Source organism: Dermacentor andersoni, chromosome 1 (genome assembly GCF_023375885.2).
Source record: "Dermacentor andersoni chromosome 1, qqDerAnde1_hic_scaffold, whole genome shotgun sequence".
In the NCBI taxonomy this organism is placed as follows: Eukaryota; Metazoa; Arthropoda; class Arachnida; order Ixodida; family Ixodidae; genus Dermacentor; species Dermacentor andersoni.
In genome coordinates this window covers 67,351,471-67,495,649 of record NC_092814.1, presented here as the reverse complement: position 1 = coordinate 67,495,649, position 144,179 = coordinate 67,351,471, and the positions used below count along the sequence as shown (strand labels likewise).

General features: G+C 45.9%; 2 protein-coding genes across 4 annotated transcripts in view; both read left to right on the top strand.

Moving 5' to 3' along the window:
- The window catches only part of LOC126543218 (uncharacterized), a 69,331-nt gene extending 56,476 nt beyond the window's left edge, over positions 1-12,855 (top strand). Inside the window, exons 16-19 of the mRNA XM_072287457.1 lie at positions 3,162-3,730; positions 3,903-4,041; positions 4,863-5,187; positions 12,538-12,855. Coding sequence (XP_072143558.1) covers positions 3,162-3,730; positions 3,903-4,041; positions 4,863-5,187; positions 12,538-12,838 — 1,334 coding nt within the window. The 3' untranslated portion in view covers positions 12,839-12,855. The remainder of the gene's footprint in view (positions 1-3,161; positions 3,731-3,902; positions 4,042-4,862; positions 5,188-12,537) is intronic.
- Positions 12,856-33,261: 20,406 nt separating this feature from the next.
- On the top strand, positions 33,262-141,262 carry vari (MAGUK p55 subfamily member vari). Of its 3 annotated transcripts, none has more exons than XM_050193283.3 (14): positions 33,262-33,358; positions 103,960-104,081; positions 105,282-105,434; positions 106,903-107,055; positions 107,141-107,216; positions 108,044-108,192; positions 109,359-109,490; positions 111,689-111,797; positions 113,956-114,021; positions 120,502-120,663; positions 122,580-122,782; positions 123,448-123,579; positions 129,518-129,589; positions 136,728-141,262. In XM_050193283.3, exons 1-14 carry the CDS (start codon positions 33,325-33,327, stop codon positions 136,902-136,904), a joined length of 1,740 nt encoding a protein of 579 aa, XP_050049240.1. In that variant the 5' UTR covers positions 33,262-33,324; the 3' UTR covers positions 136,905-141,262. The 3 variants fall into 3 exon arrangements, with proteins under 3 accessions (XP_050049240.1, XP_050049238.1, XP_050049241.1); XM_050193281.3 differs by lacking the exon at positions 33,262-33,358 and adding an exon at positions 70,904-71,264; XM_050193284.3 differs by lacking the exon at positions 33,262-33,358 and adding an exon at positions 97,392-97,559.
- Positions 141,263-144,179: the final 2,917 nt, after the last annotated feature.

Below are 144,179 nucleotides of genomic sequence, written 5' to 3'. Positions count from 1 at the left end.
GGAGTCCTGTGATGATGAATGAATGAATGAATGAATGAATGAATTAATGAATGAATGAATGAATGAATGAATTTATTAATTTCTCAGAGAGATAACGGCTCTTATTAAGTTGTCAGTGGTCGTTTATCTCACCATTCTTTAACGCTCTTTGTCAGACGTCTCTTGAAGTAAGCAAATTCAACGCGAAAACACGGCGGCACACTCACGTCATAAGCAATATGGTTACCATTATACAAACATGTATTAAAACAACGGAAACGCTGCTGTTGTATAGAGCGGCCCCTCGCCAGATTCAGACATCGGAAACAGACAAGCGCGGTGCATAGTGTGTGCAAACTATTACCCTAATGTACGCCGCGAGAATAGCTGAAAATTAAAACTAACGCTCCCTTTCTTCTCGGAGTCGCTCGGCCCGCAAACAGCGACGACGTCACAGGAAGTCACCTCGGCGTCAAACGCACCGTCTGCAGCCCACGAATAGCCGGCAGCAACGCGAAAAACTCGGGGATGCCCGTGAAAATCAGAACACCTTAAACTACCACTGCCGCGCAAAAGACATGCAGGAAAAACAAAAATAGAGGCTGGGAAACCTGTCCTAAACTTAATACGGGCCTTCGTCTCCAATATGGCACAAGCACAAAGCCAGCGGAATAATTTTCGCTCGTGCGAACTGGTCGCGGCAGTGGCAGATAACCTCTGATACAGGCAGGGTAGCTCACCTCCTCGCACCATCGGCTCGCAACATTTTATTTGCTTTCATATCCGCTATTATCAAACTCCTTCTAAATTTTTTTGCGCTACGAACGCTCCCTGATGTCCTTTTACAATTTCCAGCGTATTACCAAAATTTCTTACCAATCCTGCTCAAGGTCTACTAGAGCTGTTCTCTCTTATCGCATATTCGTATGAAAGGATGGCCGACAAGTGCTTCTAACGTTCTACAAAAGCGTAGCTTGGTACCGAGATCGCTGCCTCGTGGGGTACTTATTGTTTAATGTTTGCTTCAAGGGCGCCTCTCTTAAGCACATCGCAGCACGGCATAACGAGACGTACTTTCTTCCTCTCTAAGCTACATTTTTAACGAAATATCGGCGCGAAGAGTTGGTGATCGAGAGGGAACACATTTGTGCATGTCGTATGCATTTCGGAAGATAGAAAACGAAGATAGAAAACGTACATCTAGCTATACGAGTAAGTGGAGGCAGCTATATATTGTGCTAGTCTACAGGCCTATAGAAAGTTAAAAAAAAATGCACGGAGCATATAGCGCGATTTCTCCTGTTCAAGTGGATTAACTGAAGAGGCGTACATTACTTGCAATACAAATCGCAATGCCCATGTGGCTAATTAACAAAACTGGCTGATTGACTATTTAATTATTTACATTAGGATACATGTTGCAATTGCGAAATTAAAGCCGTATTGCAGTGAAGTCATGGCTGCTAAGCAGATATCCTAGGACTATATAGCTGGCACCACTTTCGAGATGTCCGTCCTTAAACTGTTCTGTGGAATACATAGGCGCTAATTAAGTTTTTAGAAAACCTCTTTCTAGCAGTTCTTAACGATGTAAACTGCAGCGCCAAATTAGTTTAAAGCGAAGCCCTCTTTGCCTAACCTCCTGCAGTGTGGTGCAACGTTGTATGTACGTAAGTAATGTTTCTCGCCGACTAGACATCGGGGCACTATATATATATTTAACTAAATAACATATAGCTCCGAATGGCTGACCGCCAAACTAGTACCAGTAAGCGCACCTGCGTTCTGCTATTTCGCAAAACACAGGTGCGCGCGCTGCTACTAACTGAAGTTACTAGGTTTACAGGACACAGCGCTTTGTCCTGTAAACCTGTGTGTCTGCTTCTGTTATAATTTTCGTGTGGTGCTTTTAAGTTAGCGCGTTCTCATAATAAACGATAAATCACGTCGTAAAACATTTACTTCCAATGTCGGCTCATAGGAACTCTTAAGCACACAGTTAGATCTATAATGGAATAATGCATAATATTGAACCGCCTCTCTGATTTTCTTATATTTGGGCTACCCGTTTCTTGGTTAACTGGGTATATATACCGCCGGATGCTCCAGCTTATATGGCACGGAATTTTTACCGACCAAGTAGTGCCAATGAGCGCGTCTCTGTTCCGCGTTATCAGACATTATATATCCCAGCTTAGCAGAACCTCTACACATAGTGTCAGAACACGGGTATATCTAAAGCGCACAGACCTCTTAATGAAATAGCGCACAAAACGACTTAAATAATTTTATTATATTTCTTATACTAAAGCTACCCCATTATTGTGCCACTGCATGGGTATGTGCCACTGAGTATGTGAGCCTTCTCCCAGAACGGGTATGCATGGGCCACGGGGACACAAGGGTTATGAAGCCATGAATATATTTAGATAGATGTCGCACTTCTGGCTCTGTGCATACACCTCGCATCAACATTCCTCCCTCGACAAGCATCATATATCGCCTCAGCACGCGTCATCAGCTACACCGATGCTCCCTCGCTAACTCAAACAACATTCGCGTCATTTAGATTGCAACATTGCATTGAACCTGCGTGTTTTTTTAAACAGATTTCGAGGACGGATATCTCAAAGGTCGTGCTAGTCTTCCCGCTTATGATGTCACTAGTGCACGGTCTCAATATCGCATATTTCTACATGGGTGTGTAATAAAGTGAGTTAAATGGTGATTATTTTTATTTAGGTACATGACCATTGCGATTTACGATGCGCAAGCGATTTCCGCCTCTTCCATAAATCCGCCTGAAAAAGGCGGAACAGCGCTCTCTGTCACAGACGATATTTTTAAAAATATATTCTAACTAAACAAAAGCAGGTAGCACGCCTCAATATTATTTGGTAGCCGCAAGACAAACGTTGCACGTTTATTCATGCCCGGTAAGCGACGTGCCTTGAGACTGACAGCGAAGGACCGCGCAGTCGCGGGCGTTGACCAGCACGCTGTACCTTTTCGCTCTCATGTGCAGTCTCTATCGAAGTTTTATTGCAACGTGATTTGATAAAATGCCTTGGGTCGACCAGGCATGTTAGTACGCCACTGCCACCGACATTTTCTCGCTCGTGACAAATGTACGAAATAAGAGGTTAGCGAATTTTTTATATTTTTGTTTTTGCCCTTTCTAGACAACCCTCTGATGTGTGACTGCAGACTGGCTTGGCTTCTGGGACGAAACAGCGAAGTGCGGACGCGAAGTTACCCGAAATGCGAGAACCCGCCGTGGCTGAAGGGAACGCTGTTGCACGACCTTACGAGGCAACAGGTGATCCGGTGGCAAGACAACTGCGAGCTGGGTTGCCGGTGCGACTGCCGCGAAGACTCCCTCGGCGAACGAACGATCGCCGTCGACTGCTCGTCGGCGGCACTCAACCGCACGCCGCAAGCCTTCCCAGAGGAGACGACGCGGCTGGAACTCCACGACAACCGCATAGAAGGCCTTGGCGACGCTCTCGTCAAAGGCGCGCCACGCCTCGAAGTTCTCTCGCTCAGAAATAATCTTCTGACCGGTCTCAATGTAAGCCAGATCCCCGAAAAAGTTCGCTCACTCGACCTGAGTGGCAACCGCATGAAGCGGCTCCCCTATGCCCTCGTGACGGGACGAAACTTGACGACTTTGAGGCTGTCCGCCAACCCTTTCGCGTGCGAATGCATCGACTACCCTTTCAGACAGTGGATGGAAGCTCACGGCGACACGGTAAGTTTTTCAGACGATGATGTATTAGAGCCGACCTATTTTCCGAGGCGATCTGTTCACTTTTCAGAAACTATATGTCATTTCTCGATGCTTTTGTCATCTGTCTTTCGACGTTCTCCACGCATTTATTTGTGAACCCTGTTGAAATGTTGCTGCTCTCTCTTTCCACCAGATTTTGGATGCTGTAGACATTGTGTGCGCAGAGAACCCCAATTCACTGGTATCTTCGAAAGCATTCGCGACTCTAGGACAGAAAGAACTTTGTCCGGCAGCTGTACCAGGCGTCATAGCGTACGTGCTACCTGTCTTGGGTGAGTAGCGTGCGGAATGCGTGTTAGCGGAGTACTTACGTGCGCTGAAGAGCGACAAGAGCATGCAGCTGGAGATAAGCCTGAAGACAAACAGTGTTGGGGAGCGATATTGGTCGATAACGGCTTCAGGTGAGCGCACCGCAGAAAAGAAAGGGCGCCTCGATTTGTCCTCGTCACATGTACGTGTCTTGCAGTACTGTGGTCCGGTCTCAGGGGCACGTGCAGAGACTCATTTAATTACTCACACTGCGCGCACAGGTTGACAATCGTCACGCGACAATGCGTGACGGCATTTCGCTCGTAGCCGCGAAGTCTAATGCGTGCAATTTCTTTTTTTTTTTCTTCAAATTAATGTCCTTTGACAAATTCGCCCTGCATTTCCTTTTCTACAATCATTTTTCCTTTCTTAAATTCATTTGAAAGAACACCTTCGTCCTATCTGTTTGCTTAGAACTTTGTCCATGTGTGTTACGTTGTGTTGTGTTGGCCGCACACCTCTGAAAAATATGAGAGAAGGCAGACTTTATTTTCAGACAACGAATACTAGCATCGTGTGAATTCCTTCCTGCCATGTGAACATGTACCAAGTAGCTCTCCCGCTGAACGTTTCGCCTCGTAGACGCTATGGCCTCTAGAATGTTAATTTGTTCCTATATCATATTGCTCACGGAGGTACACAGAGTATACGGGTTTTGGCGATTCTGATGCTTGCTCGTTCCCTTTTCTTTCTCCCGTCGACAAAACACAAGAGTAAGAATCAGGTCGACGCGCGTGTCCACGCCGATGACACGTCTTCCCCTTTTCCCCGGCCCCCCGCGCAGTGTCGCTGGTGATCGGGCTGGCGCTGTCGGCGGCCTACCTGCGCTACAAGCGCGAGCTGAAGGTGTGGCTGTACGCGCGCGGCGTGTGCCGCTCGCTGCAGTGCATCAAGGAGGACGAGCTGGACGAAGAGAAGCTGTTCGACGTGTTCCTCTCGTTCAGCAGCCGGGACGCCGGCTGGGTCCGCGCGCAGCTGCTGCCCGGGGTCGAGGCGCTCGGCTTCTCGGTCTGCACCTACGAGCGAAACTTCAAGGGCGGCTTCCTGCTGCAGGACATCATCCGCGACGCCGTGGCGTGCTCCAGGCGCACCTTGCTGCTGCTTACGGAGTACGTACACACTGCAACGATGGCCGATGCACTACGCGAGTGCGGTGTGCTACATAGCGTGCTTGGTGCTGACGTTACGAGGGGCGTTGATAAAATTCGTACTGTAGTGTCATAAATGAACAGAGAAGCGATGAGGCTCGGCTGGGAGATTATTCTGAGCCCATATTCACGCTAACCTGCTAGCCTATTTGTTCAACGGTTATCCGCCAGTCAGCAAAGCACAAGAGCCTCCACTATAGATTGCGCGTCAAATTGTGGTTGACCGTCGAGCGACGGTGGCCACTCCGTTATTCGTGGTCGTGGCTTGTTCGACCGCATTGAAACAACCTGCGCCATTTCGCAACAGTGTCATAATCCGGGGCATTATCACCGTACACCGCCACCAGCTCGGCAGTGATCTCCTCGGCATTGAGCCCCTTGAAATGGAGAGAGCGGAGCACTGCTCGTGCTTCGAACCAACTTTCACGCGGTGGAAGCTGCCATTTTTTGTTTTGATGTCTATAGGGGTGTTCCGTGCTACTATGTAGAACAAAACTTTTGTATCCCGCTAGAACTAAGGAGTCGTGCGCTCATTTTTACGCCTATCGTGTGCGCCCGTTTCAAATTTATGATACCTATAGTTATAACTTCACGAACGGCCTTCGTACTGTTGTCTGTAGCATAGCTCGCAGCCGAGAACACTGCCGCTGTCACGTTCTGCGTGCATTGAGAAGATAGACGCCTCCGGTGCCTCGTTTTCCGCCCCACCGAGTCATCAAAGCAGCGGATGGGAGTTATTCTTAAAATTCGAAGAATCCGTCGAGGCACGCAGTTGAGGCACGCACGGTGCTGACTGTACGGTGCGTGTAGGCACGGCGGAAAAACTGATATGTCGCTGCCGGCTAACCCTCTGAGGCTCAGCATTGCGGAAGGAAATATGTGATGTTTATTTAATTCTGCACCAAATTACTATTTTTTTTCGCTGTTTGCTTAGTTTTCTTTAGTTTCATGTGTTGAAGGCCAGAATGAGGCAAAAGTAGAGTTTTAATGCGAAGCATTCTTTGCCCCATGCCAGGCACATTGCGCACGTAAATAGGTTCCTGTCAAGCCTTCTTTCGGGACTCTTTAATAACAATAATAATAAAAAAATGTTAAGGCTATTCAATGTCTAATGGAGGTCTATGAAAGACAACGTTATCCTGGGTGAATTGGGGTTGAGAATTGGCTGTATGAACGGCATAACTTATTGCGAGAGACGCGCTAAAGCGACAGCGTTTGACCGACGTCAACTATAGAGAGCTTGAATCGCCTTCCAACACTTTGTCATGGCTTATAATAATAATAATAATAATAACAACAACAACAACGACGACGACGACAACAACAACAACAACAACAATAACAACAATAATAACAATAATAATAATAATAATAATAATAATAATAATAAGCAGCCATCATCATCGGCTTTGCGATATTTTTAGACCGCACTACCTTCGGGATCGGCCCACGAAAGAATCTAGAAACAGACACCCGATACGGAAAAGTGGCGGCAACTGCATTGTCTTCAAAATTTTCCTCCCCTCCTTCCTATCTTCCATTTCTGTGTTGCTGTCACCTCCCTTCAGAAGAGTAGGCAGGCGTTGCGCCCCTTCCGGTGGCAGTTGCCAGCCTGCCCCTCACTTTCCCTTTCCTGTTAACTGTGTATATGTGTATATGTGTTCAAAACAAATAATAATTCAAATAAGATTACGTGTCTGATGATGGGAGTGAACCAGGGTATCCCAGCGCAAAAGCCCGAAGCTCTACCCATCAGGCCACAGACGCACATATTGTATTTTTGTCGTGCCAACACCAACTAGACGATGCGTTCACCACCTCGTATAGCAACAACTTGCTTTAAAAAGAGAGGGGCAGGGGAAGCACATGCGCGTGTGCCAGTTTACATTCGTCATAACTGTCAACCTTCTGCATGTTATTCGCGTGCGTCACGTCGCGTAACAACAAGCTGGTGTCAGTGTTAGCTGTAACGCGTCACAAATAACGGCGTTAATCACCGGTAACGCGTTGCCTTTTTGGTACCTTCGTGACTTACTAGTTGCCTTTTCTAAACTGTAGCGGGTGACGTACTTACTTTAACCATTTTTCAGTACCGTCAAGGGCCATGTCACTACATAGTTACTCCTCATTCCAGAACCCCCCCTCCCACCTCCCCAAAGGAAAAAAGAACGCAGATCCCCTGAACTAAAGCGCGGCGTTGCAAATAAGCAAAACACGTACGGGCGCTCTCGCCCACCATTCTCTCGGCTCGCGGGCGTGCGACAAAACACGTGCCCTTGATAATGGAAGCAGCGGACCTCACTAAAACGTACAAATTACCCATCAAGCTTTAACCCGTGCGCGCACCTGCGCACGTACCCTGACCGTGCAAGTAGTTTGTGAACGCGATTTTATTTATGGAGGTCGTTAAGGCTACCGCATTTGCACTTTCATTTCGTGAGTACAAGCATTTGCGGTATATTGAAAACCGCGTGCTTTGCACTTGTAATTATTGTAAAGTTGTTGAGTATTTTTCGAAGTGTTCGTTGCAGAGTTAGGGTTAAGGATGCAGCCCTGCTTTGTGTTTAATTTCACGTTGGACTCACAGGTGAACTCACAGGTTGGACTCACAGGTTGGACTCACAGGTGAACTCACAGGTTGGACTCACACGTTGGACTCACAGGTGAACTCACAGGTTGGACTCACAGGTTCACAGGTGACTTCAACGCGCATCACCAGCTATGGAGAAGCACTAAAATTGACTCCAAAGGCAGGAGCCTTGCCTCCTTTGCTGCCGACCATGATTTGTGCTGTGTGAATGACGGCAGCCCTACATTTCTGCGAGGCACGACCTACAGTAGCTGCTTGGACTTGACTTTGGTGTCACGGCGCTTTGCCTCGAGCGTCCGATGGTTTACAGACATAGAAACACATGGAAGCGACCATATTCCAACATACATAAAGATTAGAGGAGTTGAGCAACGCTCCTCCACTGTGTTGCGTACAGTTGATTGGACAAAATTTAAGAGGGATATGGATGACACATGTCGGGAAGGCCTCTCACACACTATCGAAGAAGCAATCTCAGAGGCATTGAAAACATCCATCTGCTCGCTTACAAGGTCAACAAGGCGAACAGACTTGGACATGGAACTGGAGAGGCTGCGTGCGGCACGCCGACAGGCGGAGAGGAGGTATCGGCGCACGAAGTCCGTCTTGGATCTGAGGGCTTCACGACGCATACAAAAGAAAGTCCAGCGTCGCATGGATAAATTGGAAGATAAGCGATGGAAGACATTCTGTCAGTCGCTTGATCCCCGAAAATCGCTCTCGCACATATAGAGAACGGTTAGGGGTCTTCGCTCATCTCCGCATCAAAGGAAGCCCTTCGCTGCTCTGGCCCTCTACCAACTCCGCTCGGAACTTCAAGTGGCTGAAGAGTTCTGTGCACGGGTTGCTGGGTCCGTGGCCATCATTACTGACGCAGCATTGAATGACATCCCTGAGGCACGTGTACCAGAAATGAACGTGCTATTTTCACTCGAAGAGCTCGATGCTGCTTTGGCGACCTGCAGGCGTTCTTCGTCACCAGGACCTGATGACATCACGTATGCTGCCCTATGCCACCTTGGACATGACGCACGTGATGAGCTTCTCAACTACTACAATGAGTCTTGACAGAACGGCGCCGTTCCTAAACAATGGAAATCGAGCCGCTTGATCCCCATTCTGAAACCTGGAAAGTCATCGCTTGAGATCTCATCATATCGTCCGATTGCACTTTCGAGCTGCGTCGGCAAAGTGATGGAAAGAATGATTCTTGCCCGATTGGAATGGTACCTAGAACGATTCAACATCTATCCGAACGCCATGACAGGCTTTCGTCGAGGTCGCACGTCCATCGACAACGTCATTGACATCGTAACATGGGTCCAAAATCAAAAAAGCCTCAAGCGCCTGTCTGCGGCACTTTTTCTGGATATAAAAGGAGCATACGACAACGTCACCCATGAGGCCATACTAAACTCACTTGAGGCTGTTGGAGTTGATGGCCGGATGTATCAATGGATTCGGGACTATTTGACTGAAAGGCGTTTTTTCTTACAGACCGAAGACGGCCCAACTTCAGACCATTACATCTGCCGTGGTGTGCCGCAGGGTGGAGTGTTGAGCCCTATTTTGTTCAACCTCGTCCTGGTAGGACTAGCGGATTACCTACCGCAGACAGTACATGTCTCAATATACGCCGACGAAATTTGCATCTGGGCCTCTGCGGTGACTCGCCCTCTGCTAAGAGCCAGGCTTCAGCGGGCGGCAACCATGACGGCGTTTTATCTCGGAGAACAAGGCCTCAGTGTGTCTACTGAAAAGTGCGCATTACTTGGTTTTACGTGGAAACAAATGTCATCATATCCTGTTACCATCAATGGTCAAGCTGTTCTCTATGTTAAGACGCATCGCTTTCTGGGCGTCATCATTGACCGCAACCTCTCGTGGAGCCCTCACTGCGTCTACCTGAAGAAGAAGCTAGTCGCCATTGCTCAGGTCTTCAAATTTCTATGCGGGAAAAACTGGGGTACACCAGTCCATTCTATGACGCAGCTGTACAGGGTATTGTTTTTTCGTACTCCTACGTTACAGCCTACCAGTGTTGTCAAATGCATGCAAGACGAACTTTCGCGCCTTGGAGAGCATACAAGGTCAAGCCCTACGCACGTGTTTGGGCCTGCCTCGGCGCACGTCAACAGCAGCAACAATTGCCATCGCAGGAGACCATACAATCCAGACACATGTAGCTGTCGACTCTCTCAGAGCGCACATTCGCCATCTGTCAAGGATCCCCGACCACCATTTGGCCTCCCTACCAGCCGAGAGACCTCGAGCGACCTTTTCACGAGTGATTAACTCTCATCAAGAGGACATACCAGCATCTTTCACACCGGCGGCGAAGCCTTCCTCCCCCCTGTGGTGCCTGCGACAGCCTCAAGTGAATTTTGCTATTCCTGGAATTACAAAAAAGTCCAATCATCCATCACCGGCTCTGAAGCAACTTACACTCCTATTACTGCACCAGACGTATCATGACCGCATACATATATATACCGATGGTTCGACCTCACCTACCAGCTCAACTGCCGCATTCGTCGTTCCAGCCAAGAACGTTACAGTTAAATTCAAATTGTCGCACACGACTACATCTACATCGGCAGAACTTGCAGCTCTCCATGCCGCTATGATGTACATCACCGAAGAGCCAACAGAAAAATGGGTCGTATTTTGTGACTCTAAGGCAGCCCTTCATAGCATCAAGTCCGCATTACGTCACAGAAGTTACGAGCAAATGACATCTGAAATCAGAGAACTGCACCACCTTGCTCTGGAAAGAGGACACCACATTATATTTCAGTGGATTCCTGCTCACTGTGGCATCGTCGGCAACAACCTAGCTGACAAGGCTGCCCGGTGTGCCCACGAAGATACCCAGACGCGTTCAATACCTTTGGCGAGGTCGGACGCTGCCAGGAAACTTCGCCTACTTGCGCGCAAGAAGTCCCAAGGTCTCTGGATTTCAAGTGGCTTCAACTGCAGATTAGGTAAACTGGACCCCACGCTACGGCTACAACTGCCATCTAGCCTTTCCCGCGGCGAAGCAACCTTGTTGTGTCGCTTGTGGTTGGGAGTGGCGTTCACGAACGCATACTCCTACCGTATGGAAATGGCCGAGAGCCCGATGTGCGACTCCTGTGGGTGCGAGGAGACCATCGAGCACCTATTGTGTACCTGCCCTCGCTACGATGTCCAACGCATCTCTCTGCGGGCAACTTTACGCAGACTAGACTTGAGACCGTTCACCGAGTCACAGATACTCGGACCGTGGCCACAACCGTCACTGGCTCGAAAAGCGATTCGTGCACTAGTGCGGTACTTGAAGTGCACGGGCTTAAGAGACCGCTTATAGTGTCATTGTGTACGCTGTCCCTCCCACACGTACTCAGTACTTACTCTCTCCCTTTCTTCCTCTTTCTATTCCCCTTTCCCCCACCCCCAGTGTAGGGTAGCAAACCGGATGCTGTTCTGGTTGACCTCCCTGCCTTTCCTACTCTTGCTTTCTCTCTCTCTCTCTCTCTCACGTTGGAGAAATGGGTGCGCCACTTGCCACAGAGGTGGATCGAAGCCATCAGATGTGGCTCTATATAGACAGCAAACTTTAACCACTAATTGTATTCAAGTACTAGAGATTTGTACAACGTTCTCTCGCTATATCAGTACTAAGGGTAGAAGCTTGCTGTGTGTAAAATATAACATTTATAATATGGTTCTTCTGGGTTCGAGCTGCGAAGACACGCTGTTTTTTTTTTTAACATTCTGAGCCTCGAATAAGACAAAATACCTTTTTTTTCTTTTGGCGATAACGGTACTCAGTAGCTGAGCGTAGCGGAAGCGCGAATGCGCATGCGCTCTCCGCTTAGCCGCAAGCGGGCTATAGTGGAGCAAGAAACACGGTAACTCGGAGCGGACCGGACCGTAATGATCTCAACTAAAACACGCTAACGTGTAGCTAACGTAGAGCGGTAACGTGTTCCGTTTATTTGAATGTAATGAGTAACGTGTTTCGTTACTTTCTTCTTTTTTTTTTTTTTTTTGCTAACGCCTACACCACTGCGAGCAGCCAGCGTTTGTCGACGCTGTAGATAACACTGCACCGCGTTCGGGATAGGCCCACTTCGCCCAGTCCTTTCTTCGTGACAGCTAACACTTTGAGGCACTGGAGATACAGTGTGACATCGCACTGCCTTCGACATCGGCTCAGGTCGTAACGGAACAGGTTGCAATGCTTCTTTTTTGTCGGAGTACAATAAATCAGTCACCATGCGATCGCCGTTATACTATAGTCGTCACCGTCGTAGTCGCCTTGTTGCTGTCGCCAGACGCGCACTCGCATCACACGCAGGATTGCTCACCTCGCACTGTAGAGTCACTGGCTGGAGTCACAGACTCTACCTTAAATAAACATGTTGGAACATCTGGTAACGCTTATGCAGAACCCCAAAGATGCCGCATAGTCAGCTACCCGCAGTATGCTTCGCATAACATCGATTCCCACAGTGCGTGACATCCGCATAATTTCTTTCGAAAAGGGTAGTGTGAGTGAATTCAAGCATTCGATTTTGTTGTAAACGTTCAAGCCTTCCGAGTATAAAAGAGACTAGTAAGAGGAGAGCAAATAGTAACGTGTCTTTGGAAGAGTACTTGCAACGTGTGTGTTGCTACTGCGAACCTGAGTGTTGCATATGTGCGTGCTTCGCGCATGGCCTCTACATCGGCTGCAGGAACTTTGTGGAGAGCGAATGGTGTCGCTGGGAGTTCCGTCTGGCGTACCAGCGCGCTCTGGAGGACCACGTCAACCGGTTGGTGATCGTGCTTGTCGACGAGGTCGCCCCTGGGTCACTGAACGAGGACCTCCGTGCGTACATGCAGGCCACGAATTACGCACGCTGGGGAGAGCCGAACTTCTGGGACAAGTTACTGTACTCGCTTCCCAAGAGACACGCCAAGCGGAAGCTCATCCTCGACAGGCCGCAAGAGTACCCCATGACACCTATCACCAGCGCTGTACAGGAACAGGAATAAAATGTGCTTCGCTAATCCGCAGGGGTACCACTTGTCACCAAAGCGAAGATACATTTAATAAGACGTTGCAGATGACTCTGAGAGGATTCCAAGCAGCGGGGGATACGTTGCGGTTACCAATAAAGAGTGTTACATAATAAAGTGCAACAGAATAGTTGGTGCCGTATCCACGCGCTAATATATTATCATGTAGGTCAAAAAAAGAAAGGGGGGGGGGAGGGAGGGGGGGAGGTTCACCACATGGTTACTTTCTTTGTTTTCACTTGGTACGCTACTTAGGCATCTTTAACTGGTGGTGTCTGATGGAAAGGTCGGAAGCAACGCGCTTCCGGCATCTCCCATTTCACATTTTTTAAAGATATACCTCGCCCATGCGATCGGTGAATGAAAAAAAAAATATTTCGAAGAGCGTCAGTTTCTGCAGCTGTAGTGTCGACGTTGAACATTTGAATGTACACATAACCATCGACAGGACCTAACGTCACAGAAGAAGGCCGTGCATCTACAGGCCTTTGTGAACGTCTCTAACTGGAACGCCCTTCGTGTGTGCGTCTCTGTGTGTGCATTTAAAAAATTTTTTACCCTTTCCTCTCTGTCCTCTTTCAAAGCCCTATCTCCCAACCCCAGCGTAGGGTAGCAAACCAGAGACTAATATCTGGTTAACCTCCCTGCCTTTCCTCTTCACCTCTCTCTCTCTCTCTCTCTCTTGAATATACACATAAAGCAAGTCGTTAGAATTTAGCCGTGCAGGAATAGCCTTGCTTTGCAGCCGATCCAGAAATTTATAGATTCCATGTGATTGGATTGGATTGGATTGGAGAAACTTTATTTATGCCTGCAGTTGGGCGCTCGCGCGCCCCGACGAGGGCCTACGTCATCCTCGAAGTTGCCGTTACTCGGCGCGGGTCTCCGCTCGCCGTTGCCGGCTCGCTGGGTCCGTGCCTTTCGAGCGCCTCGAGGACCTGCTGGACGGCCCAGAGCTGATCGTCTCGGTCGTAGCTCCTTGCGGCTGCCTCGAGCCGCGGTGGGAGTGTTCTTGATTTAGCGTCTTCTGGATATGTAATGCAGTCCCACAAGATGTGCGTGTAGTCTGCGGTCTCCCTCCGGCAGACTCTGCACATATCTGTCGGATATGTCTCGGGGTACATGCGATTCATCAGTTTCGGGCTCGGTAGCGATCCGGTCTGGAGCTGTCTCAGTACAACCGCCTCCGCTCGACTCAGTCTCGGGTGCGGGGGTGGAAGAGTCCTGCGAGCCAAGCGATTTCATTGTAATCCGTCATGCGGTCCTTAGTTCCGAACCACGTCGGACGGTCTGTCGCCGGGGCGCGGTTGGTTAGCGCTCGCGCCGCGGCGTGTGCCGTCTAATTATGGTTCTCATTGCGTTCCGACGCGTCGCCCGCGTGCGCCGGGAACCACTTGAGTCGTACTTTTCGTTCGTCTAGTTTTACCGCTCGCAGTACGCGCTCAGCCTCCCTGCAGATTTGCCCTTTGGCGAAGTTTCGCACCGCCTGTCTTGAGTCACTCAGCACCGTGTGGCAGTCTGCGTCGGCGATGGCCAGGGCGATGGCTACCTCCTCCGCTTGTTCCGCTTCGGTGCTTCTCACGCTCGCTGCCGTCCTCGTGGCGCCGGTTGACGCCTCTATGACGACCGCTGCGAAAGCGTTCCGTTGGTATTCGGCCGCGTCCACGTACCGCGCGTGTTCGTCGTTGGCATGCTGGTCGATGAGAGCCTTGGCCCTCGCCGCTCTTCTTCCCTTGTTGAACTCGGGATTCATGTTCTTCGGTATGGGGTCGATTCTGGTCTGGCGTCGGACCTCTTCGGGGACGGGGAGCTTCATCTCCACCTCGTTCGAGCGTCTTATTCCCAGATCGTCCAGTATCTTCCTCCCGGCTTTGGTCATGGACAGCCGCTCCAGTTGAGAGGTCCGTTGCGCTTCGGCTATTTCTTCGAGCGTATTGTGTAGCCCGAGTTGTAACAAGCGGGTCGTGCTTGTGGACTCGAACAGGCCCAGCGCCGTCTTGTACGCTCTTCTGATGAGCACGTTGATCTTGTTTCGTTCGTGTTGCAGCCATCTGTGGTAGGCTGCAACGTACGCGACGTGGCTGATGACGAAAGATTGGACGAGCCTAATTAGGCTCTCCTCTCTCATGCCAGCCTTTCGGGAAGTGACTCGTTTGAGGAGTCGAATCGCGTTGGCTGCTTTTGCCTTGAGACGGGTGATGGTTTCGCCGTTCCTTCCGTGCTTTTCGATGACCATGCCTAGGATCCTAATTTTGCCGACCTCGGGGATCACGTTGCCGGATTTGGTCACGATTCTGATTTTTTCGTTTTCGCGTTGTCTGGTGTTGCCTCTGCTGTATCTGGTAGGTGGGAGTATGAGAAGCTCCGATTTGCTCGGCGAACATCTCAGTCCGGTGCCTTCCAGCTGGTCTTCTATTGCGTCGACGGCGGCTTGCAGCGCGCCCTCGATGTGGGCGTCGCTGCCACCGGTCACCCATATCGTGATATCGTCCGCGTAGATGGTGTGCCTGACGTCTTCGATGCGCCCGAGCTTTTCGGCCACTCCGATCATTACCAGGTTGAACAGCATCGGCGAAATGACCGATCCCTGCGGTGTTCCGGTGCTCCCGAGCTTCTTCTCTTGCGTCTGTAGGTCGCCTGCTCGTAGCTCGACGGTCCTGTCCGTGAGTTTCGAACATATTACGTGTGCCGATGGCATTATTGGTATCATCGTGCTGCCATTTAGTGCTATATACTGAATATGCGAGATAATATTTGCGCAGCTGTGAGCCTCTTTGCAATGCAGGTCGGACTGAAGTTAAATGGGGCCTTTTTGTATATGAAGTGCTAACGAGCCAGCGAATAGCTATCGTAGAGTCCAATCTGCAGGCTATGAATACAAACACGAATTTTCGCTAAGGCATGGAATGAAGAATTTGATGACGGATACTTTCAGGACTGTTTGTGGGCCTCTTATGGACGTGTAAAGCGAGAAGGCAGAATGAAGGTTGTGGGGTTCTCCTCCCGTGCTCTTGGGACAAAGGAACGACAACACAGTAGTGCAAACAATCACCAGGGCATTTATTGCACCTTTCATAGATCAATGCCAGCTAGCTGGGCTGCTATCCACAAAACATGCCGATGGGCGTGCGACAAATCTAGAAGTCCGACTCACCGCGACCGGATAGCGAGCGAATATGTTCGCCCCATGCTGGATCCCAATGCCTGGTCGTTCGCGCGTATGGTCACGCGAACGGTGGCGCGTTCGAAGGCAGGCCACGCGAGGCGGTCTCGCAGAAGCATGGATCGGCGCACGCGCGGCACGGCACGTCCGTACTGCTTGCTGTCCCGAACCCAAGAGGAAGCGCCTTCTCTTTCAGCGCCCAAGTAACCCCGCCTGTCGGCGGCGTTAGCAGCGCAACACTCGCGCCACCTCTCGTACTGCGCCTCAACCACTCCGACCGCCGCGGGCACCAGACCACGCGAGCCGTGCGGGAAAACAACATATCAGGGGATGCGTTATGCGGGAAAAACATATCGGGGGACGCGCGAGAGTCGCGCATCCCCACAAGGTTCAACTTATAAGGGGTTTCTCCTCTCCGCGTGGTAAGCCGAGCCTGAAGCTCGCGATTTCTGTTTATGATGATGTGCCCAAGCTGCAGAACAGAACAAGAAGGTTAACCATAAGTTGGCCTTTTAGGTGTGCGAAAACCAGAGCTCTGATATGCTTGTCTTCAGCATGAAGAATGAGACGACAAATTCGTAGAAAGTACGACATGTGCTAAAGTCGCTGGCGGCCATCGCGGTGTGAAGTCGGGCGTTTCTTGAAAGGAAACGCCTCTTCACACCGCTTCTTCACACTGAAGAGGTTTTGAAGTGACGAGTACATGTCTGATGCGAAACGAGGAGCAAGGTATTTATTTTACACATTTACAGGAGTTGAGTAGCACACTTTCGAGGTTTCGAGACTGTAGAGGTTTCTTTATTTTAATGCAGTGACCTTCTCTAGGTTCCTAGACGGGGGATACCTGGTGACGTAATGCAAGGCCAATGAGAGGGGCCGTATATTTTTCGTATAGGAGTGCATGCGCCTACTGAGGCACATGCACTCTTCCCGACCTAGCCTTCGAAGTGGAACAGGCAGTGTGGCATCACGCACGCCGTCCCAGTGTGCGAGGTGAAGAGGAGCAGAAGCAAGGCGCTGGCTATCACTATCGGGGCTAATCCTGTAGACCTACACCCAAGAAAGTGAAAGAGAGCTACCGCCACGGTAGCTCAATTGATAAACGCGTAATGCGGAAGGTGTGGGTTGGGCTCCCACCGGCGGCAAGTTGTCTTCTCGTCCACTGTCATTTAATTTTTTCCTTATTACTTCCACATTTCAGTTAAACTTAATTGTTAGTTTCCAAATGCTTTCTCTTGCTTCATTGTTGTTTTTCATGTGGTTGTTGATAACAAAAAATCGAGGCCTTCGGATCCCCTTCTCGCTCGCCGTACTAGTGTGTGAGGTGGAGAGGGTAACATTTGACGACAGGTAAAGACAACGATGGTACATTTTTCTGCTCAGACTTCACTTTATGAAAGAAGCAACCACGTGTATGAGAGAGAGAGAGAGAGATAGCAAGGACAGGAAAGGCAGGGAGGTCAACCATACGAGCACCCGGTTTGCTACCCTACACTGGGTGTGGGGGGAAGGGGAATATAAAGAGGAAAAGAGGGAGAGAGAAGCACTGAGTGGGTGTTTGTGCTTGACTAATAGGAGCTCCTAATGGGTGCTGTGATGGTCAATAAATGTGATGTGTGTCTGGGACCTTCTAGTACGTTGCTGTTCAGGGCAGCGAGAATAGCGCTATTCTGCTAAATAACCAATGGAAGGAAGATAGGAAAATTTTATGGGGTTTTACGTGCCGAAACTACTTTTTGATTATGAGGCACGCAGTAGTGGAGGACTCCCAAAATTTCGACCACCTGGGGTTCTTTAACGTGCACCTAAATCTAGGTACACGGGTGTTTTCGCATTTCGCCCCCATCGAAATGCGGCCGCCGTGGCCGGGATTCGATCCCGCGACCTCGTGCTCAGCAGCCCAACACCATAACCACTGAGCAACCACGGCGGGTGACAGGACAATCTACGAATTCACCGTATTTTTGTGACTGGCCGTACACTACTAATAATCTGGTCATCATACACGAAGTGGACAGCATCATAGTATATGGGCAGATAACAGGTCGTTTCCACGCGACATGCTGCGTTGACTGTCAGATATATTGGTCTACGATGCGATATAGGTAAAGAAGCTACGACAATTAATTAATTAATCCTCATGACATTGCAACAAAGGCGAATTTAGCTTTCGCGAAAGTCTACACTGAGTTCAAAAGTTTATTTACAACCCGCAAGTCAAATACAGACAAGAAAACGATGCGGCAAACTGACGCATGTGCACAGACAGCTTGGAAAGAGGAGTGGTAGTATTGGTTGCTGCAGGCCACTGAGTTTCCTACAATAATTCCTAGAGAGAACTGTGGCGCTGCAATCGTTCAGCCACGATGGGAATGATGGGAAGTACACGGATTTGTCTGACCTTCGTGCTTGTGGATTCAACCGTTCTTGTGGCTTTATTTATTACGTTTTATATGAATTCATTGTCGTAAATTTCAGAGCAACCTATACTTTTAAAAGTGCAGAAGACTCTGCGAACAAACACACTCGCTACTAATTGCAACAGTTCAGCTTGTCGAGGTGGCCAAATCGAAACGTGCAAGCGACTCAAAGCACTGGCTTGGCCTCGATAGATTCATAAGGGCGTCCCTTATGAATCCCTTGTCCCTTGTCAATGCATTTGTCTGTGGCTTAATGATTTCGATATTGGACTTCTGTGCGCTAGAGATTCTGTGCTCGAATCCTGACGTTGGACAATTTCAATAATGTTTCTTTAATTATTTATTACGCATAACTTTTTTGAAAATGACGAGTTTACAAAGTCACGAAGCCGTTTGAAGCCAAAGGGCAACGTTTAGGCAAATCCATGTACTTCCCAAATTTCCATGCTGGCTTAACCTTATACTTTTCTACATTGCAGCTCCCGTAGACACTAGCGCCATAGGTCCCTCTAGTAATTAATATATGAAACTCTATGCTGCAGGCGGACGTAGCCTGCAAAAGCTGCCGGCGATTGCTCCGCCTGTGTGCCACTTATCGAAATCGGTAGGGTCTGAATCCCACCACAATGCACTTGATCTGACAACATAACAACATCTGGTAAAACAAGGAAACACTAATGCCAAGGCCGAATTCTAACCGTGGCCCAACATGCCCACCGTCCACTCGCCCTGCTATTCCACACACACGGCTCACGCTCCAGCAGCGCACCGAAAGCGGCTACAAACGTACAAAGATAACTGACTACAGACTACATGCAAAACGGCACTGCGTCACGTTCGCCAACTCAAGAGTTTCAGCGTTCCATTACGACTGCGACGTGATGCACGCCAGCAGCCAATGCCAGTGTTGCACGAGTACAAAAAAAAAATGCAGCAAATGAGTGAACTTGCTGTGCGAGTGCTCTCGCGGCCCGACCGCTCAACCCACGCCTCGAAGCACGACGGCTCGAATTCGGTGTTTGTCTGGTTCGTGTAATTATTTGCCGTACGTTTCAAGGTGTATCGCGGTACCCCCTTCGAGGACTCTCCGGCGCGGGCGGGATAGCCGGTTCCGCTCGTGTTCCCCGAGGCGGATGTGCTCCGCGAGATTCTCTTTTGTTGCGTTCCGGGCGGTTCGCGCGCGTTCGGATTGCTGAGCGCCGCGGGCGATGGCTCTCACGCGCTGCTGCGCAAGTAGCGGAACGCCGCACGAGTGCTGCTGCTCGGTCCGAGTGCGGCGACCATGCGTCCGGGCCGGGACTGCCGCGTTCGGGCGTGCAGCCAGTCCGCGCCGTCCGCTGGAGGGGCCCGTCCGCGCCGCAACACGGTGAGCATGGTCGCTCGCGTGGGAGCACCGGGCGCGACTTCTCGGAGGGGGTCGCGCCACGTGCGTCCACGTGGGTGCCTTCCTTTTAGCGCCGCACTCTTTTTTTGCCTGCTAGACCTACTCCAGGGTGTGTTCCCGTAAGCTACGCGTTGTGTGTACGCAAACGTGGACGCCAGACCTACAAGGAGCATACGTTCAAACGTGAGCTATATAGCCGCAAACGACTCTAACACGTAGTCGTGTGTCCAAATACGCTCGCATTTGTAACAACTGTGGCTTAATTGAGGCTTCAAAACGTACACATGGTACTACTGCATGCTCAGAAAGCGGTTACTCAGCGTTTGCACACCCAACTTACATGCAGCCAATTACTCAGGAGTCCTGATCTGTTATTTGCTGTTTGCGTATCAGTTGATGCTGATGGACACATGTTTATGCCACTCTTAGTGAGTACCTCTGTCACAAGGTGATAATCGTCATCATTCTTGTGGCCATTTGCTTTCTTTAGCGTACTGCGGTCAGTGTACGTTCCTGTCAGGAGCGCTTTCCTGGCAGGAACGCATCTGCCACGTAGCGCAAAAAAAAAAAAAAAAAGAAAGGTGATGACCGTTTTTGTTCTTGTGTGACCAAATTACACATCGAAGGCTGTAATATTTAGAGGAATGTGAAACGTCCGTTAGCGACTGCTAGTGTACTCGCGAAAGAGTTAAGTGTGTGCAATACGGTAACGATCCTCTGCCGTACAAGTTCATAGAATGGCTCAGCGAAGGTGCACTGCAAGATAGACGGAACGCAAAAGTGGGTCGAGATTTCGGTAACTGGTGCCTAGTTTTGGAAGATGCACGCCTTAACGGTTTTTAGTGAAACTTATGGCCAACCATACGCATGCAGCCAACGTCTGTGCTCCGATCAATGAGATGGCACCAAGTGCTTTATAAATGCATGGTTTGCTACCATACAAACATAGTGCGTAACCGTGCAGTGATGAGCAGACGCGCAGACTAACTTATTTTATCCTTCACAGTGGCCCAAGTTGTGATTTGTCGTTCTTCACGTTTGTAGATGCAGGGTTGAAATATAGTTTACCTATCGTGCGCATACATAAAAGGCAGTTCTTATTTTTTGCTCGCTGTGGTAATTGCCATCACGCAAACACTGCAGCCCACCACATATCTTTTGGGGCTGACTTTCTATTCGCAATTATCTATCTGCCGCACTGTGAGACGATACGGTGCCCTTTTGCACCCAGTGCTGCAAGTTATCATGCTGCAAAAAAAGAAAAGAACATTCTGTAAGCACTCTATTTTGCTGATATGTTGCATCGCCTGACCTCGTTCACAGAGCGGCAACGAAAGGTGGTCGCGTTCGTGACCTTGTCGGATGCTACGCTGTTTGCTCCAGTGACGGGGGCGGTAGCGGTGCAGGCTCCTATCGGCGCAGACTATATAGGAGCCAAGGTGCATCATGTCGGTATCAGAATCGCAATTCTAACGAGATATGTCAGATGCATGCCCTATTCGTTCGCAGCAGAAATACGCGGATTCATGGTCAACGTCGACTATGTGGTCGAGAAAAGCACCAGGTAACGGAGGTGCAAACGCACAGCGTTCGATAAAAACTGACACGGAGCTGTCAGTTTTCGCCTACTCACTGACCACATTACACGGCAGTTTCTCGACCACGAACTTATACCCACAAATTTCTACCGAGTATTACTTCAGCTTCTATTGATATTTCTCCAGCGACTGTATTGTGTTTAAGTTTTTACAAAATCTTCTTACGTAGTTTCGTAAACAGACTGGCCGACCATGTTTCAATTAAAAATCCTTTTTTTTTGTGTATCAATTGAACGCCCATTGAGTCAAACGAATCTTGTAGGTAAGCCTCACTCTAAAAAAAGAGTGACACTTGCTCCATTCGGGGAGAAACGGCGATATGTCGTATGTTCGATGTAAATAGGAGTAATTTGCCTAATGTCACTAAAACTCGAGAAAGAAATTCGGCAGCACTTATCTTCAGAGTTGCATTACGGCCTGCCCTGGGTCATAATATCGCTTTTAAATACAAGCACATCCTATACAGAACATACAGGATACACATTCATATTCAAACACTGCTCGCGCTACCTACACCCAAGACCTTTCAACCGACATATATAGCCCTGGTGGTTCGACCTGCAATGTAGTAGTAGCGTCTTTCTTCTACGCAATCGAACAATAAATCTCGACAGTATGTTTCTTGTAATCTAGTAGGCAATTCACGCGCAGCACACGAGCCTCTTAATATAAAACCTCATTTAGTGAATGTCTTTCGATCAGCGACTATAATTCGAATGCCTTTCGATTGCCCCATTCTGAGAGTGTTCAATGACTGGTCAATTAAATATGCATCGACTGTAGCTCAATTTACACTGTCTCAATTTTAGTCGATCATAAATGTGTATTGACTGTTAATCAATTGACGCTGTGAGTCAATTGACGCTTTCGTTAACCATAGTCAATTAAAGGTGTTTTAAGTGCGACTCAGTTGACACTTTCTTAACTTTAGTCACTTAAATTTCTACCAAGTGTACTAATTTTAAATTGATGGTGAATTGATCTTCCGCAGACTCAAAAATAACTCTACAGGCAGTCAATTGAAACTCAAAGTACATTTTAAGGGTTAGTTCTACTCGCTCGATTCTCTCAAAAATGACTATAGTTCTGATCATTCATTCATTCATTCATTCATTCATTCTGTAAGGCCAGGCAGCGCTTTCGAAACTTTACTGCACATAAAAGTTGGGGAAGAACATGGAGATGAAGACACAAAGATGAAAGAAATCCAGCACTGCTTTCATACACTTCGTGTAAGGTGCACCGAGAATAGCAGGGTTTTAGCTGAGCGTTTACGGGCCTTTCTGTATCCTTACAATTTGCTGCTCAGCGGGGACGCCAGTGTAGCATGCGCACAACGCTCCTGCCGGCCGTGGGAGGTAAAATGGTACGCCCCCTCTCCACAGCCCAGGACGGTTGAGCGGAGCGTGACTTTGACTTCTTTGACGTTTGACTTTTGCTTCCTTGATGTGTTGCAGCCAAGCTTACCAGAATTCATAATCAACTGAATTTTCTGAGCGCCTGAGCGCCTGAAATGGGAGCGGAGCGAACCGTAAAGCAATGCTCTGCTAAAACTGTCTAACATATGTTTTTATCGCAATTCACAGCGTATGATTGTGGAAGTGAAGCGGCGAATCAACTTTCTTTCCCTTCAGAATCAGGCGTATGAATTCTACTACAATCTGTTTGAAAGTGAGCTGTCATTATTTACGAGTGTTCTCACCGCGTAAGAACCATATCATTAAGAGAGAGGAAGAGAAGTGACAAGAAAAATGTAGGAAGGTTAAACAGGCTGAGCCCGGTTGGCTACCCTGCATAAGGGAAGGGAAACAGTACGACATGACGTAGCGCAAATGAATTATTATTATTATTATTATTATTATTATTATTATTATTATTATTATTATTATTATTATTATTATTATTATATTCAGTGGCGGTGCTACACCTATTCTCAATACCTATTCTCAAACGTCAGTGTTGTACTCTGACGTTTCCCTTGTTCGTCCTGCCAAGTGTCATCATCATCATCATCATCATCACCGTCATCAGCCTGGTTACGCCCACTGCAGGGCACAGGCCTCTCCCATACTTCTCCAAATACCCCGATCATGTACTAATTGTGGCCATGTTGTCCCTGCAAGCTTCTTAATCTCATCCTCCCACCTAACTTTCTGCCGTCTCCTGCTACGCTTCCCTTCCCTTGGAATCCAGTCCATCAGCCTTAATGACCATCGGTTATCTTCCCTCCGCATTACATGTCCTGCCCATGCCAATTTCTTTTTCTTGATTTCACCCAAGATGTCATTAACTGGCGCTTGTTCCCTCACCCAATCTGCTCTTTTCTTATCCCTTAATGTTACACCCATCATCCTTCTTTCCATAGCTCGTTGCATCGTCCTCAATTTAAGTAGAACCCTTTTCGTAAGCCTCCAGGTTTCTGCCCCATAGGTGAGTACTGGTAAGACATAGCTGTTATACACTTTTCTCTTGAGGGGTAATGGCAACCTGCTGTTCATGATCGGAGAATGCCTGCCAAACGCACCCCAGCCCATTCTTATTCTTCTGATTATTTCAGTCTCATGATCCGGATCTGCGGTCACTACCTGTCCTAAGTAGATATATTCCCTTACCATTTTCAGTGCCTCGCTACCTATCGTAAACTGCTGTTCTCTTCCGAGACTGTTAAACATTACTTTAGTTTTCTGCAGATTAATTTTTAGACCCACCCTTCTGCTTTGCCTCTGCAAGTCAGTGAGCATGCATTGCAATTGGTCCCCTGAGTTACTAAGCAAGGCAATATCATCAGCGAATCGCAAGTTACTAAGGTATCCCCCATTAACTTTTATCCCCAATTCTTCCCAATCCAGGTCTCTGAATACCTCCTGTAAACACGCTGTGAATAGCATTGGACAGATCGTATCTCCCTGCCTGACGCCTTTCTTTATTGGGATTTTGTTGCTTTCTTTATGGAGGACTACGGTGGCTGTGGAGATGCTATAGATATCTTTCAGTATTTTTACATACGGCTCGTCTACACCCTGATTCCGTAATGCCTGCATGACTGCTGAGGTTTCGACTGAATCAAACGCTTTCTCGTAATCAATGAAAGCTATATATAAGGGTTGGTTGTATTCCGCACATTTCTCTATCACCTGATTGATAGTGTGAATATGGTCTATTGCTAAGTAGCCTTTACGGATTCCTGCCTGGTCCTTTGGTTGACATAAGTCTAAAGTGTTCCTGATTCTATTTGCGATTACCTTAGTAAATACTTTGTAGGCAACGGACAGTAAGCTGATCGGTCTATAATTTTTCAAGTCTTTGGCGTCCCGTTTCTTATGGATTAGGATTATGTTAGCGTTCTTCCAAGATTGCGGTACGCTCGAAGTCATGAGGCATTGCGTATAAAGTGTCGCTAGTTTTTCTAGAACAATCTGCCCACCATCCTTCAAATCTGTGGTCACCGGATTCTCCCCAGCTGTCTTCCCCCTTTGCATAGCTCCCAAGGCTTTCTTTAGTTTTTCCGGCGTTACTTGTGGTATTTCAAATTCCTCTAGACTATTCTCTCTTCCATTATCGTCGTGGGTGCCACTGGTACTGTATAAATCTCTATAGAACTCCTCAGCCATTTGAACTATCTCATCCATATTAGTAATGATATTGCCTGCTTTGTCTCTTAACGCATACATCTGATTCTTGCCTATTCCTAGTTTCTTCTTCACTGATTTTAGGCTTCCTCCGTTCCTGAGAGCATGTTCAATTCTATCCATATTATACTTCCTTATGTCAGCTGTCTTACGCTTGTTAATTAACTTGGAAAGTTCTGCCAGTTCTATTCTAGCTGTAGGGTTAGAGGCTTTCATAGATTGGCGCTTCTTGATCAGATCGTTCGTCTCCTGCGATAGCTTACTGGCATCCTGTCTAATGGAGTTACCACCGACTTCTATTGCACACTCCTTAATGATGCCCATAATATTGTCGTTCATATCTTCAACACTAAGGTCCTCTTTCTGAGTTAAAGCCGAATACGTGTTCTGTAGCTTGATCCGGAATTCCTCTATTTTTCCTCTTACCGCTAAGTCATTGATCGGCTTCTTATGTACCAGTTTCTTCCGTTCCCTCCTAAAGTCTAGGCTAATTCGAGTTCTTACCATGCTATGGTCACTGCAGCGCACCTTGCCGAGCACGTCCACATCTTGTATGATGCCAGGGTTAGCGCAGAGTATAAAGTCTATTTCATTTCTAGTCTCGCCATTCGGGCTCCTCCACGTCCACTTTCGGCTATCCCGCTTGCGGAAGAAGGTATTCATTATCAGCATATTATTCTGTTCTGCAAACTCTACTAATAACTCTCCCCTGCTATTCCTAGAGCCTATGCCATATTCCCCCACTGACTTGTCTCCAGCCTGCTTCTTGCCTACCCTGGCATTGAAGTCGCCCATCAGTATAGTGTATTTTGTTTTGACTTTACCCATCACCGATTCCACGTCTTCACAGAAGCTTTCGACTTTCTGGTCATCATGACTGGATGTAGGGATGTAGACCTGTACGACCTTCAATTTGTACCTCTTATTAAGTTTTACAACAAGACCTGTCACTCTCTCGTTAATGCTATAGAATTCCTGTATGTTACCAGCTATATCCTTATTAATCAGGAATCCGACTCCGAGTTCTCGTCTCTCCGCTAAGCCCCGGTAGCACAGGACGTGCCCGCTTTTTAGCACTGTATATGCTTCTTTTGTCCTCCTAGCTTCACTGAGCCTTATTATATCCCATTTACTGCCCTCCAATTCCTCCAATAGCACTGTTAGACTTACTTCACTAGATATCGTTCTAGCGTTAAACGTTGCCAGGTTCAGATTCCAATGGCGGCCTGTCCGGAACAAGGGATTCTTAGCACCCTCTGCTGCGTCGCAGGGTGACCGCCGCCGTGGTCAGTTGCTTCGCAGCTGCTTCGCAGGTGCAGCGGGGACGTAGAGGTAGAGCATCCGCCTCGCGTGCAAGAGGACCGTGGTTCGAATCCCGGTGCCGTGCAATTTTCCGCCGGATTAAAAAAAAAATCCGCGTGTTGATAAAATTGCATAAACAGGCCTGGAGTGCGGCCTGATCCCGGTGACCAGAACCGGTAACGCACTCCCTCACCAGAGCAGGATTGGCCACCCTGGTGCAGTACTTGGCCACAACCTCCTATATGAATACAACAATCAAATCCCGGCCCTCAGTCCAAGTATCACCCCCCGCTTAATATCCGCGCGCTTGTGGGACCTACGCCATAACGGTTGAAGTAGTGTCAGTAACTTCCCCCGCTTTGCTTTCAAATCTGGTGACTATGTTGGTCTATTTTCTCTACAGATGAATGGTCTCTCGTGACTAGTATATGCGACGTCAATGAACATGTCCATCGGTTCACCGGGATCGTTCTTATTGGTATGCATGACTCCCCCAGTACAAGCCCAAGCGATGTAAATGCCCCTATTGGTTCTCCGCGGAACTTAGAACTGCTCTAAAGCGTAAAGAGCGTGCCCACAGAAAAGCCAAAAGTCCTGAGTCTAACAAATGGATAGGTGAATTCCGCCTATTGCGGCCCTTCTGTAATCACCTGTACAAACAATATCACAAGTCTCACGTTGAGTCATTGGTGAAGAGACACTTTCGTATGTGCTCCACCAAACGAGGAGATCCTATTCGTCTGCTTCACTCTTGTGGTGCAGAAGTGCAAGCAGTCGCTGATGTTTTCGCTGTCCATTTCTCATTTATACTAGGTGTCCCAACTGTTGTGAACCTAGATTTAAAAATATTCAAGTACCACGTCGCTGGACAGAACAAAGGTAATGTTGTTTGCCGTCGCTTGGAGATACTCAGATTATATTTTCCCCGCGAATTAGTGCCCCGAGCGGCTGCAGTCGCGCGGCAATTTTGCGTGTATTCGCGGGCTTCTTTCAGGCTTGGAAAAACACTTTTATCAGAGCTTTTATTTAGCAAGTTGTGAGGGGAAGGGAAACAGTTATCATTTTTGCCTATGCCTCCGCCCTGTTTTCAGACAAAACGTTGCACGCAACAGCCGCGTCACATGAGGGAGGAGCTTTGCGCCGATGCTCACTCTCTTGCATGCGTAATCACGCGAACTACAATTAAAATTTGGAGTCGGATGTCTCAGAGCAGACACGCTAGAAGAATTCTTTCAACTGATAGTGCGTAGAAACACCACTGCCTCGAACTTTTCAGTTCAAACATACCTACTTACTGCACTCAACAAAAAGTTAATTATTCAATTTTAGTTAGTTGGCCTGCTGACGGCGATAATTACAATCTCACTTTGTGTCCCCCTGGCCACATGACTTATTTGAACAGGTGGTCTTCGCGTGCCTCCCAGTGCCTAATTTTAAGAAAACCATAAAGCTTAATTTTGAACACCCGGTATTGCGAACACCCGGTATTGTCCGATTTCGTATACCGCGACGCCCCTCGGATGAAAACTGTCGATATATGCAGATGTCATGAAATGAAATGGCTTTGGAAAGAACACGACCTACGCGCTCGTCTCGTGCTGTATACCACAGAACTTTACTCCCCCAAGAAGTTTATCCGAATTCTCGTAAAGCACAAACCCCACATGTATCTGTAGCGCTCGTATATTAAAAAAAAAAAAAAAGCGTGCACGTTATGATCTTCGCAGAATGTGAAATTTTGTGGTGAGATGATGCAGAAAGTTAGCATTGTTCAATGTCTCATCGTTCCATGTTCTGGGACGATGACGGCACGTGGCCACTGAAAACCTTCACGGCCCTGCTCAGCATAACAGGTATACGAGCTGTGAAGCAAGGTAAAAGTCGCATTGCGTGAAACGATCGTCAGCGGCTTATCGCGCAGTTTTTCAGACAGTGTGATCTGAGGCGAACTGATACATGCGCACATTGTAGAATGGCGGGATTGTTGCAGAGTAAATATAGATCATTGCAACCTTTGTACGTTTTGAGCTTCATAGGCGAGCCTCAACCCTCTCGCGTTGTTGTCGCTGTCCAGCGCCAACAGAGGGAACACAACAAGGGAAGCATGTGTGTGTGTCTGCTTGGCAGACGGCGCAAACTATTGAAGACAGGGTGACATTTGAATATTGAGCGTACAGATATGTGGGGGGAGCGGTGGAAAAAATTATGCAGATCCAACGCACGTGTTCGAATATATGTGAGGCAAAACTTTAGTGAAGCGGTTAACTTTCGAATTAACTCTGCCTCCAAATGCTAGAAACAAGAGCATGGCGCAGTATACTGTCTCAAAGTTTGAATAAAGACAAGCTATCTCACTCTCGCTCTCTCTAACGATATTTAGCAGACGCTGGTAACTACACATGATTGATATTTCTTTTTTGCGCATTTCAAATTATCTTTTTTATTTGCTCCTGTACGCCCATTGTAAAGCTCCTTTAGAGTGATTCCATAAGAAATCTCGAAGGCTCAGACCTTCTTTTTTCCCCATCTCTGTATTCAAACAATATATACTGGCAGTGCACCCCTTTCTTTCTGCGAATAGTTTACGTGCATTGTAGTTTATTAGCCGGCTACACTGTGATACAGCGTAAAGTCGCGGCCTCGGAAATTTAGTTATTCGTGACACTCCGCTGTCCTAAACAAGCATATTGCCTTTATTTTCAGCGCCTGAGCAATAAGAGTGGATTTAGACTAGCTGTGTCCTCGAAACCTCAATAGTAAAAAAAGAAAAAAAAAACCTCAAGCAGTTAACAGGAACACGCCATTTTGTTGACGCTTTTGTAGGTATAGTACGTATAGCAGTGTCTGCTTCTTCATGGCTTGCCTTCAAATTTAAATGAAAACGAAAGCGTAATCATTCCATCAATCTATGGGAGGATCCGTGTGAAGTCGGAGCAAAATCAGTAACCCTTATGTTGAATATTCGTGACGAATGTTGTGAAGGCGAACGTGACGGTGTGCGAGAGCTTGTATTTTATCTTGAAGTTGAGGGTAAAAGCGAGAGAAAGCTAATGAACTTTGAGGAGTGAGGGTGAGGACAAGGCTCCAACTTTGGCGGTAAGGCAGGAAAACCGAAAAATGAGGGCGCTCTGGTCGACATGCCCCTTTCCGCGTAAGAAACTATCCGCTCTGTGCTCCAGCCTCGTTTCGCTTCGACGACCGCAGGTGTACGTGTATTGTTCTGTGCTCCATTAAAACTGCTGTATATCATTGCACTAGTGGATTCTGCCGTGCGAAGTTAAACCGGGCTAGATGCTACGGAGCCACATCACCGCGCTTTCTTTTCTCAATGAGCCGTCATTGTTCTTCGGCTGGGGACAACAAGGAAAAAATGGTACGTCGGCGGTATGGCTGTGGCTAAAGCCGAAAACACATAGGAGTCATTGAAAACCACGTGATCTGACGGAGAACGCGTCGGAAAGATGGCTGCTCTGCTTGCTGTGAACTGTAAAACCTGTTGGGAGTCTGTCAGAATCTTGCTAGATGCTCTTGTTGGTGCAACTATTGTTCTATACACATCGGTGGCGACCAAGCAATTCGCGACGCGGCGCAGTGGCTCAGTTGATACATGGTGTTCTCTTGCTCGGCAAACGGTAGCAGATTCGATTCCCGGCCATGGCGGTTGAATTATACCATGGAGACGGAATGCGATTGCGTTTGTGTAGTCAGATATCGGTGCATATTGAAAGAAAGATATTTTCCTTTTTTTTTTTAAAGCAGGAGAGACATAGCACGGCGCGGTGTCCGATACGACTTGAAACGCGTCTGACAAATGGTCATGGAAACTTTACGGATTCGGTTTCCGGCAACACATATCGCACTACGAATCACATGCGGAATCCTATCGTGTGTCTCCTTCTTCGAGCTGCCAGTGAAATAAAACATTTATTCAATTAATCGAGCTGCGGAAACGAATAAAATAATAATAATAGTAATAAATAAGCCTGCAGCTGCGCGACACAAATGCTGCCTATATTCAAAAGGAACTAACAAAAGGTAACAAAGATCTCAAGGCATGATACACCTGAATAATATGATTCGTTTAAAAATCCAAACAACACAAAGGGCTGACAAGAACATGGTGACGTGATGTGATGAGCGAACAAGAAATCTCTCAGGTTCGAGCCAAATTATTGCACAAAGGAACTTGGAGTAGTTGCTCTAGAGCGCAACTACTCAAGCTAAGGGTTGGCTGTGTGAACGTGTGCGAACGTTTATACAGACAAGGACGTGTGGCCAGTCCACCGTGTACGTCTTGCGGTTGCTGCGAGATACTTCAGCACCTTATATTGGAGTGTCCCGCTTTCACTGCGCAGCGCGCGTCGCTAGTGAGTGACTATCACCTCCTTGGCCTGCGGTGTACGACACTCGACGGATGTTTGTATCCCATGGTGGTTGCGCGTCCCGACGCGATCAGGCTCATTGCTCTCTCCTTACTTTTCTAGAATTAACTAACTTAGGTTAACGTTATTAACTCAGACACTATTTCTTCTATTTAACAGTCTTTAGTAGCGTGACCTGGACTGTGTGTTCTATTTTTTTTTTTTTTTTTTAGATTTGTCACTCGGCTTTTTTTTTCCCTCTTTCCTTCCCACCTTCCTGTCTTCCATTTCTTTGTTTCTGTCTCCGCCTCCTTTTTGAAGTGTAGGCAGGCGTTGTGCCCCTTCCGATGGCAGTTGCCAGCCTGCTCCTCGATTTCCCTTTCCTGCCATGTGTATACATGTTTTCGAATCAAACAATTAATAATAATAATAATAATAATAATAATAATAGGTCGCCTTGATGAATACAAATCCCCTTGTCGCCACTTTGCCTCCAGGTTGAAGCTTCCCTTGTTCGACTACTATTGATTACCGCTCACTTTAGCGACACACACCACAGAGATATGCAAACTTTTTATCTACGACCTTGTAGTCGAATCACTGCCACAGATGACATCTCAATTTGCGCCGGCACCTGTGCTGGGCATCTGTATTACACGTCTCCAATCGCATCAAAACCTTAAGAAGTGCGGGATCGCTGACGTGTACGTGGCTTTGGAGACAACTTGCTGAAGTCCCAGCGCGAAAATGCGCTTTAGTCACATTCACGCGAAAATCTGTGGCGTCCAACATCATGTCTATCAACGGTCGAAAGACTTCTTATAAGGCAAACCAACTTTTTGCGCGTCATCGTCGATCGCGACCTATCCTGCAGCACTCAATTTGCTCAAATGAGGAAAAAGAAAATTCAGTTTCGCCCATAATACCGAAGCAGTAGCGCAATAGCTTGGCTGCCATTATATGTGCACGGTAAGTCTAGCACTGTTTCGTCGGGTATCGGTCGGAATAAAAAATTCGCAACTGCGCGCGAGCAATCTGGTTTCGAAAAGGAGATCACTTTCTTCAATATCGACTCTACATAGTCCACGTCGTCATTGCAGAGAAGACGCCACCCGGTGCCAGAAAAGTGGGCAGACACGGCCTTCTTTTTTCCTTCTCTTTCCATCGTGCCTATCGGTTCTTACTGCTGGCTTTGTTTAAATTGCTTCAATGCGATGCCTGTTTATAGGTGGATCAGTTGCAGAGTGTGGGGCCCACCATTCATAGTTCTCCAGCCTACATTATTATTATTATTATTATTATTATTATTATTATTATTATTATTATTATTATTATTATTATTTGTTGTTGTTGTTGTTGTTGTTGTTGTTGTTGTTGTAGCATCGGCAGGAGCGCAATATTATGCCCAGTAAGTCTTGCGATAAGCCTCGCGCGGTGTCGGTTGGAGTACACATTAACAGATGCGCGGCGGAACAATCGCTCGTGGATAAGAAGAAAACTTCATTCATTGTGGCGGTGGCGCTCCCTGCAGCGAAGTGGAGAGACACGGCTATTTCTTCTTTCTTTTTCCTATCCTGCCTTTCGCACTTTGCCGCTGGTTTCATTCAAGTTATTTTACTTCGGTGCTCACTTATACAGTAAAGCTACAGAGTGAGACGTCAGCCAATCACAGCAGCTATAGCGGCGTGACCGCACTCTCCAGACGCAGTATTCTTCTCTGCTGCAGCATCGGCGCAGTGGCTAAGAGGTAAAACATCCCACTGCCACTTTGTGGGACCGCACTTCGAATCCAGTCCGAGCATTTAGCAGTTAGGAGCACACGGACACTCGTGGCACGTTCGCGCCATCGCCACCGGTATACTGTCGCTCTGTCACGCGGTATACAGCCACAGAGCGACATACCACGGCATACCACGACATACCACGGCATGCGGGATTAAAGTCTCCAGAGACGCGCCGGGCGTTTGGCTGAAAAAGCGACGAAGCCAAGTGGACTCCGCTCAGTCAGCTCTGCCCGAGTTAGGGCAGCGTTCTCACTTCCGCTGCTGGCATGAGCACGCACATTAGCGTATAGCCTCTGCGCCAGCGCGAAGGCCGCGCACTGCATTTTCCAGTGTTGCCGTATACTCACAGTGCCTCGCTTACATAAGGTTTCACGCCCGCTACTCAACCATCGCTACTCAACCACGCTTTGCAGTGATTCAGGCACCACATACATCTTGACATGCCTGTCATTCGAAAGTCGACTTGCCGCAAGCCGCTATACTAGTGTCCCTCATACATTGATCGTGTGCACATATACAAAGAAGCTCCTTGCTACTGCAAACAGCTTGGCGGGCACGATGGTCAACCCATCTAGATTAGTTTCTGTCAAGTTAAAATTACCTAGCGCCGCGACGTCGATGGGATAGAATTTGCGGCTCTCAGATGAGCTGTTGGATACATTGCTCAAGAATCACCTATGTGGTGGGCCATTGTGATTCTAGGTATTCGTTCCAGGCTTACAGGTCTTCGTTTCTATTAACAGCACGCAGGGTTGCCATTGCACAGGAAGTACGCTGAGGTGCTGTGTGTCTGGCCCTAGCCGAGCGACCGACACATCGAAATGCCAGTCGCCGAAGGCGCCGCAACTGCATTCGGTGAGTTCTCTCTCCCCCTATTTACTGATCGAAGGTCGACCGCACGCCACACATACTTCCGTACTAGTCATTTTGATGTAACACGTGGGCATGTGTACATGCGCCCATGAACAATCAGAATTCTTCGGCAACCTACGCGTATACCTACTACAAGTGAAAGTGATGAATGTAGTGCAGTCTTGTTTTCACCAAGTTCAGGCTGCATTTCTCATTTCCAAGCATCATGCCTGGAAGGTCGCGAATTTGATTTCTCTCTCTCGCTCGAAAACCGTGGTCCGTATACGCTGTCGCTCACGGGTGTACGTACAAGTGTGTGTGCGTGCATCCTTGCGTGCGAATGCTGAGAGGGACAGTTGTAGAGAGCCGCAAATGTGCTCAGGAAATCTGAAATCTGTCAGTGTACGCAAACGTGGGTGAGGTCATTACACGTCGTGTAAACAACAACAACAGCAACAACAACAACAACAACAACAACAACAACAACAACAACAATAATAATAATAATAATAATAATAATAATAATAATAATAATAATAATGAAGAAATTAGAAAAAGGTGTAGAGATCATTATATGAAGGCCCTGCGTACCGCTCTTTGTGTCTATCTCTTTTCCAGCGTCCATCTTCTACGGCGAAAGCCCCTGCCCATGAACGTACATGGCTGGATGTCTGACTTTCCGGGAGGCGCCCCGTCTCTTTAGCACGCGCGCACGCCTCAGGTGTGTCGCGAGTCTTTTCATTTAGATGCCGCCAGCCCTGCGAGCACCGCGACGGTCCTTGAACCGTTTCATTGTGTCTTCTGTTGTGCGGTGCAGTCATTCGCGACTCTTTCGTCGTTCCCTCGGTGCGCAAAGAGATCGCCGCCGGACAGAGCAGATGTGACCACTGGGCAGAATTCCTTTGACGCGGCGACATTCAACGCACAAGCAACCGGCTCGGCGACTGCCCTCCGCGTGACGCCGCTTCAAGTGCCGTCGGGTTCATGCGCGTTTCATCCCGCGCTTTTCGCGCACCGCCTCACACCACGCTGGCCATCTCACCCCCTCTTTCTCCTTCTCTCTCTGTGTGGTTGTCTTTTCTTTAGCAGAAAACGAAATGGCACGGAAAGCCTAGCCAGCGCATTTCTTTCTTTCTTTGCCTCATCCGATGGCAGCTTGTTTTCTGTTGGGTTCGTCGAAGCAGTTGTTCGCTCTTACGGTTCGCACTGGCCTGCATCTATCGTTAATACCCTCTTAATTTTTTTTCCTCCTCTTGTTCGGCTGAAACGCGGCGTTGAAGCGACGCTGCTTTCACGCTCCCCGTAATTCCGGTTTAGCGCGCATACTTGCTGCGTGCATTTCTCCGCGGCCGACATTCCTGACTCAGCCAACTCGACCGGCCCCCCTTCGCGGAATTGAGCGCTCCTTTAGGAAGCTCGTGCCACCCAAGGAGTTCACCCGGCACAAATTGGGCGCGTTAATTTACGGTAAGATATTTAGCTACAGCGACATGGGCCATTGCGGCATGTACTGTATTTGGTTGCTTGTGTATTGAAGGGGTGGAGCAAATCGTTTGCGAGTGTGCGTGAACTTTTTTTTTTTTTTTGCACACTACAGTTCTTTAAGGCTATTAGCACAGTGGGTCAAACAAAATGGGGTCTTATGGTTGAAAAGCGGAGAGGTCGGTTCGAAACGAAATTCTGGCCAGCTACTCTGTATCGGGGAGAGGGAGTGACAGTAAAATCAGAAAGAGGGAACCGTGTTGTTGATGAATGATGAGGGCGATAATGGTGGCTTGAATGAACATGAACTGTGAAGTCCATTCAAAGCCTAAAATCGAGAGAACTCTCTCGCAGGAATTTGTTGATAGCTTTTGAAATATCCCGCCGAAGACGAGGGTGCGGTTAAGGCCCCAAGAAAACATTTTCGGACAAAGGTGAATTTTTGAAATTCGACAAGTGATCTTCCACTGACAGTATTTCCACTGCACACCGCGGCGAATCCGCAACACGTGTTCTATAGCCTCAGCCTGAGACTTAAAACACGTCTCTCAAGTATACACTACACTCCTCGCAGTACGGGCTGTCTGCATGCGTGGTCGATTAGATGCGGGTTAGCGCCAAGTACACGCTAGTTCTTGTCGCAACTTGTGCAGCAAACTTGCCTGGCTTCTCTTGATGGTGGGCGGCAACCTGAGTCTCGCATGTCTGAGTCAAGTCCGTGGAAACAGCAATGGCGGTGACTCGGCTGCGCCCATTATGTCCCGGTATTTTCGCACGTTAATGTATAGATTATAGAGCATTTGTGTCTTGCTGAGAAAATGGCACTGACAATGCAATTGCATTGTTTCGGGTCATCTTTGCCTCCCCGTCGACGAGCTCATTTCCAAAAGGATAGACAGTTGGGCGAGTTGGTACGGTAACATGATTTTGGCTTCTAGCGCGAAGTGAAACACGGACACAGAAAGGAGCAGACAGGACAAGCACTACGGGTAAAGCACAGGTGTGAGCAAATTAAATAAAGCTTGAATGCAGAAGTATTTACAAAAAAATTTAAGCGTAAACAAGAGTGTATACAATGAAAAATGAGAAAAACAACTACAAGGTAATCACGAGAGGACAGGTAGGCAGCATGCGCTGTATAGTTATTCCAGGCAACATATAATGTCAGATAATATAAAGGTCAGTTGTACCGCGGAACAAAAATACTTTTCCTGAATCTGAAAAACGTGAATCCTTTTTCGTCGGGTCAAAGCCTGCCAAGCAAAAGTATCCATTACTTGACAAAGTAATACCCTTCGCACAGCTCGTCCACGCTGCGAAGTGAGACAAAGGTATTGATTTCTTTTTCCTGCTAACCCCCTCACCCCCCCTCCGTGTAGGGTAGCAAACCAATTTGTTTTTGTTTTTCTAGTTCACTTCCCTGCCTTTTCTAGGTTTCTCCCTCCCCCTTCTCTCTCTCTTTGATGCAATTAGTACTGAAGTTTAAAAGCGCCGGCGGTCGTACGATAAGTATAATACAAAATGGAGAGTAGCAATTAAGCATCCCACAAATTAAAGCTCTGTGTAGTGGACATGGACTGATACATAAACATTTCTCAAGAGCCATCAAGCACAAAAGTAAGGAAGCACAGCGGGACGTACTTTTTCCACACTTTTGTATTTGTGAAGTTCTCTCCTCTGGTGAAAAATACGAGATGCAGAACATCTGAAGAAGCAAATTATTGTTATCTAGGATTGAGGCAAAGTGAATGAGTACCGTGCTATGTGGCATTTTCGTAATCTAGAAGATGTCCGGGCTCGGAGGCAAACAATTTTCGCTGGTCTCGGCCCGTATCCACAAATCAGATCGTGAGTTGGAGAGGTTCTTAAGGACAAGCTCCAGGCAGCTGTGATGGTCAGCGAAGGAAGCTGTCCAGTCAAAAACTGCTTTTACAAACAAAAATGTTTGCAAATTCGGCCCCTGACTCACACATGAATTACTGACGGTGACGTTGAGTTTATGGTGGAAGCACGTAAACTGCACGTTCATATGTCATCAAAGTGCACATGCCGTATAAAGGGCATCATAGTCTAAGTGACAGAAATTCAGCAAGCCGAGTTCGTAACCAACTTTCTTTTTGTCGTTTCGAGAAAGGTTACTAAGAGATATAGGACAGGGAAAATAAGCTTCGGGTAATAAAATTAAGGTTACAACAACACCAGAATTTTTCCAGACAGCTGGAAGGTGCATAGTGGCACTAAAGGCTGCTTTTGAATAGCAAAATACGGCGAACAATTTACCTTTGGAAAATGTCGTCGTATCATTTGAGAGCCGTTTCTGCTCTTTGTTATGTGCCATGGATTTCTACTTAGGTTAGACGATTTTAACAGGACGAAATGGTTCATCGGAAGTTTTGCACACTGCTGTATTTTAGTGCAGCAACTTTCGCTTCATTATTGCTTCAGATACTTCGAGTTACACCTACGCCGCAGGTGTATCAATTTATATTTAAGAAAGGGAACACACATCCTCGAACTCTCACATATACGCACGTTTATATTACCAGAGGTATTCTCTTGAGGCACTCTGCTCACAACATTGAGCTGGCATGACCTAAAACACACTGTGCTGAAATGTTCGGCCATGCATCATGGCGTTGAATCTGGTTCCCGGATCGTTCCTCCGCAAGCCCCGATAACTCGGCCAGCCTCAGATATTGAGGCAGACTATACAAAACGACAGATTGCGATCGGCCTTTGTTCAAACACATCGCGCGCTCCTATACCACAGCAGGCACGAGATTCGCACGATGGTCTTCGAGCGGAGCGCACGAGGGATCGTGACGGTGGAGCACCTGCCCGCCGTCTGATCACGCGTTCCGACGCCAGGTGCACCAGTCTGGAGCATGGCGGCGCAATATATACAGTGCGCGCGCAGGGGGTCCACCATAGGCTCTATTCGGCACGCCCCCCCCCCCCCTTTTTTTTTTCTTATTATTGCCCTGCCCTTGCTCGCCTACGTCCACGACGCAACTGCAGCAGCTTGGCACCACGGCTGCGCATTCGGAGGCAGGCAGGACGAGATAGCGTGCGCTAAGTTGCACAGTGTGGCTTATTATAGCGACAGTGGCCATAGAAATGCACCAGAGTGCCAAAGCGTGTGCCCAGAGTTACAGGCCAGCGACCGGTTCAGACCGATCGCGTCCATGCAGGCAAGGGGCGTACCGACTTACTAGAGCACGAAAACACGAGGACAAAAAAAGAGCGCCAGCTCTGAGTCAGTGCCTTGTCGTCCTTTTCTCAGTCAGCCATGAAATCTAACGAGCTAGACCAAAGAAATCTTGTGCTATTGAACATAATTCGAGCCCGTAATCTGAAGTGACCCGCCAGTTGCTTTGTAATTTAATGCCTGAGGACCCTCGATTCACCCTCTCGTCTCTCACGTCATAGTAAAGTGACTCCGTATAGCATGCAGTTTCATGTAGTGAGCAATATGACAGAGTGAACCTACAATTAGTGAGAAAAAACAACATCAGTAATAGTTGTAAATTTTATTTTTGAAATGACCTATGCGGCCACTGGCAATTTAGGCTGACAGTGAAATATGAGGCTCTAATTATTGTGTACAGTGATGTTAACGTATTAGTTCCCTTTACAAACTACACTGCAGCCGACTGTGCGCTAGGCCAAAGCACAGTCGAGGCCATTAAGGAACGCACTGCCGCGAAATTGGCTTGGCGCACCTCGCATGAGTGACTTCGGATCAGATGAAAACAAAAAGAAGAAAAAAAAAGCACAGAAGTTTTGAGTAATGATAAAAAGCAATCATATTCAGAATTCGCATATTTATCCGCGAACTGACGCCCTGATAACTCTGCTATGCACGAACGGTTCCTGATCGATGTGCTCGATCGACCGTCCTTAATATGCAAGTCTCCCGAGGGCGTTACTCGTTCGCCTAAACCAAGTAATTTAACGCGCGAGAGGCGCCAGTAATGTCAAGTGTGCTCGTGTAATTCGCAAACAAGTGAACGACGGCACTATTAATTTAAGAGTAAAAAAGATAACACTCCTAAACAGCAGCTAAGACAAAAAGCAAAAGTAATCGCCATCGTCCTATTTCTCTTCACTGCAGGACGAAGGAGCCTTTTTGAGAGATCTCCAGTGGTTCATGTCTTGTGCCAGATGACACCCATCTATATGCCCGCAAAACTCCCTAATCTCATCACACTCCCTATAACCCTCTGCCGCCCTCATATGCGTTTCCCCTCACTCGACGCCCCATTTTGTAACTCTATTTATCCACCCGATGCATTACGTGGCCTTTCCTACTCCCGCTTCTTTCTCTTAATGTAAACTAAAATGTCGGCTACCCTCATTTGCTCTCCAATCCGCATCGCTTTTTTCCTGTTTCTTAACGTTACGCTCATCATTTACGCTCGCTATTAAGCGTTATTTTCCATTATATTGCTCGCTGCGCAGTGCTTTGCTTTGGTTTCTTTCTTTGTTATCCGCCAAGATTCGACTCCACAGAATGCAATATTGCAGAATGCAGTGTTCTCTTCAGCGTCATTGGTAACCTGACATTTATGATTTGAGAGTCGCTACTATGTACCAGAGAAGTGGAAGAATGCCAACATTATACTAATGCACAAGAAGGTAGGCGTTAAATACTTGAAAAATTATAGACCCATTAGCATGCTTTCAGTATGGTATAAAATATTCACCAAAACAATTTCCAAAAAAAAACAAGGACAACACTTTACTTCAGTCAACCAAAAGAACAGGCTGACTTCAGGAAGGGATATTCTACAACCGATCACATCCATGCCATCAATCAGGTAATCTACAAATCTCCAGAGTACAGTCAACCCCTCTATATGGCTTTCATAGATTATGAAAAGGCATTTCATTCAGTAGAGATACCAGCAGTCATAGAGGCCTTCCGTAATCAAGGAGTACAGGAGTCATACGTTAGTATCTTCGGAAATATATACCTACAAAGATTCCACAGCTACCTTCGTTCTCCGCAAGAAAAGTAGGAAGTTATCTATCATGAAAGGGGTCAGGCAAGGAGACACAATCTCTCCAATGCTGTTCACGGTACGCTTGGAAGAAGTATTTAAGCTATTAAACTGGGAAGGCTTAGCAGTGAGGATCAACGGCGAATATCTCAACAACCTTTGGTTTGCCGATGACATTGTTCTATTCAGCAACACTGCACACGAGTTACAACAAATGATTGAGGACCTTAACAGAGAGAGTGTAAGAGTGGTGTTGAAGATTAATATGCAGAAGACAAAGATAATGATAAATAGCCGGGTAAAGAAACAAGAGTTCAGGATCGCCAGTCGGCCTCTAGAGTCTGTGAAGGAGTACGTTTACCTAAGTCAATCACAGGAAACCCTGATCATGAGAAGGAAATTCACAGAAGAATAAAAATGGGTTGGATCGCATACGGCAGACATTGCCAGCTCCTGACTGGAAGCTTACCATTATCATCGAAAAGGAAGGTGTACAACCGGTGCATTTTACCAGTGCTGACATATGGGGCAGAGCGTTGGAGACTGACAAAGAAGCTTGAGAACAAGTTAAGGACCGCGCAAAGAGCGATGGAACAAAGGCTGCTAGGCATAACGTTAAGAGACAGAAAGAGAGCGGTTTGGGTCAGAGAGCAAACGGGGATAGCCGATATTCTAGTTGACATTAAGATAAAAAAATGCAGCTGGGCAGGTCATGTAATGCGCAGGTTAGATGACCGTTGGACCATTAGGGTTACGGAATGGGTACCAAGAGAAGGGAAGCGCAGTGAGGACACAGAAGACTAGGTGGGGCGATGAAATTAGGAAATTCACGGGCGCTAGTTGGAATCGGTTGGCGCAGGACAGGGAGTAATTGAAAATTGCAGGGAGAAGCCTTCATCCTGCAGTGCACGTATAATAATAATAATAATAATAACAATAATAATAATAATAATAATAATAATAATAATAATAATAATAATAATAATAATAATAAGATGATGATGATGGTGGTGGTGGTGGTGGTGGTGACGGTGGTGAAAAAACAGGTACCATATAAATTGGTTGTTGTTTCCTTTAATATCGCATGTTGCAGAGTGCCTTGGTCTGGTGCCATCAAATGCCCTTGACTGGTTTAGTTGCCCACAACACATCCCTCTAGTGGGTTTGTATGCACCTGTAACCGAGGCACCTGAAATGGGCATTTATTCATTGATTTAGGCTTGAATGAGAAGTTCTAATGCCATATTGGCAATTCATTTTCACACAGTAGTGCCTGCCTGTTACATGTCATGCGTAGGACGGATAACCGGTGGACCTTTAGAGTTCCAGAATGTGTGCCAAGAGAAGGGAAGCACAGTCGAAGACGGCAGAAAACTAGGTGGGGTGATGAAATGAGGAAATTTGCAGGCACAAGTTGGAATCGGTCGGCGCATGACAGGTGTAATTAGAGATCGCCGGGAGAGGCCTTCGTCTTGCAGTGGGCATAAATATGATGATGATGATGATGTGCATTCCAACCCATTTTTATTCGTCAGCATATTTTTTTTTCTCGTGATCCGTATCCCCTAAAGCTTTTTGACCTCCAAAAAGCATCAGGGCTTCAAGCGGCTGACACTAGATTCCACATTGTCATCTGCCCCATAATTAAGCTCAGCTAAGCCTCGCGACTATGCCGGCATAAAAAATAAAATAAAAAGAAAACACCTTGATCTATAGAGTCGCAGCTTTAATAACTTTTTAACGAATGGCTGCATTCTGTATGTTGAGATCAACCTTGTTCTCGTTCTTTGTTGAATATTCTAGTATCCACTTCATTTCATTTCCCTTCCTGGCTGTGCATTGTTGCCTCCATATTAACAGGCGTCTACACGCTTCCACTATACAGGAAAGATTATTTTAAGCGTGACAGCGTTAGAATGCTCGTCATTGTTTGGTTTATTTCTTGTATTTCACTGTATTTCATGTTATTGTATTTCATGTAATTGCAGTGTGCTCATCTGGCATATAATTATTGTGGAAAAGCCGACAACACTATAGCTGCCAACATTTCCAATACAGCCAAATAAATCGATCGTTCAAGTCCCGACATCCTCTTCTTTGCAAATTTTTAGTGAGATTCACCGGTTTAGGCTGCTATAAATATACAGTGTACATGTTTTCTCGTAAAAAACACGCAATCACGCACACACACGCACCCACGCGCGTACAGCTAAACCGAAACGAGGTATAATGTTGCTTGCCGTCACTTGGAGATAGATTATTTTGTGCATTCCGCCTAACTAAATAATTTGGCTTAATTGATTAATCTTCTTCTCAATTATTATAATTAGACGAAAAGTGTCAATGAGAAAATTGTAGAGCGACATGAGAAACACGCGATATGGCTTTCCGTTGCTCAAAACGTCCTAGATAAAAGTATTTTTCCGAGCGCGAAAGAAGCCCGCGAATACACGCAAAATTACCGCGCGACTCGCCGCTCGAGGGACTTTGGGAGTATTCCTGGGCCACTTTCACGCTCGGAAAAACACTTTTATGCAGCCCGTATATGGAGCAACAGAAAGTTGTATCTTCTCACGAGTTTTTCATGTCGCTCTACAATTTTCTCATTGACACTTTTCGTCAAATTATAATAATTGAGAAGAAGATTAATCAATTAAGGCAAATTATCTAATTACGCGGAATGCAAAAGATAATGTATCTCCAAGCGACGGCAAGCAAGGATAGGATAGGATAGGATAGGAATAACTTTAATAAAGTGCCGGCAAACGACGATTTAACGAGTCGTGACGCTGGCCAAGCGTCGACCCGGGGTTATACCCTACTCTGCACTAGCCCAGTTGGGCCCGTTTGTAGTGGGTCATGAGGCTTGTGCTTTTCGAGCGCACCCCGGGCCTGCTGGACGGCCCATAGTTGTGAGTCCTTGTCTGCAGACTGCAGTGCACTTTGAAGTTCTGGCGGGTAAGTCCTTGAGGTAGCTGCCGTCGGGAACCTGGCACAGTCCCACATGATGTGCCATTGGTCCGCCGGACCCGCTGCACAAACACCGCACAGCCCACTCGGATAGAGCTCTGGGTGAAGCACGTGCAGCATTGCGGGGGCGAGGAGTGACGCGGTCTGTATTTGTCTTAGGATTACGCCCTCCTCCCGACTGAGTGCCGGGTTGGGAGGCGGCATTGTCCGTCGAGCTAAGCGGTAACACTTGGTTACTTCGGCATAACTAGTCAATCTGTCCTTGGTTTCGAACCACCACACGGAACGGTCACTCTCGGGGGCGCGGAAGGTAAGTGCTCGCGCCGCCGAATGGGCCGTCTCGTTGTGGTTCGGTGAGGATGCACAATCGCCGGCGTGCGCCGAGAACCACTTGATACGGACGGTGCTGCCGCGGTCTTGAAGTTGGAGCTTGCCGATGATGGCGGCCGCCGGCGCGCATATTCGCCCCTTGGCAAAGTTGCGCACGGCATTCCTCGAGTCGCTGAGCACGGTGCGACACTCGGCCTCGGTGATCGCCAGAGCGATGGCAACCTCCTCGGCGTCTGTGGCGTTCGTGCACCGCACGCTCGCTGCCGTTGTCTTGGTGCCGGTAGCCGCCGCAACGACCACTGCCGCGAAGCCTTCCCGCTTGTATTCCGCGGCGTCCACGTACCGGGCGTGCGGGTCTTGGGCGTGTTGCTCGGTGAGGGCCTTGGCCCGCGCCTGCCGCCGTTCTTGGTTGTATTCTGGGTGCATGTTCTTCGGGATGGGGTCCACGTAAATGTGGGCCCGCGCCTCATCTGTGATCTCGCACGGTTGCCGGCTGGGAGCTTGGGGGTTGTAACCCAGGGACGTCAGTATACTGCGGCCCGTCTTGGTGGTAGAGAGGCGCTCGAATTGCGCGGTGAGCTGCGCCTCGGCTATTTCTTCTAGGGTGTTATGGACGCCGAGCTGCAAGAGCCGAGCCGTACTCGTGGTCTCCATTAAACCCAGCGCTGTCTTGTAAGCCCGTCTGATCAGCGTGTTGATCTTGGTCCTGTCAGTGACGTGCCAGTTAAGGTAGGGCGCAACGTAGGCGATGTGACTGATCACGAACGACTGGACAAGGCGCACGAGACTGTCTTCACGCATGCCCGCCCGTCGTGTAGAGACTCGATGTATGAGCCGGATGGCGTCCATTGCCTTGGTGGTAAGCTTGTTGATGGTCTCGTCGTTGCGGCAGCTCTTGTTGAGCAGCAGGCCCAGGACCCTGATCTTGGGAACTTCGGGGATGCGTTGCCCCGATGCAGTCACAATTTTGAAAGCACATTACCTTGGTTTTGTCCTGGTATACGTGGCATTTGCCTATTTTTAAAGTTCGGCTCAAATTAGGTGAAACACTCTCTCTCTCTCTCTCTCTCGCTATATATATATATATATATATATATATATATATATATATGAGGTATATAATATCGCAGAATGCAGTGTTTACTTCAGCGTCATTGGTAACCTGCCGTTTATGATTTGATAATCGCTACTATGTACCAGAGAAGTGGAAGAATGCCAACATTATACTAAAGCACAAGAAGGTAGGCGTTAAATAATTGAAAAATTATAGGCCCATTAGCATGATTTCAGTATTGTATGAAATATACACCAAAACAATTTCGAATAAAACAAGGGCAACACTTTACTTCAGTCAATCAAGAGAACAGGCTGACTTCAGGAAGGGATATTCTACAACGGATCACATCCTCCATGCCATCAATCAGGTAATTGACAAATTTCCAGAGTACAGTCAACCCCGCTATATGGCGTTTATAGATTATGAAAAGGCATTTAATTATATATATATATATATATATATATATATATATATATATATAGAAGGGCCCCATATATAAGGTATAAGGTAAGGGCCCTATAAGGTAAAACTATTCCAACCTGTTTTTATTCCAATCTCCTGACGTGAAATGTACGTGCGTAACCGCCGACGCAAGCATCGGGCGGTGACCCGCCGCGTTGTCTGAATAGCCGATTCAAACGCTCTCCTCGCTTATAGGAGCTTTTTGTTTGCTTTAAGAACGAATAACATTGCCTGCATTGAGCGGTTTTTTTTTTTTTTATCTAATTGGCTGACGAGAGGCGAGGAGCGCGCTCAAGTGGAGAAGGTTTCGATGGGGACGAGCCAGCGCAGTGAAAGTAGATAACCGGGTGAGGAGGGTGGTGCCGACGTCTGCGATTGGTCCGGTATACCGCTTACTTAGCTTACGGTGGCTTGTCGAAAATCGTGGCGGCGTGCGACGGACAGCGAAAAAAAATCCACTAAAACGGATCTTCAGCAAAGGGCTCGGTAACGTTATACTTCCACACAAAAAAAATTAATTATATGCAAATAAATCAATGCTCTGCGGCATGTGCGAGTAGCCAGTGCTTGAGCGATCTGGGGGCAGCCATCTTCTATTCCTCCGGCTATTCAGAAAGAAATCCAGTTTTGTTCAGCTTATTAATGCAACTTTAAAGCGTGCACGTCACTTTTACGCGGTAAGTTCTGGCGGTTTTGTGACGTCGCGTGACAGACAGGCGAAGTGGGCTCAGCCCTAAAGCTTTTGACCAATACCAGATGGCTAATCACAAAGAAAACGTCGAATCAGAAATAATGTCTTGTTTCTTTCGTTCGCCCTAATCATGCATAATCGGCGTGTACACGCCATAGCAGATGGTGAGCTATCGCCGTTTTCGTGACGTCGCGTGAGAGACAGGCGAAGTGGGGGGTGGCCCGAAAATGTTTTGACCAATATAGTGAAGGGCTGATTGCAGAATTAGAATAGAAAAGTTTGGAATAGTTGCACGTTATAGCGCCCATGATCTGAAAATGCTCGTCAAACGCATAGCTTCTCCGTTCGCCTAATTTCGTTTCAAATTCAAATAGCCTAGCAATTTTAACAACGATGACATAAGTGTTGCCCTGAGCGTTGCTTTTTTGCTCCCCTTAAAAGTATGGGAAGATAAATGAAAAAAAAAAAAGAAGGAAGAAAATTTGAAGGTAAAAAATAGCAGTATTTGTGGTAGTAATGGCAGCCGCGTCTGCTATGGCATCGAGAAAAAAAAGAGAGAACGAGAAGTGTATATGAAAGGCAGGGAAGTTAGGCAGGACTGAAGTCGGTTGGCTACCCTGTACTGGGGGAAACGGGAGGAAACTATTAAGGACAGAAAGTCCAGGTATGATAGCACGGTGCTGTAGTTACAGGCGGTTAGCGCGCTTTGGAGCGTCTTTCACTGGCAGAAGTCGCATCTTAAGGTCATTCCCTTGTCCCGGGAGTATCCTCTAAATAACGTGGCAGCTGCCGTTAATCGTCGAGAACTACGCGCCAATCACAGGCCACCTTAATGTGAAATAAGCTTGCTCGCTTAGCAAGAACCGTAAGCGTATATCGTGCATACTCTTATACGGCTTCCCCACTCTCGCCCTCAGCGCACTTTGAAAGTAAACAGATTCCATTGAGCCGAACTTGCATACCGAGGAACATACTTCTGCAACATAGAAGACGAAAAAAAAAAGAAAGTGGTCACTTTTGTTAGCGGTGCAAAGCATGCAGCGGGAAATGCAGCACCCGAGCGCTCTTGTAGATGCGAGCTCGCTGTCTTTTTTGTTGCGTCGTAGGTGCGTTACGTACACGTCGTTCGGTTCGCCGAGGTGGGCGGGTCGCGGCAGGCCGGACGCGCAGCGCATTTTCTCCGCGCGCGCGGCGCAACCTTGGAGGAGTGCGCGTTTAGTTTCCGCCACTTGGGCTCGCGCCATCGCGAAGACATCCACATCGGAAAAGGCGCGCATCGCCTTTCCGCGTCGCGAACGGCGCTCGCGAAGGCTGGCTAGTAGCGGCCAACTTTACTATAGTTGGGGCTTCCTGTTGCTTGAACGCACACGCCGTCGCCTATGCCGTCGCGACCGGCAAGGCACGCGCCGAGCTCGCGGAGCGGACGCAGATGCGCCAAAAGGGGCGCGTCGATCGCGTCGCTGCTATGTAGGAGCACGCGGCGGGATGCAGGCTCCGACAATGGGGAAAAACAAACAAAAAATCCGCTACGGCGGCGCCGGTAGACGACCGATAGGGTCGGCGGGGAAGTGGAAACTGGAAGCAGCGTGCATGCAGGCCACTCGCTACCTGTGGGCCTGGATTTTACGTTTTTTTTCTCTTATTAATGTTTCTTTTTGTTAGTCCTTCGCGATGCACGACAAACTTGCGTATATTTAAGCGGAGCGGGGTTGCAGGCAAGTTTCTGTACTATAGTGATTTGATCAGTGCGTTGGTGTTCAGGTTAGGTTTGACGTCGGTCTTCTACCGCGCCCGAACTTTGCGGAGAAATGCATTGGCGTTCCAGTTGCTTGTGTGCTTCAGGGCATGAAACGACGTTTTGTTAACAAATTAACTGGAACGCCATTGCATTTCTCCGCGAAGTCCGGGAACTTATATCTCGCAACTGCTGTCATCTTGAAAATTCGTTCCAAGTGGATCTGCCTTGCGAAATCCACGGCTAGAATTTGTAAATTGCAATATGGACCAACATGTAATTAGTTAAAACTTAATTATTGAATATTTATTAATTAGTCGATTTTTCATCTCAATTTCTTGTGCAAGTATTGTCCGCCGCTTCGAGTAGAACAGCTCATCAACTATAATTGTGATGTCTGCCACAGGCAACTTTTAAAGATTTTTGAAAGTGTTCATTGAAACACCTTGTATATTCCTTTGATGAAATATTCTAGTTGTTTTGGCTATAATATTATTGGAGAAACTGTGCCACTTACAGGGGACCCTGATCATGAGAAGGAACATTACAGAAGACTAAGAATGGGTTGGAGCGCATACGGCAGGCAATATTAAATCGTGATCGGGAACTACCACTGTCGTAGAAAAAGAAAGTGGGCAATCGTTGCTTTATACCGGTACTAACATATGGGGCAGCAACTTGGACGTTAAAATAGAAGCTTGAGAAAAAGTTAAGGAGCGCACGGCGAGCGATGTAACGAAACATGTTAGCCGTAACGTTAAGAGACATGAAGAGAACGGCGTTGATCAGAGAGCAACACAGGGGTTGTCGATATTCTAGTTGACATTAAGAGAAAGAGATGCAGCTGGGCAGGCCATGTAATGCGTAGGGCAGATAATCGGTGGACAATTAGAGTTACAGAATGGGTGCCAAGGGAAGGGAAGCGCTGCCGAGGACGGCAGAAAATTAGGTGGGGTGATGAAATTAGGAAATTTGCAGGCGCAAGACATGCATAATTGCAGATCGCTGGGAGAGGCCTTCGTGCTGCAGTGGACAGAAAAAGAAGAAGAAGAAGAAGAAGAAGATGATGATGATGGTGATGATGATGATGATGATGATGATGATGGTGGTGGTGGTGGTGGTGGTGGTGGTGGTGGTGGTGGTGGTGGTGGTGGGCCTATTTGCTTGTTGGTCCAATTTCATCACGTCCTTCCGCCTCGCGAACAGGGCGGACGGGATGACGGGACCTTTGCCGTAACGCGAAAGCCGTTTAAAGTATAGGTCTCGCTGGTTCCACGGCGTGAGCTTCTCCTTTCATTCGTGACGAACACTTGCGGTTCAGTCCTGGCAACACTTCAACGGCGACGTGGTGAGAGAGAAAGAGAGAGAGAGAGAGAGAGAGTGGGGCGGTGTTTTGTCTATCGGAATGCCTCCGGATGAGTCGGCTGTCGCATGCGTAGCGCTTTTCGCACAACGGCCACCGCGCACCACAAGAGCGGAGGACTGTTTGCGAGCGAAGAGCGCTGCTGTCCCGCAGTAAATACCGCAGGAGCCCTGTATATATGCGCCGCGTCTTGCCCAGGGCAGGAGGGCGGCCCGCTCGGGCGCCCAACTGCGAGCAGCGTCCCGGAACCGAGAGAGCGCGGTCCTTTTGTCTCTCCACCAGGGGCCCATTACGCCTCGGTTTCCGGTGTTCGCGCGGACCCCGGCGAAAACGGGCTATGTGCGGCTGAATTCCAGCGCGGAACAACGGGTGCGTCGGGTTGCCCCATCCGGCCAGACAATGCCTGGGAGGATCCCCTGGCGACTGCTTTCCCACGCGGTTCGCGTGCGCCCTGCAGTGACGAGGGAGACGGACGCGCCAGCAGACAGACGGCATAAATCTCGTCGCATGTACTCACGTCAGAGCCGGACGGCGCTTTCGCCGATAAGGTGTGCGAAGTACCGCGCTCGCAGGTGTAGCGCTGAATCGACGTGTCAAGTGCCACCTGATAGGTTGCATGGCTGCGGATAGTCGGTATCTCGAGACCTAATTACCTTCTATGCTGATCATGGCTGCAAACAATGGCATGCCTTAGTGGGGGTGCCTTCATCGAGGATGAACTGTTGACCGCCGCTGGCAAAGGCGCGAAATTTATCTTTTGATATCTGCGTCCACGTGGCGATGAGTTATCGATAACGCAAATGACGTTTGCTGTTTTTCATGTTTGCCTCTACATAGATATGGCACGTGTGTCCAGTGAAGTGCGTTGCTGATTGCTCATGCCGAATGCAAAATCACAATACTTTCCTTTGTGTTTTCAAAATGAAGGCGACAAGTAGAAACAGAGGATGCCGCTCATTTTTTTCGAAAATGTTTCTTGTTCTGGCTAAGTCCCCTACCACGACTTCCGCAAGCCCAACACTAAATTGGGCTTACAGAATATTCGACAGAACGTAGGCAGTTAATGCGCATGACGTGATGCGTTAGCAGGGTGTTAACAAACCACGCGGCTTATATTAAACTTCGGCAGCGGATATTCAGTCGTGCTTGCTCCCTGTCTTCGCTTTTTCGAACCACAGTTCCATTTGCGACAACATGTGCTACGACGAACTTTCCGAACTTCTCTTTTGATATCCATATGTGAGACCATTAAATGGTGTACCTGAGAACAATTTGTTGCGAGCTTGAGGAAAAACGCACCTCAGCTAGGTTCGGGGGCGAGCAAAAGTACAGCAGACGACAACACAAAATAACCCAGAGAGAGAGAGAGAAAACAAGGGTAGGAAAGGCAGGGAGGTCAACCAGAACAGCATCCGGTTTGCTACCCTACACTGGGGGTGGGGGAAAGGGCAATAGAAAGAGGAAGAAAGGGAGAGAGGAAGCACTGAGTACGTGTGGGAGCGACACCATACGCAAGGACACTATAAACGGTCTGTTAAGCCCGTGCACTTCAAGTACCGCACTAGTGCACGAATCGCTTTTCGAGCCAGTGACGGGTGTGGCCACGGTCCGAGTATCTTTGACTCGGTGAAACATCTCGAGTCCAGTCTGCGTAAAGTTGCCCGCAGAGAGAGGCGTTGGACATCGTAGCGAGGGCAGGTACACAATAGGTGCTCGATGGTCTCCTCGCACCCACAGGAGTCGCACATCGGGCTCTCGGCCATTCCCATACGGTAGGAGTATGCGTTCGTGAACGCCACTCCCAGCCACAAGCGACACAACAAGGTTGCTTCGCCGCGGGGAAGGCTAGATGGCAGTTGTAGCCGTAGCGTGGGGTCCAGTTTACGTAATCTGCAATTTAGGCCACTTGAAATCCAGAGATCTTGGGATTTCTTACGCGCAAGTTGGCGAAGTTCTCTGGCAGCGTCCGACATCGCCAAAGGTGTTGGACGCGTCTTGGTATCTTCGTGGGCACACCGGGCAGCCTTGTCAGCTAGGTTGTTGCCGACGATGCCACAGTGAGCAGGAATCCACTGAAATATAATGTGGTGTCCACTTTCCAGAGCATGGTGGTGCAGTTCCCTGATTTCAGATGTCATTTGCTCGTAGGTTCTGTGACGTAATGCGGACTTGATGCTGTGAAGGGCTGCCTTTGAGTCACAAAATACGACCCATTTCTCTGTAGGCTCTTCGGTGATGTACATCATAGCGGCATGGAGAGCTGCAAGTTCTGCCGATGTAGATGTAGTCGTGTGCGACAATTTGAATTTAACTGTAACGTTCTTGGCTGGAACGACGAATGCGGCAGTTGAGCTGGTAGGTGAGGTGGAACCATCGGTATATATATGTATGCGGTCATGATACGTCTGGTGCAGTAATGTGAGCGTAAGTTGCTTCAGAGCCGGCGATGGATGATTGGATTTTTTTGTGATTCCAGGAATAGCAAAATTCACTTGAGGCTGTCGCAGGCACCACAGGGGAGAGGAAGGCTTCGCCGCCGGTGTAAATGATGCCGGTATGTACTCATGATGAGCGCTAATAACTCGTGAAAAGGTCGCTTGAGGTCTCTCGGCTGGTAGGGAGGCCAAATGATGGTCGGGGATCCTTGACAGATGGCGAATGTGCGCTCTGAGAGAGTCGACAGCTACATGTGTCTGGATTGTATGGTCTCCTGCGATGGCGATTGTCGCTGCTGTTGAGGTGCACCTAGGCAGCCCTAAACACGTGCGTAGGGCTTGACCTTGTATGCTCTCCAAGGCGCGAAAGTTCGTCTTGCATGCATTTGACAATACTGGTAGGCTGTAACGAAGGAGTCCGAGAAACAAAGCCCTGTACAGCTGCAACATAGAATGGACTGGTGTACCCCAGTTTTTCCCGCATAGAAATCGGAAGACCTGAGCAATGGCGACTAGCTTCTTCTTCAGATAGACGCAGTGAGGGCTCCACGAGAGGTTGCGGTCAATGATGACGCCCAGAAAGCGATGCGTCTTAACATAGAGTACAGCTTGACCATTGATCGTAACAGGATACGATGACATTTGTTTCCGCGTAAAACCAAGTAATGCGCACTTTTCAGTAGACACACTGAGGCCTTGCTCTCGGAGATAAGAAGCCGTCATGGTTGCCGCCCGCTGAAGCCTGGCTCTTAGCTGAGGGCGAGTCACCGCAGAGGCCCAGATGCAAATGTCGTCGGCGTATATTGAGACATGTACTGTCTGCGGTAGGTAATCCGCTAGTCCTACCAGGACGAGGTTGAACAAAATAGGGCTCAACACTCCACCCTGCGGCACACCACGGCAGATGGAATGGTCTGAAGTTGGGCCGTCTTCGGTCTGTAAGAAAAAACGCCTCTCAGTCAAATAGTCCCGAATCCATTGATACATCCGGCCACCAACTCCAACAGCCTCAAGTGAGTTTAGTATGGCCTCGTGGGCGACGTTGTCGTATGCTCCTTTTATATCCAGAAAAAGTGCCGCAGATAGGCGCTTGAGGCTTTTTTGATTTTGGACCCATGTTACGATGTCGATGACGTTGTCGATGGACGTGCGACCTCGACGAAAACCTGTCATGGCGTCCGGATAGATGTTGAATCGTTCTAGGTACCATTCCAATCGAGCAAGAATCATTCTTTCCATCACTTTGCCGACGCAGCTCGAAAGCGCTATCGGACGATATGATGAGATCTCAAGCGGAGACTTTCCAGGTTTCAGAATGGGGATCAAGCGGCTCGATTTCCATTGTTTAGGAACGGCGCCGTTCTGCCAAGATTCATTGTAGTAGTTGAGCAGCTCATCACGTGCGTCATGTCCAAGGTGGCATAGGGCAGCATACGTGATGCCATCAGGTCCTGGTGACGAAGAACGCCGGCAGGTCGCCAACGCAGCATCGAGCTCTTCGAGTGAAAATAGCACGTTCATTTCTGGTACACGTGCCTCAGGGATGTCATTCAATGCTACGTCAGTAATGATGGCCACGGACCCAGCAACCCGTGCACAGAACTCTTCAGCCACTTGAAGTTCCGAGCGGAGTTGGTAGAGGGCCAGAGCAGCGAAGGGCTTCCTTTGATGCGGAGATGAGCGAAGACCCCTAACCGTTCTCCATATGTGCGAGAGCGATTTGCGGGGATCAAGCGACTGACAGAATGCTTTCCATCTCTTATCTTCCAATTTATCCATGCGACGCTGGACTTTCTTTTGTATGCGTCGTGAAGCCCTCAGATCCAAGACGGACTTCGTGCGCCGATACCTCCTCTCCGCTTGTCGGCGTGCTGCACGCAGCCTCTCCAGTTCCATGTCCAAGTCTGTTCGCCTTGTTGACCTTGGAAGCGAGCAGATGGATGTTTTCAATGCTTCTGCGATTGCTTCTTCGATAGTGTGTGAGAGGCCTTCCCGACATGTGTCATCCATATCCTTCTGAAATTTTGACCAATCAACTGTAGGCAAGGCAGTAGAGGAGCGTTGCTCAACTCCTCTAATCTTTATGTATGTTGGAATATGGTCGCTTCCATGTGTTTCTATGTCTGTAAACCATTGGACGCTCGAGGCAAAGCGCCGTGACACCAAAGTTAAATCCAAGCAGCTACTGTAGGTCGTGCCTCGCAGAAATGTAGGGCTGCCGTCATTCACGCAGCACAAATCATGGTCGGCAGCAAAGGAGGCAAGGCTCTTGCCTTTGGAGTCAATTTTAGTGCTTCCCCATAGCTGGTGATGCGCGTTGAAATCACCTGTGATAACCCAGGGGCCATTGTTCATTAGTAATATTTTCTTTAGTCGTTCACCGTCAAAGTGACCCGCTGGGGATATGTAGGCTCCAATTAGTGTAAATGACACATTCTTCTTTTGGACATTTACGCAGACATATTGGTTGTCGTCATGAGGCTCTATCGCATTAGCGACATATGTTAAGTCCGTGCGGATGTAGATGATCACTTTCGTGCTCGCACCGCATGTGGACGAGACGAAAGATTCATAACCGGACAGTCTGAGTGGAGTTGATGTATTTGGTTCGCAAATGACCAGTATGGGGAAGCGATGTGTGAAAATGAATTGGCGAAAGTCTGATATACGGGTCCTTAGACCCCTGGCATTCCATTGAAAAATCGACGCACTTTTAAGTTCAGTGCGGAAGGGGACTGTTGATCGAGCCATGATGCTTAAACGATGCTAGCAAGCACTGGATTTAGTGCATCCAGTATTTGCAGAGCGCTTCGAGCTGCTGGTGTTTGCAGCTTGTTCAGTATAATGCGCATTGTATTAATTAGCGATTGCAGCATATCAGCCACCTGCCTGTCGTGGTCGCACAAATCGCCGACAGTAGACGTCGGGGGTTGTCCAGCGAAAGCTTGCTGTGTGTCTGTTGGTGAATGTTGTCGTTTCGGTAGAGCCGGCCAAGATTCGGAAGATGCGGTCTTCTCAGTGGACTTGCTGTTCGCGGTCCTGTCCACATTGTCTGGCCTGGGCGGTGGAGGAGGAGGTGGTGTCGTAGGAAGTGGCATGCGTCTTCCTTCAGGAGCCTTCCTTGAGGAGCGCCGGCGACGTGAACGTCGCTTCCTGATTTTTTCGGCGGCTTCGCGATGAGATGAATGATCTCTCGCCATCTCTTTCAAGATGGCCATTTCCTTCTTAATATGTGGGCATTTCTTCGATGAAGCTTCGTGTGATCCTCCGCAGTTGGAACACTTCACTACAGTCGCGCCACATTTATCTGCAGCGTGGGGCTCTCCGCAGCGGGGGCATGCTGCCTGATTTTCGCAGACGCTGCTCACGTGTCCCAGTTTCATGCATTTGCGGCACTGAAGAGGTTTCGCAATGAAAGGCCGCACTGCATGTCTGAAGTGTCCCACCTTAACATGCGAGGGTATATATTTACCCTTGAATGCTATTTTCACGCAGCGTGAACTGCCTAGCCGCTTAACATCAACGATGACCTCATCATTGGCTGGCTTGATAAGAATCGGCAAGTCGTTATTAAGGATAGCAACGTCTACGTCGTAAATAACACCGGTGACTACGTCAGATCCCAGAGGGATGTAAGAGCGCACCTGAATGCCATCGAGGTCCGTTACGCTGCGTAGAGTGGTCAAAGCAGCCGCATGCTGGACATCAACCGCCAGAAGATTTTTTCGGGTGTTCATTCGAATGTCCGATATTTCGTTTGGCACCAGGGCTTCCAGTGACATCGACACAGATTGCCTGTTAAGTAGCCTCATGTTGACGTTGGGAAGCAGGGGCACAAATATGATGGTATTGGCGTCCGGCCTCTGCGGCTGTCTCACTGTTTGCGTGCTTGACGATGAGGACGTCCTGGTGTTCCTTCTCTTCGCTCTGCGGCTCTGCACAAGCTGGAAGTCGTCATCGGAAGTGTCCTCACTGCTGAGAGAGTAGACATGGGTGTCCTCGCTGTCGGTGTCGCTCTGCTGACCGATCCGCTTCCTGGAGGCGGCCGCCGCTGACGCCGCCATCGCCGGCAGACGTGCGGGGTCGTCCACTTCCATTACGACCGAGCAGGGAGCGAAGACCAGCGGATGAACTTAGGTTTTCACAGAAATAAGGCGGAGCTAGAAAGAACAGCGCTGTATCAAAAGACACTTCGTCGTCGTCCGTCACAAAATAACCCAGAAAAGTAAGAAACCCAGGCTGTGATGTGTCTTTTTTTTTTCGCTCCTTGTGGTGTTGGTCACCTGCCGGCGTTCAAAGGGAAGGCCGATCTCCTGGTAGAGGTTTATTATTCGCTCTACCGGACATTAGTGCTTCGGAGTGCAAATAGCACCTAGCCATACTATACCGCTGGCTTGTAAAGAGAAAAAGAACGCAGAGAGGTTGGCCTAAGCCAGAGCGCCATAGCCTGTTACTTTGCACAAGGGCAGAGACACAGAAGAAAGGGGAAAGGCAGGGAGGGTAACTAGATGGCAAGACCCGGTTTGCTACCCTACGCTGGAGAGAGAGGGGAGGGGATATAAAGGCGAAAAAGGGGCCGTAACGGTGTGATGAAAGAGGATGAGGACCGAGAAGAGGGATGTGCACAGCGATCGTGCCGGCAAGTCAAATGCTATGCTCCTCATTCAGGAATATGCATCCAAAGAGATAATCCAAACGTCTACAGGGTTCTATATCTGCTCGGAGTGCATGTATACATCTCCGCAACAGTGACACGTTCACTTCAATGCACTGAACAGCATGCGTCGTTCATCGGGACTGTTGGCCAGAAAAAAAAAAAAAGAAAAAAAAGGCCACCGTCCCATATGCCGCTGCAGCGACGATGAGATGCGACCAAAATCACGGGGAACCACTCTGGTGAAAGGCATGATGCAGTTCACAGGCGGTAGAGGATGCCAGCCATAATTCAGGCAAGACTTTTTTCTGGAATCGTTGATACGCAAAACGTAAATGCACATTCTAAATGTAAACAAATGGCGCAATGGAAACTCCTCTGTCCGGTAGTGACTGCATGCTTGTCCATTTCTGGCAGTTCTCATTCTCCCCGACATAGTACGTTTACCCTGCTTCCGCCAAATCGGAGTGAGCGTATGCTTTACTGGAATGTAGGAGAACTCTCGTAAATGTAGTTAACACACGACAAGTGGTACGTTACCTCCACGGAATGAGTTGCCAACGCTCCCTTAGGTCTCCTTTTGGATCACACGAGAACTGCACCGCAATGCATATACTATATACATGACTGATGCAGAACGAGGCCACGCGATCAGCAGCGCAATTCATTTCCCGCATATGTTGCTATAGCTCGAGCGTTCCAAAATCGTCGTTATCGCCAAGATCGGCAAATGGTCGTTGCGGACGGTAGGAGTGAAATAAAGGTATTCTTTCACAGAATCGACGCTAATAATTGCAAGAAATCTGTTAAAACGCAAACAATATTCCTATCTCGCTTGCTTGGGCTCATGCAGTAATCACCGCAAACGTAGTTACAAGGAGAGAGAGAAGGAAGGAGTGGCAGAAAGTTTAACCAGATGCACGTCCGCTTTGCTCTGCATTGAGAGAACAGCACTAGCTGCGCGCACACGTATAGGTGCACGCGGTGTGTACAGGCAGTCACGGAAAATTGGAAAAATCAGGAACTGCAGTTGGAAAAGAAAATAATAATAATAATAATAATAATAATAATAATAATAATAATAATAATAATAATAATAATAATAATAATAATAACTTAATAAATAAATATATAAATCAAAATCAAAAAAGATTGTGGTTAGTATGAAGCTGCAAAATAACGCTCCTTCGATCATACCCACCAAACGATACGACAACCGTCTTCTAGAAGTTATACATGCCACTGTAAGCTTGAAAATAACATTAATTTGGAGCGCTAGCAACGAACTCCACCTTACTGTTATCGCTTCGGGACGTTGGCGGTGCCACCGCCACGCTGTTATCAGTTATCAAGAAGCGCCCGGCGTTTGTCCGCGCTCCCCCCGCTCTTCCTCCAGCCTTTTGCCACAATATCGCTGAGCAAAGGTACAACAAAGGTGCGCAAGTTTACGCGCCTCCAGCAGACGCCACGGTTCTAGGAGGGAATGTGGCTCCATCCTGGGACGTTGCTGGGAGTGGAAACAATCGCGTCAAGAGAAAAAAAGAAAAATGAGAGAAGGATTCGTGTCGTTGCGACGCTTCCTTCTGGATGTCTATAACGATAAGATCCTTTTACCAAATGCTAAATGTCTCTGTTGCAAGCATTGGCGTAGCAAGGGGGAGGGCGAAATCCCCCCCCCCGACATTTTCTGACTGACCCACCCCTTCCCCTTTCCCACGGTATAGGAAGTTTCAGGAGGTGGGCTCCGAAAGAGCGACATAGATGAAAGGGAATGCTTGAATGCGAAAGCAAAGCGGGGCCTAGTGGTGGTCAGAAGGGGGAGGGGGGGTGCCATAGGGGCAATCCCTTCTCGCATGCTCAGAACATTGCGGCCCCACTCATGGCGCGCCTCTACCTCATCCCGGATTCTGTTAACCGTAAGTGCTGAGGGGGGATCAGCGCTAAAATATTCCACACACAGATATAATGAGACGAGCACGTGAATAAAACTTGGGGGAATTGTTGCTCCCCATTAGGCCTTCGTGTCGTCGAAGAACTTCTCATTTCTGGTACTTGAGCCGAATCGTCGACCACGCTGCGCGTAAGGAAAGCATTCCGAAAATAATGCGACTTGCCACTCCCCCCTCCCCCTTTTTTTCTTTTCCTTTCCCTTATCTCTGACTTTCATTATGTTAATAAACTTGAGAAGAACTTGCTGTTAGGTTAGTTTGTACGCGCTGTGAAGAATGAAAACAGGACAAAAAGACCTACAGAACGCTGATTTGCGCACGGCAATGTAGTATATCAAGGACGGGGGTACTGGGCCAGGGAAGCTAAGAAACCGCCACAACAAGAAGGTGGGATGGCAGGTAGGTGAACGGCCTCGAAGTCTGTGCAGAAACAAAACTGTGGGAATGTTAGCGGCCGCCGCGCCGTTAACAACACGGTGAATGTTGAAGAGTGTGATCAGACATTTTGCACGTGCCCCCTTCACCACCTTGCAACACTACCTTCAGACAGGCACCAAGTATCATTCTCTAAAACTATCGTCAAGTACAACGAGAAACTTCCCTCGGGCTTCACCGCTGCATCTAAACCATCGATACCCCCTTGGTGTCTTGTCAGCCCCACAGTCCATCTCAGCGTACCAGGAATCGGGAAAAAGTCTGAGCTGTCGTCGCCTGTGCTGAAACAACTGTCTCTCCTTCTTCTGCACGAGAGGTACGCGGACAGTGCACATATTTATACTGATGGTTCCACAAACATCCAGTGTTCGTCCGGTGCTGTGGTCGTCCCAGCAAGAGGTATTACCATCAGCTTTAGGACTGACCACCCAACGACATCTACATCTGCGGAACTAGCTGCTCTTCGCGCTGCACTTTGTTTCGTCAATCGAGAACCACCTCGACAATGGTCAATTTTCAGTGACTCAAAGGCAGCCCTACAATCTGTGCTATCAGCTCTGCGTCGCTGGCCATTCGAACAGCTCGTGCTCGATATTAGATGCTGTTGCATTTGGAGGACAATCCCAATTGCTGTCCCCCAGATATTTGGCCCTTGCCGTTGGGTGCGGGTGTTGGCTGAGGTTGAGGAGGACGTCGGGATGAAAACTGGAGGTTTATTTACATTATTTACAGTGAGAGTACAAAGAAATTAACATTCATAAAGTCATTACGGGCCGGCAGCAACTCGGACGCTGCGGCCCGTGGCAAGAAGCTCGAAAGAGATGAATGGAGGAATGCTCCTCTGCTGCTCCCGGTCTCTGGCTTTTAAGCCCTTCGGTGTCTCGAAGTCACGTCACGTTCGGCCAATCGGCGAGCCCGCTTAGGTGACGCCATTTTCGGCCAATCGGCGAGCCCGCTCAGGTGTCGTCATTTTCGGCCAATGGTAGGCGCCCGGGCGATTGTGTCACACCCGGCGCACAGGGTAGCTCCTTGGGCCGCAATTGTCCGAAGGCTTACTTCTCTCTGCGGTATTGCCTTCCCGGCTTGCAAGCGCCGTCACAATAGGCGGATGGGGCGATTTCTGCCAGGGCTTCACGGTGCATTACAGCCGTCTTGCCTTGGGACCCACATTACCTGGAACCGTGCCAGGCTCCCGCTACACTTTCGGGAAGAGTCAAGCAGTGAATAGCTCCACCTGCGGCGCACGAGGTCATCATCATCAACCTGGTTACGCCCACTGCAGGGCAAAGGCCTCTCCCATACTTCTCCAACAACCCCGGTCATGTACTAATTGTGGCCATGTCGTCCCTGCAAACTTCTTAATCTCATCTGCCCACATAACTTTCTGCCGCCCCCGGCTACGCTTCCCTTCCCTTGGAATCCAGTCCGTAACCCTTAATGACCATCGGTTATCGTCCCTCCTCATTACATGTCCTGCCCATGCCCATTTCTTTTTCTTGATTTCAACTAAGATGTCATTAACTCGCGTTTATTCCCTCACCCAATCTGCTCTTTTGTTATCCCTTAACGTTACACCCATCATTCTTCTTTCCATAGCTCGTTGCGTCGTCCTCAATTTGAGTAGAACCCTTTTCGTAAGCCTCCAGGTTTCTGCCCCGTAGGTGAGTACTGGTAAGACACAGCTGTTATACACTTTTCTCTTGAGGGATAATGGCAACCTGCTGTTCATGATCTGAGAATGCTTGCCAAACGCACCCCAGCCCATTCTTATTCTTCTGATTATTTCCGTCTCATGATCCGGATCCGCCGTCACTACCTGCCCTAAGTAGATGTATTCCCTTACCACTTCCAGTGCCTCGCTACCTATTGTAAATTGCTGTTCTCTTCCAAGACTGTTAAACATTACTTTAGTTTTCTGCAGATTAATTTTTAGACCCACTCTTCTGCTTTGCCTTTCCAGGTCAGTGAGCTGGAGATGCGCACGAGGTGGGGGGAGGGGGAGCGCACGAGGTGGAGCGCATGAGGTGGGGGACGCCAACTCGTTTGCACGTGCCGCGCCTCGGGAACGGGGTAGATGTGCTTCTGAGCTCCCTAATTAGCTGTGGCGCGATTCGATGTGGTCTGATGAACTCGAAGGAGGCTCAGGAAAAGGTCCCGTATCCAACAATGCCTACTCCATACATCACATGAGAAAGGACATTACGTGACGTTTCAGTGGCTGCCAAGTCACTGCGGCGTCATAGGAGATGAAGACGCCGATAAAGCCGCTCGGACAGCTCTTGAAGACACACAGGAAGAGGCCATACCACTTTCACGGTCCGACGCAGCCAGCATACTTCGAGTGCTTGCACGGGAGATCACGCTCTCTCGATGGTGCACACCAAGCAGCCAGACCAACCGGAGCAATCCTCAACACGACCTGCCCTCCTTGATGCATCTCTGTATGCCGACTGGACTCCGCCGAAGTGAGGCCACCCTGCTTTATCGCTTATGGCTAGGGGTGGCCTTCGCGAAATCTTACTCGTTTCGCATTGGAATGCCCGACTACGCTCTCTGCAATGCCTGTCTTTGCGAGGAGACGCTGGAACACATTCTGTGCGCCTGTCCTGAATATAATGTTCAGAGACAGTCCCTGGCGTCCGTTCTAGCGCACCTTGACAATAGACCATTGTCAGTTGCAACTATTTTCACATATCGCCGACAGAAGACATCGCAGCTGAAGGCGACGAAGGGACTACTTCGGTTTATGAAGGAGACGGGCTTGGACAAGCGGCTGTGACAGTGATGTCACGTACCGCGCAAGAGTGACAGACTGTAACTAACGATGTGTGTGCCGTGTCATGTGCTCTCTATCTCTTCTCCCCATCTTTCATCCCCCCATCCCGCTCCCATGTGTAGGGTAGCAAACCGGTTAAGCTAAACTGGTTAACCTCCCTGCCTTCCTTCTCCACTTTTCCCTTCCTTCCTTCCTTCCTTCCTTCCTTCCTTCCTTCCTTCCTTCCTTGAAGAGTGTGACAGTGACTAACGGAAAATAATTTTAAAAAAGGGAGTGGGGTGATGGATACGAGGAGGGGGCGGGGGGACGCGCGTAAAAGGCGTCAAGAACGATGTTGGCGAATAATTATGGGCATATACAGGGAGAGCGTCTCGTCACCACGCGTGACGCTACTTCGGGCGTACCCCACGTGCTGCTTGCTGCGGAGAGCCAATCCAGCTAAACATCTTGGCAATTTTCAGAATAGACGGGTGCCAGGAGACACGATGCTTTCAAATCTCTCGGAGCTACTGGCCCTTGTTTTACTGCGAATTATGGATAATTTTAACGAAGGCTTCTAAAGAGGAAGCAGCCCTGCTTCGGACTTTCTGCCTCATCAGTTCCCGAGTGTGGCCAAATAACGATATGCGTCGCGTGATGACTACAATACCATGATCGCAAGTTACTTCCAAACATCTCTTCAAACAAGTCGGACAGCAGGTCACCGAAAGTTGGCGAAACTTGCCACATATGATACTATCGAAGTTCTAGGGCAAAGCTTCGTTCCTGTATTTTTTATTCTAGAATAACATAGCATGCCGACAACGCCGAAAGCACGATTTAGTGACAGGAAACTTGCGGAATAGTACTCGCCCTCTCCCGTACGTAGCCATGGCCGTACCACTCGCTAGGAGATCTGGCTGGAAAACAACGGTGATCTCCGCTGTTACCTGTGCCGCAACAGGTCTGGCCTGCAAACGAGAAGACACACGATAGTGTGCTGTCTTGTTTTATGGCCCCGTTTGTAGCGGTTTTCGTTTTTCCAAGTCATGTACCAGCTAGGTCATCGACATACATTATATAAATGCATCAATTCGTAAACGAAATGTTCGTTTTTTTTATATGCTAATTTTTAACTATAGCGTAAGGATGATAGCATAACTGGATGCGAAGTGGCTGCACGCAATGAAAAGCTTTTGTCGGAAGTTAAGTAACGTGTCGTTTTGACAACGCAAAAACGAGCGTCCTTGTCAGAGCTTTTAATTATTTTTTATTTTATAACTAAGTTAATTAATTAATTTAAAAACAAATAACACCGTCTTCAGTGCTGTTACGTGTCCCATCCGGTGGGAGAGACGAGGTCGGGATGTCGGTCGCGGTGATGGAAAGCTGCCGCTGCTTCCGCGCATGGCGCCCAGAACTTGATGGATGAAACACCGTGCATCGGGCTGTCACGGCGGCTCTACGCACGGCCAGACGTGCTGTCTCTGCTGTTGCTGTTTGATTTTTGCATCAGTTGAACAAAGCAAAAGCGGATGCGACTTCCTGTTGTTTCGAAGAGAGATCGTTGCCGCGCAGCTTGGGTGGATGAAAAGAAGTTAGAAGAAAGCAAGTATATAAGGTGCGTTTCCTGTGCTCATGGTAATATATATATATATATATATATATATAGTAAACGGTTTTATTATTTCTAGCAAGCATACTACATTCATCAGGCCTGCCAAAGCCACATTGGGCTTAACTGGCAGAGCGTGACAGGCAGCATACAAACTGTTACAATATCGATAGTGAAAACAAAAGAAAAAAAAAGAAATGCCAAAAGCGTGTAATGTGTATATATACACCGATACGCACATTATACGCATCTATAATACGTGTACATATATGCACACATACATGTTTTAGAAGCACATCTGGTGCGTACGAGTATCACCGCGGTGCCACATCATTAGTTTGCGTGGCACAATAAAAAATGAGTGCATGATTATAAACAACAAAATTAGTTAAAAAACCAGAAATGCTCCAATAAAACTTTTGCAGAAACAAACCTTCTGATCACATTTTTACCCAAAGCCACTCTGTAGGCGTAATACAGAAGTAAGTAAGTAAGTGAGGTCTATTTCGTTACGTGTTATAGCCGCTCAAATCCGTACGTTTTAGTGCTTTCTTGAGCTTGTATTTTGATGTGGACTGCAGCACGTTACAAGGTAAATAATGAAACAACGCGGAAACATAGTATTCACGCATTTCTTTTGCGGTATTTCGTAGCACAATGAGGTATTTGATGACGCCATTTTGGTCTAAGGCAACGGGGAGTTACATAAGGTACTTTAAAACGATTGTCCCAGAAATGTGTCAGGGATATTGTATGCACTAAAACCGAAGGAAAATCTGGCATTGATAATACCTTAAGAATGTCGGTGTTGCCTTCAAGACACAAGTCATAAGTTATAACTTTTAAAAGGGAGCGCATTAGTGAGCTAATTCTTTTTTGCCAACGAAGAGCGCAATCACCGTAGGCACTAATCCTGTATCGGAGTATACACTGTAGTATAACGCATGCGCTGTGGTTTTCTTGACTGATATCGGCATGATGTGACGGATTTTTTAGAGTAAGCACAGCACTGAGCGGATCCTCTGACAAACATAAGAAACATGCCAATTCCACGAAAGATCGCTGTCAAAACGCAAACCGACATATTTTGCGGATGACGTGTAGTCGATAGGATCGCAAGAACATGCTTTACAATGCAAATTATGTAATATTATTTCCCTATTCAGGTGTACTCTCTATAAAGGGCTTCGAAAGCAGACGAGTTGCCTTTTTAATACGTTAATGTCGATTAAATTTGTTACGGACCAGTCCATTGCCTTCGTTGCTGCTTCTTGTAAATGAGAAGCTGCATCAGAATATTGATTTGCACGAGAAACTAACAGGGTATCGTCTGCATACTGAATTATATTAACGGGGACTGCATTAGGCAGATCATTAACGTAAATGTTGAATGGGAGAGCGCTTAATACTGAACCTTGTGGAACACCGGCTTTGATTGGCGAAACGTTGCTGCGAAAATTTTGAACTGAGACGTACTGAAACCGGTCCCGGAGCAAATCACCGAGAAGTGACAGAAACAAACCGCGGAATCCCATCAGCGAAAGCTTCGTTATCAATAAGTCATGGCAGACACTGTAAAATGCCTTGCTTACATCAAGAAACAATGCGCACGCTACCTGGTTACTTTCTAAACAGAAATTCAGGAAATCGTAAAAATCATCCAAAAGCGCATGAGTGCCTTTGCCTTTTATAAAGCCGTATTGCTGCGGTGACAACATGATGCTAGTATAAAGGAAGCTATTCATAGTGAGCAGCATATGTTTCTCTGAGATTTGTGTCATGCAAGGTAAAATTGATATACGGCGATAGTTTTCAACTTTGCCTCGAAATCCTTTATTATAGGGTAGTATAATGACTGACGTTTCATTCTGACTGGAATAACGCCACATGACAAGATATGAATAATTATTGCTATCAAAACGGCCTTGATGTAGCTATGGTTTCTTCGGAGCTGTCCCCGTTACGCAGTGCGAAGAAAAGTGCTCGTGACCGCTCTCGCAAAACTGGACAATCGCCCCTTTACAGAGGAAAAAGCTCTAGGACATTGGTACAGACGGGCTTCGGCACTCAAGGCCTTAAGGGCTTTGTTGAAGTTTTTAAGGACATGCGAATTGTGCGACCGCCTTTGAACGTTGTAGCGCGTAGTTTCGCGTTACAGTGTGAATTTTCTTTTTTCCATTTTTTTTTCTCTTCTTCTTCATTCTCCTTTTATTCCCTTTACCCCTTTCCCCAGCACAGGGTAGCCAGCCGGTACTTACACTGGCTAACCTCCCTGTCTTTCCCCTCCTTTGTCTCCTCCTCCTCCTTCGGAGCTCAATGACGGAGATGCCATCGGTATCTACGGACTTGTTGAGTTTAAGAGTAAAAAGAAAAATGGCCAGGTGCACCCGCAGGACGCGACCGCCTTACAAGATACAACGACCTTGTGAAGTCATTTTACCTCGCAAGAAGAACCTTCCCCACCCCTGACCGCAAGGTAAACAGAGCACAGGCAACCACCCTTCGCCTGTTACAGACGAATACATACCCCTCCCTCACACGCTATCACACCATATACCCCGACATCTACCCGAGCCAGACGTGCAAGGTCTGTAAAACTGAATCAGCAACACTCCCCCACATGCTATGGGAGTGCAAACATCAATACACACACCTTAATCCCGTGACCCTCTCGTCGAGATGGCACGCCGCCCTGTGCAGCTCCCATCTCGACGACCAACTCTGGGCGACCCAGCAGGCCTACAAAGCGACGAAGAGGCAAGACCTCGACGTCCCATCGTGGGAGGCCTAGGCCCAGCCGACTTAACTGCTGGTGCTCATTCAAGTTCACTCTCTCTCTCTCTCTCTCTTTAGGCCACATTCAGTCAGAAGCGGTAGATAAGCCGATTGCAGGTTACTTGTTTTAAATGAACATGAATCCGGATGTGGTCTGGAAAAACCTGATCTTCTAGAAGAGAAATCATTAAAATCATTTGCTGTACTATGGCCATCGGATGAAAAGTGGGAAAGAAAGTAGTTATTGTTGCGGTAGTTTTTTTACCAGCACCTCTGAGGTCATTTATTAAGGACCAGATTTCACGTACAGCTATCAAACCAGGCATCCCTAAACTTGTTGAGAAAGTGATTACGTTTAGCGAGGCGAATAGCTGCCTTAACTTTGTTTCTTCAAAGTTTAAATTTTAAAGGAAGTGTGTTGCAGTCAGGGGCTCGGCTACACAGACTCCAAAGCATATATTTTCCTTTTATAGCAGCAAGGATTTCTGCTGACATCCAACCATATATAGCTATTGACGGGACGGTAGCGGAGGGCAGAATGATTTAACCAGCATTTCCAATCCGTGTGTTCGCAAGGATCTGCTAGGGAGTCTTCGTTTTCCAATAATGCCAATGGGAGCGATATGATGCCTTACATTGAATTTGGTGTTAGTGGCGTCGATCCTTTATTACGCCATTCAGATGCAACAAAAGCAATTGGACATATTGGAATACCTCCAGTGGTCTTTAAGGACTGTCATAGCATCATTTCTCCGTACTTAAATATCATCTGTAAGCTTTCCCTTGAAACAGGCCTCATCCCCTAAGATTGGAAAACAACAAGCCTGACACCCGTTTTTTAAACCGGGCTATAGAAAACTCAGAGAAAACTATAGTTCGATTTCATCGTCGATATTTTCGTCAGTATGTAGCAAAATATTCGAACACATTTTAAACAGTAACATATTTGCATTCCTTCACTAAGATGCTTTCTTTTGCACCTTCCCAGCACGGATTCCAAAGAAGGTTATTCCTGCAACACACAACTAATAAAATTTCAGCATTTCATATCTGAAGCCATGGACAACAACAGTCAGGTAGACGCGGTTTTTATTGATTTTCGAAAAGCTTTCGACACTGCGTCCCGTAAGCTTTAAGGTATAAAGCTTGCTGCGTTAAATGTAAGCGAAAACGTTCGAACTTAGATACGAAACTATCTAAATGGGAGAACCGAGTCTGTCGTCCCAAACACCGCCAAATCTTCACCAATAACTGTGTCTTCGGGCGTTCCCCAGAGAAGCGTGCTGGGGTCCTTGTCAATTTTAATCTACGTAAACGACATTGTCGAAAATGTTGTATTTGCCGACGACTGTGTGATATAGAGATAAATTACTACTGAAAATGAAATTGATACTTTGCAAACGGATTTAGATAAGGTAGCGAGCTGGTGTAAAAAATTTAACATGAATTTAAATATTAAAAAGTGCAGTAGCGTAAATTTTTCCAGAAAGTTATCCAAACTACAGCACTGACATAACATCAATGACACGCTTATTGACATACAGTCCGAATACAAGTACCTAGGAGTCTATTTCACCGAATCACTCATTTGGCATAAACATATTGACACGGTCATAGCAAAAGCTGGTAGGATGCTACATTTTATCCCAGAAATTTCAAACAGGCAACGCGAGAAGTTAAGGAAACTTTATACTTCTTACATGTCACGACAATACTTAATTATGCCTGTGTAATATGGGATCCTTATCAATATTACTTCATTAATAGACTGAAAAAAAGCTACAGAACCAAGCAGTATGGTTTGTTTGTAATAATTACAGCCCGTACTCTATCGTTTCAGAAATGAAGGCCACTTTAGGACGTAGGCAGAAGCTTAGGCTCAAATTATTGTATCGAATATATAGCACTCAGACAGGTATCAATCGCTACAACTATCTTCTGGAACCACATTGCATATCCACTCGCTGTGATAACAAAAAAAAAAAAAAAATCGCAGCCTATAACTCCAGAACAAACACTTCTTACTACTCTTTATTTCCCAAGTCAATAAGACAATGGAACAGTTTATCAATTACGAAGTGAATGTGTCAAATAACGAACTCTTCTATCATAAGCTGTGATATTGCTCCTGTAAAACTGTACTGTTACCAAAATGCGCAAAGTTCGGTCTATGGCTCATTTCGAATACAATGTAGGCCATCCTCACGTACCTACAGTAAAAAACTGTACGTGCTCTCTCTCCTGAAAACCTGCTTTTTATTACCTTACATGTATGTCTTTCTCTAAATGCTACTTTAGTGCTTTGTTTGTGAGGATATTTGTGCAAAAAGCTTCTTTTGATTTTACGGATTATGTTTTCTTCCCCCCTACGTTTGCCTTTATGGCGATGTAGGTATTCTGTAAATAAAATAAATAAAGGCAACAGACAATAAAGCAAAGGAAATATATGACTCTATATGGTCATGATTAACCAAAAATCGAGTTCTTCGGTTTCCCTTCTTCTCTTATACAAGTATATATATATATATATATATATATATATATATATATATATATATATATATATATATATATATATATATATATATATATATATATATATATGTATTATCGGGTAAATATGGCCTATGGCCTACATTGTATTCATCATCTTCTTCAGCTTATTTTAAGACCACTGCAGGACGAAGGCCTCTCCCTGCGATTTCCAATTACCCCTGTCCTGCGCCAATCGATTCCAACTTGCGCATGCGAATTTCTTAATTTCATCACGTCACCCAGTCTTCTGCCGTCCTCAATGCGCTTCCCTTCTCTTGGCACTCATTCTGTTACTCTAATGGTACACCGGTTATCTAACCTACGCATTACATGACCTGTCCAGCTCTATTTCTTTCTCTTAATGTCAATAAGAATATCGGCTATTCCCGTTTGCTCTCTGATCCACACGGCTTTCTTCCTGTCTCTTAACGTTACGCCTATCATTTTTCGTTCCATCTCTCTTTGGGCGGTCCTTTTTTTCGAGCCTCTTTGTCAGTCTCCAAGTTTCTGCCCCATATGTTAGCACCGGTAGAATGCACTGATTGTACACCTTTCTTTTTAGTGATAATGGTAAGCTTCCAGTCAGGATCTGATAATGTCTGCCGTATGCATTCCAACCCATTTTTATTCTTCTGTAAATTTCCTTCTCATGATCAGGGTCCGCTGTGAACAATTGTCCTAGGTAAATGTATTCCTTCGCAGACTCTAGAGGCTGCCTGGCGATCCTGAACTCTTGTTCCCTTGCCAGGCTATTAATCATTATCTTTCTTTCTACATATTAATATTCAACCCCACTCTTACACTATCTCTGTTAAGGTCCTCAATCATTTGTTGTAACTCGTCCTCAGTGTTGCTGAACAGGACAATGTCATTTGCAAACCGAAAGTTACTGAGAAATTCGCCGTTGATCTTTACTCCTAAGCCGTCCCAATTTAATAGCGTGAAAAGTTCTTCCAAGCACGCAGTTAATAGCATTGGAGAGATTGTATCTCCTTGTCTGACGCCTTTCTTCATAGGTATCTTCCTACTTTACTTGTGGAGAATTAAAGTGCCTGTCGAATCTTTTTTATACTTCCTTTACGTAAGCCTCCTGTACCCCTTGATTACGTTATGACTCTATGACTGCTGGTATCTCTACTGAATCAAATGCCTTTTCGTAATCTATGAAAGCCATATAGAGAGTGTGATTGTACTCTGCATATTTCTCGATTACCTGATTGATTACATGGATGTAATCCATTGTACAGTATCCCTTCTTGAAGCTAGCCTGTTCCCTTGGTTGACTTAAGTCAAGTGTTGCCCTTATGCTATTAGAAATTATCTTGGTGAATATTTTACACAATACTGGAATTAAGCTAATGGGCCTATAATTTTTCAGCTCTGTGACGTTTCCCTTCTTGTGCATTAGTATAATGTTGACGTTCTTCCAGTTCTCTGGGACCCTTGAAGTCGTGAGACATTTCGTATGAAGGGTCGCAAGCTTTTTCAGCATGATGTCTCTTCCATTTTTGGTTAAATAGACTTATTCCATCTTCTCCGACCGCTTTTCCCCGTTTCATGTATTTTAAGGCCCTGCTGACCTCATCGCTAGTTATAGGAGGAGTTTCTGTATCCTGTTCATTACTGTTTCTAATGGAGGTGTCGTGACTGCTCTGGGTACTCTACAGGTCAGTATAGAATTCTTCCGCGGCTTTTACTGTATGTTCGAAATTGCTGATGATATTACCCAGCTTATGCTTCAGTGCATACATCTTGGCTTGTCCTATGCCAAGTTTTCATATCTCTGATTCTATGCTACGTCCATTTTTTACTGCTTCCTCAGTCTTTCTTACATTATAATTTCGAATATCTCTTACTTTCTCCTTGTTGATCAGTTTTGACAGTTCCGCGAATTCTACCTGGTCTCTTGAGTTGGACACTTTCATCCTTTGTTGTTTCTTTTTTAGGTCCTTCGTTGCTTCGGAGAGCTTACCTACTCGTTGCCTTGGTGTGTTACCTCCCACTTCAATTGCTGCTTCTGAAGCCAACTGTTACGGTTTCATTCATCACCTCTATGTCATCTTCATCTTGCTGTTCTAAGGCTGCATATTTGTTTGCAAGTACCAGCCTGAATTGGTCTCCTTTTACCCTTAATGCGTCTAGGTTGGCCTGTTTTTTCTTGACTAATTTTACTCTTTCTCTCTTCAAGTTGAGGTGAATCCTAGACCTCGCTAAGCTATGATCACTGCACCTTACCCTGCCTAACACTTCTATATCCTGCACTATATATGCTTGGATCGGCAGAAAGAATGAAATCAATTTTATTCCTTGTTTCACCATTAGGGCTCTTCCAGGTCCACCTTCCAGGTCATCAGCCTGCTTTTTCAAAAGGAGCCATAGACAGAACTTTGCAAGTTTCGATAACAGTAACACAGCCTCAACGACCCAAATACGAGAAAACACTTTATGATCTGTGATGTCACTGACGAACCGACGCTGGCGATCCGGCACACGCTTTTCGACAAAGTGCAAGTTCGGCCTTCATGTTCTCTTCTAGCAATCGGCCATTTACCGCAGAAAATAATGATAATTGAGTTTTTAAAGGCATTTTATCAGTCTAGACTGATTTAATGTTACTCTTTAGTGTCCCTTTAAGCTTCGCAATTAAAGCTGTACCCAGTACTCTGCGTATAAGCGCATCCGCATACTTATCAAATTTCCTGATTTTCGCAGCGAACTTAACAAATAAAAGCGATGAGAGAGAAAGGGGTCCTCCAGCCTGTTGTACAGCACCGCATCGGTGGGTTAGGTGCGTTGGGTGGTCCTGGACGCCAATATATATCTGAAACCAAATGTGAAATTGCGAAAATAAGATGAATTGGCGCAGTCCCGTGGCATTGGAATCAAGTGCCGCGCCGTTTCGGTTGCATGTGCGAGCAAAACAGTTTGCTGCCAGATTCAATCGTTCAGGCGCATCACACTTTCTCCCGCTTCCTCGCGGGCACCTCCGTCGAGGAGATGCCACAGGACCGGTCATTACCGTGCACATATGCGCTCCCTGTGCGCAGGCAGCGCAAACTATTCCGCTCCGATCGGGCCGGCCCTCGGCATACCGTGCCCAGCGGAAGCACCAAAGGTTGGCTCCCCTCGGATGCAATAAAGAAACGAGTCGCGAGGTGCGGTGCATGTGGAGTACCCTCGGCGAGCTGCTGGGGGAATCCAAAATCGGCGCTCCAGCAGCTGCGCATGCGTCGTGACCGGCGTGACCTGCGCCTGGCGCCTGGCGCGCCGCACGGCGGACGCGTGGTCCGCCGCGACCCAATCTCTCGGCGGCGTCCGGGCAGCCGACAAGCATCGCCGCCGACACCGGTCCCAGTTTGAAAGTTGCCCGGCAGCTCCTCCGCGAACGTGTGCTCCTGACCGGTGCTCCTCTTTGCCGTGTTGCGTTCGGCGGGCGCGCGTAGCAGGCGCTTTTTCCTCGCGCGTGCGCTGTGTGCGCCGAGCGCTGTGTTTGTTTTCTCCGACCGCTGTTGGCGCGAACCCCGGACCGACAAAGTCCCTCAGCAGGCCAGCCCGCGGGTGCGGGGTGGCGAAGTATGGTTCTGTGCGGCGGACATGTGGCAGACGATGACGCCCGCAGGTTGCTGCGCAGCACCGAGCAGCTCAACCAACAGAAGCAAGGCAGTGAGTATACACCGAATGGGAAGGTGTGTGTGTGTGTGTAGGCGCGCTCGGGTATTCCGTCGACTGCACGGCCGCCGGACCCATCCGTTGCCTCCGGCGCGCGCGTGTGGTCGCCGCGCACGTGGGAGCTTCGGCGGCGAAGTGGCCTTGTAGGAGAGACGTCTGCTTGCGAGCGTCGCGCAAGCGTGTTGCTTCATGTCTGTTCCGACGCACTAGTAATTATGGACACTTCGAGAGCCTGGGAAGAATGAGTGCATAATAATACCGTTGACGGCAGATTGAGGGCTGCGGGTGCTTCGTTTCTGAAATGCGACGCGAAATACGAGGCAGCAATTGGTAAGATGTATAGCTAGCCGAGGTATTTAATTACGTATGCTAGTCATAGGACCTGGTGCGCTTGGAATATGAAGGTATAATTCGTCTAATTCACAACCACCTGTTTGATAAGTGCTCTTTATTTTCTCCGCTAAAAGGCGTGAGAGCACGACAATCTTAGTAGGTACATAGGGGATTAATCATGGATGGTGACTGGAGCTCCTCTAAACACCGTGGGTTTTTTTAATACTGCAGTCGCTTGAAAATTCGCGAGAGCAAGAGGGGTATTCTGCAAGTGTCCACCTAGCAGGCATATCCATTTGGTCTGCTGCTGAAGTGCTGATTGATTGGGGGCGCCTGCCTCCTTCTGACGTGTACCACAGTCCAACCAATCAGAAAGGCGGAAACTTATAGAACCCCCCCCCCCACCCACACACACACACACAAAAGAAAAAGAAAATGCTCCCTGCAAACAAGACACGACACTTTCACCGCCTACGACATGCGGAACACTATTAAAACTGTGTGAATACTCGAATGTGTGAATATTCGAAAAGTTCGAATAACGAATCGAATACCTGTCTAAATTCGACTCCGTATTCGCATCGAATAGTCAGTATTCGCAAATACGAATATTTTCCGCATAGTTCTCGAGTAGTTTAAATCCTCAAGTGTGCATGAGAAAACAAAATTGGATAAAAAGTGCGATAACTTTTATCCCTGTGGCCATATAGTCACAAAACACGAAGAATTACGTAGTGGAGCACGCTATCTCGCTCAGTGAGCCGGATGTATCATTCTAAACCGCGATTATTTGCACTCTACGAAGAGTCCCGTGTATATGCGAACAAACTTATTTGTTCTGAATGCTCCATCTGGATTTATAGTCAACAACGATTCATAACGTGCAATGTTATGGCAAAAACTTGCTAACATTGTGAATACTACAGGATATGAACATCGTTTTAGATCAATGGTAAGCACGTTTGTTTTTAATTATTATTATTATAAAGGTATTCGATTCGATTCTGGCACTATTGGATTCGTATTTGAGTCATTCTCAAAAATTACTATTCGAATTTGGTTCGCCGCTATGGTGGTGGTGATAACTTTATTGCACACAGGGGAGTTGCGGACACGCAGGTCCTTGGGCCCCCGCACGGCCCCACTGCACTCATAGACACTATGCCTGGGCCGGTTACGCTAAGTACTCATGCTACATTTTCTTTCTTTCTTTCTTTCATAAAGGTTGCAGGGGCTGGAGAAAAAGTGCAATATAAACAAATATTAAGTACTTTTGTCACACGAGCGTATATATATATATACAGACCCGCAGTTTCACGACTTCGGAAAAAGCTGTCGCTCTGTATGTCAACTGATTCGCATACGAGTCGACCGCTACCCGCTCTGCCGCTCTTAAACGTTGAACTAGGGGACGGCGCACTAATATAGAAAACAATATCTGCACATCCCTAGATATTCTATTCCAAAGTGTTACTCTCTTTGTATATTTACTCATAAGGAGTGGCATTTTCAAAACCAGGCGTGATATCCGGCAGAGCAGCTGCGTGTACTGCACGTGAGGGTTGCTTACACGAGCTGGCGCTTTTGCTTTTGTGCGTGTAGTGCACGGCAGATTTGGGACGCCAGCGGTTTCCTCGCACATGCTGCGCGCTTGCAGCTGCGCCGAGCCGCGACAGCCACTTGCGCGCACCATGGAAACGGGAACGCTTCCACGGAGGCTGCATCTGCTGCGCTGCTGGATTCTCGCGCTGCGTGTATCCTACATTCAGGTTACACTTCGCGAAGCGGCAGTCGAGAAAGCTTCCGTATAATTCCGTGCAACATACCCGTTTCGTTAGCCGTTCTACTGTGAGGGTAAGAGGCTTACGCGCGATTACGCCGTACGTGTTACAGGATTTGGCGAGCCAACTGTGTGTACGTGCACTGCAGCATTAAAAAAAATCATAAATAAAGAAAGAAGAATAAAATGCGAGGCAGCTAGGTCTCAACGGACATACGGTGGCGAGAAATTCTGCCAAGCTATCGCTATAGCATCGCGCAGGTATGCGCGACGGTGTAGTCCTCGTTTTTTATGGCTTCCTGCGTCGGAGGAAACGCCCAGGATGAGCGATTCGGGGCGGGAGGTACGCCGCAAGAAAGATCTATGACGGAAAGCAAAGCTATTCGGCTACGAATGCGTTAATATGTGAGTTAGCTGCGAAAGTTCGTTGCGGAAGGTCCTAAAAGATATACAATCAAACGCTTTTATGACAAATAACTGGGAACTTGCAATATCCTTTGTTATGCAGGTCGCTTCGTTGTAAAGATCGTGCACCGTACACAATATATAGAGCAGGGTAAGCACGTTCAGCAACAACAACGAAAAATTGTTTAACGTGAATTACAGAGATACCTAATGAAACAGGCCGCTAATTTCTTTTGCACACTACGTCTGACTAAATGTGGGACTGTATCCGACCTTACTGCACTGAGGTTCGCGCATGCGCCGCGGCCTAACCCCGGGAAACGCCGCAAGGTAAAACTGCGGACCGTCGAATCTCGCCATCGCCTCCCTTGCCGTCGAAAGTCTTGATTCCTCTATATCATTATTGCTTCGTTGACAATTCGCGTCCTTTCCGCTCTATATAGATGACTTTGAAGCAGGCACCTACATAAGGGGGGGCCTAGGGGAGCCCCCCCCCCCCCCCCTGAAATTAAGTGGCATACCCCCCCTAAAGCGCCGCCAAATCAAGCTTTAGACTTGACAGCTATTCGATGGTCAACATTTTGCTGCCTCTTTCACTCCTTTCGGATGGCGCTAGTTATCGGCATCTCCTGGGCTGTGAAGGCCAGTTTTCTAATCGATTCGGTGCCCGCGCGATTAACTCGAGATGCGTTAAGTTGTCACCATCTATTGCAACGGTCACGCGCATCGCTGTTCCTTCGTTAGTTAAACCTTCTTTGTTTAGACTCATCCAGGGACCAGGAAAGGGATTTCGTTCGTAATAAGATGGTCTGTTCGCTCTTGGAACGAGTTGCGGCCGGAGAAAGCGTCAGCTGCGTTTAACTTTTCCTTTTGCCTCATTACTTGCTCGAGTGACGTCTCGCCGCGACGCTGGCGGATCCTCGGGGCCATATACCCATGATATCGGTTAGAAAAGTGGAAAATAAGATCATGCGAAATGGCGTCCGGTACCAAACTCTGCAATAACCGTTAAACCTATAAGCAATATGAATGTCACCCGTTACCTCGTCTGGTTTTTTCCTAATTGTACAGCACTTTTCGCGCAAGTTGGCAACTGGAAACAAGAGTAGCAAGCAGTTGAGAAATTACGCAATCTACTAAGGGGTGAGCCGAGGTAACTGCCAAACAGGAAGGAAAAGCGAAAATTAACAAATTTAACCGTTGTTTATGAAAGTATTTATGGATCAACATCTTTTCATTTAGAAAGGAAGTAGAGAAAGCGCCGCCGGAAGCGGAGAATGATTCCGCGTGTTTTTAATGACGCTTCTAAAGTTATTAGTCAGCCGCCTGACGTAGCCACTTCTCTGCTATGCTATAGAACATCTACTGTGCTACTGCCCATCTTTTCAAAACGAAAGACATGACCTCTGCACAGCTCTCAATCAGCTAGATAGAACACCGTTCAACTTGAAGAAGATCTTGGGACCATGGCCTCGTATATCGCAGCTACAAAAGGCCACAAAAGCTCTGCTGCGATATTTGAAGGCTACTGGATTGAGTCAGCGTCTGTGATCCGGACTGAGTGACCGAACGATATACCCAGTAGACTTTCTCTTCTCCTTTTAATCTTTCCGTCCCCTTTTCCCTTCCCCCAGTGTAGGGTAGCCAACCGGGCTCAGTCCTGGTTAACCTCCCTACCTTTCCTTTATCATTTGCTCTCTGTCTCTCTGCTATGCTTATGTGGGTGTTTTTCTAACCTTCCGCGGTGGGCGCAGTACGTCTAGAACCGCAGCGTCCGGCGCTCTGCGCGGTTGTACGGGACCGACGGCCACGCATCGTTACGTAACTTCCCAAATAACAATACGAGTCGGTTTTGTCACTTGGTAGAGCAGTGAACGAGGGATTCAAAAGAACTGTGATTGTTAGGCAAACACATATTTCTCTATAATTCTTCCAGGCCTAATTCAAACATACTAACATATTAAAATCTTCGTTTTAGACTTTCGCTTGTTTACTTATTCTTGGAAGTGTTCTTCCTGCGCGAGTCTATTTGTTGTGTTTTTTTTTTTGTCAAGTAAATGAGAGGTGCATCTCACAGGCGTACCTGTGAGGTACATCTGATTTCATTTCTCTTTTGCGGGTTTACACGTCTTTATGGCGAACGGTAGGCATTATGCACGTTTGTACTTGTAAAGGTACCCCCCCCCCCCACATCATTTTCATAAAAAAGTTACCTTAGGTTGCCCCCCCCCCCCCCCCCCTCCCGAAAAAATATGCTGGGTACGGGCCTGCTTTGAAGACCTCGTCGGTCGGTCGTTACTATCACGTCGTCATTACGGCGACGTATTCGTTAGCCGTCGCGCCCGCGGCTGTGTTGCAACAACTAGCACACGTATCCAGCGCTTTCTGGAGCACTGCATCAGGACTGTGATACTCGCTGGCGTCGGCACGTTCCTCAAGGGCGTCGCTGGCGCTGCCGTTAGCGCAGAGCGCAGCCCAGCCTGCAAAGGCCAGTGGCGGCGTCGCTACATATGTGTGGAGTTCGTTGTAAAACAACAAAACAGCCTTCAAGGTGAGGGGTAGGGTTCGTTGTACAGGAAATTCGTTACACTAGTATTCGTTTGTAGAGGCGTTCACAAGGCATATGAAAGATAAGAATTCCGCAGGGACTTAAGCATTCCTTGGTTATGCAGGTCATTTCGTTGTAGAGGCGTTAGTTGTACAGAGGCCCGTTCTACTGCAATTATAATACACAAACCGATTGCCTTTATGCGCGGTTTAAGACGAACGCGCCCAGATTCTAAACGGAGCGATGTGCACCCGTAGTCTTAACTTTGCTGCGTGAACCACAATGCTATAGCCGCTGTAACCCTCTAATATGTTGACCAGGATAGGCTGGCGTTATACGACTCAGGCACCGAAGCTATACCCGTTATTTCACGAAATGCGTTCGAAATTCCTTGGAAAATAAGAAAGTTAAAGACAGTTGATTTCCTCTGGATTACTTTTACCACAGAGGCGTACATTCAAGATGACTGAGTGCAGTAATTAAAGAAGTAATTATGCAAATTAACTAGTTAACCTTTAACCAAAACAGCCATGCGCTATTGATCCGAATGGAAGGTCTGAAGCCCAGGTGCTCATAATGGTTTCCAGAAACGCAAAAAAGTTGACGTTGCTAACTTTTAGAGCGTAATGAATTCCGCCCAATTTCGCAGATAAAAGAGGAACAGGGCCGCTATTTTGTAGCGATGCCTCCGCTCGATTCCATGCCAATCTTATCACCCACCGCTCACGGCCGGCTGATCCCGTTGACAACGAGGGCGGAGCCTCGCTCTTAGACTGACGAAGCGCGAAATGGTATTAGCATCGTAAAATGCATCGCTGCTAAATAGCGGCCCTGAAAAGTCGAAGAACACGACTGTCTCGCCCGTAGCAAAAACGCCCGTGAGTGACGTGATCGACTGCCCACGCCTCACCGGTGGGCGAGCATCAAGCGAGAGTCCTCATCAAGCCGAGATCTCGCTCGCTTCACGCTCGCCCGGTTGTGAGGCGCTGTGTAACAGTTACGTCATTCATGGGCGTCTACTATAAGGGCGCGCAACAGTTGCGCTCTTCGGCTACTCAGTTTCGGTTAAATTCTGCGTAAAATTTGCCGGAATTCGTCACGCTGTAAAAAAATTAGCAGCGTAAAATTTTTGCATTTTTGAGAACGGTTACGTACCCTTCTGAAGGCGCGCTTCAAGTCTTCCAGTGGGATCAATCGCGTGGTTGTTTTGGCTGGAACGTTAATTAGTGTAAAATACATGATTACTTATCTAATTACTACGTCGACACGTTTTCAAATGCATTCCTCGGTGGCGAAATCAATCCAAAGGAAATCATTCAATTATCTCAGCTTCCCTGTTTTTTTAGGGAACTTCCAACGTCACTTCGTGAAACACCCGGTCTACACGATTTCCTGTATACAGTGCCACCCTGCAAGTCTGACGCTTTCTCGCAGCGTCTTCCCACTCAGTTTGCACTGACAGCGTCTGGCAGTGCAGACAACCGGTTGGGCGGTGCGAGGAGACGTTGGCTCGAGCTTCGCTGCTTTATATGTATATAAGACGCAGTGCATGATTAGTAAAACCTTTCTTTTTTAGTCTATACGTCATCGCGGTGTTGAATGTTTAGGAATGTGAGTCGGTTTCTCGGGCGATGCACGCAGTAACTGCACATTTACTGCATCTATGTTTTGCTTCTCCTGCAGGGTAACCTGTATAAGCTGAAGCACTTTCTAAAGACCGAGTACGTCAGGCTTCGAAGTTTGGCTGCTGGTGCGCCAGCATATAACATTTCAGTTAGTAATCGTGCTTAAAGAAATAATGCGCGGTCGCCACATCGCACTCACATAAGGGTGCATTGTCGGGTAATAGTCCACCTTTAATCCTTCCTATACGCAAGCGTCTTGTTCTTTATTTTTTTTTTTCTATCCGAGAGTACGCATTGTTAACTTCGAGTGCCCTTAATTTGTATACACAACGCCTTTTAAACGCCTTTCCATTCCCTTTCCTTCTGTAGCGACAAAGAGTTGCAAAAATATCATGAACGTGTGCGCACATCGCCGAGGAAACACAATGCACCCGTGAAATTATGGCAGTTCTTGTGAGGCGAGAAAGGTGTCTTCGAGCGTCGGTTACAAATGGGCGTATCTGCGGGCAGCGATCATGCAGGAGTGAGCGCAGCATTGTCTTTCTTGTCTTTCTTGGCATTGGATTGAAGGGAAATAGCAGTGCAAAGTGAGCTAAATCACTGATTTGGTCGCATCTTGTCCACTACTGTTCTCCTGAAGAAAAAAAAGAATTAATTTGTGAGCGTCCGACATTTTTCTTTTTGTGCATTCGATGAGAAGTTGATATAGAGACGCACAAGATATGTACGCATTCGAGCGCTATAGGAGCTCCAGGATCGGAAATTGCATGTTTCCAGTTCGCGGATATGCACCAATGGCATGTTCGACAGGTCGTTTCAAGGAGCTGTTGGTGTGACGCGAAAGTAGATGTGCTTCGCGGATGGCTGCGTTTTCAAGCTTCATTGACATCGCTGAAACCCGTGCAGTGAATTGACTATTCTTTTAGTGCGCGGAGGGAACGTATGCTTCAACCGAATGCAGGCATATTCGACCGACACAGCGGCGACGCGTTGCGATTACCGAGGCGGCAGTCTTTGTGGCTAAATGAAAAACTGCGGTCGTCAATTGCCTTCATCGTGCTTGCGCGGATAGTTTTTCTTCATAACTTCTCTTGCCCTCATCTTTTCTCCTCTCTCTCTCGCCCCTCCCCAGTGCAGGGTAGTCAACCGGACAGTTATTCTGGCTACCTTCTCTGCCTTTCTTCATCTCTCTCTCTCTCTCTCTCTCTCTATTCACGCCTTCAAATGTGTACATGACATTTTGAAAGCGCTCCCGCCGCGAATATATGTGCAGTACGTCCAACAGGCGGGGCGATCTTTTCCCTCTTCGGTTCAGTTTAGCTCTGGCAGGCTTTGATGGTAGGTGGTTCTCTCCCGCTCCGCCCCGTTTTTCTGCTTATCTTTCTTTTTTTATAATTTGGGATTGAGCGAGTATTTTCAGGATGCTACAACATGTTGGTAGTTTCTTGCGCGAGTTGAAAAATAACGAAGCGATGACGGTGCGAGTACGCGTCGTACGCGGCCGGTTGTGCTGCAGGCATCGTGGCGGGCATCGATACAGTGCAGCTTTTGCAGCGCCGCGTATACATTGCATGTACACTCACAGGTGACCAGCCATAGTTTGCATCTAAGGAAGATGAAAACACGCTGTCTTGGGTTTCTAAAATTGCCGCTCGACTGGCCGCTCGAGGCACTTTGCGTGTATTCATCCGCGGGCTTCTTTCACATTCGGAAGAACACTTTTATGAGGCATTGTATTGAGAAACAGAAAGCTGCATCGGGAGTCTTTCATGTTTCTCTACAGCTTTCTCATTGAGTCTTTTAATCTAATTATAATAATTCAGAAGTTGGTTAATTAATTTAGACTAATTATCGAATTATGCGGAATGCAAAAAGAAATCTGAGTGTCTCCAAGCGACGGCAAACAACATTACCTTGGTTCTGTCCAGCTGCATGACATGTGCATGTTTTTAAAGTTTGGCTCAAGTTACGTGGGGCACCCTGTAGATCGACGCGTCAGACATGGAAAGCGCTGCATTAGATAGGAGGTCGACGTTGCGGGATCCGGATGAATGGAAGCCACAGGTCAGAGCTCTTTCGGAGTTGGGCAAACGAACTATACCAGAATACTCAGTACGTCTTTAATTACGCAAGGCTTTATTTGATTATCGTGCAAAGGGGACCTTTCTTCCGATTTATAACTGCGTAGTTTATGCATCCGCAGGTCCAAAACGAACTCTTTTTGTCTTTGTCATTGTTATTAGTGTTGAAACGCGATTTACGAAACAATTCTTGATTTTCATCGCACTACAAACACGACATTCACGCGTGTGCAGATAAATAAATAAATAAATAAATTGCAGAGTGAGAAGGCAAGATTAAGAGAACACTACAGTAAGTTTCTTTATTGATGCTCAAAAAGACGAGTTTCTAGATATTTGGACTGTTTCATCGTAAATATTTGTTTTAAAACGCACGGGGAAAAAGCAGATCAGGAAAGCGGTGGTGTCCTAGGTATACTTTGTGGCGCAAAATACATTTCTGGATTTTTGCGCCACAAAGTATACCTAGGAAATTTAAGCACCAACTTGTCCAAGAAGAAGTCCTTTTGAAAGCGGTGGTGGTCGGGCACGTGGTCACTTGAGTATTCGTGCAAGCAAATGCGCTGAAGAAAAAACAAAGAAAAAGTGAAAAGAGACAGACGAAAGAAACGCGTGAATGGAGAGCGAAAATAAAAGAAACGAGGGCGACTGGGGGATGCAAGTACACTCGTCCAACGGGCGGCTCGTATTATTCACTCGCGGCACCTGCATGTACATCGGCGCTTGGGTCGCACGCGGCCGTCCACGGGTGCCCGTGAGGCCAGCCCCATTGACGCCGAGGGAAGCGAGAGCGGTTACGCCTGGTCCAAGTCGGCGCAGCCACGGCGGCTGTCGGCTGCGTGACAGATATGCGGGGATGCATTTGACTCGCCTCGCCTGTCTCCTTCGCTGTGGCCGCCGGGCACGCTTCGCTCTGGCTTCGCCGATGTTGCAATCGGACAGCGCGTGCAGTGTGTGTGTGCCCTGCCTCACCCTGGCCGCCCCGGTCGCGCCTCCGCTCACGCGTAGAAAATAGAGGGGTGTGGAACGGCGTTCACCTTGTTCGATTTCGCGCCGCGGTGCGACGGGCTCTTTTTGTTGCACGGCATAATGGGCATCCTATTCGAGGCGTCGCACGAGCTTATAATGGGGCGATGTACCGTCGGCGGCGCCGTCTCATGTTTTCGTCTGGAGAGCGTTATGCTACTCATTATGCACAAGGATGCGGAGAATGCGACTAAGTTACGCTGGCTTCGCAATAATTTCGTTGCTATGTTAGCGTGAAAGTACGTGTAATGCATAAAATCTCTATAAAAAGAATTAGTCAACGCAAACGCCGGGCAGTGAGAGAGAGAGAGAAAGAGAAAGGAGTACTGCTGTTTGCATGAAAGAGATCTGGGCATATATTCTCAGAAAAGTAACAAGAAAGTTGAGCAACGTGATCTTGTTTTTCAATAAGACAAAGGAGGAAATCACGAGGAGCCAGTGAAAGCGAAAGGACGCAATGCTGTGTAACAAGAAGTTACGAATCTTCGAAACAGGGTATCGAACCGGAATTGTACCGAAAACCGAAAAAAAGAAAGCATTATATTTGCGTGAACCGGAAGTGAACCGGAACTGTAAGACTATGGGCCCTATAACGTAAAACTATTCCAATTTCCTGACGTCAAATTTGCGTAACCACCGACGCAAGCACCGGACGGTCACCCGCAGGGTTGTCTGGACAAACCAATCCAACGCTCTCCTCGTTCATAGGAGGTCACTTTTGTTTGCTTGAAAAACGAATAACGTTGCCTACACTGAGCGGCTTGTCGTATCTAATTGGCTGACAAGAGGCGAGGAGAACGCTCAAGTGGAGAGGGATTCACTGGGGCAGAGCCAGTGCACTGAAAATCGATAACCGGATGAAGAGGGTGGTGCCGGCGTCTGCGATTGGTCGACTTTCCCTTACTTAGCTTGTGGTGGCTGGTCGAAAATCGCGGCGGCATGCAACGGAAGCTTAAGAATGACGCTAAAACTGACCCCCAGCAAAGAAGAGTTGGCAGAATGAGGTAGTAAACGTGCCGAAAGTGCTTGAAAATGTTACACGGTCACGCAAGAAGTTTTATTACATGCAAATACACCCATGCTCTCCGGCAGGTGCGATTAGCCAGCGTCTCAGCGATCGGCTACAGCCATCTTTTATTCCTTTCGGAACGGGGCAGCCTGCGGCTATTCCGAAAAAAATTCAGTTTTGTTCGGCATATTAATGCATCTTTATCGCCTACACGTCACTTTGACGCGGTGAGTTTGTGCGGTTTTGGACGTCGCGTGACAGGCAGGTGAAGTGGGTGCAGCCCGAAAACTTTTTACCAATAGCCAAGGGCTAATGGCGAAAAGGGGTCGAATTAGAAATAACTTTTTCTTTTTTCTGTCAAATCATGCATAATCAGTGTGTACACATCATATCAGATGGGGAGGTATTGTGGTTTTCGTGACGTCGCGTGACAGACAAGTGAAGTGGGGATGGTCGAAAAAAGTTTTCGACCAATCGCGGAGGACTGATAGCAGAATTGGAACAGAAAAGTTTGGAATAGTTTTACGTTATAGCGCCCTATTTTTCCACTTTGGAATGAAACGAAAAAGTAACGATTTTCGATTCACGTTGCCCACCTTATCTGGAGCTTTTCCTGCTCTTGTGGTTCAACCATACTACCTAATTTTTAAATGCACACGATGCAACCTTACTGTGCCGCCTCTGGTTAGGAGTAGATTTTACGAAAACTTATGAAATGTCAGACACATCAATGTGTGATTCATGCGAAGAGGCATTCGAACACGTATTGTGTTTTTGTACAAAGAATGCTGCGTTCTTCGGACTGTGTTAAACGGGCTAGATTGCAGATCATCTAAGAGACACGGAGTATTTTATCATGATCCCAGGCGTCGCAGGATTACAAAGCAACGCGCGCATTACTACACTTTGTGAATTCGACTGGGCTGTGTGACCGAATGTAGGTGTGATTGGGGGGAGAGAGAGAGAGAGGGCTCTTTATTAGAAAAACAGAGAATTTTGCCGGCGCGTATATAACCGCTGGCATGCTACTCTGTATAGGGATGGGGAATGGGATGAAAAGATTCCAGAAAAGAGTGGGAGAAAAAAAGGATAAAAGTAAATATGAAATGTCCGAGTGGACCTGATACTAATATTTACAGGTGACATGGCGGGTAAAGTTAGGCTTTTGTATAGGAAGGATGCAATTTTTAAAGCTTTCCTATTTGACCAATTTCTGTCAGGTAATTGAACAATAAATCCAAAACCCGTCGCTGTTTTGAAGGGCCGGGCATAGGACCTAAGATGCTCGGTAACGTTAACGGTTCGTGGCAAATCATGTCCATTTGGTGCTCTAAAAATTGTCTCTCGTCGCGGTACGCGGGGCATTCTAGTAATATGTGCTCAATTGTCTGTAAGTTGCGACAGTTATCACAGTATGGGTTAGTGGTTAATCCTATGCGGTACAGATAATTATTCGTGTATGCCACGTTCAATCGAAGACGATGGTACAATGTCTCTAAGTGTCGAGGAAGTGGTCGTGGAATTTTCGGTCTCATATCTGGGTCAATGTAACGTAGGAAGTTATCTTGGTGAAGCGGCAGATTGGAGATGCGGTCTTTTTCTTGATAGGCATATTTTTTTGCCATGTTTGAAGCGTCGGCTTTTGTAAAATATGTTCTTTTGAACTTGCGGTATTGGAGTCCATTTCTGGCAGCTTCGTCCGCTCTTTCATTTCCCGAAATGCCGGCATGGCCAGGTATCCACTGGAACTTTATGCAATGCCCAGCAATCTTAGCCCTGTGGTGAAGATAAGCAATGTCAAATGCTGCTGGTTGATTATTGCAACGCTTGTGCCTGTTCCACATACTTTGTAGGGCTGCTTTTGAGTCTGAAAATCACCCATGTCTTTGGCGGTTGCTGTCGAAGTACATACACAAGGGCCTCCTTAATGCTATATAGCTCCGCTGAAGTAGATGATGTCGCTCGCTCAAGACGAAACGAGAATCGTTGCCCTGTAGAGGGAACAAAAAGTCCGCATGATGAACGATGTGGAGTTGTAGAGCCATCTGTGAAAATGTGCGTTGCGGCTGCGTATTCTTTGTGCATATATTCTAAAGCTATCTGATAAGTCGCTGCTTGAGGCATTTTCTTTTTCGCACTGATTCCAGGTATATATGGCACGATTTCCAGTGGGGACAGTGTCCATAGTGAAATGTTTCGCGGCATAATTTGTGACGCCTGAGCAGGAATCGAAATAGATATGCTTCCGACGGCCTGCCCAAAGCTAGATGTAGCACGGGTTCTGGAAATATCCTTTAAAAAGTGAGTCTTCGTATGAATGACGTGGCGGAGGTGTATCCGAAGTGTCTCCTGCGAACATAGCACTTCCAGAGGCAGGCATCCAGCTTCTGCTACAGTCCCTGAGCGGGACGACCCCTTAGGAAGGCCAAGACATACGCGAAGGCAGTTGTTTCGTGCTGCCTCGAGTTTTCTCTTGCTTGTGGGAGATATTTTGTGCAGGATCGGGAGGTAATATCGTAGTGTTCCGTCGACGTAGGCCTTATGGAGGAGCACCATTGATCTACAGTTGCTGCCCCACTGTGATCCGGCTAAAAATCGGAATACGTGCGACGCCGAGGAAATCTTCTCACTCAGTTTTTTCACTTGGGGCGACCATGTGAGGTTCCTATCGATCGTCACTCCAAGAAACCTTTGCGTCTTGACGTATGGAAGGGCACGACCACCCAACACATGTGATTGGCAGCCCCACGTGTTCGTATTCTACTAGTGCATTCCTACCTCTCGTTTCTTTCTCTTCATCCCTTAACCCTCTTTCCTCATGTGTAGAGTAGCAAACCGGACGCGGGTCTGGTTGACCTCTCTGCCCTTCCCTTCCCTCCTCCTTCACACAAGCTTGCTGTCATTTTAGAAGAGTCAGCACCGTTATTGCCGTTCTCAATGTGACCCGTCTGGAGGCAGGCATATGGGCGTTTGAAATTGCTGACAGTCAAATAGTTCTGCGGTGGTGGGAGACCTATTATAGATGGGGTCCCGGCTAACTTTAGCCATAGTTTGAAGATATTCAAATGCCATGTAGCTGGACAGAACAAAGGTAATATTGTTTGCCGTCGTGTGATGATACTCAAACATTTTTTTCATTCTGCCTAATTAGGTAATTAGCCTTAATTAATCACCTTCTCAAATATTATAATTTGAAAAAAAGTGTCAATAAGAAAATTGTAGAGCAACATGATAAAATCCTGTTGCAGCTTTCTGTTCCTCAATACATGCTACATAAGAGTGTTTTTTCGAGCGTGAAAGAAGCCCACCAATACGCGCAAAATCCTCGAGCGGTCAGTTGCGCGGCAATATTGCGTGCATTTGCGAGCTTCTTTCAAGCTCGGAAAAACACGTTTATGTAGCACGTATTGAGCAACAGAAAGCTGTATCGGGAGTTTTTCATGTCGCTCTACAATTTTCTCATTGTCACTTTTCATCTATGTAATATTTGTGAAGTTTATTAATTAATTAAGACTAATTATATAATTAGGTGGGATGAAAAAAAATGCTTGAGTATCTCCACGCGACGGCAAACAACATTACCTTTTTTTCTGTCCAGCTACGTGGCATTTGCATATCTTTAAACTCTGGTTAAATTAGATGCCACCGCGCTTCCTCACTCAAGCGTTTTGACAGCGAGTTTCCGCGCTCATCGAGTGAGATGTGTTCATGTTTGCTTGTGCGCGCTTGGCACCATGCTTGTGAATTTAGTTAGTGTGCCTATGTTTACAGGCTGGTCGATAGAACTAATATCCTTATTTCGTATAGCTGTCCAGTAATTTGCTATCGCAATTGATGCTTCGCTTTCGGGCGAAACTGCGACTTTTTGGTACAATTTGTGTCGCTTTCCTTCACATAACACTTAACTTATGGAAACGAGCCTGTTTAAACCTGTTTAAACCGGTTCGAACCGTCATTTTCTCAATTCGGAGTTGAACCAAAAGTCGACTGTTTTTCTGAACCTTAACGCAAATATAAAGCCCCTTCGCGTTAGATAGAACTCCCAAGCAAGATAACTGAGGCGGCAGGCAATATGGCCTTTTGGTAATTCCTCCCACTTGTAAGTGTTGTCTTTTTCGTAAGTTTTGTTTGTGGTGCAAGTTAAAAGTTTGGTTACCTCATCATGCAAACGTATAACCAGGGGGAAATAACAAATGCGTCCGATCGCTACACAGAAAGCGCTTGCACAGATCTGCGAGGCCATCACTCACTGCTCACCTTGGCACAGTTATACGTAACACGAGTTTGTTCAGAAAAACATGTAGGTATGCAGCAGTCTTGCGCTTAGCTAGACGCTCTCGCTTGAAGGAGGCGCCGTTTAAGATAGTCATCTTTTTTTTATTTTCTGCACAACTGAGCGACTGATCGATTAATTTCCCGATGAATCGACTGCCGCTTTAATCGCGGTTAACTGTTGTGATCTGGTTAATCGGCTCAAAACACTTGAGCTAGCTTAGTCAAGCATATGCTCATTAAAAAAATTTGCGCGTAGCTATCGGTAGTAAGTTTCCGTGTTGATTGCGCTATTATCCACTGTACAGGGCCGCCCTGGGCGTTCTCAGTGGTTGTCCAAGTAGATCTTTAGTTGTGCGCATTCACTTTTACTTTTCACTTGCGTAACACGAACGGCATCTGGTATATAGACAAGCGAGGTAAAGCTTTCTAGCTCTGTAGCTCCACAGCATATCGCGCTATACAACTATCTAATGGCAGATGTAGTTTTTGTTGTCCCGGTAAATATTACACGGAAATCAACGTATCTGATTAACTGTTTGATTAATCGGTAAAAAAATAGCGATTATTCGGTTCAAACGCATTAATTCGTGCCCAGCCATAAACATTTATTTTATTGTAGTATTTGTGAGAAACTCCGAGTGCCATTTATAAACATATCTGTGGGCCTCAGGTTTCTGACGCGGCGCATGCTTAGATCAAGCCAAGGGGATAGAGTCCACGGTTAGCAGTGGAACTCGCATATGAAGAACTGTAGGTAAACGAATATTTGTGCGGTTAACCCAGCCAGCAGTTCTATATGAGCGAAGCCACTTATAACGAAGTTTTGCTGCGCGGTTTCCTCTTGGAAAAGCGAAGTACAATAAACCCCTTTGCAACTAGTTTTGATGGCCTGCGAGAACGCCGATGCAATAAACAAAACGCGTACACTCGCGAGTTGTACATACAGATGACGCTAAATGATAATACTGCAGCGAAATATGTATGTCCACCATGGGCGAAGGATGGCGGCTTGTTTTAGAAATCTTCAAATTGCCACTCTCATGAGGCACACGTTACATTGGTGAGACTGGAACGTGCCTAAAGACAGGCTGCAGGGCATATAGTTGTTCACTCTCGAATGTGTCAGTGCATGTAGCCTGCTTTTTGATCACGCATGTGGCCTATGTCAGCTTAAATCGGAACCTAAAAATATTGGTCTTCGAGGCATCTTGCGCCAAAAAGAAAAAAAGAAAAGAAAAGCAGAAAAAGATGATAGCCGCATTAGGCACCGCTTCTGTTGGTATCACGAAGAAAGAAGTGGACGAGAAGAAAGGGGGTTACTCGAGGGGCCGGATAAACCTCGTAATATTTCCCTCGCCCTTTTCCCTTCCCCCAGTGCAGGGTAGCCAGCCGGGCTCAGTCCTGGTTAGCCTCCTTGCCTTTCGTTTATGCTTTTGCTCTCTCTTTCTCTCTCTGTCTTGAAATACGATTGTATTCAAGTTTACAATATGAAAATAATGAGGTTAAAGCACACACGCCCGCACGCGCGTGCTCACGCACACGCGCACACATGACGCAGTATAGGGCTCCATTGTGACGTAATAGGCGGCATAAAATAAAGGTTCTCCATACCGCGCGGTCAAGCGGTCTGTCTCGGCCCTCATGCGTTCACTGGGGAGTTGCGCAAAGCGCCAATAGGAATCAGCTCGTAGGAAGAGAAAAAGTGCGACGGCAGCTTCATTTTGCGCCATGCTTTTGCGCCACACAGGGGTTGGACAGAGAGCCGCGCTTCGTGGTGCCGCGTGTCAGATCGGGTAAAATGTCAGTTATGTCGGCTTACATGGTCCCTTCGAAAAGTAAAAACCTGTAACTACACTTTTATAAGGATTCTCTTCAACGTTCCCTTACAATCACGCGCCGTAAGGTTTGTAGTGAATAAATTAATAATGTAATTAGTTCACTTAATTAATTGCTTTGATTTTTATTGCAAATGACGTCCTCCCGGAGAGATAAGTCATCTTTAGGGACGTGATTTGTGTAAATTTCGTAGGCTTTCTTTTAAAAAGTTCCGGCAAAACCAACCTTGGGTTGACGTCTTTAAAGGTAAGCGATATAGCGTGCGCATTGCGTCAACAGACGCGCTGCAGATTTCAGTGACGAATGTGACCTTCAGCCACCATGGTGGACCGCTCAAAGAAAGCGGCACTTCATTCAGCATAAAACGTGTCTAATCACAATACACGATGTGTTTGGCATTTGTAGAAACACGCCACAGCGCCACAGCTCGAGCGCTGGCTTGCGCGAGTTCGTCTATTCACGGGGGCACACGTTCGCCTAATGGTTAGGCATCGAGCTCCTGTGAGGGCCAGAGTTCGAAGCCGGCAATCGGTCATTTTTATTTATTAATCTATTCCTAGTGGCAACTAGTGACATCCAGTGTCTCAGGTTGACCATAAACGGCCAGAAACATACAAACCGCAAAGCGTGGAGAACAAAGAAAGAAAGCTTTAAAAGATTGTTCGACATAGAAAACGTACGCCCGCTGTATTCTTTATACACGCGTACATACACAGCTATAAGCGGACAGGCTCCTTTACATAAACATCCGCTTTCAATCTATAGAAGCCCGATGCTCTATACCTATACTCCATGCCACTGTATAACCCCATGCGCTTTCCGTTTCCACGCGTTCTGCATACAGTCCGCTTCTTCATCGCCTCGAGTGGGTGGTTGTATAAGGGGGACTCAATGACGTCAGAAGGGTCAAACTGGCACTTCGTCACAGCGTCATCACGGGTCGGTTTGCAAGCAAATGACCGTTCATGACGCGTGTTTAACGCCTATCGCATGCCCCGTACACTGATGTTGCCAACAGCCGTCGTCTGGGACCTTCGGGAGGCGTTATTCACCGATCGCGCCGACGCGTGAAGCGAGGGCTCGGCTGCAACGCCACAGCCCTGCGGAGATGGGCAGCGTGTCGCAGCTGCATTGCGCCGTCTATTTCCTGAATCGAGGTGGGGTCAACACACGGAGCGCCGGTGACCACATGGTCCCGGGGGCTGCCGTGACGACAGATCGATGGCACAAGGCGTTCCGCTCTTCTCACGGCCTCAGCACGCGAGCGGGCTTTTAATGTGTGGTAGTTAATCGCCATGACAACAGCGGCTGCCTTGGAGACAGGTTTGTTTTGGAAACTTGGAAACCGCGGATAGTGTGTAGGCGTCCGCCCACTTTAGAGCGACCTCCACTCACATTTGACTTCGTTTGCAAATCTCGCATGCGCCGTGTCGTATTATGTTCGCAAAAAAAAAAAAAAAAAGAAGAAGCTTTCTTCATTTAAGCCAATTCATCCGCGATATTTCTCGCAGAAGAGTGCCAGTTTTCTTGCAAACTTAACCTGTCAAAATCTGTGGCGGAACTTACGTCATCACTGACTGACAGTGAATCAGTGACGGCTATTTAAACAGAGAAGTAGAAAAGAAAATCAGCAGACTCGAGCGATTCATTTGGCGCTGGACTCGCGACAGCAGTGAGTGAGCATATACAGCCTCTCGCGACGGACATCGTCATCCTAACATGATAGCGATGCTTGCAAAGTCGTCCCCGTCCGCTGCAGTATCGCCTGTTGTCCTTTCCGAAGTGCGTGCACAGACGCCACTACCGTCAGAGTCCGTGTGAGGCACAACACCTGGCACAAATTACTAAGCGCAAATGTCGTACGACAGCGCAGGGGCCAGCGCGACCCGCTGCTCCCGCTCCTATGAGTGATGCCGCAGGGACGTGCATTGCCCTCCTCCCCCACCCACCCGAGAGAGCTGGGAGGCTGCCCTGCTCGGCTGCTCTACCTTAGAGAGCCAAAGAGCTCTCGTGGCTAGGGCCCGAGCCCCCGCGGAGGCCACAGGGGTCCCGGACTAGGGACCCCTCCTAGATCTTGTAAGGGGCCGGCCCTTAAGGTCGTCCCCAACTCTCTCTGTAAATAAGTGAAATAAATGTTTACCACCACCATTCGAATCCGAGCGCCAGTGGTGGGCAGCTTAATTTTAAGCGTCGCTTACGTTCCTTCGCGCGTTTTGCCGATGTTCGTAATAACTTGCAGTGTTAAAATCACGAAACCGTTGAATATCGTGGGCTGTTCTGTAGCAGCTGTCTGTGCTTTAGGGAACACACACACACAATACATTTTTTTGTTAGACCATGCAGATTCTTTCTTTAAAAAAAGCTATAAGCACAGCGAACGTGGCGTTCTTGCAAAGGAGTTTCTAGGCAAGGTTGACATACTTTGCCGCTAACAACGTGAGCTTCAGAAGATTGATTAAAAAAAATAATTAATTAGCTTTTTTCTTAGTACTTTGTGGGACGGGGGGCGGTTGTCTAAACCACAAATTTGGAGGCAGTCACGTTTTTGTGCACCTCCACTTTTTAAACATCTTCAATATCGCGCCTAATTCTTGATGTTCGTCATCGAACTTCAAAGCTCAATCGAGGCAATATCGAAACCGAGCGCGTCTCGCTGCTACGTCAGATAGGAACGCCCCGTGAAGACGTATGTGATGATGTTTGGATGGCATGCCGCGGCAAATCCAGACACGACACACAGTCGCACATGCTTGTGCCGTATCAGTGCCTGCCACGATTGGTCGACACGTTCAGTTTCAAACTGCGCCGTGCATTTCGTCACGGGGCGTTTCCGTTTGATGTGATAGCGGGGCCGCCTTTCCTGCGCTCCCAGCATGCTCGGTCCCAATACTGCCTGCATTTACCGTTGAAATTTGATCATGAATGTCTCGAATTATGTGCGATGCTCGAGATCTTTGAAAAAAATGATGGTGCAGTAAAAAGTGACTGCCTCCAAATCTGCCATTTAAACCACGGCTCCCGAGGCAGGAATTAAATTTTTAATGAATTGTTCGTTAATTAGTCTTCTGAAGCTCACGGTATTAGCGGAAAAGTATATATGTATGCCTGACTTATTAGCAACTCATCTGCATAAATGCCGCATTCGCTACACGTATAATATTTCTGATAAAAAAGTGTTTATATGGTCTAAAAGAAAGCACGCTGTATTAACGGAGGTATCACGTTGCGATGTATTGCTTGGTTGCGCGTAATAGATGTGCGCGCTCAATGGCACTATTTTGTGGCTCAAAATGCAATGCAATATATGCCATAAGCCGGTTTTCTGTGGCTTGGATTGTCTGGAGTGCATATATATATATATATATATATATAAACAAAACAAATGATGTTAAAACAAAATAAAAAGATAAACGTGCAAGTCACATAACCTCCTTACCTTGCAGTACCTTTCAACGGTAATCATCGGCGCTTAATTCTCGCGCATAAAAACAAAAGAAAGCTAAACCCAAGCCGCGCCTGTGCTAAAATTATAATTGTAACTATATTCGTCAGTGACAGAATGGTTTCTCCTCGCGACAACTGGTTTTCAAGTGGCGGGGCGGACATCATTTTGGGGAAGATTGCGGCACCGACCCACGCACGCTTGCCGTAAAGCGAGAAAACCCGAGTACTCTCCAGCCAGATGAGTTATGTGCGCTGTCGAAATAAAAGGCGTCTGAGTGAAAGCGGTTGTTCCAATGAGTGCTTGCAGGAAAAAAAAAAAAAAAAAACTAGCTCAAAGTGAATGCGTAATTTATATTAATCGGCAAATCAAAGAGACCCAAGTTATAGAAATGAGATAATTCGGAAACTCGAGCAATCACGGCGCGCTCAGATTGCACGGGGAAAAATTGCGAGAGAGAAGGAAAACAGGCGAATTGACGGGTTGACAACAGCGTGTACGGCGCCTGCTTCTTCTGGGCGTGGCACCGGATCTGACCTTCCAAGTTAACTTCCTGATCGCTTGCCAATATTGGGCTGGTCTTTCCAGTATCCGCGCGCTCGCTCCCGCCGCGTGATTTCCTTTCTCTTTCGCGAAAAGTGCCTATAAGGTGTAAAGGACACGCAGACCTATCATTTTTTAACGCAAAATCTGGCTGTTTGGTACAACGTCAGGTCAAATTGGCCGTTTTCAACTGACATGTGCGCTATATATAGGGCAAGTCAGTAGTGCATAACTGTCTTAACTGCGGTATATAGACAACAGTGCACATAGGGAATAGAAAGACCGAATCGAGTGTTTGTCTCCTTCTTTTTAAGTTTGTTTCTTTCTTTCGTGTGCATTGTACGTGTGCATGTTATCAGAGCGGTGCACGAAGCAGGTATGCACATTGAGAAGATAGAATTAAAGAATAAAAGGGTGCATGCACGTCTGTGGCAGGCAGCGCAATGCTACCGCTTGGGTTGAGTCGGACGTCACTTGGACGACGATTCACAACGTGCAGTGAGACGGGCTAAATAACACATTCGCCTAGTTAAATTTTCATTGATATGTCTTTTGAGTAGACGCTGTACTGAACTGCATTTCATTTCCGCAATGACATCAATTATAGATGTTAAAATGCAAATGGTAGAATTCTGTGAAATCGCAAGTGAAACAAATAATTTGCAGTTGAAATGTTCACTTCTTAAAGAAATTTATCCTAGACAGTGGAATTTGGGAGCTGCCATAGTCGGCCTTTTTAATATCTGCTAAAAATCTGGACCCGGGTCACTCCTGCCTTTTGCTTTCATCTAGCAGGAACCAAAACTACGCTATAAGCAGCACGCGTTCCAACAGCTCTGTCACCCAGACCTAAGCGGACCTACAAGCGCTACTTCGGATCGTTGAGATCGTCGTGCGGCTGTTTTGCACCCGACATGCTGCTCAGCAAGATCAGAAGGGTGGTGCTTCGTCTTCTCGTCTTTCACATTTCAACACTCCTCCGTTGTTTCCTTCTTATTTATTTGTGCGCTTTCTACTTTTCCGTCTTGACTGAAAGACGCCAATAAATATTTGCCAGCAAGAAAAAAAAAAACATAATAAACTGATTAAAACCGAAAAAAAAAAAACATCTTTGGCCTCCAAAGGGCGCGGCCGCCTTGCCTGGCAATGTAAAACAACGAACCGCTCGATATAATCACTCCAGAAAGTGCAGCTCATGCTTGTAACGTTATTGCTGTCTCTCAATCGAGGGATATATAATGTTTTTCGGATCTGAAGAAATGTTCAATGGAGCAGTACTCTGTTGTATAGAACTGTACGCTCCACTGCAAGCAACAACAGCAGGTGCCACTGTGAAGTCTTGTGGAAGCTCGATGAAAGATACATTCGACAGAGTGAGAGCGGAGGCGATATAATTTCATTCAGTGTTAGGATCAAGGTGTCAAACCGAAAAAAAAGAAAACCCCGGTTCGGGTCGGGTTCGGGTTCGACGCGCTCCGATTTCGTTTCGGTCCGAAGAAATAAAGTATTATAGTGCGTCGCGACACTGAACCGGTTTGCGAACCGGTTCGTCACGGTAAGCTTTACCTCGTCCTATGATGGCGACACGCTAGACCGCTATCGACTATCGCTATCGCAAGTTTTGTCAGTAGGTGGACGGTATGGCCTCCCTGACCCATGGTCGCAATTGAAGTTATCGAATACGAATAACGTTGAAAAACGACCGTTGAATGTCGAATCGAAAATAGAATTCTCACATTAAAAAAAAGAAGTGATGTGAAAGGTTTCGTAGAGTCATGTTCGGCAACAAAAGGCTTGTTTACATTATTTGATACATGTGCACCAGATGTGGTATAATACGATCGCACCTGGTGCACGATGACTATAAAAGTAATGAAAAATATCAAGGGCTCGCCCCAGATGCATTTAGTGTAGGGTGTAGTGCTCGTTGAAATAACCAAGGGCATACAGCACCGGGCATCGTTCTGAAGGAATCCAAACATGTTGAGCTGGGTCAACTAATAACTTGCTTTGTCTAAACCGAGACAGTGAATAGGCTGCCTGACGAGACATATGCTTACTCGATGGCTGCTTGTGCCACATGTCTCAATTTTCATAAGTATTTTTCCCCGTAGACTGCAAGAACTGTTGCTGTCCCTCATAATATTGCAATGAAACTATACGAATTTACCTTAAGTGTGCAGCTTAGACCCGGGCGTTGACAGCATAGATAACGCGAGCAGCGGCCGCGCAGTTCCGTGCTGTATCCTTTTTTTTTCTTTGTACATTTTTGTATGTTTTTCTTAATTTGTAGGAGAGCACGACATTCACATTGTATTACATAAATTACAACTTCAAACTTCTAGTCTGCAGCAAAGAAAGAAGCTAGCAATTGACATCTCGCCCAGTGTGCTGCTTAAAAATAAAATAAAATATTAAAAAAAAAGCAGGGCATTGATCTGAACGGTATGAACAAGGACAGTTTGTGCTAAATACCGCGATGTTATTTCTTGCGCAACTGCACGTAGCGCAGAGTCTTGCGCTGAACTGAGCGCGGACGACGAAGTCCAAATCACGTACATTGCATGTGCCCCGGAAATATTTGAAAAATCGAAGAGCGTTGCAATTTGCTTGCAAGCTGAAAACATACGATGAACCATGGCACGCAACAAAAGCACACTTCCTGTGCCTGTTGCGCCGCTGTTGCCGCGTGCTGATATGGTGACGGCATCCATGTTAACGACCGCAGTGTTGTCACACGAAGCCATATACGGTGATGAACTAGTTGGTTTACCTATAGTTTCCCTTCTCGAGGACGCCGTCATTCTTGCTCTCCGTGTATCCTGGCGTGTGCGTTTTACGGTTTATCTAGTATAATAGTAGCAAACTGGACCTATAACGGCCGAATTGGGAGCTTCCACGGAAACGGTGACTCTGAAGAGCCCACAAGACCAAGTTTCGGTGGTGGGACAGAACGGACATGGCCGAGCACGCGGAGCACGCGGCACACGCTGATGTGTTCTCCGTTCGCTCGTTTTCGCGTGTAGAGAATCAAATACAATAGGTTACTGGTAAAGGCCGATAAATCTGTATGTAGTAGTCGTACCACAACTTTCCTGCATGGTACATCGCAAATTTATCGTGGAATAAAATATCAAGTGTACTTCCCAAAAGACGAGAACACATTTAAAAAGGAAAAATGAAACGCGAGCTGCGTCGATTGCGTATTTCCGCGGTGCCGTCAGAACCACGGAAACGATAGGGCATCGTTATGCCGAACATTATCGCTGTGCTATCGCCTATTCCGAAACAAAAACTGGCGTTATTTTGTTGGAGGTGCGGATGAAACGCCAGGCGTCTAAAAGGAATTTATTATTGAAGAAATTTCTTAAGTAAATGGATAGGGTGGGACCGCGCTACAGCTTCCCACTAAGCAGTTATGTAATGTTTCTCGAGCTCCCGTACTCGTGTGTGTAGGAAGTGCTTTTTTTTCTCGTATTTTCTTTGTATAACATTATTTTTTTCCCTCTCTTTTATTCTTATAATCACGAACAGCATGGTGGTCGTATGGCTGGACTAAACACTCTACAGTTCTCATTAAAGTCACCCCCTCGTCACCCCTTCGCTTCATAAAGATGGCTTGTGGTTACAATGCGCAGTAATCGAACGGTTTCCTCCGGAAATATGGAGTTAGCGAGAATTAAGTCAACCTTTCTCCGCTCTTAACGCGGATGTCCTATTCCGGCTAGTTCTAGTCGACTGCAACAATTAGAAATAGAGAGAAAAAAGAAAGTCTGTTTTTGTCGCCCTGTCATCGCAGACGATGCGCATTTCCGGTTCAGAATAGACGGTATACACAAATGCTAACTGGCCCACAAAGCTTCCTTCCGTTTCTTCAGATAGTGAACAGCCATGTATATTCCAAAGTTCTGAGTAGGCGAACAAACTTCCTATTTTCAATGTTCCATTAGCGATTTAAGAAAGAAAAACAGTGCCTCACACTGTTGAACCTTGCCAAACTTGTGAATACTACCCAGGATGTGAATACTGTTTTATAATAATAGTGAAAAAGGCAGTTCATTGTTCGAAAGCTAGATTCGATTCGATTCTGCCACAATTCGATTCGTATTCGACCCCAAAAATTGCTCGGTGTTCCATCCCATGGCTATATACGCCACTGTCGCACACGTCTAAATTTAAGCGACAAATTCAGAGCACAATTTTTTTTAGCTTTTTTCCCTTTTATTTTAAGGTTTTTACTGAAAACAGTGAACTCCAAAGAATTAGAAGACGACGCTATGTTACACGACGAAGAGCAGAAAGTTGTAGATGTCTACCTTACGCTGTAGGAAGCAATTAATGTGCCTAAAATTCTGAATGGCTCCTACGTAGGTAATTTCTATTCATGTATAAATGGCTACGCGCGCGCGCGCGTATGTGCTCATGCACAGCCCTCCGATATGGGCTTACTAAAGCACGCGGCTTCCTGCCCGCCCCGGTAAGTTTATTCACCCTAATTCATTTTGATGAGATGGTAACTGACAGCGATGAGATGGTTGCGCTGCCGTCCGAACATTCATCTGTTACGTGCTGAACTGCTGCGACAGCCTGCGCCCATGTTCGCCGATACTGCGAAGTGCAATTCGCGCTCGAAGCAGTGGCAGTGAATTGTTTGTTAATGTGCGAACCTTCTGTAATACGCATTTATGCAGTGTTCATTCACTTTCGAAACGACAGTGATGCGACAGTCATATGACACCGATAAACTACGAAAATATGCTGAGCGAGAAAACAGGAGCGACGCGCGACGGCGTAGCACGGGGGGCGACGAACCTACGGAGCAGCATAAAACGGTCTTAGTTGCCCGAAAGACCCCAATCGTTCCCCCCGTACAGGTGCTCCTGCGATATAATAGCTGTAGAGCACTTTCGTTTTCATACATTCCATTATTCACTTCCCTCCACCTTCCTTTCACCCCCCATATTTTCTTCTTTTCCGGTCTTCCACGTCTCGCCGTAAAAAAAAAGGAGCGTGTCGTCTTTGTTCCGTCTTCCCCGTCGAGTGAGGCGCGCGCCGCAAACAAACCGCAAAAGAGCATTTGCCGGACTCCATTCGGCCAGCGCACTTTGTTGGCTTACCCCAGAGATGCTTCACCTGAGCGCGCCCAAGACAGGTTTTGCGACTCCGCTTCTGCCGTGTTCGACATACCGGACGTGACGTTGCTGCGCGTCGGACGGAAACGCGACGGGGTACGCATCTCTGGCGTTGGCTCGCGGCGCGCGTTTTACGCGAGCTGCACGGTTCAGTTTTTGTACCTGTAGTCTGTGCAATTGTTTTTGACGTCCGACTCGCGATATCTTCGGCTGATCGTTTCCTGGCGCAGCCTGATCTAGCAGCCTCAAAATGGGTGAGTCCTCTGGTCCGATCCGCGCGTCCAGTGTGCCGCTGCCACTGGCAAACGTACGCAGACGGGATCAAGTTGTACCCCGGGGCGGGGCTTTGCTATGTGACGCGGCAGGCTTCTTTCGGAATTTCATTGCCAGTGGTATTTCAGTTGAGGAAATTGTTTCAGTTCTTGGTGAGGGTTGAGGTTTTTGTTTTCAACGAATGCTATGATGAGGAGGAAAGGAAAAAAAAACTTTTATGTCGGGTCAAGCAGCGTGTTATTGTTGCTGAACGCGGCGCCGTTAGTGTCCGCAGGTAGGGGCGCGTGCTCCAACAGGTGGGCTCGCGCGTGGACTCGGGCGTGAATCGCTTCGCCTGAAACAAGTCGGGTCGAATTCAGCGAAGGAACTGGCATATGTGCCGTATCATAAGGGCGCTGGCAGAACGGCAGCGGCTGTGAAATGAGGTGGTGACCCCAAAATCAACGCGACAGACGCGCACTTCCCTTCAGCGACGCTAGAAAGTATGCCGTTGCAATATCGCAGTCGCTTGCGATGATTAGCGCTGAGGCAGTCAACTCACGTCAGTTATTGCCGCGTCATGGTCGGAACGTGTGATGTGAGATAATTGTTCGTATTTTTCTACCTATATCGAATCCAGGCAATCCTCGGTCGGAACCGTTGCAGCTGCAAACGGGGCTTTTTCAAACCGATCAAATGCACATGAACGATGAGAGGTGAATTCGGAGACCTCGTGTATGCGGAACGTTAAGTCGCTTCTCCGTGTTTTGACTTCAAGCAGCTTGGCGGGCATGCTAAAGGTGTCTTATGTATTAATTTGTAATATAGCCGATATTCTTAGGTGTGGGACAGGCTGGTTCATGAACCCCCCGCCGCCCTCCCTTTCTTTCTCTTCACCTGTGATAAGGCATGAAAAATATCTTTATAAACTTAGTCTCGCCCGTTTTATTGTATGTTTCAAATATCAATTTTCTTTTCGTGATCTTCAAAATATCTTCTTGTTTTTCTGCTTGCTTACAGTGTTAGTATTGAATGCCAACTTCTTGTGATTTGGTTTCCTTTCGCGCATTCTCTTACTTCAATATATGTTATTTCTTTGGTGTATTTTATCTAACAAGAGCTGACTGGGATTCCTTCAGTATTTTATCTTATAAGGTTAAATAATAATAATAATAATAATAATAATAATAATAATAATAATAATAATAATAATAATTATAGAAGAAGAAGAACGTGACAAACTGTGTGAAGATGGCTCTCTGCACCGAATTAGCGGTCTTGTTGGTCGGTTAGGCAGGATTTAGTCGCTACAGCACTTCGTTTCTTATCTTCAGACTTCTAATTTGGTTGATCACCCACTAGCAACATGTAGAAAATTGTTTACATGTTGCTCGTGCCGGGGTTATGTGTTGGTGGCCACTCAATAAACATGCGTTCTGCAATCTTGTATGTAAGCTTTGCTGTGAACTATATTTTTTTTTCTCCTTACAAAGCATATGGAATGCCAGTGTTACCTTGGTGAACACATTCCTTCTTAATTTAAGGCAAGATATGCATGGCTGAACTCTTATTGTCTTTGATATAACAACGTGATCCAAGGTTCATTGTTGCAGGTGGAAGCTGCCTGCAATTCTTTTGTTTTGTGGACGAGACCTTTGTATTGCTAGGAGAGAAAAAAATAAATGACTCAGTGTCTGCAGTTGTCATTATGTTGCATGTTGGAAAATATTGCATTTGATTCTGGATATAAAGGGGGTCTGGTGACTGTAGCTTTCTTTTGTTTCGAAATTTCGAAGGAAAAAGAAAGGCTGCTGTTATCATGTTCTTTATATAGCTTTGTTCGTGTGTTGTGGTAACACTGGATGGCAAACACTGGAGTTCCATGACGTGCAATCAGTGCACTTCGGGTAGGTTTCATTAGGCGCAAAATAAAATGGGAGCTGAAAACAGTAGCTATTTTAGAGAATTCTTGAAGAAGAGTGGGTAAGTCCTGCTTGATAACCTTGGATATCTTGCTCATGGACACTTACTCAGCTACATGTATATGCTAGATTGTGTATGCATCGAAATATCAATGCAAAATTGCTGGACCAAACAGTAGAAATAATGTTATGTCAATTTCTAAAGTGTTTCTCTTTGCCCTTGAAGCATTACTGACACATATTTCGCGATGTTGTAGAAACTCTATCAGTCGTTTTGCAGACGCAAAAAATATCACGATCAGTAAGTGTGGAAGTTGGGTGAAATTTGATAATAAATTCAGGTCTTCGAATATGCCAGACCTGACAGTGTTGGCATCATGGCAGAGAGTAAAATTTGTTGACGTTTAGTAGCAGTAAGGCTAGTTATGATGACGTCACGTTAAAGAATAACGGGAGTGCTACGCGCACGCTGTCTGTGATCTTGTGTGGCAGCCACAGCAACCCCAGGAGCGGAGCTATCGACCGTGGAGGGCGTGAAACGTAGTATGGGTACAGACTTCGAAGTTCTCGGGTCCCGCATTCTCTCAGTGTAGCAGGAACTGCAAATAACAACAATAAGGAAACGTCAGGGAAGCGAGCGCTGCCTATTTCGCACTACTAGGCGTTGCCAGCGGCGTCCGTTGTCGCAAAATTCTTCGCTACCGAGTTGGGACACACTCCCGGCTAGGTCGCAACAACACGTACCACACGAAACCAACGCCAGCAGTCGGCCGAATTCGACGGCAAATGGCAAATGTCTGTGAAAGCCCATGCTGTCATACTGGGCTGAGAAAGATGCCGACTCGACCGACGGCCAAAGCTTGTTGCTTTGCGACGGTCTTTCGTGCCGATGACGCCAGTGAACTCAGTCGTTCCATTGGTGCCCCGGGTGGGCCGTATCGACCGCTGAACGAAAACAGCATTGACAGCGTCTCTGCCAGCATATTTATTTGTAATAGAAATGTTCAGAATTTAATAGCGGCAAGTTGCCTAAGCTTAAATGTACTATGTGCATTCTGCAGCACTTGACAGATGTCTCAGTCTATGTCAGTCTTGTTCAGCGGAAGTTGAGCCTATATTAGCGGCGAGAACTTCGAGTGGCGCACTCTCGCGAGTGACGTCACGGCCAGAACGCCGCTCGCTTCGGCTCGCTCCGCTGCCGCGCGCGCTCGTTCGCTTCTAGTATGCTTGGGGTATGGGTATCTCGAGCCGTACTTATTGAAGGATATCTGCTGCCATGCCTGAACCACAGTTCCTCCTCCAAGAAAATTTGCGGGCTTGGATATCGCAAGCTACGTAGCGTTGAAGGTGTCTACTGGTTTTGCAATGCATATAAGCGCCGTGTCTGTCCATAAAATTTGCGTTAGAAGAATGTCTGCAAATTCAACACGCGAAGTTGTGTATGATGCTTTGCTAAACACTTCATCATCATCATCATCTATTATGTCCACTGCAAGTCGCACACTTAACATTCCCTTAGTACTTAGCTATGAGAGACATTGCATTTTTCACGAAAGAAAAATCTTGGTATCTGGTGTCAACATGTTATCCGCGTTAGAAAGACACTGCCCAGCGAAGCTGTCATCACGATTCTTATTATTCTGGTGAGTTGCTTTAGTCAAATATGGTCACTTTATTAATGCGTAAAAGAAAGGGTTAGGCTGCATTTCGTATGAAAAGCTTGCTGCTACTTTCATCGCTCTCTGAAACAGGTCCCCATAAAACAAATTTCTCATGGCTGCTAACATGACGGCACGTCATGTAGAGTATTTACATCGTCAATTCACAAATACCATAGTAGCAATTACCTGAAAGAAAAGTTTCGTGGTTAAAATCGAGAGCCAATCAGTTGCAAGCGATGGAATGTTTCATGGTGGCCCTCAGTAGCCTTCATCGATGGCACACCCCTCACGCAACGGTAGCAACCGACTGTCGGTATGGCGAGGCACGCATTGTTCGCGAAACCCATCAGTTCACTACAACTTCGAATTGAAACCATGAAGCAGTTTTTTACAGCGCCAATTGCAATGCCTAAAGTAAACTACAGCGCTGCTTAGGGTGCCTAGAAAAGGAAAATTCAAGCACCTTCTGCCTCACCATGTCTCGATCCAGCGTTGTTTAAATATACAAAGGGAGAACTATTCGCTTCGTCAGTACGTAAAAGAGAACCTCGCGAACCTTCATTAGGAAGACACCACAAGCCTTACATATTTCACTTCATTTTTGACCCTCCACCGGGGAATTATGATATATTCAATATGTCCCATACTGTTAACGAATGACGCTTCGGCTTCTTTCAGGCTGCAGCCATACGGTCTAAAAGGCATATTTCACTAAAAAGTTTGGGCCGATCAGCCTGTGTCAGTTCGCCAAACAGATTCGTCATACATATTCTTCAAGAAACAAACACCAGTAAATTGTTCAAGTGAGTTGAACGTGTAGCACGGAAAACGGAATATATATTGGTATATTCCTTATCGTGTTTTGCAAACAGCTGTAAGCCTCAATTAACTTTACTTCAAATTACCGCCACCTAAAATAAACACGTGAGGAATCGCCTAATTTTGAGAATCAGTTAAAGAAGCAAGTGGTGCTGGTAGAATCTAAACTGCAGTCTTAAGTCCTCGTGTTACTGCCGTGCGTTTCTGTGAAAAAATGCAAAAATTCACTATATATACCGTGAACTACTCGTCGTGAGCAAACCTGTTCTAGCGGATTAAAATCAAGGTAACTATTGTAAAAGTCATATATAGCGAGCGTTTGTGACATACTTGTTGCACCGCGGCAGGTATGGTATCATAACTGGATTCTTATATGCTATGTTTTTGCGGTTGTCGATCCGCGCACGAAAAACCCGCAATGGGCTGGTGTGCGCTCCTTCGGTTGGCACTGTAGCGTTGCCTTTGAGAATTGTATTGTCGTATAAGAAATAAACTCCTTGAATAAATTTTCGCGAACGAAGACGTCGCAACAATATACGTTAGATGACCGCCATAAGCATCCAAACAGAGGGAACGAGAACAAACAAACGAAAACACTGTAGAAGGCACCCGGACAACTCCCGGACTGCAGCAGACGACAGGCGAGAGTCCGTGCCCTGACGTCACGCGAGCGGCGCTCGCAGCGCCCCTGTAGTTCGTTCTCGGGGCTGATAGCGCGGCTGCTGAGTTAGTGTACGCGCAACCGGCTCTTTTTTTCTTGCCCTAAGTTTGCACATTACTAAGTTAACAAGCTGATGAATTTCATAGATGCACTGTTTGCGCCATTTGACGCACCAACAATCAGCCGTTGTTCTCTCATGTGTCAGTGATAGCATCAGCGCTTTCGCGAGATAACCACGGGCTCTAAGTGAATGCATAGTAATGGCTGTGGTAATACTTTAGCGAACACGCAAGCTTTGCGTGTAGAGGATCACGAGGCGCTATCAGCTACCACAAACGGAAAGGTCGTTGTGTAACAAGTTCCTGAGCAGTCGCGCTAGCATGGCCGCGCCCAGAGTGAAGTAAATAATTAAATGAACACTAAAGAGCAACCCTAAATCATTTTAGACGGCTAAAATATTTTTGTTTCAATTGGGGGAAAAGTTTGTTATTACTGGAGAGAATGTATAGACCATACTTCTATTTCTTGAATTTCGCGCCTAAACCTCAGCCCCAATACGTTTAGTATGACATCACGGATTTCGAAGTACTTCCTCATACCTGGGTCGTGTTGGCGTAGGAAAAGTTCTCGAAACTTGCTCGGGTGGCATTCTAGCTTCCTTCAAAAAGTTCGTCTTTACCTACCAGACGCGAGTAGACGCTGTCAAAATACATTACGTCATGGCGAGCTAAGTGCGGTAACTTCGTGGTCTCTTTTGCTTTCGACTCTTTTCTTCCTTCCCAGGCTTCCTCTCATGGTAAAAGCAGAGTTTAATATTCCTCTTTAGTGCCCTTAAGTGTTGGGCCGTGCAGCATTACCATAGCAGTTAAAACGTCACGATCATGCAGTCAAGGTGTTTGCTCCCACGTGACTTCCCTTTGCATAGGGGACGCCATATTAGGCCACCCTAGCCATATAACGTATCCGCGTCCTGAGCAAAGTTTCCGCCTTCTGGGTACCAGGTCCGAAGTTGGTTCGTAGTAAAATATTACAGCGAACTATTAAGGGTACTCTGAATCTTGCCAATATTTTTTCTGTGGTTGTAGGCCTTGGACCTTCTTTTAATTCAAAAGGATGGCAAGTCAATACTGCCGTGTCATTAGACCTATTTAGGAAATCTTACTCTAGTTTCAAATGTCATTCATAGACTCTAGCATCAAAATATGAAATACCAGAAGGATTCTTACTTGTAGAATTCAACTTATTTTGCAGCATGCATTAACAGTTTGCGCTAACCTTTCCTGGAATTTTGGGAATATTTCTGTTTGTGTTTGCAAACGCAATCTTCTTTCTTTTTCAGCTGCATTTCAGCATGTCAGAGAGAACATTGAGGACCTCAATGGGCGTGTGGGTGCTCGGGACACTGACCTCATCTTTCTTAAGGGTCTCATGGAATCACCTGTTATGAACTGCTTAGTTCAGGTGTGCATGGTTCTTCTTCATGTTCATTGTTTAAATGATATCATAATACAAAGCTCTATTGCATAAACACATATTATATAGCTACTTCTGCATGTTTTCAGTCTGTGTGCAGTGCGGTAGTAAATAATATGTAAAGCAAAGAGGCTATAACAGCCCTTCTGTTTCACCTTGTAGATAGCAGTTTCCCTTTGTAACTACAAAGCTCGCTGTTGCTTTAGACTTAAATGTAGACTGTTAGAGTGGTTAATCATATGAAAATTCTTCAAGAATGAGCAGATAGCACATTTTCGTCAGCCCCATCATACTGTCTTCATTAGCATGTCCAAATAATTTCAATATACTTTATCAATTACGTAAACAGTTTTTATTAATTATTGCTCATAGCTTCAGCTGTATCACCGAAATCCGCCCCAAACACAGATGCTATGGCGAGGTACAATTTTACATTACAATGCTTGCCATATGTTGAATCACTGATTTGTTTGACTAAAATGAGCAATGCTGACTGCAGACACATATCTAGTATTAACCCTTTCGCTACCAAGCACATTCTGCAATAACGATCCAGATATACCAATTGTTTTTATTGGATCGAAGAAATGTATACACAAAGAAAGAGCCAAAACATGCTATTGAATATATTTCTTTCAGAACGAGGCTCTAAATAAATAATATTGAAAGAAAACCAACAGCCTCAGAGTGTGTTCAAGCACAGACCTTACAAAATTTACTGCAGAGCTTCAAATCTCTAAGGCTAGCTGAAAAGGCGTGTTCTTTCCACTAAAATTGAGCAGTACTATCACTTTGATGAACGCCCATATAACTTGTGCCCGAACTAACTTATGTGCGATGTGAAAATGAACTTGTGTTAGCAGATATTAGTATGGATGAGCCCAGCTTGTCCTCGGTAGGAGCAGTACGTACTTGAATTACTAGCCTGGCTCGCCCTCAGTAGCAGAAGGGTTAAGCAATAATAATAATAAGAAAAAGCTTTGTACTTACTTGCAACCTCTAGTGTAATATTCAATTACAAGGCTGATTGACTAGCATCATTTTAATTGAAAGGGCCAGAATGGGGGTATTTATCCAGAGTAATGTTCGAATCCAAAAAGTTACAAGTGCTTAGATAATATCATTAATGTTTCTGCTGTAATTGACATATGATACCAGTGATCTCACTGTTTTATTTTTGGCTAATAGGTTCAGGATCATCTCGAAGAGAAAACTACAACTTTCAAGCCTGTCTCTACAAACAATGTAGAACTTCTGCGGGATGTGTGCCAGGCTTGCCGACGGGTCAATAATCGTGATGCCCAAGAACTTGCCAACATCCTTAGTGGTCCTCACTTCTCAGTATGACCTTTTGTATTTTATAACAAATTATTGCTTTATTGGTATTTCAAACTTTTCACTTCTGGTGCTAGCACAAGCTGATAGCCGGGCCTTTTTTATTTAGACTCAGTCAACCATACTCTAAGTTGCCATAGTGTTGTATGGTCTTCACGTATGTGGGGAACACCTTTGTTAGTACTAGCACCACATGTTGGCAGTTCTGCTCATTATTGCTGTATAAGTGTCAACAGGCCTGCTGAGCCAATTGATGCAGGAGGAAATTTACTAAGGTCTAAGAGTGATCTTTATTTTGTGCTCTAGTGTCAAGTTCACAGTTAAAGTGCATGGTAAAACTTACAGCATAGTGATGACTAGAAAAAAGCTGGGTGATACAGCCCAAGTGATGATTATCCTAGCACTGAAACAGTCAATGCTCATATTGTATTGCTCAGCCTTGTCCTTATCATCTCTTGGTTCATTCAGCCTTTCCTAGTACATCTTGGCAGTGGTTCACACCCACACACAAAGGGTGAGGAGGTACCTTGTACATGGAATCAGTGAAATCACCGTACTTATCTCTTCTTCAAATGACCTGTTTTTGCTGTTAGCTGCCTTCATCAGCTTTGGCTGTTCGTGCATGTGGGTGTGTGACCACAGTGTGCTCATTCTTGCTGAAACACAGGGCTCCTCCTCTTGTGGCCACGTCATCTGTAAATGAACTGTTTCTTAAAGCATGAAGGAATAGATGGCAGAAGCATTGCACTTTTTGTGATGAAGCCCCCCCCCCCCCCCTCCCCCTTTCAAGATTTGTCACTGACTGCAGACAAAATTGCCAATTGATAAGTTAGTGCCGTCAACACTAGAGGTGTTTCAATTCGAATTGTCGGGCCTGCACCAACTTCTCTGTGCACAGAGCTGGAAAAAAAAAGAAAGAAGGCAGTATGATCAGATTATGTGAAAACTTTCAAGGACAATACTGAGGAGGAAATGGGGCCAATTGGAAAGCGGGATTATGTCTGCAACCTGTGCAATTGCCACTGAATCTATAAGTAGGCTTCTTTCACAGGCAAGAGCTTGTACGTTCGAATTGTTTCATGCTGTTGACAGTCTCTGCATAATATGGAGGTACTGAACTGGGCTTGCAATGGCAGAACAGCTGTTTGTGTACACAGATGGTTGTGACCACGCCAGATTGTCTGTACAGTGCTCACTTTCCAATGCTAGTGCTGATTGTATGTGGCCACTAGCTATCTTATGTGAAAAAATCATATTTCTCATTGCACATATCTACCTTGTTTAATCTGAGCATGGGATAATTCAAACCCGTTTTTTATGTCCTTATGAGATCAAATTATGAGAAGTCAACTCTACTCCATTCTAATTGCTATAGTTTAGCAAGCACTTAGTTTTGCCATAGACTGAAATACTTTGTAACTACCCCCATTCTTTTTTAATCTGTCTGCTCTTTGCAATTTTTTTTTTATGACAGGCTTTGCTCAATTCCCATGATGCTGTAGCTACGAAAAGCTATGAACCTGCCAAGCCACTGGCTCTTGAGAAAGAAGCGCCAGCAATGACACCTGAAACCTTGAATGACACTATCAGAATGGTGGGGATCAGAAAGAATGATGATGAGCCCTTGGTGAGCTTCTGCTGAGTTTCTGGCTTGCTTTCTTTGATATTCAGAATGTGTTCTTGACTAAGGTATTTTCTCACAATGCTTTTAGGGCATAACAGTACGGGTGGAGAATGACAACTTGATCATTGCCCGCATCCTTGCTGGTGGCATCATTGACAGGCAAGGTGAGAACCAGAGCAAGCTTTTCATATTACAATTGCTCAGGAATAGATGAAATGAACTTTTCAAGCAGGTGTCTCCTCACATCCTGAACACTGCTGTTACCTCTCTTTTCTTGCTCCCAGCATGTGAGCCCCAATTTGGTTCCTTGCTCAAGTGCAAGATCAACTTTGTGACAATATTTAAGCTATGTGCAGAAGCCTGCTTGCAAAGTTATTGCAGTTTATGCGTTGAAAGTCTGTTATAGATCAGCATACTTGTCAAGCTCATATGCCTGATTGGGTGTTTTGTGCTACAAACTTCCATCTGCTATAGGGCCGGCTTGTTATTTTTAATAAAGAGCTTTTATTTATTTAGCCAAATTTCTTTCAGAAAATATTTTACAGAAACAGTGATGTCTGTTAGTCATTAATCCTCAAGTATGTTAAATGATCCACATGAGTACCATTCTTTCATTTTTCAGAGAACTTTGTGTATCTTTAGGTGTTCCTTAAATGCTTGTGTTCTGCTACCTGATGCCACTGCTTATCGCAGGCAGCATCTGGGTTTATATATATATGATAAAACAAGCTCTCCTCTAATTGTCTACAGTTTTTTCCAGCTGATTAAATGTGCACCTATTTCATTAGTGTGGCAGAATTATTTCATCAACATAACCAACAACGTTAACACGCTATGGCCACATTTCTTTGATTGGCATTGCATGTTTGCAATAGAACATGTAATTTCTGCATCCTTGAGCACTTCACTTGAAAGGACATGCGTATCTATTTACTGGTACATCTTGAGTGAATGTGCTTCTGTGCCTTGTGAACTTTATCCTTTTCCTAAGGGCTGTTGCATATTGGGGATACAATCCTGGAAGTGAATGGTGTACCAGTCCACACTCCTGAACAGCTGCAGTTGCAACTGAAAAAGGCTCAAGGCAGTGTTGCATTCAAGATACTTCCCTCTTATCAAGACAGCCTTCCAACTTTTCAGGTAAGCCTTCAACATCTGCAAACTGTACATCTCGGGGTACTATTGAAATGCATACCATCATTAACTAGCAAGCTTCCTATGCATGTTATATCATAAGAAGCCAAGTGGTATGCATGTTATGTAGCTTGTACGTAACTGTAGTATCAATTAACGCAAAAACTAAATGCTTCAACTTAGCATCTTTAGATTTTTATGTGACATTCTTCAGACTGCTTTAACCAGCACCTTGACCCACACATCTACAACACTGGCTCATCATAATGTATTCAAATATATATAATATTACCAGTGGCATTCTTGTGCCACAACCTGCATGTGAAGGCTGTGGCAGCATCCCATCTATCGCATACACTATGCACAGTTTCAGTGTCCCTATGCCATGTGGTAACACTGTTTTTATTGCCATCTGTTGTGAACATTATATACGCTGATTATAGTTATTTTGCAGATTTGCATTTTCTGTGGCTAACGTTTACTTATAGGTGCTGGTGTGCACATAATTATGTTTTCTGAACTACAAAAGGGTGTGCTGGACACTGTCTTCAGTTCCTGTATGATGGCATTGACAACAATGCTCAGTGGGAATCAACACTGGTGCTTATCTGCTGTTTCACTTGGCTGTTTTTATAACATACTCCACTGACAGCCTGCATGGTCAGCTCCACCAGAGCGATGCATAGATTGCACTCATTAAAGCGGCCCTTACCAGGCCCTGCTGAAAATTTTGCTTACACACCGGAAGTTTTGTTATACACCAGAGAGTATTTTACCACCAGAATCTTTAAAAAGGCTTTAGTTATACTGCAGATAGAAGCAAATGAAATGTTGCGCGCTGATGGTATGAGGAGCTACCTCGCAAGCTACCCTGCCCATAGCAGAGCCTCTCTCCTATTGCATTGCCCAGTGCACAAGTGACACCCTGTTTTCGTCCATATTGGAGCCAAACCATGTGATGTGTATGTCAAAACTTCTGACATCTTTGTTTTCTCATTCCCTTCTTGCTGTGCTGCCTATTTTCAGTGGCTGTGTTTTTTTCACACTTTGCACTTGATTCCTGGCAATAGCCCTGGCTGTGCATGTCAGGAAATATTACATATAGTGTGCTATTGAAATGCGTGGAAATGTAGCAACATTTCTTAACACGAGAATTCTGGTTTCATTTTTAGTGTTTTGTGAAAGCACTGTACACATATGAACCATCAAAAGATACCCTCCTGCCATGCAAAGAAATTGGGCTTGCCTTCAAGCAAGGTGACATTCTACAAGTGCTCAATCAGGAGGACCCGAATTGGTGGCAGGTATGTTTTTTTTTAAATAGGTAGCCTGATAGGTTTAATAGGCTTTTTTTATTTTCAGGGAAACTACTATGCTTAAATGAATTTGCTAGTGAGAAATGAAGCACCAAACTACTCTCTCATGGCTTTAGTTTCCGTTTTGAAAATTTTCAGAAGACGTAGCTCAATCTCACTTGATGCAGTGTCACTTAAGAAAGCTTTTCCATGACTAAAGCAAAGTTTTGCTGCTCTTACAGTGGAGACAATGTTGGAGTTCTTCGCAACAGTGCAACATTAACCCCCTGCTACCACTAACCAGCTGGGTCTGGCAGTGGCAATGTGCTGATGCTCTTTTAAAGTGTGAAATGTTCGTTTTGTTCATTAGCAATTGTTTAAAGGGGTAGGGGGGATCTGTTGTCCTGAATAAATGTAATGGAAATCCAATGCAAATCACTGGGATCCAGACCATGTAATCTATTCACCATATCATATTAAAGAAAACACAGACTGCAGAGTTCAGTAGCTGACGGTCTCTAGGTGTTAACCACTGAGATGTCATCTGCTTGCATGTAGCGGCAATTTATGCTCATTGATGAATGAGTTCAACACAATTTTGGAGAGCTATTGTGCATGCCTGTATGCATCGCTTAGGCAACGGCAGACATCAGCCGTCTAAAAATGCAGGTAGTGTTAACAGCATTTCATGAGACATGAAATTAGAGTTGCAGATGATGAAGTCAGCAGGATAAGAAAAATAATATAATCTCAAGAAGAATGAGACCCCTCATTCACTGCCTTGACAGGCAAATCAATGCTCACGCCCACAGAATAGTGAAAACTATTGAGATACTGATTTTTCTAGATAGATAACCCATTCCTTGGCCATGCCATGATGCCCTAGACAAGATGTTGTATGACTAGGTTTTCAAGCTGTGGCTCATATTCACAATAATTATCTTACCTATGAATGTTTGCTCATTGGCCAATGCTTGGGGGCCCACCACACTGCTCATGATAGTGATCAGTGTGACTGATACAATCTTAGCATTGTGGGCCATTTGCTGTTTGGGCTCATGTAAGAGAAGTTTTATGAACTCGGGCGCATATGTTTGCAGTGATTGTCCTTCATGTGTGCAGTGATGGCTCTAGCTTATTTTGCCCATAACTGCAATCCTGTCCTTAAGTTTTGGTGCCATTGTATGCTTCTCTGCAATGTTGTATGATAGAGAATTTTAGTGCATCCGGTATTCTGGAAAGCGTGGGCGGTTTGCCGAATGAGCGGGGGGCATAACATGAGCAGCCAGATTGGTGGCACCAGCTGGTGGTGCAAAGCCCAACCGTATAAGCACCGAGCCTATTACTATGTTCTTCTTAGCTGCTGGTGTAAATTTTCAACAGCGGTGTAATTGTGCTCACAATTACATCGTTGCTGAAAATTTGCACCAGTAGTGAAGAAGAATGTAGCAGGTTACTGCAATTTTAGCTTTGTGTTTGCCTTGTTGACCTCTACACCACTAGGTGGCTGCACCTCTCCAGCCACTCACATTTACGCCCCCGACCATCCGGCAGTCCGCCCAAACCACCCCCGTTTGCCGGAATAGCGGACACGCCAAAAGTCTCTATTGTCTTGTATCTTATCTTGTATTCTTTTAATTGTGTCAGCTTTGCATAAGTTTCACTGGAAAGCTGAGGAAGGCTAGAGAGGTGCACAAATAAATGCTTTTTATTGTTGTAGAGATCAGCATTGTAAAATAAGTTGATTCTTGCACCCCTCCCTAGCCTCTCTTTACAAGAAATATTCTTTCTGACTAGGACAGATTAATTAGTGTATAAATAAATAAGGTTAAGCATTTATATTTTTTGCCAGCCTGTGTATTGCTTCCATCAATGGTTGGTAGTACTTTGATTGCTGTTAGTTGTCTCAGTGTCTGTCTGCATGTATGTCAAGCGCACATGTGTGGTTCGTTGCTATTGGGTCAAGTTTATGTTCATTGCTATGAAATAACTAGTATTGCTATTGTAAATATTTCTTAGCTTCCTTTGATCTTTTCTGACAAAAGCGCCTACTTTGTAACATTTACACTAGCAATTGATTAATTTTTACATTTTTTCATAAAAGTGTTACCATTGTCTGGCTTCTTTTTTATTTTTTACATTTTGTCCTATTTAAAGGCATATTACTTCAGTAGCACAAAGTGAACTTCCATCCTTTATTTGCACAGGCCAGGAGGGTCTCTGCCTCGGGTCCAGCAGGCCTTATTCCATCTCAGGAACTTGAGGAACGAAGACGAGCTTTTGTGCGGCCAGAATATGACTATGCAACAAAGACAAGTATGTGCGAGCTCCCGCCTTGCGTCATAGAGCTGTGTTGATGAGTTGAAGATAAAATCCACACTCACTTATAATGTGAGCATGAATATAATGTGAAGGCTATTTTGCAGAGGGGGAAAAAGATGGATTTCATCTACGTAAATATGGAAGAGGAAAACTAACTTGAGTTTCGTCTTGCACAAGTAGTCATTCTCTTTTTCTTGTCAAGAACATAGTAGAGTCTGTATTAAATGCATGAATGCTCTGCTGCACATGAAAGGTGCTTTCTTCTGTCATCACAACCCTTGAATGCTGTCTTTAGTCATCTTGAACTGTTCTGTGGGACTGTTGCAGATGGTCTTGGTTTGTTTTTTGCCTAGGGGAAAATTGTCCCTCATATCAGGTTAATTGCTGAAGGAGCATTAGCTACATGTTATTAGGGGTGTGCAAATATACGAAATATTGAATACAAATCAAATAGTCTCTGCTGTTTAAGTCATATTCGATTCGAGAATTCACCATTAAAAATTGTTGAATATTCGTTTCATTTGAATACCAAAGGGAAAAAACAGTTCTTGCAGTCTACGCAGACAAAAACTGATGCAAATGGAGACTCGTCTGAATGATTTTGGTGCAGCATAGCCATGATTTTTGAGCAGACAATCCAGTTCCTGAACAAGCACGCGAAGGAGGTCACTTATGCACAATATAGTTGTACCTGGATATATCGAATCTGAAGGGGATCACAAAAAAGTTCGATATATAGGTAATTCGATGTATAGAATAAAAAGTTTATGCAAAAATTTTCAAGGGGATTTTACTGCTGTTCGTTATATACAATAATTCGTTATGTGTGGGTGCAATATATCCGGGTTCGACTGTAGTTGCCAGTCGTTGAGTAAGCACATCCCGCGTTAGGCAGCCTACGAATTCACTGTCTCTATTTAGAGAAAGCAATTTTTTTAATTAATCATTTGGCCAACCTCACCACATTCGTATTCCTTCAAAACAATGCACAGTGCTGTGGTATTGTCCTTAGCTCCTCCAAGCAGCACTATATTCTAAGACATGCATCTGGAACATGCTGTTTCTTCATTACTGCCATTGTCATCACGCATCCAGATATGAATATACTTTCCTTTGTTTCTCATTTACGAGCTTCTCAGTTGACCTGACATCCAGTTAAAGGGCATTACATGTATCAAATTGTAAGCAAGTCTTTGGTTGCTGAACAGACTCCACAGAACTTTCACTTAACTTTTTTAGAGATTGGGAACATTCAGTATTCGATTCGATAGTTGTAGGTTGTTTTTCTTGAATATTTGTATTCAATTCGATTTGAAAACTTCTATATTTGAACACCCCTACATGTTATACAAGGCCAATACCTTACCATTTAAAGGAGTACAGACACAAAAATGTTGCATGCTGTTTTTCCCCCATTTTTTTTTTTAGGTAGTCATCAACTCCATAATTATGGTATGAAGCCTCAAGTAAATACTGCGCCTTTTATGTGACCAATTCAAAACATGAACTAAGTACAATACAGCTACCGATGTGAAAAATGAGACTATTCATACTACTGAAAGTAGAGGTGGTGGTCACATGGTATCTCCAAATAACTAAAGGGTGCACCAGACCGCCGGGTGGGGTGTTTGGAGGCGACACAATGACCGTGCCATTGAAGCTGCGAAATTGGTCCGTCCAATAGTACGCTTCTCTTGGAAATGCATGCAGGGAAACCCACTCTCCCATCTTGTCCCATCAACTGCTGAATGGACCCAGCTTTGGGAAGCACGTCATGTTGTGCGAGTATGCATCAGTGGCGTCGTACCAAGAGACGGCTGCAAGAGGTTTCGATAATGTGATTGGTCTCTTTTTTTGATGCCTGAACCAATGCTGCGCTTGTATGGTGCGTGTTTTGAACTGGTTGCATTAAAAGGTAATGTAATTAAGTATTTGTTGCACTCTCAGCGAATTGAGACCCTACAGTGTAATTACTATGCTGACAGCCAGCTATCCATTAAATAAATAAAAGCGAGACAAACATTTTCTGTCAGTACTTTTTAAGGTTAAGATTATCATGTCACTTGTGTCATTTCAGTTGTGTAAAAATATAGAGGTCAGCAGCATGGAAATGATTGCAGGTCAGATGTTGTACTGTTATTTTACTCTTCAGAAATGTGCGGCACAAAGATCACAAAGAAGAAGAGGAAAACAATGTATGAAAGCAAGGCATCAGCAGGTATGCTTGCACTTCTACTTGTTTTTTTTTGTATCACATACAGAGACAGAAGTTGACTTGTTACTGATGCTTAATATTTCCAACTGAACCTTGTTACACTGAACTTGTGCTTGCAACCAGAAAGTTCTTTAAACCACCTGGACATGTTATAGGTTGAATTTTCTGTTTTAGCTGTGAAAATGTTATTTTGGGATTTGAAAGTGCATCTTTTGGCTAACAATTTGCTTGTTTGAGGTAGAAATCAGTGATGACTAGGTCTGAACTGGTGCGAATGTTATTTTGTGTAATTTTATATGCAGTTTTGTGTGGTCCAAAAAAAAATGAAAGCACAGTGCTTTTGAGGCATAGTACGTACTTTCTTCTTGTGCTATGTACTAAAGGCGAAGACAGAACACAGACAAGCAAACAGTGCACAAACTTACAACTTATTTATTAATGTCAGGTCACATATATACAAATGGTGAGGATCAGATTGAAAAAGAAATGTAAAAAAACAAAAAAGAGCAACACATGAGGTCACTGATGCTCACGCAAGCCAGTCCGACAGATTACGAGTTTTCAGGGTGCATTCTTCGCAAAAAAAATCTCCGCTTTACTCAGCTGCATGGTTGGCAGGCTGACACATTTTTCTCTTCCTGCAATAATAGAAAGTGCTTTTTTAATCTCTCTTGCCTCCTTGTCACCCCCATGTGCCAGCGTCACAGTCTCACCGAATAGTGGGGCTCATGAATGCTCAGCAAGGTTACCTGCTTCCTGCAATTGTTGACAGGCATATTAATGTTCATAAAGTTGCTCATTGACGGAATGTCCTGTTTGACTAATGTGTTCTTTGCCGCTTGTAAGGGGAGTCCAATAATTTACCTTCTCACCACAATGTACAAACACATGCTAGTGCTGTACTGTGCATTCTTTTTTGTCCTCATGATTTTTGTTCACTGCACTGCACAAACCTTTTAGCCTGTATGGTGCACAAAACAAGACTGTAACGCGTGTTACAGAAACCAAACAAGAAGCTATAAGAGAAAGGTGCTGTACACTTAGCTGTACGCACACTTCTTTCCTTGCAGGTACCCCAGGATTTGTCTATGCTGAACAATGTACGTTATTGCTCACGAGAATCGCGGTAGCTCAGTGCCTATGGTGTTACGCTGCTGAGCACGAGAACTAAGGTTCTATCCCAGCCGTAGGAGCTATATTCCGATGAGGGCGGGACACAAACATTTAACCCAGAGCCCCTCACTATGGCATGCCTCATGACCACATTGTGGTTTTGGCATGTAAAGCCCCAGTACGTAATCTGATAAAATTTAATAGTGACTTTGGATGCATACCTTATAGGATGCAGTTTTCATTTCTGTGTTCAGTGCTTTCTATAAATTGAAATATCAACAACAACCGCTTATTATACATTCGCCGACCGTTTATTCAGACCTCATGGGGACTGCGGAAATGTCCGAATAAACAGGTGTCCGAAAAAGCAGATCAAGAAAAAAAAAAAGGAAATCCTTTATTTCCACGCACTTATTCGGGCTCGGCAGTAGGCTTGAAGAAATCGTGAACGCGCTGTTACACGCTGTTCCATTTACACGCAATCAGATAAGCCTGAATCTCGGAGAGGGTCGTACGGTCACTATAGGGGGCTGAAAGCACACTCACTGCTTGTACACGCTCCGCATGCGATGACAGCATAGCACATGGTGCGTCATCTTTCAACTCGGAGTCATTGTCCGGCGGTGCAGCAGAAACCTGACGAATGATCTCGTCGTCGTCGAGTTCTGCGCGTGTCAGTACAGCAGTGTCAGCACCTGTGAAACTGTCAAATGAGGTGGTTTCCAGAATCACAATGCAACCACTGTGCAGGTCTCGGCGGAACATCTTGAGCGTCAGTAGGGAGCACATCGGAAGGTGACAAATCCTAGGCCTCCCGGCACCCGCTTGCCAGCATTCCCCAGAGCAGTCTGTGCGGGCACAGTCGGCGCCATTAGACACTAGACGTGATGTTTCCGTATGCCTCATTGGATCACCGCAACCTCAACACAGCACACAAAGCAAACATCACCCCGCCGTCACGCTGACGCCAGTCACACAAACGAAAAACGTCGCCTCTCTCAGCGTCATGCACGAAGAAACAAACAACCCGCCGCGGTTGCTCAGTGGCTATGGTGTTGGGCTGCCAAGCACGAGGTCGCGAGATCGAATCCTGGCCATGGCAGCCGCATTTCGATGGGGGCGAAATACGAAAACGCCCGTGTGCTTAGATTTAAGTGCATGTTAAAGAACCCCAGGTGGTCGAAATTTCCGGAGTCCTCCACTACGGCATGCTTCATACTAATCAGAAAGTGGTTTTGGCACGTAAAACTACATAATTTTTTAAGAAACAAACAAATCAGCTGCTAGATTGTCTTGACATGGCTTACTTAGCTGAGACTGGAACTTCTGTAGCCACGAACCAGGCAGAAATGATGATGATGAGCGGGGATTTGAAGTAGCGCCACTTTGTGGAACAGCAAGGAGGCTCCGTTCAAAACAAAAATGGCGTTCAGCAAGTCGAACCATGCACCGGTCAGAGTCGGTGCATGGTGCTCTCGATCGAGTTGGCTCAAGGAGTGTCCGAAAAATCAGACGAGAGGTTGAAAGGTGTCCAAACTTTCGGCAGTTGTTATACATTATGGCCTATGGGGAGAATGGCGGTGCCGCGAAGCAGACCGAATAATCGAGCATGTCCGAATTTTCGGAGTCCGAAAAATCACTCGGTGACTGTATGCAGAAACGAAAGCGTGAGTTCAAAATTATAAGTGATTCCTTGAGTGGAAGTGCATCATGGTATCAATGATATCTCAATTCATAGATTTCGTTACAGTGACGGTATGGATGGATTATTTATGACAATGCAACTGAACGCTACATGCGAATGAAACAAGAAACATTGAACTGTTACATGGGAAGGCAACTAGAAGCATTGACTGTAGCTTGCAGAGTTCAGTGTCGTCCCACTTGATTCCGCGTGTATCAAGAATATTTTTGTGGGCTACAAGCGCTCGCATTTGTCAGGGGGATGTGAAACATACTCGGGATGTTGCTGATAGTTGCAGATTCAACATGCACTCCAATGTACAGCATGCTAAAAAAAAAGCATGTGGATAAAATACAGCATCAGCTAATCAGTCTACACAGAGGGGAGAGCGTCTCCAAACACCGATTTGCTGCGCTGCGTACAGGTGTTGGGCGGTCTTGAGTTCTCCCACCTGTAGTGTCACTCTGCGAGTGAAATGTAAAAGAAGATGCTTTTCTTTTCATCTGTTTCTCTTTTGAACTTGAGATTCAATAATCTTTGCTGTATGTGCTAATTTTTGTAATTCTCTTTTGCATTGAACTGAGGACTATACAAAGAATCCTTTCAAGCAAAATGATTTGCAGTCAAATAGTATTACAGGGCCCCTTTAAGGAGATGTGGGTCAAAAAATCATAGTTTCCTTTTAAGATCATTTTTGAATTTTTAGTTGCAATATTGCACTTCAACATTCTATTTTCATTTTCAATGTAATCAAGGCATTTCTCCAAATAAAAGGCTGTGAAATATGATTCGAATTGAGGCATGCTAGTTGTAGGGGTTTGCTTCATTTTTCCATTCATGCTCGAGCAATGAGGATCCGAACCACAAGTTATGCCTGGATGGTGAGCTTTCCTGGTGTAAGCACAAGCAGAAGCAAGTACTAGCCTTGGCTGAATTGCTTGAATTGCTTGAATACTTTTTCCAAGCACGCAGTGCTTGGAAGAAGTATTCAAGTAATTAAACTGGGAAGGCTTAGGAGTAAGGATTGACGGCAAATATCTCGGCAACCTTCGGTTTGCCAATGACATTGTTCTATTCAGCAACACTGCAGACGAGTTACAAAAAATGATTGAGGACCTTAACAGCGAGAGTGTAAGAGTGGGGTTGCAAGATTAATATGCAGAAGACAGATAATGATGAATAGCTGGGCAAGGGAACAAGAGTTCATGATTGCCAGTCAGCCTACAAAGATAATGATGAATAGCTGGGCAAGGGAACAAAAGTTAAGGATTGCCAGTCAGCCTCTAGAGTCAATGAAGGAGTATGCTTACCTAAGTGAATCAATCACAGGGAGTCTGATGATAAAATGGAAATTCATAGAAGAATAAAAATGGATTGGATCGCATACGGCAGACATTGTCAGCTCCTGACTGGAAGCTACCACTATCATTGAAAAGGAAGGTGTGCAATCAGTGCATTTTACCGGTGCTGACATATGGGGCAGACTTGGAGACTGACAAAGAAGCTTGAGAACAAGCTAAGGACCGCGCAAAGAGCAGTGGAACGAAGAATGCTAGGCATAACTTTAAGAGACAGAAAGAGAGCAGTTTGGATTAGAGAGCAACCGGGCATAGACGATATTCTAATAGACATTAAGAGAAAAGAATGGCGCTGGGCAGGCCATGTAATGCGCAGGCAGACTAGATGACCGTTGGACCATTAGGGTAACAGAATGGGTACCGAGAGAAGGGAAGTGCAGTAGAGGACGGCAGAAGACTAGATGGAGTGACGAAATTAGAAAATTTGCGGATGCTATTTGGAATCGGTTGGCACAGGACAGGGGTAATTGAAGACTGCAGGGAGAGGCGTTTATCCTGCAGTGGGCATAAAATAGGCTGATGATGATGATGATGGTGATGGTGATGATGATGAAAAACAAATGGGTAATATATAAATTGGTTGTTGCTTCCTTTAACATGGCATGTCGCAGAGTGCCTTGGTCTGGTGCCATCAAATGCCCCTGACTGTGGTTTAGTAGCTCACAATACATTCCTCTAGTGGATCTTGTATGCACCTCTAACCGAGGCACCTGAAATGGGCATTTATTCATTAATTCAGGCTTGAATGAGAAGTTCTAATGCTATATTGGCAATTTATTTTCACGCAGTAGTGCCTGTCTGTTACATGCTGCTGAGGCAACATGATTGCATGGTGGTTTTGATAAAGTGGGGCACTCTGTTGCTGAGAGCACAGTCAACTTTTTGTTTATCACCAATAGCAGACTCATTGTGATAGTGGTGAATTACAAAAATGCACAGATACTGATACCCGAGTCATCGTCATCGTCAGCCTGGTTACTTTGCAGGGCAAAGGCCTCTCCCATACTTCTCCAACTACCCCGGTCATGTACTAATTGTGGCCATGTTATCCCTGCAAACTTCTTAATCCCATCCACCCACCTAACTTTCTGCCGTCCCCTGCTACGCTTCCCTTGCCTTGGAATCCAGTCCGTAACCCTTAATGACCATCGGTTATCTTCCCTCCTCATTACATGTCCTGCCCATGCCCATTTCTTTTTCTTGATTTCAACTAAGATGTCATTAACTCGCGTTTGTTCCCTCACCCAATCTGCTCTTTTCTTATCCCTTAACGTTACACCCATCATTCTTCTTTCCATAGCTCGTTACATCGTCCTCATTGTATTCATATAGGAGGTTGTGGCCAAGTACTGCACCAGGGTGGCCAATCCTGATACCCCAGTGCACATATGTTAATATGCATGAGATGGGCAAATTTATTCAGAGTCATTGTGTCCCTTGCAGGCCAGCTGTATTTTAGAGCACAGCTCTTAGCCGCCTGTTCCTGCTGTGAACATTGGCAATGTAACCGACCGAACGATGAAAGCGAAAGCGAAGTTCAGCAGGGGATGAAAGATGTGATGAGGAAAGTGGAGAGGAGGGTGCAGCGGAACCATAAGGCGGAAAGCAGAGGAGGGTATAGCGAAAGTGTGAGAAGAAAACCGTAGTGCAGCGACGATGGCTACGAGATGGCGCCAGAGTAGCGGGCATCGTCTGGGAGGTCTGTCAGCGGCGGCTGCTGTGAATCGCACCCACGCGTCACCCACGCGTCACCCACGCGTCACCCACGCGTCGCCCACGCGCTGGCTCTTGTGATTTTCAGATTAGTGAGGCAGTCGCGCCATACTTCACTCCATTTGCAACGTGCTGCACAAGACAGATTGTCCACACTGAAGAAAATTAACATCACGAAATGAAAACATGTGCAGAGCTGTGCTCGAATTTCGCATTAGGGAGTATCGTACATTTTTTGGGGTTCAGTTGCTCAATAAAGTGGAACCACATTCACAGTCAGTATTCCATATCACTGTTCACGTGCATTGTGCTCGCACTGGAAGAAGCTGCATACTAAAATGCTGTGCTATTTAGAACCAGACCATATTGTACCAAGGTGGCCTAGTTATTAGACCATACAGAATTAGACCATACAGAAAAGATTGTAACCAGCCACAACTTATCATGAGTGCTATCATGCGAGCAATTATTGCCTTAGTTTAAGTCCACTGTACCTTGTACTGTAAGTAGTTCAAACCATAACCAGTTGCCTTAACATCTTGGCAAAACCTTTTGCAATTGTAGGTTGCTATGTACTGAACATTCTTGTGGTCTTGTTTCTTTCTTCTGGTTCAGAGTTTGAAAAAGCTGAGCTACTGCTGTATGAAGAGGTTGCCCGGATGCCACCATTTGAGCGCAAGACACTGGTACTTGTTGGAGCACGAGGTGTTGGCAGACGTTCACTGAAGAATAAGCTTATCAGCTATGACCCTGTGCACTTTGGAACACCACTTCCCCGTAAGCTATTTACTACAGGAACATTTTTTCGTTACACTTTTAGAGGTTGTTGGAGGAATTAATGAGAAATATACAGTTGAACACCTATATGATGAAGTGCTTGGGACCTCCGAAATCATTCTTTATACAGGTGACTTCATTGTAAAGGTACCATAGTGCGCCATTCACTATAGAACCAGAACAAAGCTATTCCTTCATTATACAGGTAATTTCATTGTAGAGGTGTTCAACTGTAGTATGTGTGGGCAGGCATTTTTTATGTGACTGATGTTGGAATAATGCTGGACACACCATAAAGGAAGAATGACTAGATCTGCCGTGTAAGAACTTCATCCAACGCTGACCCTCCTTTGACGGTTTTTCCATTGTGGTTAGGATTTAAGAAAACCACAGCAGCCCACATCCGCAATTTGGTAGCCTTCACAACAAGACCATTGCAGCAGCAACATGCAAGGCTCCTCGCTGTGCGATTCGTGGGCCTGTTTCATTCGTGGTTGCATAGTGGTCTGTAATTATGTGAGCGGGGATTGATGCAGATATTGCAGATACTTGCAGATAGATGCAGATCTGCAAGTTGACAGCTGCTTTCAAGTTTAGCAGCGTCTGCCTGGTCGACTTGTTGCCAATGTATGACCATGGTCCCACGCAGCTGGGTGACACAGGCATTTAGGGTTAGCAGTGTGACCAATATGTTGAAAAAAATTCTGCTGTGCAAGTGACTTTGCTATATTTGCTATATTAGTGTGTAAAAAATAAAATAAGCAAACTTTCGTGCTTCCAACGCGGCCTTCAAAAAACAAATTTGTAAATTCCTGCTTGTCATGATCTCAGGAAACTGTCCAAGATTGGCAGTGTTTTCGGATAGGCTTCAGATAGGCATATGTTATATTTCAAATTATCTACACATCATACTATCTTGTGATCCCTTTTGAGTTGATATGTATGGGATTAAGTGTATATGGCAAGCTCTTTATTTGGTTCTTTATACCATGTTTTTTCAACTATTGAATTTATGTTTGGCTAGGGTAGTCAGCAATGTCTGTTAAGGAGTAGAACTTGTAGTTAGGCTAGTTGGTGCATGTTTTTGTTATATAAGTTTAGCGTGAAGCAAATGACCACACATACAAAGCACTCATCCCATGCCTCTTTGTATGTGTGGTTGTTTGGTTCGCATTAAACTCTCTGTAAGAAGAGTATGGTAGTATATTAGTAAAAGCTACTAAAAGAAGTCATGCTGTGCCAGCCCATGTGATGGCTTGTACATGTGAAGCTTAATGGGCATACATAGTGAACAAAACAGGTTGTTCTCCACTGTAGGCCCTATCTTAATGACAGCTGCCATTGTTGATTTATCACTTCAAAAACCGTGTTCACTTGCAATCTTGAATGAAATTGCTGAAACAGTAGCTGTAGTGCTTGTTAGCAATTTTAGTTGGGCATTTTAGTTATACAGGTGGCCATCAGCAGTGATTGTGAGGCTGCCAGCTAAGCGCTGGCAGCCTCACCATTGCTGCTGATGTGACAGCTAAGTGTTGGAGAAAAGAATTAATGTTTCTTGCCAGTCCTCTGCACCTTCAAGTTCTTACACTTTGTGCAGTTTGTGTGCTGCTCCCAGTCTGGGGCTCCTTACAGTCAGGCCCATTTCAAAGTTCTGCACTCATTGCTATCCTTGTTCTTTTATGTGTGCTCTTTCTCCCTGCTGTGTATTTTTATGAGCCAGCCATCATCTTATCCTGACGAGCCCAAGCAACCAGCGTGAGCATGACTCACCTTTCAGTGCACATTGTTGACATGTTGCTTAATTTTCAATGCATCACAATTAGGTGCACTACACAAGTTGGACTGCACAGATATTTGCAATGAAATATGACTTCCTGGCCTTGAGAAGAGTGGTGTCTTGTTATACTTTGGTGCAGACACATCTCGACCTATCCGGGAGACAGAAACAGATGGCAAAGTATATTATTTTGTATCACGAGAGGTGATGGAAGCTGACATAGCTGACAACAAGTACCTCGAATGGGGCGAGCATAGTGGTCACCTCTATGGCACCAAGCTGGACACCCTGCGTGCTGTCATCCGCTCCGGAAAGATGTGTGTAGTGGACTGCAGCCCCCAGGTGTGTGTTTCTTCTGTTACACTATAGAGAAGACCTTCCCAGTGGTGACATCCCACTTACTGTGGTACCCTCACATTTTCCTTCTGCATTTTAGCTCTTTGTTTCTCCTGCTGGATGGTCTTTATGGTGCACTGATGTTATAATAATTCATGTTTTAATAAACCTCGACTATGAGACACTGTAGCAATTGGTGCCACATGAAGTTGGACCCCCTGTGGGTAACCCTTTGTAGTTTGTAGTTACAACGAGACAACATTCACTGAAATCTTAGTATGTGGGTGTTTTGCATTTTGCCCACATCAGAATGTGACTGCCTCAACCTAACATCAAACTCACTTCCTCATGTTCACCATGAGAATGCCATAGCATCTGAGACACTTATAGTTGTTGTGCACCAGTGTGAGTTAAGCAAAATAAACTTTATCATGTAGTGATTCTTGAGTCAGCAAATGGCATTTGTAGTTATGAAAGTATCTTCATGTGCTCTTTTCATCATCAGCAGAAATGGTGTCTGAAGTTTCGTGCCATTTTTTGACTATGCACGCACTGCTATGTTTTGAACTGCTCTTGGAAAAGATGTAACCCACCTCCCGCATATTCTGAGAATGCACTTCCATTGCATCACAGATAATTGGAATGTTTTGGTTTCCATTATCTCCTTACAGTATCTGAAGATCCTGAACACGCCTGAGTTCATGCCTTATGTGGTCTTCATTGCTGCACCTCAGCTGGAGCACTTTCGGCAGATGCATGAATACGGACGTCATCATGGATATGGAAGCAGCCGTAACCTGACGGTAGGATTAGTACCGTAGTAAAGTGATTGTGCCTAAGCTAGAAAGTTAGTATAAGCAATGAAAATGACAGGGCTTTTTCTAAAGTTGTATGCAGTACAGTCTGTGTGAGTTTGACATCTGTTTGTGGTGAGTAATACTGTAACGGATACGAAAGGTGCGGACAAGAAGAGAGGAGGGAAGATGAAGAGAATGAGGAGTTGGAGAGGCCGGGCCGCACTACGATCACGCTACGATCATCGTCCATCTCCTGTAAATAAAACCATTTCTTCGCAACACTTCGTAACAGTTGTGGTGGAAGGTGCTGGGTAATCCACACCCGAAGACGGAGGCTGAACCACAAGTTCTTCGACGGAGCCGTCGCCTTGCTGGACTCCCACCGAATCCACCGGAGCTGAATATGTCCCACGACGCAGACGAACAACGGCCCATTCCAACTGCTGCCCCAACAAGTTCTGTTCTGCAACTAAGAGATGCGCGTCCCTTCGCCGGAAGATCGGACGAAGACGTCGAGGAATGGCTCATCCATTATCACCGGGTGAGTGCCGCCAACAAGTGGAACAGTGCTTCTCAGCTTTCGAACGTTGTGTTCTTTCTAACGGATACTGCGTTGTTGTGGTTCGACAACCACGAGGAAACGTTCACAACATGGGGAAGATTTGTTTCGGAAATCAAAGAGCGATTCAGCGACTCGGTGACGAAGAAGAAAAGGGCAGAACAGACGCTACTGCAACGTGCGCAAGTGCCAGGCGAAACCTGCACGACCTACATTGAGGCAGTAATAAAACTGTGTAGGATGGTGGACTCTGGAATGTCCGAGGAAGACAAAGTCGGGCACATCCTAAAAGGAATTGCCGAGGATGTTTACAATTTCCTCATCGCAAAAGAGAACCTGGCTTCCGTCGCTGAGATCATTCGGCACTGTCGCACTTTCGAGCAACTAAAGACGAGGCGCATAACGCCGAAGTTTGGCAGGCTAGCCAATGTGACGACAGTTGCAAGCGTGGACAGCAACCAGCCCCTTGATCTTGCATCAACGATCTGACAAATAGTTCGGGAAGAACTCAGCCTGCACGTGCAAGTGACACATCCAGGCACTCATAGCTTCCGCCTACCACCAGATTTTGAGCCAAACGTGGCATCCTTCTCCCCGCATCCTGCGGCAAGGGGCACTGAGGATTATGAACTCGCACCCCGACAGCAGCCACGTCCCTACGACAGAGGCCCTACTTATAACGCTCGGCCACAACGAGAGCAGCCGCGTTTTTACCCCCGAGGCCCTGCGACTTCTGTTAGGCCGCGACAAGAACAGCACCGACCCTACTACCACGACGCGACTTATGAAAGATATAACGGATTTCAGCAAGCAGCAAAGACGCGTTATCCACATGACAACGAACTTTCTCGCCGCCCGCAGCCGTCTACCATTCGTTTCGAGGAAGACGCTGTGAACCGCGACCCTCCCGTGTGCTACAACTGCGGTTCCACAGGCCATATAGCTCGGTATTGTCGCCAAGCCCGTCAACCACGTAGGACACCACCGATGTTGTCGCCACCCAGAACCCGTACTTCATATGACTTGCGGATGACCGATTTGCTTCCAAGGGACCACTTCTCACACGAGACCAGACGCAGCGATTCGCCAGCATCTGAGCGGAGTTTGACGCCACCAAATAACCGTCCCCATCACTCTCCGTCCCCTCGGCGCCGTTCTTCCTCACCGCCGCCAGGAAACTAGCATTCGCGGCCAATGGAGGTGTGGTCACCGGATAGTCTTTGCAAGAAATATCTCTGCCTGTTGTGATGTACAAAAACAAAGTGAATGTCTCGATTGACGGAATACCGACCGTGGCGTTAGTTGATACTGGGGCGACTGTGTCTGTGATGAGCCTCGCTTTCAAAAACCGTCTAGGCCACAAAGTTATGTCTTCTTGGAACGACGGTATAACCTTTCGTGGAGTAGGCGGCGAGTGGCTTCATCCCCTTGGTGTTTGTGCTGTGAGTGTTTTGTTGGCTGGGAAAGTTTGTGTCGGAATTGCTTGTTCTTTCTCGTTGTTCGCACGATGTTATTCTTGGTATTGATTTTCTTGAACAGTGCAGCGCTTCCGTGGACTGTGGTTGTGGCGAAATATCATTGAACAAGTTATTTATATCAGCACATTCCCAACAAAGCTCTGGTGGTGAAGACAGGGACACAGACACACTCAGTGTTCTTGATGAAGTGATTGCACCATCGTGGGGCCTGACGCCCATTCGTGTTTAGGCAACTACTGTTGATGCCGATTGTGTTGACCTTGTAGTTAGGCCTCTCCGCATAAACTGTGCTAAAAAAGATATACTTGTGCCCTGCTTTGTCGTGTGCATGACGAAAGGAGTCGCCACATTGTGGGTGCTGAACTGTTTCGCCACGCCGGTTGTCCTTCCTCGTGGTACAAAAATCGCTCTCTTCGATAAAGCCGCATGTAGCTCAATAGCGGCACTAACTACGGACGTCTCTACAGCTTGCTCTCCTTGCGATAATCGCCATTCTGAAGAGCTAATGCTTGGCATGATCAGCAAGGCTCTCGGTACATCGGAACGGCAAGCACTAGTACAGGTCCTTGCCAGGCATGAGGCTGCATTTGACTTCACGCATGGAGATGCACCCCTTCATTTACCATCGTCCCATGCTCACAGAATAGATACCGGCTCAGCACACCCCATCCACTAGAAGCCCTACCGAGTGTCATCGTCCGAGCGCAAAGTTTTTGCAGAGCAAGTCAAGGAGATGATGAACAAAGGTGTTGTTCAAGAGTCGTCTAGTCCATGGGCAGCCCCAGTAATCCTGGTCTGAAAAAAAGATGGCTCCTGGAGATTCTGCGTGGGTTACAGACATCTAAACGCAGTGACGAAGAAGGATGTCTATCCACTACCGCGAATCGATGACGTCATTGATTGCTTACACGCTGCTTCTTACTTCTCAACACTTGATTTGCAATCGGGGTATTGGCAAATACCTATGGACCCTGCCGACAAGGAAAAGACTGCTTTCGTGACTCCAGATGGCCTATTCGAATTTAATGTCATGCATTTTGGCCTTTGCAATGCTCCTGCCACCTTTGAAAGATTCATGGGCACAGTACTACGTGGTCTAAAGTGGGAGATATGTATGTGTTACCTCGATGATGTTGTAATCTTTGGCCGAACGTTTGAAGAACATAACGAACGCCTCAGCCTCGTTCTCGACTGCATTGAGAAAGCTGGACTGGTTCTAAACTCAAAAAAGTGTCGGTTCGGCGAACGTCAAACACTGGTCCTGGGACACTTAGTCGGCAAGGATGGCGTCAGACCCGATCCTCGTGTAAGATTGAAGCGGTGAGCTCCTTCAAACCACCGCAGTCAGCATGAGAACTCCGCTCATTCATTGGCCCATGTTCGTATTTTTGTCGTTTTGTTCCCCGGTTTGCCAACATCGTTTACCCATTGACAAGTATTTTGCGACAAAATGCATCCTTCAATTGGACACGAGAGTGTGACGCATCATTCTCTCAACTGAAGTTTATACCAACGTCAGCACCCCTCTTGTGTCACTTCGATCCATCTTGCCCGACTGAAGTTCACACTGATGCTAGTGGAATCGGGATAGGAGCGGTGCTTGTACAACGTCACAGTGGCGCAGAACATGTTGTCGCATATGCCAGCCATTGCCTGAGCAAATCTGAACGCAATTATACGGTTACGGAACAGGAATGCCTGGCAGCCGTTTTTGCCATACAAATGTTTCGGTGTTATCTTTACGGTAGACCATTCAAGATTATCACTGACCATCATTCTTTATGCTGGCCGGTCGGTTTGCGTGATCCCTCTGGTCGCCTCACACGTTGGGCGCTGCGCCTCCAGGAATACAACTTTGTGGTATCGTGCAAGAGTGGGCGTCGTCACGCTGACGTGGACTGCCTCTCTCGGATTCCTCTTGCGACTACCGACTGCGATGCTGAGAATTTTGACGACTGTCTCGCTGCTGTTACTTCTACGTTCCCCGACACGGCAGACTTTCAGCGAGAACAATGGAATGATGTTACCCTCAATCCGCTTTTTGTCACCGCCCGTACTTCTAAAGGCAGCGGTCGCTTTACTGTCCGTGATAAATTGCTCTACAAAACTAATTACTCCGGGCATGGAGCGCGTTTTCTGCTTGTTGTCCCCGAGAGTCTCCGCTCCGACGCTCTACGCGCCATGCATGACGATGTGCCATCTGGCCATTTCGGCTTCGTACGAACACTGCACCGCAAGCAGGAGCGCTTTTACTGGCCCAAGATGTACGAAACAACCAAGCGCCATGTCGCTAGTTGTGAAACGTGCCAACGTCACAAGCGACCGACCACCGCAGCGCCGGGTCCCCTTCGGCCATTGACACCGCCCAGTACGCCGTTTGAGCAAGTAGGCATTGACCTTTTGGGTCCATTCCCATTATCTAACAACAAGAACCGTTGGATAATTGTCTGCGTAGACCATCTTACACGGTATGCAGAAACTGCAGCCATACCGTCTTCCACCGCTGCTTGCGTGGCGGTCTTCCTGCTGCGTTCCGTTGTCCTTCGTCATGGCCCACCACGCGTCGTCATCAGCGACCGTGGTCGCCAGTTCACTGCTGATGCCATTGAAGAGTTACTTCGTTTGTGCACGTCACAGTTCCGTCATTCCACGCCGTATCATCCACAGACAAATGGCCTCGTTGAAAGGACGAACAGAACGCTGACTGACATGCTTGCCATGTAAGTCTCCTCCAATCATAAGAACTGGGACGACGTGCTCCCATTCATCACTTACGCATACAACACGGCGAAACATGAAACCACGAACTATAGCCCATTTCATCTCCTGTATGCAAGGTTACCGCGAAGCCCTCTGGACACTCTCTTACCCTTCATACTCCACAGTGAAGATTCTGTATCGAAGACTTTGTGTCTCGCCGAAGAAGCCCGTCGAATAGGTCGTCTTCGTACTCTGGCCTCGCAAAGTCGTTCAAAAGAGCGATACGACAACCGTCACGTACAAGTATCGTTGGAAAAAGGTGACTTGGTCCTTCTTTGGACACCGCAACGCAAGCATGGATTGTGCCAAAAGTTCTTGTCACAATATTCAGGCCCATTTGTAGTTGTGGACTGCCTGAGCGAACTCACTTACGTAATAGCTCGCCTCCTGTGCAATGGTCGGCGATCAAGCAGAACTCAGCTGACTCATATTGCTCGCCTGAAGCCTTTCTACCCTGCTTGTCCATCCTGACTCGCCCCATGGGCTTCGTCTGCTTGCGGGGAAATGTAACGGATACGAAAGGCGCGGACAAGAAGAGAGGAGGGAAGACGAAGAGAACGAGGAGTTGGAGAGGCCTGGCTGCGCTATGATCACGCTACGATCATCGTCCATCTCCTGTAAATAAAACCATTTCTTCGCAACTTCATAACAATACTATTTACAAAATATGTGCATAGGCTTGAATATGTGGCATGAATAATGATGCTGCTAAAGCCTGTGGCAAGAACTGTGTGTTGTGTTTGAAGCCATAGAAGTTTGGTGACAGGACCCATAATAATTATGCTGTAGTTACGTCCTGCTTTACACTCTTCTTTGTAACTAAGAAATCCAAAAGCAATGTTGCTGCTTTACATAATTAGAAAAGTGCAAATGTTACTGCTGCTGTTAATTTAGCATTGTATAACCTCAAACTCCCCCCTCCTCTTTCTTTTTTGTGGGTTGTTATGAATGTTTATGTTACCAGGAGCAAGCAGTACAGCTCAGGAATGAGAGTGTTCAGCACTTTTGTACCAGAATATATTCTCTCTTATATTTTACTTTTTGATGATTTCGGTAGCACAATTGGAGGCCTGGGATATTGCTGTGAATTTATGGTGGCACTAGTGCTAATGTTGAAAATTTATCCTCTCTTTCTTCAACAACCTAGTTTGACCGAGCCATGAGTCGACATGGTTCACGGCGGGCAAGAACCCTTGAAAGCTTGGCATCTCTCCAGGAGGTAATGTACTGCTTTAATTTTGTGCAAATGTGTTACTACCAGTAGATTTGTAGTTCATCATTGCCATAGACCATTAAGATGAAGAAAACTTTTCTAACGGGGCTTGCTGCCTTAGAGGAATTAATTGAAACATAGGTGCAACTTTATTGGACGGGCTAGATGTTAACTTTCAAATCAAATCAAATCAGTTTATTATTATTAGTATATTGTGTGTTAATTACAGCATATAAGATATACGGACGAGGGTCCGAAAGTACGAGACTGCAAGGGACCCTCACATTTTTAAAATAATTTTTTACAGTGAAGCTGTTTATGGCTAGGCTCCTGTGCATTTTTTTTTGTGCAAAAACCGTGGGTCGATCCCGAAGATGGTGCAGAAAGGTTACAAGCGCAATGGCACATGCCTTTGTGGACTCCGGGTAGTGGGCTCCGGGACCTGTAACGCACCCTTAAACTACCCTTGTCACACCTGGGACCCAAAGAGGTCCCAGGTGCAAGGGTAAGAACAGAGATTTTATTTTGAATGTTCCCAGAGAGCCCAAAGGGGCAGAAGACACCATAGTCACAAAATTACTACGATCGGATCTTAGCCCAAAAGGCCGACCCACATTGGTCATGTCTACTTTCGCACCGCCCTCTTTGTTGGCATTCCAAGCGCTTGCGTATCTAGTTTCCTTTCCTTCCGCTCTCCCATGGGGGCGGTCCTGTCGAAATGTCATGCGTGTCTAGTTCCTCCAGCTCCTCGGGGTAGCGGTCTCATCGTCCACGCGAATGACAGTAAATGTGTGTGCGTAGCTTTTCTCACAATGACCACTGATCTAGACAATAAATGAGTTTGTACCTTTATTCAAAATTCTGTGTCGCCTCTGTATCACGTGTCAAATTCTGTGTCACCTCTGTACCCTATATATAAAATTTTGTTTCTTGGGTACTGTATATGTTTTTAACTTTTTTGTCAACTGTGATGGCTTTAAACAAATGCTGATTGTCTTGATAAAACTTAACCAGATAAATTAGTGCTGGTGACCGCAATGTAGAGCAGATATGTGCATGCTGTTGCTGGCAACGTTTCTGTGGCTTCTTTCAGGCCTCATCTCTCTTGCCCTGAGAAGCATAAAGTGCTGGTAGCTATGGAGTATAATTATTTTCAGTAAATAGAGGATGGTATATACGGAGACTAACCACAGTGCTGGCCAATTAAGTTTAAGTGGCTGTACTTCCTGTATGTGTCATCCTTTACACTTTATCTATTTACTTAAGTTGTGATAGAACTAGTACAGCTAAGTGCTTTGCTACAATATTGTTCATGTTAGCCTAATAACAGAAATAAAAATTTATCCACTTGACTGAAGGTCAAGTAATGAAAAATGTAGTCAACATTCACAGATGTTTTAGTTCCGTGAAATTCTCTTATGAGGCTTCCTCAAAAGCCACAATACTATATATTACATTAAATGCTCGTTAGTTTGTGTTTCATGTGACCAGAAAGTAATGCAGAATTATTGGGTTGTCAAATTACTGGATATCAAAGAAAACCCACTGAGCCAATGTTTCGTACACAACCCAGTCTTTTTAAAAAAATGCTCAATTCATAGCCAATAGTTCCATGTCTGCAATCTGCTAATAAGTACTGGCACTATAGGTGAGGGTACTCATGTATACTGCTAAAGCCTGGTGCGCATTGTTGGTCCATGTCTATCTTAGTATGGGCATGAACAATTGCTTGTGTGCGTGATTGCTCGACCTCAATGTGTAAGGACTAAGGCTGTGTTTACATTTCGATGTGGTCAGCATACTTGGCATTTGTAATTGGGGATGATCTGACACTGCGAAATCCGGTGCTCAGAAGTAGGTGAAGCATTTGGTGTGTTTATCGTAACATGGCTCGGTCATGACTCTGGCCACACCAGGCTGCCAGATGTGATGCATCCTGCAATGGTTCGAAGCTTCTTATTGTGTATTGGTGCAGTGCATGGCCACACACTTGGAAATATTGTATAGCAGCTCTTGTTCTTTAACAACAGGCACTGAGTGTGCCAAACGTTCAAATATAAACTATCCTTAGCTGGTGCAGTTAAGAACTTGGAAAGCTCGGGGGTGCTGTAGCATTCGAGAGTGCATGCATCCTGGGATCAAGCCATCGCCTGCAAAAGCCACCATACTACGTCTCATATATAGCAGGCAACTAAGGCTACGGAGAATTCTCTCACTGCTCGTATACCACAAAATAATAGTGTGTCACATATGAAAGAGAGATGTATGTATGCATCATGGAAAGTGGACGAAACAGTGTCTCATACTTTTACATTCCAAAAGATTATGTAATTATTAAATGGAACTCTTTGCAGGTCTGAACATAGTTGCCTCTGAATGAGCAGAGTGACATGCTTCTGTGACCAGTGGTCAAAACACACCGCTCGTGCTTGGTACCAAAATGTAGTATGTTGCATACTGGAAGCATAAAAGTGCCAAATAACATATGATTAGACATACCCCGAAGTCCACGAGTTGTAATATATGGTGGTCATCCTGTAGAAAGCATCACAGATCAAAAACAACTGCACTGTGAGCGTGAGACTTCTATGACTGCGAGGCTTCTATGACTGCACTACTTGTACATCGTTGTAGTGTTGCCTGTTTAGTCATGTCCTTCAGAGACAGTTCCACATGCTTCAGTTCTGGAATGCTAAACTATAGTGCTCCAGAATATTGCTTTGGATTGTGCTGGCAATGTACATTGCATTCTTGCAGCATCACAATGTTGCTGACAGCATTGAAGCATGCTTGTGTGCCTCCCGAGCCATATGAATTCTTCAGATCTTCAAATTATTGAATACTGAATTAACAAGGTTTCACTGCACTATTAAAATTTTGTGTTTTCTACATGTGCTTTGGGTTTATTAATTAAGGGTGAAGCTGAAAAAATTGTGGGATCTTTCCTTATGAGCACAAACTGCAGAAGACTAGCAATCACAAATTTTGCCACAGGAAACACATTTGGCACCTAGAAACTACCAGTTGAAATATAGCACTTGCTGTAGCTGAGAAACAGATGTGCTCTGCTGTACCAAAAATTGAGTAGATAAAAAAAAAAAGGTAAACAGACATGGCATTGTGCTGTAGCTTTACTGATGTAGCAGCTGACACAGTTGAGGAGATGTAACATGCTCATGTGCAGCTTAGTATTGAGTTCAACAAGGATTGTATGCGAGCTAGCTGGAACATAGTTCTTGTGTTGTGTAGGGTCGCAAAGGTAAAAGCTTGAGATCTACACAGACGACGGAGGACACTGATATACATGGTAGTTGCTTTTTCTGTTTGGATAACTTGTGTAAAAAAAACAGAAAGCTTTTGTGTATGGCTCTGGAACACACCTGGTGTATATAGTCCACATGTAATAACTGTGAGCTAAATGAAACTTTAATCATATCAATTTCTTTATTGCTTAGCCCATCTAAAGGAGCGCTGATACACTGGCCATGCGACAGCAATTTGCTCTTTCTTTTGTTAAGATTTCATGAGAGAACAGTTGTCTTGCTGAAATCTGGGCTGTGATAACTCAAAGCACAGTGTAAAAAGATACTGTGTGCGTTTGCCTGGCAACATAAGTTGTCATCCACCAGTGCCCTTTTTGTCTATGTAGTTCAAGTTTTTACCTTTGCAGTGCTACAAAATCCCCAGAATAGCATTGAGACTTTGTGCAGCACAGCTTCTGAACTCTACAATAATTTGCTACATGTCCGTAGATGCTCAAGCCACATTTAATTTTCTTTTGGTTCTTTCCACATGTTAGAACACCATGTGTACACTTCTGGCTCTACACAAATCTCCACCCCACTGGATATATCAACTGTCAGTTTGAGTAGTGGAACACAAGACTACGATGAAATAGCAATAATGTGTGTTTCAATGTCTAAAATACAGTTGCAAGTGTTTTCTTTTTTTTACTTCTAAACTTTAGACATCAACGTTTTACGCTCATGCAATGGATCATTGGGTTTCTCATCAAGCAGGCACATTTTCATGACTGGTTTTCTTGACAAGATTAAGTCTGAAAGTTTGATTTTTGAGTTTAAGTGGCACAGTTAAGCTGACCTTATTCAGTAGCTGAGCATGGGAACCAGGATGTTGCATTTGGCTTTGCACCCTTGAGTGGCCTGTCTTTGCACTTTTATTGAGCTTGTAAGTCGCACTGCCAGGGAATGCTGCATCACTTTTTCTTCATTTGTTTCCAACACTGTGCTGTCTATCACACCAGCTTCATTTTGCATTATTGATTTTCTGTGGTTTTAGCCATTGTGCACATGGATGCTCTGAGGCAAGGTCTTTGTGTGGCTTTCACCGATTTGTGCCCTTGGTGCTGTGGTGCCGTCTCTTCTGCCTCACTACTGTCAAGTGTTGTGAAAAAAGGAAGAAAGCCTGCAACTTTGTTGCTTGCAAAAAAAAAGGGGCCATAATCAGTAAGACAGTTCAAGAGAGGCCCTACTTGAAATCTGTGAAGTGTCAGGGTCGACATTCTGTCAACAGGGTTGGGCTACATGTAGGGAGTCCATGGAAAAAGAAATTGCGCAGCAAGCTATCCCGCAGCCAGAAAACAAATCCGACTCTGACAACCAAGATAGTGACTGCCTGCAGCTGTCAGCGGCAGATATCACAAAGGGTGTAATGAAATTGTTTGGTGTGCACAGAGACAACATGAATCTTGTGCAGATACGAGCCAAATGATGTGCAAATGTATCATTAAGCAGGGCATTAGTAGGTACTTCTTTAAGCCATTCTATGCCTAGTAACGGTATTTGCTAACATTGAATTATTCAGACTGGGCGATTATTGGGGCTATCTTCCTGTCCCTGCCAAATCCAAAAAATCAATTGAAAATTGCCTGTAGGCTTTCATGGGGCCTTTAAACAACATTAAATAAACAAATTTGAAATATGCTTTATAAATTGTTCAGTTTGTTTGACAGACACTTTCTGTGTATGTAAAATGTTGTTTTGTTGATGTTTTTGTCTTTAGCATTCCTTTTTTTTATTACAGCATTTGTGGTTGAATGCAAAATTGTTTTCTGTTGCAATATTCTCTGATGTAACTCTTATGTCCTATATATTTACATTTTTTTACAGCAAAAAGGAAAAGTATGTATTCATTAGTGAGTAGGTGTAGAAAGTAGCAACAGTCTCCAATCTACCTTCAATTCTTTCTGTTTTAACTCTTTTATGTTCTGATGTCATCCATGTTTTTGTTTTTGACAGCTAAAGGGACGAGTATGTATCGTAGTGTAGAACATACGTAGTTCTTCTTGGCGTTTATTTGGCTTAATTCTCATATTCATCACACATTTGTTTTGTGCAGTTAAGCGGACAAGTAGTTATGCTTAGTTTGATGCTTTGGATTTTTTTATTAACATGTAATTGTTTGAGCATTGCAGCATTTTGAAATGTCGCTTGTTGCAGCATTTTTGAAATGTCCATGTCCGCATGAAGTTAACTCCACTGAAGAGTTTCGTGTTTTATATGTTGTCACCATTTAACCAAAATTGGAAGTTAAAGCTTCTTGTGGTTAATGGAAAAGTTTAGCTTAATTAGATGCTGTAAAAGTTGAAAGGCTGTTTCTACATTATGCATGATACATAGGTGTCACAAAAATTATTTCAGGCACAAGGATGTTAAATGCACCAAGTTTAATGATGATAGCCCGCATAATTTAAGTTGATGAAGTTTTAAGAATATTGCTGCCAGCCTCCCAACATGATTCCTTGGTTAACCCTATCACAGTATCATGCACCATAGACCAATTTTAATACATTGCATATTGCTCATGCCCGCCACACTTGTAGATGGTTTGGGAGCCTGCATTTGCCTCCATTTCCTGCACTAGTTCTCCCCCAGATAGACATTTTTCACTGTGGTCAAAGGGGTTGGGTATTCGTGTTTCTTGTTGCCAGAGTCTCTTCAAGTCATTTCTGGATTCTATGTGTTGAACGCAAGGGTGCCATAGCTGAGCCAGTGTGAAATTTATGCAACAAATTGCACACTTCTAGGCCATAAAACTTCTGATAAGCACCGGTTCGAGTTAGATGAATTATACCTACTATACCAGAGTGAGCTCTCTCAAATCGGGCAACTCCTATTCGAAACAACAAACATACTGCCGAGCTGTACCTTTCTGAATGCTGTGTGTGAGGCTACAATTAGCTCTGATTACATCATGTGTGGCATGACAGCGGTACCATCTATGCATACGGCACATGCATGATCGAGTAATGGCTTCTTTCTGCTTAACGATACCAGAGTAAGGCGTCTGGGTAGTGCGGTTGCAAAGGTGTAAGTGGTATTAGTATTATACATATTTTTGTTACATGTGGCTACAAATACAAAAATACAAAACGTTTCATGTCAATAACCTGGCACAGTAGTAGATTTCATGGCACAGTGAAGTTACATCACATGTATAGCTTGGGATGTTTGCCATTGCCTGAATGCAGTGTGTGCAATGTAGTGTAGCAGTGTAGTGCATGTACACACAGTCAGGGGCATAGCCAAGGTGAAAGCACAACGAGCACATTCCTAACCCACTCCCTCCTTGAAATATTTGTGTACCAGGATACCTAGAATGAAACGATGTGCAACAACACCCACCTGCTCCCCTTCCCCCCCAAAAATTCCTGGCTACACAACTGCACACAGTGCAAGCAGTGCAGTGCAGTGCAGTGAGACTGAATGCTGAAACCATCACCAACTCTAGCACATTGTTCAGGCACCATGCTCTGCATTGCAAGGCCACTGAATTCTGAAATCACCTCTATCCTGCACTCAGTGCATGCTGCATGCTTCTTCCTTCACAGACACTAGATGCTGTTAGTAGTTAGTACGTGTAGGTATGAGTACTATTCTGATGCTATAGTTGGTTGAGCCCTGGCCTCAGAGCAGAGAGGGCTCAGGTATAATCTGATCAAACTGCATTTATTTGGTTACTCGTTTATGTTATTGTAATCATGTTGCTATTACCATAACAATCAGTCAATGACAGTCGATCAGAGACAACTCTTCTGCTCTAACTGGACCCTCAATTACAAGCTGTCACTCATATTTGCATGTTTTGTGGACCTCAGCCTGCTTTATAATTTGTTTTTCCACAGGATGAAGATCTCAAGAGGACCATTGAGGAAAGTGCCCAACTTCAAAGAGCATATGAGCGATATTTCGACACCGTGCTTGTGAACAACAACTTTGAAAAGACCTTTGAACAGCTCAAGGATGTGATTGATTCATTATCAACAGAGCCTCAGTGGGTTCCCATTTCATGGGTTTACTGAGATTTCCTTTTGCTAGTTTGATGCAGTTGAAAGTCTCAAAGTAACCCGGTTTTAGTTGGCCTATGTGAATTAACTGTGTTAGCAGTAAGAAATTAAACATCTGAAAGTATTTTAAGATTTTAAAAGCCATTTTTTAACATAAGGAGTTGATGCTGATTGGGTTTATGTCTAATGTAGCAGTGATACGAGGGAGGACCCAAAGCAATGAGAATTATTCTTCTTTAGTTAGCATAGTTCTAACATTCCCAAACATTAATCGCCTTCAAAGCACTTCCTTTGAGATTCAATGGACTTGTCCTACTGCTGTATCCAATGTTCAGAACTGTACAGCAACTCTTGCAAACTGATGACCCTCAGTGCTTTTGTTGTTTTCACTTTAGCTTTTCCACATTTTGAAAAAAACTTCTGTTGAATTATTTTCACTTTTGCAGATGAGTTGCAAGGGGTAAACTATGAGGAGTATATGGAGAATGAGGCTGCGTTGTCATCTCATTTTTGTCAGAAAGTGCTGCACATTCAGTGCTATGCAGATGGGACTGTTGCCATTTGTCCGAGTTACACAGATTGAGGTGTTTTCTTTGAACTACATCACATGACTGATTGAGCATTTCAGTGTAAGAATGCTGATTGGCTGTCTGACCTTGTGGTACAAATTAAAAAAGCACAAGCCCTTGGATATAAAAGAAATTCACGAAAGGGAACAGAACTTGAGGCACACCTGTTGCTCTTTTACATCCACTATCGCAAAACTGATTCAGACAGCCACAGAGGCTCAAAAGAAAAAAATGCAGTGAGCTGGTGAAACTTTACACAAGGACACTGCTTGGCCAGCCGATGCAGACGATAGTGGAATAGGTGTGCCTGTGTCACGGATCGGTATTAAATCCCCTTTTGCCTCAGTGAAACAATTGTCATACTTTTGGGTCCCCTCTCGTATAGTAGCTACACTCTTAAAACGGTTGCACCCTTTGGGGAGTATATTTGTCCCACAACAATAATCGTCATCTGCCTTGCTTGTGTTTCCTTTCTTGAAAACTCGGCGCTCGATACTTTCCTGTCGAGAATGCTGCGTCACACAGATAACGCGCTTGCTGTTCGTGACTGGAAAGTACCTAGCTCGCATCGTTAAAGAAAGGAAACGCGGGCAAGACAGATGACGATTTTTGTTGTGGGACAAGATAAGCCCCAAAGGGTGTAGATTTTTCTAAGAGTGTATACGTACATAAAGAAGGCATTCAAGTTGTGTTCTACTTTTTGTGTTGTGCTTAGCTCTGGTTGTATGCTTAGCACATGCCATAATTCAATTTGGATGAATCTCATCATTTTTTTACAGTGTGACACGGCTTTTTCTCATGTCACTTGTATTTTGAAACCTGAAAATGTAAGTTGCACAGTGCTTGCCAGAGCCATGCTAACTCCGTCCATTTGCCTAATATTTGGCATTTTAATAGCTGTGATGCCTGTGGCAAGTACCAGAGCAGCTCCTTAATACTGCATCTAGGCATTTAACTTGACAACATTTTGTTGGCCAAATGAGTAATCTCAGAGATAGCTGCCTTAGCAGCATTGTTTTACATCAGATGCAGTTCTTTGTGTTGTGCATTCCATTTTAAAGCTGTTTGTTGATTTTGCTCCTTGCTTATTATTACAGTATGTGGATAGTTTCCCTTATGCAAAGGGTGAAATGTCCTTTTTTTTGTGTGTGTGAGTGCGCGTGTTTGTGCATGTGTGCGCATGTGTTGAGTGAACACAGGCATCTTGCCACTTTTTTATAACCGGTGATGCCACCTGAAACATTACACACACATCACTCACCATACAGCATATCATCTGCATCCAGTTCCAGGCAGAGCACACTAATATTTGACTGTTGCTCTTTTGTTTGCCAGTGGCTTACCAGTGAAATCACATACCATTCCTGTTACTGATACTTCTGTCGTGTTACTAATATGTAATATTGAATGCTGCAGTAAGACAAGAAAAACAGGAGTATAATTGTCAACTTTTCTTATAATTATATGCCATTAAAGCAGATATGATTTCCGGGTTCAATCCCAGATGTGGTAACCACATTCTTGTAAGAGTGGAACTCAAAAAATGCTCATGTATCGTGCATTGGGTGCACATTAAAGAACCCCAGGTGATCAAAATTAATGTGGAATCCCCCACTACGGCATGCCTCATGATCAGATCATGGCTTTGGCACTCAAAACCCCAGAATTTTAAGCACATTTATTTCCATGAATACATATTTTGATTTGTTAGTAATTTAAATGTTGCAATAAGGTGAAATACACAGCTCTTTGCTTGTTACACAACAGTTTCTGTGGTTATTGTTGATGCCTTGCATGAATAATGACAAAAAAAAAAATTAATGTGCACATCTTTTGATAAGCTTGCCAGTTTGCATGCAAAGTTAGAAATCTGGCTTAACAAATGATGTGCTGCCTGTTTTGGATATTTCCATGTAACTTCAGGCGACGGTGCTGCAATTTAGTGTGATATGCTTGTTTGCAGTACGCAGTAGATCGGTGCTCCATTGAGCAGGGCATATGATGGCACAGGAATGAGAAAGTGTGGCAGATATGAAGCATATACTTAATACAATAGAGTACCTGCGAGCAGCCTGATTTTTGCAAGTGTGAGGCCCCCCCTTTTTTTTTGTGACTAGAATGATATGATAAGGTAGTGCGAGTGATCATCGGTGCTCACATGGTCATTATGTGTGTAGTTTTATGAAATGCATTCTGCAGAATTTCACACAGGGTGCTGCCTGTGAGCAAAGATCAAATGCATTGTAGGTTTTGGCTATGTGTGATTGTAGCTGTATTTTTGTATTCATAGATTAAATGCACATTTTGATACCAAGGTGATAACATGGTGCAACAGCAACACTTTGTCATTTGACGAGTGCTCAGGTATTCAAATGAAACATAACAGAGGAGGTAATAACCAAGAGTAATATGCTTCTGGCATAATAATGTTTCTGCGAGTAATAATTTTTCTTCATCTAGAAACCTATGAATTTCCATGTATGTTGTAGTTGTGGATATTCATATATATGATATTCTGTAAGCTGAAGCATTAAACACTTGTGCTTGTAATAGTTGAAAATATTGTTTTGCCCTGTAAAATATATCTTGTGGTAAGACTGTGTTTACTGACACCACAGATAATTGAAATGAATTTTTGTGTAGAGGTGCAACACATTTTACATCATCATCTGCTACTGATTATGTGCCATGCAGAATTTTGGTGTAAATTTGTATGATGACCAAGTGCAGTCTATTTTTTTAGAGATCCATGATGTACTTTTGAGGGGTTTTCATTTCAAGAATGAAGCATGTTTTTTATACTTTGTGTAGATATTCTCTTGCTACAACATGATGCATGCGCTCATTCAGATGAACTATATTCTGGGGAAAAAATTGAGTAATGTGATGTATGTAAGAGGGCTTTGTATGATAGAATTAATTTGGGCGCCTTTATTTTGTGTTCACTTGAGGATCTCTCTTCCGCACCTGGATTTACAAGTGGCATTTGTAGAAAGCTTGGTATTATTGGTCAAATGTTGCTCAAGTTCTGTGCCACTTCCATTTGTTTCAAAGTTTGCCAGTTGAGAATTCTAGGTAAAAGAATTGTTGCAGGTAGAATTCGTGCAGTTGCCACATAATTATGTGCAAAGATAGATGTTTCATTACATGCTATAGAACCCCGTCTCAGTGAAAAACTTTAGCTTAACACTGATGAAAAGTGGCCTTCTGAGTTGATTAGATACCATTCACCAAGTTCACCAAGATACCATTCAAGTTGTAGGAACATCATGGCACACAGTTGTGTTACTTTGACTGTATCTGTGACTCTTAGTGCAAGGTAGCTACTTCGTGAATAGCAACCAGGCACTTTTGGTTGTGGTTTAGGTACATTGTGCCTTATTTTTTACTGTCCTGAACTGTTTCTCTGCTGTATTGCTGGCATGTGGCATAACATGTCTGAAGAGTGGCATATAGTTCTGTAATGCACATACATTTTATTGTTTAGTCATACCTTAATAACATCAACAGAATTTTGACTGCAATTAGAGCCACTGCACTAGAAACAGATCTCACAATGCTTGAAGATGCTGTTGCATTGCAGATGAAACAGACTGGAAGTATGCTTTCAAGGCACTATACAGCCATTCTCTTTTTACATTTGTGCTTGAATTTTCATTTGTTAGCTCACGTGTCTTGTATATCTGAGGTCTTTACAACTGAGATTTTTATAGACCTGTTACCTGGTTGCCATTCTGGCATCATCCGTCCAGAGGTGTGCCTTTAACAGCTGCACAATAAAGTTGTGTTGCATTCATGCCAGAATGCTTCTTGCATGTTTTTTTTATGTACACTTAGACACTGCTCATGTCACCACTTGGAAGGATTTCGCACAATGTTCAATGTGCACTAGATTATCAGTATAGCATAGAGACCTAGCATGTGGAACATCTTTGTGAAAGGGCATGCATGAGTGCATGATCTGTGCTCTGTTATGGGCTCCATTAGTTGTGTTCTGTTATGCAATTATGTGTAAGTACATAGGGTCTTGCAGCTGCAAAACTGTCAACCTCTGTGCATGTTCTTGAACTCTTATGTGTCCTTTCACTTTTGTACAAAGCTGTGGGGTTTTTGGAGTGTCCTCTGACTCTCTTCTGTGCCTTAATTTCTTTGCTTGTATGCAAAAATTCGGCAATGTTTGTGATATTTGACTCTTCAGTGGCTTCTGGTGTGTTTAGTTTTTGTTTCCCTAGTGGAGAGTAGTCGGTTCCACTAAAGGCACCATCCTCTTTAATTGGGCAACGTGCCGAATATGCGCCCTGAGAGCATCGGTGGCCGAGTACGTTGATATTGGGTGATCTCGAGCTACGACAATCGTTGCCGCTGTAGACGCACACTTCGGAAGGCCGAGACACGTCCTTAGGGCTTGAGCTTGTAGTCCTTGGAGTGCACGCAGGTTTGTTTTGCAGGTGTTGCCTAGCACATAGAGGCTGTGTCTTGTGCAACCGAGGAACAAGGCATTATAAAGCTGCAGCATTGACCGCGCCGATGTGCCCCATGACTTTCCAGCGAGAAATTTGAGGAGTGTGTTATTGTCGTTAACCTCCGCTTTAGGTACGAAACGTGCGGACTCAATGGTAGGTCATGGTCGATAATTACCCCTAAAAAGCGGTGTTGCCGTGCGTTTGCTATTGCTTGCCCACTGACACGTACAGAGTAAGGCCTCGTTGCCGTCCGAGTGATTGCAACACGCAGCATTTCGCTGAAGACTGCTCTAACTTCTGTATTCCCAAGTACATCAATGTTAATATAGCTGCCTTTTGTAACATTGCTTGTACCTGCAGTTGTGCTACAGCAGAGGCCCAGATGCAGATGTCACCAGCCTAGATTGATACTTGAACTGTTTTGGGAAAGCGTCAGACAAGGCCAACGAGCATTAAGTTGAATAGTGTCGTTTCAACACCCCGCCTTGCGGTACTCCATGGAATATTTGCTGGCGAATCGTGGTGCCATCCTCAGTCATCACGAAGAAATGTCTGTCGGTCAAATACCTGCAGAGCCACTGAAAATTGCGGCCATCGATTCCGGCTTCAATCAAAGCCTCTATAATGGCATAATGTGCTACATTGTCGTAGGTGCCTTTGATGTCAAGGAAGAATGCCGCAGTGAGTCGTTTCAGATGTTTTTGATGTTGAACAAAACGTGACCAAATCTATGACATCATCTATGGATGTGTGGCCACGCCGGAAGCGAACCATGGCATCTGGGTACACATAATTTTCCAGGTACCATTCTAGGCGCGTCAAAACCATTCTTTCGATTACATTTCCGATGCAAGTGGCCACAGCGATAGGGTGGTACGATGACAAATCTAACAGCCATTTACCAGGCTTCAGAAGTGGAACCAAGTGGCTGCATTTTTATTCACATGGAACCAGGCTATTGCACCAGACTGTTACAGCTTGTCTCGTCAATAAAGTAATGTTACGTGTAATTGGTTACTGAAAAATGTAATTGAATTACAGGGAGTGTTACTGTGTAAACAAAGTAATCATTAAATTACAATATTACCGAAAATTGTAATGGATTACAATTAATTAATTGCATGAAATTCGTTACTTGCAAATCTGGTAGGAGCCTACATGCTACTCTGCATAGGGAAAGTGACGGGGGCAGAAAGGCTGGAGGACGAGAAGGACAGCAGGGGGAGGGCTGAAACACCTTACTTGCTGGCTACAGAGCGGGGGCACTAAAACCTACATCGCGCACTCCGACATGAAGGTAACGTTTTGGGCCAACTCGTGCTTCTATTATGTTGCGCAATGCTTAGACCTTTCCCTCCTTTATGCTTTTGGGATGCTCATTTTCCGGCCATGAAAGCTGGTCTTTTGCTCTTTTACTGAGTGGAAGCTGTCGCACTGCTTTTGCGCTTGCCGCACTCTAGGTTTTTGGAGCTGTTAGTGGGAACATATAGCGCGTGCTGGCTAGCTCATGCACTTCATGCTGCAGGTTTGCCGTAGCGAGATGAAAGCCAACCTAGGCGAATTCACATTATATGTAGCAAAGGAGCAGCCATAAGTAGATTTAGTTCTGACATCCACTTACTTTTGCAAATTGTGAGATCTAAAAAAAAAGAAGCGTCCGCCCGTCGTCATCTGTAGCAAAGCAAATGAGTTGTCTGAAGCATCATCTTCAAACTCTCGATCAGAAGTTAATCAGTTCAGGCAGTGCAACTAGATGTCCCATCAGTGGTAAACGACAAAATGAAGCCTTCTCAATGGAGAGCCAAGAGCTGCAAGCAATGGAGCTTTTCGTTAATGGGATGAGAAAGTCGAGGCAAATTTGACGAGACCCTCACACAAAAGCAGTCTATGTTAGTGGTGAGCCTTTCTTCAGTTAAGGAACAGCTGCTATCAAAATGTTTTTTCTAGCCCCTAAGGCCTGCTTGCATTTGTACCACCGCAGTGAAAGCAAAAATGAAATTATATAATGGTGTGCTTTTCTTCAATGCCAAAAAGCAGAAGTATATGGTGTAGTTATTGAGGAATTCAGAATTTGCCAATCTCAGCTCTCGTGCTCTTTTGTGAACCAATTTTGTAATCTGGGCAAGCACAACCATCAATATATAAATGAGCCTGGGCATCTGGCACAACTTCAGAATGCAGCCTTTTCTGTACCTCCGTGAATTAGAACATTACTAGGACTTCTGTCAGTTGTTTTTTATCTGGAAATAATCAGATTC

What these genes read in the sequence shown, in the direction of transcription:
- vari (XM_050193281.3), top strand. Translation starts at nt 71,177, where the DNA reads ATGGTTCTGTGCGGCGGACATGTGGCAGACGATGACGCCCGCAGGTTG. An exon ending in TTAGTGGTCCTCACTTCTCA is followed by an intron (nt 105,435 to 106,902) that starts GTATGACCTTTT and finishes TTTTTATGACAG; the next exon opens with GCTTTGCTCAATTCCCATGA. An exon ending in AGAATGATGATGAGCCCTTG is followed by an intron (nt 107,056 to 107,140) that starts GTGAGCTTCTGC and finishes CAATGCTTTTAG; the next exon opens with GGCATAACAGTACGGGTGGA.